The following is a 134802-nucleotide window of genomic DNA, read 5'->3' on the forward strand; positions in this document are numbered from 1 at the left end:
TTATGTCTTTATTCTTTTTAGCATGTGCAATGGCAGTTAAAATAGATGATTTTTCATCTGGTCTGGAGCCGGCCATATCAGTTGGCAGTGTGCCTTTTGAACTAATTAGAAGGCAGCAAATATTACTTACTTTTTTTTTTTTAATTTTTATTGTCTGGGAAAGGAAGAGGCAGTGAAAATGCATTTATTTTTGAAATAAATGTTATCCTTATTTCAAAGTACACTTGAAGGATTTTCTGTCTCAGGTACTAGAAGAGTTTGACCTGATGTTGGGATTCAGCATCTTGAATGGAAGGGATACTGTTTTCTGCGCACCTAAATGTCTTAGGCTATGGTTCTACCATGTCACAAACCTGCCCTGGTAATATCTTTTTCTGCCATGTTCCTCTGATGTTGCCTTCATCTCCACCCAAGCCTGTAAGTGAGACAGCCTGACCAGTTCCTTAACTGTACTGGTGTTAAGATAGCACGTAGTCTGACTCCCTCCAAGGACAGTCTCATTCTCAAAGCCGAGGCATCAAATGACCCCATCACGTCACTGACTTTTGCCCCTTTTTATGCATATGTGAAAGAGTAATGCTGGTGATGTGACCATGCTGTATGGCTTTCATCATTTCGCTGAAAATGTTGGATCCTGCAGAGGCCTCTGCCTGAAGGTGTATAAATTCTGTTAGGTTTTGTCACCATGACTTTGGAGGGAAATGAGGGGACCACAGTGACTGGCAAGTGAAGCAACAGAGGTCAGGTAGGGGTTGCGAACAGTTTTTGTGGACTCAGGGCTGAATGTTAAGCACTTCACTTCAGCAATGGGGAAAGATCTTGAGGCTGACTCTAAAGCTGTCACCTGTACAGTATTGTTCTTCTGCTCCTCCTGGTGGCCAAATTGCAGCATCTGCCTCAATGTTTTTTTTATTATTTATTTATATGAAATACATATCCTGCCCTTCTCATGCTTATGCATCACAGTCAAGAACAGGATCCCTAGAACTATTATTTGGTTGAATTTTGCTGACTGATCCAAGGCCACAAACTCAGCCAAGTTTTCTTTGGAGCTGATCACTGTACTTCCCAAACCATGGGGCATGATTTTCAAAGCAGTTGATAAGGAAATCGGCATAGGTCCGTGCAGCAGATGTGTCCAAACCACCACAGTCAACGTTTCTGTCTTTCCTACAGCTGCATACCAGTTACACTGTGGATCCTTATCAGAAGCTAAGGATCTCAAGATGGTTTCCCTCCTCCTTTACAGACTTAGTCACCTTCTCTGAAAACAGCACAGTCTGCATAGGATGAACTAGAGCTCTGCCATGCTGCATATTTTTACTCAAAAAAATGCCCCTGGTTTTTTCTCACAAATAATGGAAAACTGCCCTATTATAGGTGCAACTGTAGTAAGTGACAAAGTAGAATTTTTGGTGCAGTGCTAAACTTCCTTCATTGGGCATAAATATTAATAACTTCCATGGAATCATTAAGTGTCCAAAATTATTAAAAACTGCAGCCACAGATTCCCCACCTGATATATTTGAACCCCATTTAATCTACAGATAAGACACAACGTGCTTGAATTTTGCCAGAGAAGTTGCATTTGACTGGTTACCATTTTTTTCAATATATGCTTATTTGATTATGCAGGGTGATTATTTAAGCATTTTGGCCAAGAGGTATGATTTTTTTAAGGCTGCACTTTGAGAATGAATGGACTCACTAGATATTCAGTGTACGATCAGGTTCTGAGTTTGTTATTTCTAGATGTACTCGCATTACAACAGTATCTGAATTAGAAGGATGTACAGGTAAGTCCTTATGACCATTTATTCAGCAACTGTTTGAAGTTATGGTGGCGCTGAACAAAGGGACTTATGACCAATCCCTGAAATTACGGCTGTTGGACCACCCCTACAGTCATGTGATCAAAATTTGGGCACTTGGCAGCCCACCCACACTTATGACCATAGGGGCACTTTAGCTGCCCCCACCCACCTATCATCCCCCCATCAATGCCCTTTTGGCCCCCCACACTCTGTGGCCCCTGCTGACTTAGCTGACCTTCGCCGTCTTCTTGCTCCTGCTGCTGACCAAGCATGCCTGGCCTGGCCCTTTGCAAGGCAGTTGCTGGCCACACAAGGCTTTCTTCCCCAGGTTGTGCATGGTGATTTCCTCGCAAGACCTGGGGAAGATGACCTCACGTGGCCAGCAGCTGCCTCGCAAAGGGCCAGGATGGGCACGCCTCAGCAGCAGGAGCAAGAAGATGGCAAAAGTCAGCTGGGGAGGTGGAGGGTTGGGGGCTGGGGCCTCAGTGCAGGGTGATGAGGGTGACTGTGGCTGGGATTGGGTTGGGGTGGCTGTGGCTTTGCGCCATGCTGCTGGTCTGTGCTGGAGCTGGGCTTTGCGCTGCAAAGGGCTTCACACTCTGCTGCAGCTCAGGGGCTTCTTGCAGCCCCAGAGCCATGGTGTGCCAAGAAGCATCTGAGCCGCAGCGTGCCAAGCAGCCCCAGAGCTGTGCAGTTCTGGGGCTGCTTGCTGCCCTACAAGGCAGGGTGCAGGGCAGCCAAAAGGGCAGAGATTGGGGAGAGTAGGTAGTTGGGGGCAGTTGAAGGAGAGGCAGTCCCTTACCTTGGAAGAACCGAGGCTCGGAGCTGGGAGGGACTAAGCTAGGAATGGTTGGTCCTTGGCTAATGACCGGTGGAATTCGGTTAACGATGGCAGTGGGGAGTGCCAGGATTGCCATTGCTAAGCAATGCGGTCACGTGATGTCATGCTTTACGACTGCATCACTTAGCGATGGAAATTCCGATCCCAATTGTGGTCGTAAGTCGAGGACTACCTGTATTCAAAAAAGAATATTTCTGGAACACAAGGGAAACCTTAGATGTGAAATGACTTATGTGTTGAATAAAATCTGAATTTCTCATTAAGCATTTACTGTGTGCTTTAACATTATTGGTCTAGTAAAGTGAAATATCAATTTCATTACTTTATTGCCTTGTAACAGGAATAGAAGTGGGGATGTTGATTGGGAAAATCAAAGATTCCCCTTCAATCTGGGATTTTTCCCACAAGCATTGCTGGTTATTTGTACTGTAGTACTTCTGCAGATGTATGTTTGGGGTCATGTTTACTGTAATTAAGAGTAGTGTGGCCTTGAACTTACCATGTCTTCTTGCCTGTGTGCACTTCTTACGGTTATTTTAAAATCCTTCCAGTTTTAAAAACCAGTTTCTGATCTTAAGCTCCTTTTGAGAAAAGTTAGAATATTCCTGTTGAATGTTCTTGGATGTGCTCAATAAAGTGGCAGTCATAAATGAATAGTTTCAGTGTCAGAAGGTGCTTTTGAATCTCCAGTGTTTATTGTTCTGCCTAGATATTTACTTTACCATTTGTTTGAAAGGTTTGGGTGTAGAATTTCAGCATTAGCAAATTCATATGGACAACAGAACCGATATGTATTTAAAAATAAATTTAGAAAATAAATTTCTCCTATCAAATCACAGTATATTTTGTGAAAGATTTATGACAGATTCCGAGGTAGAATGTTAATGCAAATTTGATCTCTGTGGTTTTACAAACTGAAAAGCATTTAACTCCCCTGAGAGCAATAAAGGCAATCTTTTAACAAACCTATGTGTTAATTAATTCAGGAGCACATATTTGGCATAAAAAGAAAAGGATAGTTGTGTATAGTTCCATTTTGTTGTTAAATACTACTAATATTAAAGAAGCTATGATTTATTTCAAGCTAATGGTAGGTTAACTAGATTGAGATGAAGCCCGGGATGAAGCAATCTTTAATCATCCCTTAAATATTAAATTACAAACATGTGTGTTTGTTTTAGGTTATTCTGGCCCAAATCAAGGTGTTTTGACTATCTATATCATGAAGCTGAAGCACTTCTGAGGAACTTTCCTGTCCAAGCCACAATTTTCTTTTATGACGAATCAGAGAGTGAGGAAGATAGTGATGAGTCCGGAGCAGAAGTGGACAATTAACTGTGCTGTCTCCAAATGACCCTGTTTATATTCCTTTATTTAATATTGATATAAATATGCAATCATAAAATTTTAAGCTAATTTATATATAAGTTATTGTGAAATTAAAATCTCAACAGTTTTATTTTTTTATAATACTAGTATGTGTGTTTTTTACGTCTTCTGCATAATCTCTCTCCCTTGTCCTTCTGAAACTAATAATTTAGTCATGCTAATAATTATGCTAATATACTAATTCATAAAATGAAAAGGTATAAAACCACAGGAGTGGCCAGATTAAACGGAGGTTAGATGTTAGAAAAGATAGGTTGAGAGGTTCCATATTAGGATTCAAAAGCTTTTCTTTCTTAGAAAGAACAGTGATTTTTGATTTCTTATGCATGTAACTAACCATACTTAAAACATATCTAAAGTGCTATTGCTGGAAGTGAACCACCTGCAAAGCTTCTCAGGACCTCAGCCTTGTATTTTCACAGTTACAATAGTAACCTGTGTGAAAGGAAGAAAGAAACACACATTTCCAATTTTTATACCCAATACAAATGTGTTCTCATTCTACAAACAGCCCTTCAAGTTGCCTTATTTCCAATATAGTAAAGCTAATGTAATCCAATACATATTTCCGTTGGAGTGAGTCCTAGTGAAGGCAATACGACTTATTTCTGAATCAGTACACATAACGATCCATTGCACATAATTGAAATTCTCTAGAGGTTAAATCCATTCAGACTGAATAAGCACAAAACGTATGGCTGTTTATTTTTTTAACTTTATTGTTCACGGATGTGATTTTATTAGTGTGAGCTGCCTTACTGAAATAAGCTGCCTTACCGAAGTAACTCACCAAAGTGATGTGCAATACATTAAATGACAAAAACAACAAAAAAAAACTATATATATATATATATATATAACAGTTCCATATTGAAGGAGGAAATATATAAATATAGCAGGACCTACAGGAAGTTCAAAATCCCCAAGATAGTGATTACAATGCCACTTCTATCATGTTACTGATTTTTACACACATCAACACCCATGCTCTGTGCAGGGCCACAAATCACTCAACCCTAGGACTTACTAAAAACACCCATATTTTGAGAAGTTTCCTACACAATAGCAGGGTGAAGCTGGGAGGTCTTTGGGGGGAATGCCATTACTTTATGAGTTAATGCAGTAAAATGCATGTCTTTACAGTCATGTCTGGAACTTCATAACAGTTCTTACTTTCTATTACAGAAATATGGAAGCAACTCAAAACTATTACTTAAAATATATTGGATAAACAGAATAATGCTAAATGCAGTTAACTGATTTCTTGTAAAACCTTTTCTGATTGAAAATAATCCTCCGTGCAAAATTTATTTATTTATTTATTTATTTACTCAGGTTTACATGTTCCTCCAGTCCAGTTCCTCACCCCTCCAACTCCATGCAGAAATCATTAATCAGCAAACATTCAAATAGACAGAAAATGTGAGTGAAGGTGAGCAAAGCTAATAAATGACCCCTGACATTTCTGTCTATACTTTCTCTGCCAACATTACTCTGCTCCCCAGTCAGGAAATTTACATCTCATTCTTCCTACATCAGAAGCTGCACCCAGAACAGAATGGGGAACAAGAAACTTCCAACTCTATCTTCTAGCCCAAAGTCCCCTCCCCTGCCTCTTACTAAATACTTATAAAATATTTAGAGTAACTATCTAGCCTATGGGCTCCTAAATCCACTACAACTCAAACATGGGCGTAGGACTTTAGAGCAAGTTAATAACTTTTAAAATCAATGACAGGATGCTTAGTTTTCCTCAGTGCTGTGGAAAATGTTTAAATTACGTTGACTTTGTTAATCTGCGTATGGTATTAGTTCCATCCGATATAAGGGCTGGGCAGTATTTTAGATACAAAGGGAAAATAGTGTTCTGGAGTGTGTAAGGTCATGAACTTAGCACCTGTCTGCAATTCCTTAGAGCAGATGCATCTTTTCCCACGATCGTGTGGCTGCCGTCCACAGCTGAAGCACGACCCTGGAAGAGACACACTGTATTCATTTTAAGGAGTTGCAGGCAAGGGCTATACGTGCAGCCACATCCTCCAGAACATCTGTTTTGCCTTCAAATCTGAAGTGCTGCAAAATACAGTCCAGGATTGTTTCCTTCCGCTTTCAGTGAGATTAATGGGACCATCAAATACATGTCTACCTGGGAGTAAATGTCACTATTCCAAGATACCAATTATTTTTATTTTTATACTTCAATATACGGAACAAGAAAAAAGAAAACTATAAAAACATATTATATTACACATACAGAAATCAATCACTCCAGTTTTAACGTTATCATCAGGCTGTGATCATGCAGAGTAATATTGATCAGTCTTTCTGCTATACCTATAGGAAGCCAGTTCTCAGACAGAAGTTAATACTGAACATATAATTGATCCAAGAATGACATACTGGGCTCACCTTGTCTTTTCAATATCAGAGATTAATTTCTTTTGCTGTACCCCATGCTTGATAAATCTGCTGTTGTTCATGTAGTGATAAGTTCAATTTTTGCTCAAATATATATTCACATCTTTAAATGGTATTGATCCGCGCAACACCGTATTAACAAAATTATAGTTATTAAACCAGCACAGGGTATAATGGGAAAAACCCATATCATATGAGTAAGTGTCCCTCACCCATTTTATACTTCCAACGTAAGATTCATACTGAGCTCTTTTGAAATATTCCCTGAGGTGACTAATAAATTTAAAAGTCAATCTTTTTCCAAATTAATTTCAAGATCACAATAAGTATACAGTGGTACCTCTAGTTACGAACTTAATCCGTTCTGTGACTCTGGTTGCAACTCGAGTTGGTCTCAAGTCGAGGTAGTTTCCCATAAGGTTCAATGTAAATACGGTTAATCCGTTCTGCCCTCCGAATTTGGTCGCACCACGAGGCAAATTCCCCATAAGGTTCAATGTAAATACGGCTAATCCGCCCTCCAAATTTGGTCGCACCCCGAGGTAAATTTCCCCCATAAGGTTCAATGTAAATACGGCTAAACAGTTCTGAAACATATGCATTTTATTTTTTAACCTCAAAAACCTTCCAAACGCCACAAAAACCTTCCAAACGCCACAAAACACACCACAAGCCTCACCAAACGTCTCCTTGCTACCGCGATCTCGCCCACTGGAAGCCACGACCGCGTGGCAGCAGGGAAAATGGCCGCAGATCCGGTTCGTAAGTAGAGGTAAATTTTTGGGGCCGGAGCTGGTCGCATCTTGAAAAATTCATAAGGAGGGGCGTTCGTAACTAGAGGTACCACTGTACTTCATATTCTTTAAAACCCTTAACCATTGATTTGTTAATAAGGTATTCCAAGTTCTTGAGAACTTGGTTCTTTACTAATTTTGACCATAATTTTCATTATTAAAAATACATACTATAGACTTAAAATCATCCAAATAGCCTTAGTGGGGCCATAATCATTAATAAATGGAGTATGTTTATTAAGGAACTTAAACTCCAATATTAAAAAATATCCTTCCAGGTTACTTATTTCTTGTTCTACCACAACTTTTGAGCATGTGTTAATTAAAATTACTACACCTCTAGCAGATTTTGAATTTTCATTAATATATACTTGATCATGAGTTTCCTATCCTCTAGATGGTTCCTTTTTCTGTGGAAGCATGAGTTTCTTCTAAAACAGCAGCATCCGGTTTGATATTGCCCAGTTTAGCAGGTATCTGTCTCCTCTTTAAAGGACATCTAAGGCTTTTTATATTATGCACATAATTTTATGGTAGGTTGGTGGCAGCACATAGTAGTTCTTAATTGATCTTCAAATGCTAAGTTAGGTCAGATCACATAGGAGACCACCAACATCCTTGAAAAAGGCAATGAAATAATACTTCATATTGTTGTCAAGAAAACTACACTGACTTGCCCATAAAATTATTATTAGATTTTTATCCCACTTTTATACATACATGACAGGCTAGAACTCAGAGTCTCCTAGTACCTTAACCATTACACCAAACTGTCTTTCTTATGAGTTCTCAAAGATTACTATCATCCAAGGCAAACCATGATGCTGAAATGGCCGCATACCCAAAAATACAATTACATACTTGTGTCATTACTGATGCAAATAAGTCACAGCATTTGCACGAGTATATCATTATGTATGTGTCAGTTGCCGCCACCCCCCCCGCCGCTTTTCATCAGTGCAAATACCGGTGCTAAGACTGAAGTATAATAGAGACTTGACTTTTGCCGTTGACCTGTTGCAGCAGAAATAAGTGATCCTTCTCAGCTTACTACTTCCTGGGATGACAGTAATGGACCAAATGTATTTGGCAGCGTCACTTCAATAGTCTGTTGTTGCTGCTTTGAAATGAGCATGCAGCTATTATACTCTAAACCAGTGTTTCTCAACCTTGGGCGCTTGAAGATGGGTGGACCCATGGCTGGCTGGGGAATTCTGGGAGTTGAAGTCCATCCATCTTCAAGCGCCCAAGGTTGAGAAACACTGCTCTAAACCTTAGTGAATTTATTAAGATTTCCTTCCGTGCCAATATTCAGGACAGGCTCTACATTAAGGAATCGGACCCAGATCTCAAAGACTGAAATGTATATGGTTACAGTGCTTAAAAAAAATTATTTATTATTAAATTTGTATGCTGCCCATCTCCCCCAATGGGTGACTCTGGGTGGCTCACAATTAAAATCAAAAACCCATAAACAATTAATTAATTAAATAATTAATTAAAAACACCCCATAAATAATTAAAATTGATAAATCCATTAAAAATCAACCGTAAAAACAAATCCTATACATAAATACTAAAAACATTCAAGATGACGGGGGAGGGGGGCAAATGATTTCATCTTATTGTAAAGATATTTTCCTATTCCATTCAAAGCCACCCGAAGCACACTTAAGGAAAGCAGACGGAACAAGGAGGGGCGGGAACGTGAAATAAACCGAGCGGGGCTCGTCCCCGCAGCCGCCGACGCTTCTTCCCCACGTCAATCAAAACGACCAGATTCGAGCGCACGCCCAACCGAGAAGCGCTCGCGCGTGCTCCTGGCACGCGCCTGCGCACTCTCCTTTCTCTCCTTCCCGTTTCTCCTCCCGGGGCTGCTTTCACGCGGCCGAACCCGGAAGCGGTTTAGAGTCTCTCCGGCTCCGCTTCTGTTCAGGGAGGAGGAGGATTGTTGGCCTCCCGTCTGATTGCAGCGGCAGGATGTTGAACGTGCCTTCGCAGTCTTTTCCTGCCCCCGCCTCACAGCAGCGGGTGGCCCTGGCGGGACGCAGCAAGGTACGAGGCTGAGAAGGAGTTTTGGAGTCCCGCTAGCTGGTGGGGTTGCTGTGTCCCACGAGCGGCTGGGGGTGTCGGGTGCTTTTGCGTAGCAGCGCTTGTAGAGGTGAAGCGAGGAAGGACGCTTCTTCGGTTACTTAGCAGGGCTCTTGCATCGTAAATCACCAGGTGGCGCGATTTCTAGCGGGAGACGTTACACCTGTTTAATTTCTGCCTGTCGTGGAGGAATCGTCCGACGGAAAAATCGTGTTAGCGAATTAAGCAGAGAAATTTTTATAGTTAATGTTGGCTTCTTAATGATGTCTACGTTTTGTCGGTAGCAGAGGTATACAGTATTCCCAATTGTGTAATCAGTCATTTGTAAAACAGAAGGAAGTTCCGGTATTTAGACTTGTTTTGGAACACAGTCTGTATTTTGCAAATCCTGATTTACAAGAACCATATCTGGTTGTCTTTCCGAAATGCTTCTAATTAATTATTTCACATGGTTAGGACTGAGATTTGATATTCTTGGATCAAATTAAAGCGAGATGGGGAAAGATGAAAAACAGATTTTGGAAGTGAGTGGAGAAGCAACATGACTGATTATGTGTCATCAAGTTGGTTTTTGTATGTGAGAAGATGAGCTTTAAAGATGCTCTTTATTAATGTGGACTTAATTGATTGCTATGATTATGAAACTGCAAAGCCAAATCATTGATCCAATCTGCACGTAAGTCTGGAAAGTGGAGTAGTGGAGCACATGAGGTCTCTGTAATTTGACTGACAGCTATACCAATCTGTCAGCTGCTTCCATTCCCCAGAGACTTATGGAGGAGCTCATAAGCCAGGGTGCAGTTGTGATAGAGCAGGCTCACATTTGTGACCACACTTTGCAGGATGATCAGGAAATGCGGGAAGCCCCTTTTGGGAAAATGGAGTGAACAGTGCAAGATCAAATAATGGTTTCCTTTTGTTTTTTACATCATGCCTTTAATATCTTTGATCACACTTTAATATCTTACTATTTCTTACTCAGTTTCTGCTCCCTTGTGTAATATTGCTTACCCCGAAAAGTTGAATTGATGTAGTATTTAGCTTTGTGTGTCAATTGTTTGATGAATAAATATCTGTGATATGAGCTTCAGGAACATTGTAGTAATTTCACAGTTGCTTCATATAAGAGGAACTGAAGTTCATACACTGAGAAAAACAGACCAAAAGGACTTTTTTAAGGCAATTACTTGTATGTAAGTGACCTTATATATTCTGAAAACAGCACTTTTTGACCAACCCTCAGTTTCCACATTTACCTAAATTGCACCTTATTTGTTACTTCGCTATCTTTCCCAGTGATGGAGAGCTATTAATTTTCCATATGTAGCTGAACAGTAGCTCCAGCTACCATGGCTAGTTGTGTTAGATGCTGTAGTTCAACAGCTTCTGGAAAGCTGTAAGTGTGTTTATTGATTCACTGATTGATTAGATTTATATCCCAGCTTTTGTACAGGAGCCCAAGGTGGCACATGTAGTGCTCCCTCTATTTGGATTCAGTAATTTCCAGTTTCTGTGGAAAAAGACTATACATTGTGTTATGTAAATAAATGAAGATGTGGAATATGCACTTTATAAATAACTACTTCATCTTTTCACCATAGTCTTGATGTCCTTCATAAACTTAGCTCTGTGCTATTGTGTTTAGCTTTGCAGAGATTGTGTGTAGCTTTTCTTGTGGCAAATTAAAACTAAGGAGAAATTGTATTTAGTATATAGTGGGCCTGTATAACTTGTAGAAGGGAAAGGGCCAGAGTGACATCTTAAAAATAATCGTGGATCACAAAGGAATATTGGCCTGCTGATCAGCTGTTCAGTGCCTAGTGGAGAGGCAGCAGTGTTAGAGCTGGCAGCATGTCCTTCAGGTGGAAGTGGCTGTGAAAACCTGGCAACAGATCCTTTTTTGTGATGGTGACATTTAGTGGCAGTGGATTATTTTTCAAAAAAATGTCTGCGGGCTGCACAAGGCTGCTTAGTGGGCCACCCCTGGCGGCCCATGGGCCACTTGTGGTCCAACAAGACTTCAGTCTCCTTCATTTACTTTGCTAATGTTCTTTTTGCTCTCCTCTCTTTTTAGGTACCTTTGAAATCCGGTCGAAGTCTTATGGACTGGATACGGTTAACCAAAAGTGGAAAAGATCTAACTGGTCTAAAAGGAAGGTTATTAGAAGTTACTGAAGAAGAGCTTGTGAAACATAATAAAAAGGATGACTGTTGGATATGTATTAGAGGTGGGTTGTTCTGTTGCCAATTCTTATAGGTATAGTTTGTTCTCCGCTATATCTTAATAACTGAGATAGGATAGTAAATCTCAGGGCCAAGTAATTTCAGAGAAGAATATGAGGAATAGAAACTTTTTAATCTTGCGTTTTATGGATAGCTAATAAAACAACTTTTCTTATCATTTGCTGCATAATCCTACTAGATATCATTTGGAAGACTTATTTCTGTGTTTGTAAGTATTCATAACATGTGTTTTTGTAGGATTGTGCGCACTTTGAAAATGATTCTGAAGTGATTCAGTCCTTTGTGAGTGCAGAGCTCCAAACAGCCTGAATGTGGAGGCAGGTCTGCACTAGCCTGTAAAAACAGACAATGTTGCTTTAAGAACTCTGTTAACTTTAAATAAGTTGACTTTTTAAAGCAACATTTTTCTCAAGCTCTTGCAGAAGCTTGAAAAAAGTCAAGCTGCTTTAATGAAAAAAGGAACATGATGTATTTGTGGTCTGAAGCAATTCATGGACATTCTGTTTTCCACGAACAATATTTTTTCTGTTTCTTTTGAATTCCCTCTCTGAGAAACTGAGTCTAGCCTAGGCATTGTTGTTTTTGTTGCTGGACTTCTGACATGTTTGCCTGGCTGGCTTAGATCATATGTCACTTAATGCCCTATAAAATATAAAATGTAAGTGTTACAGAAGAGATGGTAATATCCCTTACAAATGTTTTTTGGATGAAGGAAGGGCAGATATTATTTATTTACTTACTAGACTGAGACCCTGCCTTTCACTCAGAGGCAATAAATGGCACACATAGTGCTCCCTTTTCCTATTTTCCCAGTAATAATTCTGTGAGGTAGGTTGGGTTCAGAGTCACCCAGGGAGCTTCTGTGCAGAATATGCAACCAAATAATATCTGAATTCCAGGATTAATTACAGCACTTATAACAATATCATTAAGATACTTATACAGAGATGGCTGCATGTTGTGTAGATTATTGCCATGAGGAAGAAGCCGCTGATGAAGCTATATGATGTTGAAGTATTATATCCTAAATAAGTAACAGTGTACAGTGGAAATTCCTTGGCCTTTCTTGAATTCTTCAACCATTTATTTAATTGCTTAGAATATTATCCGGGAATATTCTCTGTTACACGCCATTCAAAAGAGACAATTAAAAAGCTAAGAAGGAAACAAAAAGTCCAGAACACATCCTCTCCAGCAGTCAACACCCAGATAAGCATGGATTAACACCAGACAAACAGTCAAGCAGAAAACAATACCCTAATCAAGGAACTGCCATGGAGAAAACCACAGCCCCACCAAGACTGGCAGGGTAAGCTACTGTATATAAATAGGGAGCAAACCCCACTCTCACTTGCACTGATGATGATACCTGGTTGGGTAATGAAATGCCTGCAAGCAAACAGCCAAGCTCAGAGACCACCAAGGACTCCACAGTTCAACCCTGAGCTACAAATATTCTTTTCTGTTGAGAATATTCTCCATTTGGGGATCATGTATTTTTAGGTAGTGGAATGTTTCTGCATAGTATTATCAAATTAAGGTGCTTTGCCTGTGTTCATTTATGTATTTGGCAACTTTTTTTTAACATGCAGAGACATGAAGTACATTAATACTTTCTGATGCTGCTTTATGATGGAGGTGATAAAATTCATTTGTTGGCACAAAAGTAAATGACGCTGACCATAGAGATAATGTATAATGTTTATGTAAGCCTTTTTATATGCAGTATCAGTATTTTACACTAGGTGGCATTCCTGGTACATATAACAAACTTTTTCAAATATTGTATGACCATGATCAGTTACATTTATGTCCTCCTGGGAAACAGGTATATTTTGCCAAGTTATCTTCTACTGTTGGTTTCCTGGCTCAGCTATTTCATTAGGAGGTCATTGTAATTGCTGCTGACTATATTTTCTTTTGTGTATTAGATTACAGTTCCATTTTACCTGGGCTGTGTGTAGAGCCTTGAAACCAAGTGTGGCTTATAAGTTTTAAAAATAAATAAATAGTAAATTGACACAGTTTCAATTGGGAACACTGGTTTTAAGAAATAATGGCTTGTTACTTTCTCCTCCTTCCTGTCTACAGTAGGGTTATGGTTATGTACCTGCATGACACCCGTTGTCATGGATGAAATGTTTTGACAACTATTTTTAGAATGAATGCTTTTTATGCTATTCAATACAGCTAATGCAACCAGCAAAGCATAACTTGTTTCATTGTTTCAATCTATGTTCAAAATAAACATGCCATTCTATACAACCTTTAGTTTTCAGTAAACTCTGCAGATTTAAATGGGATTTTTAATCAGTTTGTTTTTTGCTTTCTAGGGCTTGTATATAATGTAACACCGTATATGGAATATCACCCTGGTGGAGAAGATGAGTTAATGAAAGCTGCAGGAACTGATGGCACAGATTTATTTGATCAGGTAGCAACAGCGTAGTTCGTGTCCAATTTATCAAAATATTTTGCTGTACATTAAAGTGTTCTGTTCCCTGAAGAAGAAGAAACTGCTATTTTGTAATTTATCTTGTTAAAACATTACATTGTAAGAGATAATGATTAGTTTATAGCATAAACTCAAAGCACTGCAAAGGAAGTAGAAAACCAGTGTGGGTCACAATCTTTCTCTCTCCCTCTCCCTCTACACACACACCCATACACACACACACCCCTATCTGTGGAGAAATTCACCTCAGATAAAAGTGAATTTTGTGAACTGAAGTTCTCTTGAAAAAAAACAAAACAAAATGCACAGCGTAGTTAACATACAGTTAGTTTCGAAGTAGTGGATTACGTATTTAGAGTTCATCTGAGGAGGAAATGCATTATTCCTTTACTTCGCTATCCCTGCTTTGAAATAGTGCATAGAATAGGCAATGTAGTACTGTAGTTCAGGAGCTACCTTTGTTTTTGTTCATTTAGCAACTTGGTACATTAGTGTTGCTTAATTTATGGAATTTAGTATATTTTTACGGTTGTTTAGAAGTACGTTATCATTAGTGAATAACTGTCAAATACAAGCTTGCTTTTTTCCTTGCAGGTTCATCGCTGGGTCAACTATGAATCAATGCTGAAAGAATGCTTGATTGGAAGAATAGCACTGAAACCTTTGGCTTCTCTGAAAGGTATACACTCTGCATTCCATACGGTGCGCTCAGTGGCCTCAGTCAAGAATTATGGAAGTAGTCATGTATAACATGTCTCAACAGCAGTAGCATCTGGCTGACCCTGTCTGGGCGTAGAAACTAAACTAGGTTAGTCACAAGGGAGTTTCAGATATATAGAATAGACTGGGAAATGGAAACAATATTCTGGAAGAAGACAGCGGCAAGCCTGCTTCTGTGCTATTGCCAGGAAAACTGTATGGATATGTCTGTAGAGTTACTAGGAGGTGAAGTTGACTGGAGGATGTTTTTACTTTTTAGTTTAAACTATATAGAGGAGACCAGGTTGCTTATCTCTGATGAAGAAGATTACATGATGTTAAGTTTAAATATAAGGATCAACATACATAAACACTCCAAGATATTATTTGGAAGGCATGCCGTTTTCTACTCTGTAGTGGATTTTTTTAAACGCTGGCCAGGAATATATGGTGATTTGTGTTCAAGGTATTGCTACTCTTACCCACAAGGTAATCAAGTAATTGGCAGAAATTTGCTAGAGGTAAAACATAACATGCTTCATTGAGAAAAATACTGCTGCTAAATAACTATGTGTACATTAACCTCAATTTATGCAGTGTATTACTATTTTGCTGTATATTATAGTTTAATATTTTTCCTATGAAACTATTCAGATTATTTCATGCCTGCAATCTGATTTATTTCTGGTAATGGATTAATCTAGTGTATGCTAATTTTGCATTCCACTAGATTTTCATTTTTTATGATAAACCCTAAATTACTTATAATAGATAATCTAACATGCATTATAAAACAGCAATGCAATGATAAAGTTGCAGTTAATCAAGTCAAAGCTTTTAAAAGATAAAAATGTTTTTTTGCTGTTTAGAATGGAGAAGGATATTGTTAGGGATGAAGTTCTGCAGTATTACTATAACTTTTGGAAAAGTATGAGTTTCTTCAGTGATAATTCATCTTTATACAATTAGCATATTATGCATGGGCTTACTATGTGTTCCTTTATTATATTGGGAAGCCATGACTTGCTGATTCCTAGGGAGAATATGGAAAGCGAAAAAATCTCCATGTCTCTGACTTTTTCGTGTAGCAACTGTGAAGTGATCTTTGCAGAAGTGCATCACTCTACCTTAACCCAGCAAAGAACTGAGTTGTGTCTACACTACCTCAGTTGGTCGCTGTGGCTCAGCAAAGAAAAAATAAGGACAGATTCCACAGTGCACATAAGTATGGGTGCATATGTACAATGTGTTCTGTGCCTCAAAATCAACTTTCTGAGTAATCCCATACGGTTTCATATAGCTGAAGCATAAATTTGTGTGTGTTGCTGCCAATTCCATGTCTTAGTGTTTATAACAGTTCACTTCAAATTAATTGCATGAGTCCTAGATTTTCTAGCAGAGTGAATGGTTCTGAAATACTTCTTGCATATCTGTATGAACAGTTGTTTAACTTGCAACATTTGAACAGAGCAGAGGAGGGTTTTGCTGGCTTAAGATATTTAATTTTTGTTGTTTCATAATTATATAATATTATATAAAATTAGGAACTTTTTTGGCCTCAAACTCTCAATATAGTAGTAATCAGAAAAAAATGTGTATGAGGTTTATATATCTTATCCCGTGATAAGTGTTCATACTGTCAACATCTTTGTCTTCTTTAAATTTGATTGGCTAATCAACTTATAGAAACCTCCTAGACTGAATGTTATTGTTGTATGTAGCTTACGCTCTTTGGATAGTGCAGTATCTATATGCTAACCTAGCAGAATAATTGTCTAGTTGCATCCGAGCCACGATCATGACTTGGTGAACTTCAAGAACAACACAAACAGCTTGAAACAAACCAGCTTTGTCCAACTTTTATGTGATTAAAATAACAACTAGGGACTAGGCTTCCTAGACAATTCTCAAGTTGTGAGTGATTATAGGGGTTTTTTTTTCAGCTGTTGGCTGCTTTTCCCTTTAATTGTTTTGCTTTGCATCTGGTCTTTGCTCCAAAGCAGTTCTGTGCAATCTTGCCTTTATGCCTACTAGTCATCCTACACTGTACAGTATCCTGTACTGTAGGATGTTTGAAAGTGTGATCATTTTTGTTTTATTCTCAATTTGTGCTGCTTGTAACGTCATTTCAAACTCTTAGATTGAATAAGGAACATGTCTTGATTTATATCTTTAAAGTAGCTGTGCAAACAGTTTAAATATTTGTAATTAGCTTGGATTAATAACCTGATATTTTGTGAAATAACAGCTTATACGATTAACTTTTTTAAAAAGTGCATATTGAATTATTTTTCATACCTGAAAATCAGGTTTCCTCATTTGGCTGTTCCATCCCTAAATCTGAGAAAAAATATTAGGAATTATAAGCATGGTACAGTAGCTTTCAGAAAAATAAATAAATTACATAAATCTGTGACTTTGGATGCCGTATTATCTGCTAGGAGGAATTAGTGCGTTCCACACTGGTCAACACTAGTGTTCTCAAAATTTACCAATATTTTAAAAGGTGGTTTTTATGCTGAGATTTTTTTTTTTTAGTGGTTGAAAAGCATAGCTCTGAAGTCCATCTGGGTGTATGAAGTTAGTTAAGTAAGCTATTTGGTTTATAGCTATTAGTAAGGTTGCTTTAGACTAAATAGTTATTAGAGAGTTTTTTGTCTTAGATGTTTACATTTTTAAATATTTTTTATATACACACACACACACACACACACACACACACACAAACAGACCCAATAGATATCTAGCACATAAAAGACTCAGTTGTTATAATTTTACAAGACAGGAAAGAATAACTTCATGTCGATTTGTTATTTGTTATGTTTATATTGTGCTGTTCAGGAACTCAGAGCATCCTATATAGTTCTCTCTCCTCCCATATTTTGCTGTTATTTTTGTTCGAAATTAGATAGAAACATCCTTTAGTCCTTTGATCCTAAAAAGTTTGCAGCTTTTGAAGCATTCATGAAACGTGGCAGATTCTAAGGCAGGGATGCATCGCTTCTGACACTCATAGGCTGTACTGGGGTTTATGTGGTATATAGTCAACCCAAATTTGACAGACTGCTTTTTAGTTGTTGTTTTTTACTTTAGTTTTTTTTTAATAATATTTTTCTTTACTTATTGGTAATAGAAAATATAAAATGCTGCAGCTTTAAAAAAAAATCATTAGAGGGTGCTGTGGCACTGAGACACTTTCTTCCAGTGTTACAGCTCCCTCTGTTGATAAAAAAGACTGCACTTCATTTTCTTCAAGAGACAGAAGAACTCTATGAAAAAGGAAGTCACCAGAGTAGATGTGGTTGAACATTTTAATCCTGTTTTTGCTTATTTTGGGGGGAGATTAAAGAGATGAATTGGTGGCTTTAGCCCTGGGGAATTTGGATTTGTTGGAGGATAGTTCCAATGGCGCAAGGCTTTGTAAGGCTGCACTCCTCCTCAGAGCCACCCATCCCTCAAATGATGAAAAGTCCATATATTTTGGCTTCATCTACTCTGAAAGGGGCTCTTAGGGGCTTCCAAAAGGGTGCTGTGACCCACGGCACGTGTGGTTCATGAAATGTATATTTTTGCACCCCTATCCTGTTGATATTTCTTGTGATGGTTGCTGCAGTGCGGCAAACTGTCTATGAATACTGCTTCATCTTAGCCACCAGACAGTGTTTCTGCACCATCACAGATACCATATAGGGGCACAGAGTAAATCATTAAGACTTTTCCATTACTGTAACATAAGATGTTAATGCAGTTCAGTTTGCTATCATGATTTTTGCATCCTCCAGTAGATGTCAGGTATGTTCGTCATTAGCTAAATGGCATCCTACTAGTATACTTTTTATGGGCATGAACACTACTCACACTTCATGTACTTAAAATGATTGCATTTGTCAAGAAAGTACATATAGTTGGAAATAGCTTTCTCTTCAGTTTGCTCACATTTCTTAGGGCTGATATTTCGTGTGCTTAATATTCAACTCTTGGTTATTTTTTCTTGAGTAAGGCTTTTGTTTTTTTGTTTTTTTTGCCCAGAATGTTTGCACATAGTATCATAATGGGGGAGGTTTTCTCTACTGTGATCACTACAGTATTTTTTTGCATACTTTACAGAAATTTGTCCCCCTGTAACTGAAGAAAACAGGACCTTGAATGGTAAGTATGATCACATCCCACCTCATTTTTTTCAAACAATACAGAAAAGGAGGTATACATTCATCTATGGGAGCAGCCAAATCTTATACTAGATTTCCTAATGAAATGCCATGCCATCTATCTCCAGTCCACTATCTTAATCTTTTCCACCAGCTGGGCAGCAATATTCCATAGGTAAAAAGATGTATAACAAATGGGTACTTGAAGTACAATTAAAAGCATCAGATAACTTGAGAAAGAGAGCAAGCCTCATGCTTCGTAGGAAGTAAAATATTCCTATGCAGGGCAAGCTACTGTATATAAACAGGGAGCAAACCCCACACTCATGCTGATGATGCTACCTAGTTGGGTAATGAAACATCTGCAAGCAAACAACCAAGCTCAGAGAGCACCCAGGACTCCACAGGAGTAAAATATGCCTTGGACTGGTACTCAGGTTTTTAATTATATTTTACCCCATGTTCTAAAAATAATGGCGTTGTTAAAAAGAGAGAATGAGAATGTACTGTTCTGAATTCTTTTGAGGCCTTTTTACAGAAAGTCTGTTCCAATGACACTATTCTTGATTTCTATTTTTTTTACTTCCTACTCTTATATCACCTTTCTTGAATATTTTTATTCAAGATAATAATACCTTTATTATTTAAAGCTCAGCTTTCTTCTCCACCTCTCCCATGTAAAAATGGGGGAAGCTAATACATAGAAATGTGCTTATGTACGAATGTGTCAGTGTGGTTGATTTTCTTTGGCAAAGTTTTGTATTGTAGAAGAACCTTCTAGTTTGGGCTTTCTTTGGACTTCTATTACCCGGGTGATAAACTGATACTAGATCTTTCCCAGGTTAAGAGTTTATCTGGTCAATGGAAAACTCCTTTGGTCTTTCTTCATTTATAATACTGCTTTGTGGTGATAAATTATGGGCCTGAAGTTGAGAAAAGAGAGAAAACAAGGATCACCCCCCTTCTGAGGGAAAGCAGTTTCTTGAGCAAACTGAAGAACAGCAGAAAGCTTTAGCTTTGACTGAAGTTGTTTTGACTAGAAAAGGTAACTGAGAAAGCTATGTGGAATTGCTTGACTTTAGAAGCTCCTTCCCATCAATTACAGCCTTCTAGAAAAATTGAACTTATAAAAATTGTGGTGCATGTTGTGAAACAGTGCTTTTCAGAGATGAAGTAGATATTTGATATCTTAGATCAGAAAATGGTGGCATTAAAAACCTTAATTATTGATTCACACAAAACAAGGATGACAGCTTGAATTCTATAATGGAACTAGAAACAGTTTTAAAAATATAGACATTCAAGAGGCTATTACACAGTTAAAGGACCTAGTTCTTAGAAATGTATGATTTTTAAGTATTTCTTATAATGCTGAGCAAAATCAGTTTGTAACTGCACTTATGGAGAAATATAGGTCAGGGTTTTTTTTAAAACTGAAGCTGGAATACAAGCCAGAAATTGAAACTGCTTATTGTACAGACATCTGCTTCTATTCAGTATAAACCCCCAATCCTGTTTTGTGAGATTCTTGAGATCTATAGTGCAGATTCATATCCTGCATTTATCTTGGTAAGTGGGATCTTTGGAATGAAATATTAGAAAGAAGATGATTTTTCTCATATCTGCCTACACAGATGGTTTAGAAGCAGAAGTTATTCAGTAAAGTTAATTTAGCGACAAAACAAAAATGGATTCATTTATTTTCTTTTTCCAATAATTTTTTTTTAATTATCCCTGGATTCCTGTGTGAAGTTTTTTGATCCAATGGTTGGACAGAAGTTTATTGTTATAGAATCATCTGAAGAAAAGAAGTGGTAGTGTTGCAATTTTTAGTATTTTTCTGTTTACATTTTTCTAGAGGGAGATGGCCCACCTTGGCTTGGGGTAGGTGAGGAGTAAATCCCTGCAGTACAGGGTTAGGGTTTTTCTCTTTTTTCCTTTGTGATTGTTTATACTTCTTTTTGAATTATTTTAAAAGTTTATCTCAGTTAAGTGAATTATTTTTCCCCTTGATGTATGATTATAATAGCTATTTAATGTGCATTTTTTGACATATCTTAATCATTTTCTGGAATGTAAAAGGTCTTAGATGTCATTCTAAGAGGAAACAGATGTTCTCTAAATTAGGCAATTTAAAACCTAACAGTTTTTTTTACAAGAAACTCATTCTTTCCTGAGAGAAAGATCTTTTATCTAGAATATATATTCATATCAGTAGAAATTCAAAATTTGATTGGTAAGGCATCGACATTTGCAGTGGAACAAGAAATAAGTGATCCCAAATAAGTCCCAAAGGTATTGGAGCAAGGAGAAAGACCTGGTAAATTATCGACATCTTGATTGAGAATAAGTAATATCATTCTTACAATCAAGGATAAGTCAGCAACTTGGACGGAATAATTAATTGCATGTACCTGTGAGCTGATGTGCGTGTAGTATGAGATCTGTATAATAAAGTGGAGTCATCTACTTTCTGTGATTCTGCTGCCTAGCTTGACTCCTATTCTTCTTGATGTCTCCTTGAAGTAAGGCTTTCCTTTTCCTAAGAAGCTGTTTTGTCTTTTGCATGTAACTTAGAAAGAGGCTATAGTAAAGAATATGGCAAGAATACAATGCTTATTGAGTCTTCTTGTGTGTTGTGGTGAAGTGTAATTGCCTTCACCTGTGTGGACATCTGCTGGGGAAGGGGCGTGGTCTGACAAGATACTGCTATGGTAGAGTTCCACCAATGGCAGCAGGGAAAAGGGGTCTTTCAGAAATAAAAGAACACTGAATTCCTCAGTTTCCATGAAGAATAAAGCAGGTCATGCTATGCTGGAAAAAAAAAAAATCTACGGTAGTCAATAAATAGGAGCATCTTTTATTGTGAATGTGGTTGTATTGTGGTATATTTTGTTATTTTAATATGGTGGAGACTTTGTTTTCTTTCCTTCAGTAAGAATGAACAATCATTTTTCTGCTGCTGGTACTTTCTTCCTCAACCAGCATGGCAACTGTATTCCCTTCTGTGGTGTGCGTGTCTGTTTTTCTAAATGTGTTTATTTTATTTATTAAATTTTATTTATCAAATTTATATAGCCACCCATCTCACAAGGACTCTGGGCAGTGTACAACAATCAGGTAAAACAATAAATATCTAAAAACAATCGTAAATATAAAACAATCATTATTAAAAATAAAAATATACAAACCACAAGAGTGAATATTAACTACAATAGGGGAGCCATCTTAGAATGTCACTGGTTCCCTGGGATCCCCAGGCCTGATGACATAGCCAGCTCTTTAGGAGCTTCCAGAACATTAACAGGGATGGAGCTAACCTGACTTTGGGAGGGGGGAGAATGTTCCATAAGGCAGGTGCCATGGCAGAGAAGGCCCACCTCCTGGGACCCGTCAAGTGTAAGTCCCTAGCAGATGGTACTCACAACATGCCTTCTCTGCCAGTTCTAATGGGTTGGGCAGATATAATCGGGGAGAAGCAGTCCCTGAGGTAACCCGGTCCCATGCTATGAAGGGCTTTAAAAGTTAAAACCAGCATCTTGAGTCCTTGGGGTTCTCTGAGCTTGGTTGCTTTCTTGCAAACATTTCGTTACCCAGCTAGGTAACATCTTCAGTACTAGGTAATGAAATATTTGCAAGAAAACAACCAAGCTCAGAGAACCCCAAGGACTCCACAGTTCAACCGTGAGCTACACATATTTGCTTTCATTCGTACCAGCACCTTGAATTGGACCCAGAAGCAAACTGGCAGTCAGTGCAGCTCATGGAGCAGAGGTGTGACATGCTGTTCTGGGAGCACACATAATTTCCCACACTGCTGCGTTCTGCACCAGTTAAAGCTTCCAGATATGCTTCAAGGGCAGCCACATGTAGAGTGCATTACAATAGTCCAATCTGGAGGTGATTTGGGCATGAGTGACTGTGAACAGAGTCCACACACACACACCTGATCTAGGAACTTTTGGATTTGTACTTACGTTCATCTAAGGATTTATTCCCTGGCTAAGTCACAGACTTAAATGCTGGATTGCATATTTCCTTCTTCCTCTCCAGAAAATATGCAGTCCAGCATCTAAGAAGTTTCAGCTTCCTTCTAGAATCAATTAAACAAAAAAGGGATGGTGGCAGGGACCAAGATCAGAAACTATGTGTTCTTCTATGTTTATTTTCCTACTAGCAATTGACAGCATCTTCCAGAGCCATTTAGACCTCATTATGCCAAAATAACAGTAATAAGGACAAGGTTTTATATCACTAACAACGGCTGTTTGATGCTGTAAAGACAGTGTAAATCACTAGTGGAGAAATGGCTTGTGTCAGTATCATGTATGTTGTGTCTTGATAAGTATTCCGTGGTTCTATTATAAAGAAGTTATTAATGGAATGTGTTCCATTTTCTGATGTACAATTCTTGGATACATGTGTAACCTATTTCTTTGAAAATATTAATATTAATAATGTGCCAAAAACAAGGTAAGGAGTTACCTTCATTATCTTTCATTCCTTATAATCCCCTGTTTATAAAAATCATTTTTTATTTTTTGAAGTATTATTTGGCTTCGCTATTTCTTATCCAAGGTTGTCCATTAGACCAGCAGTTTTCAATCCACTGTGCCACGATACATTTGTGTTTATCAGAGTTTGATCATTCTCTCTTTGCTGCCAATATGTGGTTGTTTGGATTTTTGTAACCTAGATCTGATAGCCTTACTAAAGTAAAATATGCAAACATAATTTTTAAGACTTGGAGAAGCCTAGGATTGAATCTTTATTTGACACCCCCACCTCCAATACATCATGACAGTGTAGTTTTTCCCCTTTTTTCTCTGTTGAAGTCAAGCCCAGCTAAATAGGATTGTGTGAGGAAAGCCAATATATTGAAATCATTTTTGAAGTTATATTTAGCTGATTATCATAGAATCAATACTTGTACAAGTATTGAAATTTGTACTTTGTGTCCCCTTCCATGTGTTGGAGCTAGTGCAGTTGCCCTCTTTACCCCTTCGCCCAGAACAGTTCACGCAAACACAAATAAATGCTGTTGTGCAACATTAATATAGTCAAGGTTGCTTTTCAGGGATGTGTAGGTTCTGTTTTGAGGTCTTCCATAAGAACTCCTTGGCAACCTTGTAAGTGATTTCTTCTGATGTTTCTGAATATGCATTTGCTGTACATATTGAAGATTGTATTTACAAATTAAAATGATAGCATACAACATAATTGATATACAAATACTGATGATACAGTCATGATCTGAAATAAAAAAAATTACATGACAAGGCCTTTCCATTACATGCTACTTTTAAAAGAAAATGACATGCAAGCCAACATTTTCCTCATTTCCTTTGATCTGGATATTTCTGTGCCTGAAAAAGCAGCCCAGAGTCTTTTGGAGTGGGCGGTCATAATAAATTTAAATATTAATAAAAGTTTAGTATAAGGTGTTTTGTGATGTCTCCCCTACTTCTTACGCTAGGATTGTGTAAACAAACATTTTTCTTAAGACAAATTCTAAACTGGAAGTTCTGAATTATTTCTAACAAGCATCTGTGTCTCCATCAGCTGCTATGATTATTTCAACAAAATAATAAATAACAAAATTAATAGTATTTTTCATCTAACCCTTTGTCCGTGAAAATCAGGTACATATTCTCCCCATTATCTTTTCAGCTGTCCTGAGAAGTAGATTAAGCTGATAAATCCTTAATGCTAGAATAACGTTAACCATTGTATGTTACTTCTTATTTTTTGTAGGTATAGTTCCAAAAAATAAAGTTTTGGATGAATGTTCCAGAGAAATAGTTCCCAGGTACTGTCATATTTCAGCATCAAGTGGGATTCTATTTATTTAAGGAAGGACTGAATGAAAATGTATTAGTAGTATGTTACATGGTTTATTTGCTGATTGGAACAAATCAGCTAATATTGTAGAGATTGTTTTCCCCATTTTAACATGGCTTTGTTCTCAGCAGGTGGCCAACTTTGGCTCAGAAGCTGAGTTGGGTCTGGTCTGCTAGTGCTTGGATGGGAGGTCCAGGTCTATAGAATAGATTGGGAGGTCAGGAGAAAACAAGGCAACAGCAAACCACTTGTCAAGAAAGCTACATCAATATCTCCATGAAGTCTCTAGGAGTTGACTTCAACTTGAAGAATCATTAATTTTTTAAAAATTGATTTGTGGACTCTCATGTAGGAGTAGGTAGCTCAGGATGGCAAAAATCTGTTATTCTTTGCTAGAACACAGAAGTGTTCTCCTGTCTGTGGGTAGGCCTCAGAAAAATGAACAGATAAATACTTGGTTCTTCTGTCCAGGGTTTTTAAACTAGAGTTTTGGTCACAGCCAACGTGTCACACAAAAAATTAATCAGCAAAGAATCTGAGGATGAAAGATGAGCAATGGTAGCCCATTGTTTCAGGTGCTGCAGAAAAATTATGATATAGGTGCATGTTCAAGGTTTGCTGGTCATACACCCTTAGTGACTACAGATACTGCTTCCAGCACTTAGCTGTTTTCAGACAATGAACTTTATATGGATGGTTTCAAGCCATTGTCCACACCTGGGGTTGAGGATCTCAGATTGGGAGACTGGCTCTGATGCAGGTGACATTCTTGAGTTTGGTTCACTAATACAAAGGGAGTACTACTGGCTTGCTGTCTGAGGACTTTTCAGAGTCATCAAGACAGGTCTACCAATCAGAACAAGTCACATAACATTGATTTGTGGCAGAATTAACATCCACTGTACCCATAGAACATAGTGGGATACAGGAACCTAGGAAGCTATTTTATATGATCAGGGATCATACCTCGAATTAAGCATTGTTTATATAAATAGTGGATTGATAAGCCATAATTGCCTAAGTATCAAGCTGGTTTATTGTTAAGGTAAAAAATAAATGCAATATGGCTGAACTTGGTATGTAACCTCAGATGATTAGTACACTGTTAGTATTGTCAACACTTTACAAAGCTCTCCATTGTTTCAACCTTACTGGAGTTGTATTTGGAGATACCAGGGATTGAACTTGGAAAGTTCAGCATGCAAATCATGTGTTTTACACATCTACGTGCATGTAACCTGAGAATATCAGTAATTGGAGATTCTAGCATAACACCTCAGACTGGCCAGCAAAGCAAGAACTTACTAAAACAAACCAGTTAGTACTCCTGTTTTACAACTGAGGAACAGTGAAACAAAGGAATAAAATAGCACTTTTTCCCCTTGTTCTTTTAAAATAAGTTATTTCAGCAAATCAGCTAACACATTTTTCAGCTGATTTTGATCTACCTTTGGTTTATCCTAGATCTCCTGCCAAAAAATCAAACAGAATTCTTTGTTTTCACAACTTCAGTAACAGTTGGCAGTACTTAAATAGCTCATTTGGAAAATTTCCATAAACAATTCATGTGTGATGACTAATGTTACAGTGTATTATCTAGTACAATTCAAAATAGAGTATGAAACTGGAAGCTTTAAGTTTAAGTAATTTTTAATATCAATTTATTTAAGTTTAGTTCCCTAAATGGATAGGATTGTATGTTAAATCCCCTAAATGGATAGTAAGATGTAATAGCAGTCACAATATCCCATTTGTTTATCAGAATTCTTGTGATGATTTCCTTCAGTTTAAGGAAACCTAAGATTATTCCTATGATATTCTCCCATGAGAATGTTCTCACAGTTTCACAATTAAATAAGATTTAATAAATTATACATGAAGAAAGATCCCTGTGGAGGCATGTATTTTTAAAACTAAAATTTATACTTTTCTCAATTTATTTCAGTTATGACTGGTTCCAGACACCAGATTCAGTCACTGTGGTAATATACACTAAACAAAAGGTAAATAACTTCATTTGCTAGTAAAGATTTGCAATATTATACTTTTGTCTTTTTTCAGTACAGTCTTTGCTTTTGTTTCTTTTCCAGCTCCATTATTATCAAATGTTTAAAATTGTCTGTCTTCCTTTCTTGAGAATGCATTTTTTTGCTGACCCACATGTCTAAAGTTTACTTCTAGAATACTAGCATGATGCTTCTCTCACTAAAATTCACCTCTGCTATGAAGCCTTTATACTGCCTTGATTTTTAGATCTCCTACTGAAACTAAACCTAGATGGTTGCAGTTGAACCAGATCCACGTTCTTCATCTATTTCCCTCATCTTCACTTTCTTCTTATTGCTTCTTGTTACTTTGTAAGATGCCATCTGCATTGATTGCACTGGTAATAATAATATAGAATGATCAGTTGTAACAGCTGTCTGTATCCCCCATCCTTATTTTCCTTCCCTCCGAAAGGATATGAATTCTGAATTGGTGATAGCAGATGTTCAAGAATGTAAACTAAGAGGAGAAATAATTGTGAAAGACTACTCGTACCTCATACATGTTGGTAAGCTCTTTACTGGCATATTAATTTAGTTCATATTTTAAAATAAATAAATAAATGGATTATAACTGCATAAACATCACACAAGTTCAGCTGATGCCAATATAATTTGCATTTGTCAGCTTTTGTATATTGCGAAGACTGCATTTATATCACGAGGCTAGAATCCAAAGATGTAAAATGTGGTATGCTGTGTGTGGTAGAAGAAAAAGTGTTTATTCTTGGAGCTTTTTTTTTTCTTCGCACTTGTTCCTGTTCTTGAGCAAGATGTTTGAAAAGCAGCTAAACCAAGTGAAAAGTGTGAGATTTCAGCTACTGTTACAAAGTTTCAGATTCTTCAATATTGAATTTCAGTAACTGGGAAGAAATGGAAAATGCATGTCTGTGTTTTTCGTATTAGGCACATATAATGTGTAGAAATATAGGAAGCATCTACATACTAAGTCGTATTGTTTGGAGTTGGTCAGAATTGTCTTCTACAAGAAGTAGCAATTCTTCAAAGTTTTATGTTGGGGCGTTTCCAAGTTCAACCTCAAGATGCCATGGATTTAACTAGGGATACAGTGTATGTGATCTACTACTGGGTTACCCACTCTTTTCCCCAGTGAAATTAGAGTTCCAAGTATGCTCACATCTTGCTCAGGTTCAGTGATTTGCTGCTACATGAAAACCTTGGGTTTGCATATATTTTATCAAAGCTCTTTATTACACATGAGTGGTTGCTCCAAATTTGTTTCTTCCAGGTTAGTGCAAGCCTGTTTTACATGCAAAAACAGTTTTGGAACTATTACATACCATGGGAAGAGAGGAAAAGTCCACAAATCTAAGGCTCATTCATGTAGTAATGGAATTGTGCCAAATAGCTCATTGTGTAAGTTTCATTGTACAGACTTTCATAAACTGAATTACACCATGATCCATGCTTAAACAGTTTCGCGTTTTCGTCTTGCTTTAGTGCTTAACATACTTTATTGCTGATAATCTTATGTAAATTAAAGACGTTATTTACCAAATTACATGCCTCTGTTTTAGAACTGAGTTATGCGGTTTATGAAGATATGATAGGTAAGTAAGTATACTGTTTTGTGGTTTAAACTTTTTTTTTTTTTTTGCTTCATCTTATTAACGTACTCAAGAGCTGATGTAATGTGAATATTCTGTTTCAATTTTTTTTTCTGGTATTTTTAAAAAGTATTTTAAGATACTTAGAAAGCGGCAAGAGAAAAATTATAGAAGGAAAGCAGGAACAAAGAGAATACATTGAAAGTTTTCAAAATATAGCACTACATAAGGAATTTACAAAATATTAAAGAAAAAAGAAACATCACTATTATTCTTGCAAGTTATATTAGATTGGAGCAGATATAATATTAGAATCAGATCAGAGGGATTTTTTCAATCTTTCTTCTTTATTTTAAAAGCTCAGAAACATAAACAGTACCAGAATACAAAAGAATAACAAAACGAAGCTAGACCGAGAAAAAAGACCCATCCCCCAAACCCCTTAACAATCCTAACAGAATTTAACAAGTTACAGTACTAATGATCATAATAATGATTGTTTACAGATAGTCACTGGTTTACAAAAAAATACTTGATAATACTGTATTATAATCAAATACAAAATGAAACACCTAATTATACTGTTGTTTTATGTAAAATATCCTGAAATCTTTGCCAAAAGAGAACATACTGCTTCATTCTTTGAATTGTTGAAAATATTGCCTTTTCCAGAGTGGATGAATTACACCTTTCCAAAAAGCCAGTCCTTAATGTCTGGAATAATATCTCTTTTTCAATTTCTTAATATAATTCTTTTTGCTACCCATCCCTCCCATGCCCAGTACAACCATAATTCCTCATAAACAGTCAGATTCCAGAATTTTGGTATATAATTCAACATCACATTAAAATCTCCATTTAGAGATTTCCCCATGAAATTGCTTATGTACATTGAAATACTATTCTGAAGAATACCAAAAGGTCACAAGACATATCATGTAAGTCAATAAATGTGATGGAATGGAATTATGAAGGCCAAACTCAGGGAGGGAAACATGCTCTTTCGTCTCCTGAGGGGCGAGGAAGAGATAAGAGGATGAGGCTGGCACCTCCCTGAGGAATTCACTCTGTTTTCACTGACTGACTGTGGGAACTAAGTTTCAGCCTGGGAAGTTTCTTGCTAGAGGTCGTAGCTAATAAACATTGCTGAACTGAATCTGCATGGTTTCCTGGAGTTCCTTGGGCTAGGCCTGACATCAATCTTCCCAGACTAAAACCTCAGTTCCCAAAGTCAGCCAGTTAAAACAGAGTGAATTCCTCAGGGAGGTGCCAGCCTCATCCTCTTATCTCTTCCTCGCCCCTCAGGAGACGAAAGAGCATGTTTCCCTCCCTGAGTTTGGTCTTCATAATTCCATTCCATCACAATAAACCCTCAGTTTGTTTGCATTTCCAACAAAGAAAATCTGATGTACATTCTAAATACAGGGAGTCCTCAGTTAATGACCGTAATTGGAACTGGCAACTCCATCGCTAAGCGACACGGTCATGTCACCTCACTCACCTACAATGGCAGTTCCAGTTGTGGTTGTTAAGTGAATTGCGCATGATTATTAAGCACAAGTCACATGACCACAACGTGCAACTTCCTGCCAGCTTCCCCATTGATTTTGCTTGTCAGAAGCTGGCAGTGTAGGTCGCAAATGGTGATCGTGTGACCGCGGGGTGCTGCGAGCATCATACTTGCACACTGGTTCCCAAGTGCCCGAATCAGGATCATGAGACCATGGGGATGCTGCAACGGCCGCAACTTCAAGGACCAGTTGTAAATCTCATTCAGCATTGTCATCACTTTGAACGGTTGCTGAATGAGTGGTTGCTAAGTGAGGACTACCTGTACATTTTTTGACAAGTGAATTTTAATTTCAGGTCCATCAATGCCATTTAAACATTTTTAAGGACTTGCAGCCATTAATGTAGCATTATCAGAAATTCTAGCTCCTTAGTCCATGTTTGATACATCCCAGTAATATTCATTTTAAGAATGTTCTTGAACTTTTGTTAAGATATGTTGTGGATTTAACTTCTGTCATGGATTCCATCAAATAAGAAAACATTTCAGGTACCTTTGAAATAGCCAAAGCATCTTGCCCATATTGAGCCATTAAAACATGTTTAAGTTGAAGATACTGCTACTGTTCTAAACTAGGAAAAGCAAATTTGGTTTGAAGTCAGGAAAAATCCTTAAAATTATCATGACATCATAATTGATTTACAATTCTAAAGTGACTTTAGAATCAGATCATTTTGACAAAAACAGCCAAAATAACAAAAAGTAACAAGAATTTTTATCAGATAAATTAACAAGAATTTCAGGCAGATAAAATCTAGTGTTTTAAAACTCTGTGTTGAAAGAAACCTGGTATTTTTTATGTTGACCTGCTAGATATTCAGATTGTGAGTTACCAGATTTTTTACAGTGGATTGTCTGAAATATTAAATGTTTTTTCTGCAATATCTATTGAGATAAAATCATTTGCTTTGTTGTGCTGATCAAGTAACTGCTATGTCCAAACCTAAGCATTTATTTGGGTCAGTTTTTCATTTCCAAATTAAACTTTTATTCCATAATATTTGCTTCCTTGTAATGCATTTGTATCTGCTGAAATTCTGGAATGAGTGCATTATGTCATGATTTTTTTGAGTTCTTTTGATAATAAATTGAACATATCCAGAGGGCTTTTCATGTTAACCTGTTGTAGTTAAGACAGTCTTCAGACACTTTAAAGGATTTCTAGAGCCTGCTGAAATAAAATAGCAGGCAGCTTGTATGTTATTTTGCAATGTGCCCAGCCATTTCCAGTTAAAATAGACACAAAAAACCTCTGAATAGTAAGAAGGGGATCTTATAGATGTCAAGCAAGTCATTCACAGATGCAGGTTTGGAGATCGGATTATAATCTATTAGCTTCAAACAGTGTAAATTTTATGCCATAAATTATGGTTTACAACCATAATGCCTATGTTCATAGCCATGCTAAGCCAAAACTAAAGAGGCTATATTCTGGCTTAGCATATTGGATAAACCAGGCTACCATTTATAGTTTCAAAGACTTGCTTCAATACCAGGAAACAATTAATTGAATAACAATTTAAACTATAGATTTTCATGTCTTTTAAGAAGATTTTTTGGCATGCTACATAAGAGCTGCTGTTCAGGAAAAACAGATCTAAAGTCACAGATTTGTTGTTTGCCATGCAAACCCATCTATTCTTTTTAAAAATAAAAGTGGAAAAATTTAAGCATAGTATTAATCAGATGAGCCAGTTTGATGTAGTAGTTAAGGCACCAGGCTAGAAACTCGGAAACCACGGGTTCTACTCTTGCCTTAGACACAAAGCCAACTGGGTGACCTTGGGCCAGTCACTCTCTCAGCCCTAGGAAGGAGACAATGGTGAACTTCCAAAAAATCTTGCCAAGAAAACTGCAGGGACTAGTCTAGGCAGTTGCCAGAAGTCAACTCGGAGGCGTGCACACACATACAAGATCAGATTTTTGCCTTATATTTTAATTTTTTTTATTGTATACATTTGTATTCTGTTACCCATGCAAGGGGATCAGATCTAAACCCTGCTTAAAAATGTGCTTTCAGACTATGGCATACATATATTTTGGAAGTTTGCGTATGTATAAAAAAAGTTTCATTCAGTAATACTACATGTCACATTTTAAGAAACTGAATGACATTGCCCTCCAGCAGCACTTATGGATTGTGATTTCTACAATTACATCACTTATGCAAAATGCTATGCATGTATTGCTATAGAACAATACTATGTATATTTTTAGTACAGGTATCTGAAAAAGTGGGAAAGGTGGAATTTGTCTTGAAGAAGAAAGAAAATTTGTCCTGGAAAAAACTTGGGCAGCCTCTAGAGAGTCATAATTCTTTTGTCAAATGTACAGATAGAGGTAATACATTTTATTGTTCTACTCAAAGTTGATGTCTGCACACCTCCTCCCAATTTTAGGGGGTAACATGAAATTCCTGTCCCCATTTTATGCATCTGTAAAGGAATATAGAGCTAACCCTGAGGAAGGCAGGAGCAAGCCATAAAGGGGGGAGGGGGCTTGCAGAAGAGTACACAGTCCTGAGAAAGAGAAAAACGTGAGAATGAAACTCAAAGTAACCTCACCTTAGTTGTGTTTAGTATAAGAGGGGGCAGAAAGAAACTTGGACAGGCTTTTGAGGTTCTATTATTCTACCTTACTACAGTAAACAGCATACCTTGAACTCCTGCCATGCTTGGTTTTTGACCTAGCCTATCTCGACAGGCTGATAGCACCTGAGTGAGTAACATACAAGGATATACCAGTGTTAGGAGAAGCTCTTCTATGGAATTATGCATAAATGTGTTGGTTTTGTAGCTCAGAACTTCACTGCCTCCAAGCAGCTGTGGATTGCTTCAGATGATAACAGGCCCCATTAATAAAGCAGGATGTCCTTCAAACTTGGGATTTTGCTTTGATCAGAAGCAGAGTGATAGAGTTATGGAGGAGAGAGTGTCTTTTATATTGATGAGGTTTAGGCTTATGATAGCTCCTAACCTCTGAGGAAGTAAGGAACTGCCTCCAAAACAAGATGGATAGGAATGGTCTCCTGATTGCCCTTGTGTTTCTGGCTACCTTTGCTTCTCCTGACGCGTTGGTTGATCATCGGGGCTTGCCACACTTATTTCCAAATAAGTTTTCTGGAGAGTCTGGATGAAAAAGCAGCGTAAATGATGACTAGAAGATTGTGTGGCTCACTGACAGTTTTGTTTGCCACGCTGTGAGAAAAGGTGGCTCTCATCGGCTATACGGGCATAGCAGCAGGTTGTAATGATGTACTTTTGCATTATTGTGTCTGTAACTGATTTGTTTCATACTGTAGTGCTTGAATATGTGGACCAGACTTTTGGCTAGACATGTTCTTCTCTGAATCTGTATTATCTCAGGAATTAAATATATTAATATTATTAATACACCAGTAAGTATAAATGTTAATATTTTAATATTAATATATTATATTAATATTTTAAAAACTGATGCAGGAGAATAAGACAGTCGTCTTACATACTTTGTAAGAGGCACAGAGTTTCAGTGGTTTGGATTCAGAATTTTCGTTCTGTTTCTGTAACGGGTTCAGGTCACTGAAAAATTTCTTCCATGAGCAGACTGAAGATTTTGAATCTAATTCAAATATAAATGTATAACAACTTTAATATTTGAGCAATGTGAATTCAATTAATTCCTCAGTTTCTGTATTTCTAAGGTTTGTATTACAGGAAATGCAAGCTGCTGTCAAAGACAAATGTCAGTCATGATACTAGACTGTTCTGTGTAGGGTTACCACCAGGAACACATCTCCAGGTACCGGTGGGACACCATCTTTACCTCAGACAAACGATTACAGGTAACGTGGTGAAAATCTTACCTTGCTTCTAGAATTTGTTGGTTCCAATTCTGATTTTCAAGGAATGCACGAAGTAGTTGATTCTTTTACTGAGGGAAAAGCACATTATATGCTATACATTATATCCTATAACAGTTATGTTTTTGTTTGTCTATTTGATGATAATATAGTATTATTTCTGTAGACTGGTGATTTCTACACATTTAATATATATATATATATATAGTTTAGATGCTTGGTGTTGATCTTTACTTTTTTTGGTTACTTTCATTTTGTTTTGTTTTTTCCCTATTCCTTGTTCTGTTTAGTTTTTTAATTCATTAATTGTCTTTAGTGTTTCATTGTTTGTTTACCTTTAGTATTTTTGTTTATTTGTTATAACCTTGTTATAAAATATAATAAAATGGGGGAGAAAAGCTTGTACTGGCAATTTAAAAAAAAAAGACATATCCTGTGCAAATTGAGCAGACAATGCTTGGGTGATTTAAGTGTTCTTTTATTATATAAAGCTCACCCGTACCCCTTGGAATCTTCCACGGCTGTTGCCATTATTCCCTTTGTTCAGGACAGCTAATTGGAAGCACATGGTATATTTATTCTTTTGACTTTATCAAGCTGAAAATGGGATTGATATGGTTAGCATTATAACAAGATTTAATATTTGGAATTCCAAGGCCTCCTTTATTTATTTGTTGTTTGTTTAATCTATTTATATAGCTGCCCATCTCAATACATGACTCTTGGGGGCTCACAACATTAAAAGAAATAAAAATATGTACAAATATAAAATGAACAAGAAATAAAACACATAGCAGCTGGAGAATCATAAAAAAGCCCTCGACATAGCCAGGAAATAGGCTCTGTCACACATTAATAAATCCTGTTTGGCCTCCATGAACATATTTGGGAAGAAAATTAGCTATCCTGTTTGCTAATATGCTTGTAAAAATCTTGGTTAATTAATGCTGTTGGTTCCTATGTGTCCATAAGATCTATGTTTTTATTAGGTTTAGTTAAGGCAGTCAATCGGAACTCTTTCTATGAATTGTTTACCATTTATAACACTATAAATAAGACAGTTACATGGGTCAAATGGCATTTTCTGATTTCCCTTAATTTCTAAATTATCATTTGTGATTATTTAAATCCATTAACTGTTCTTGAAGGATAGTGGAGAAACTTGGGCCGATAGTTCTCCAGTCTTGAAAAGTGAAAGAGAATATATAAAAGACAGGTTGTACATTAAATGTGATAGATGAAATATTCTAATTAAATGAAATATTTTAAAATATGTTCAAATCCCCCAAATATTTAACAAAATAATATTTAAAAGCTAGTTCCTGTTTAATATGACATATCTCAATAACATTGAGATCTTTGGCTTATATAGGAATAATATGCTCATGAGTGCCATACATAGTACAAGTTTTTCATTATTCACCCAGACATTAATGTTTTTATTCTTAATATATCTCTTTGCACTAAAGCCATTTCTAGTATTTAATGCTTATTATTAGGTTTTCTTGCACTTTCTTTCTTTAGGTACAGAGATAGTCAAGCCTTACACACCAGTAACACCTTGCTTGGTCTCACCACTCAAAATCCCCATCTCCAACGACAAGGCACACATATTTTTTATGATTAAAATTTATCCTGGAGGACTTTTTACACCAGTGCTTGACACTTTACAAATAGGTAAGAAGGACACTTTTCTCCCTCTCTCAAAGCATCTTAAAATGTATACTTTCTCTTTTGAGTTTTTAAAATATTTTCAAAATATATTACGCATTTTTTTTCAAATTAGTATCGTGTCGACTGCAAATTGCTCATAATTTCATTTGTTCCGTTATTTCCTGTAGAATACTTACAGTTTTATGAGATAGATTGTATCTATCATGGGGAATAGATTTATCATGATTTCTGATCTTTTAACATTTATTGTACTATTTTTGTACTATTTTGTTTTTTTAACAGGAGACTATATTTCTTTGAGTAATCCTGAAGGTAATTTTAGAAAATCACAAATTGAAGATGTAGAAGATTTGTTTTTATTGGCAGGAGGCACCGGATTCACACCAATGGTTAAACTGCTCAGCTATGCTTTGACTCATAGTGCTACTCTCAGGTATCTTTCTGCTCTTATGCCTAGAAGTTTCCTGTTCATTTGGTACATTCAGTGTCTTTTCTTTGTATTGCTTGAAATAAACTATACTTTGTTAGTTCAAACCATTCAGCTAACTGATGAGTAACCAGCTTCTTTATAATAATAATTGCCTGTTTGAATATATATAAAGTAAATTAGATAAATTTATAGAGGACAGCTACTGTATAGCTGTTAGTGGCTATTAGATAGGTAGATAAAAGGTCAAAAGCGCTATATATATGCCTTGGTAACAGTAATGACACGTATTAGATGGTGCTTTTGCACTCAGTATCACTGATGGTTGTCTCTTGGGCATCTGATTGGCTGCTGTGGGAGCAGAATGCAGGGTTAGGTGGTCTGATTCCAAATAGCTCTGAAATTCTTAGTGTAGGAATCAGAGGTTTGATTAGGTTAGTTTGTGTCATGTTAAAGCCATAATGTAAGAATTTGGACAACAGAAGTGTATTTGTTTAGAAATCCAACTAAAGTTAGGTATAATAATGCACAAGCTGAAACAATATAAAGGGGTGATTTTCCTCCCTGTTTCCTATTGTTAAATGATACTTCTGTGAAATGTGGCCACTGCTTTTCTCCCAAGTGATTAGATTGCACGAAGATAAAGCTTTTTGGTATGTATTGATCAAAATTAAAGCTGTAAAACAGTGAGCTAAAATGTCCTGATGGTTTGCCATGTTATATGCTTGTAAGCCTTTTCCAATAGCACTTTGGGAGCAATGTTCTGCTAATGAGATACATAGAAGCTATTCTATCTTTCTGTGATGTATATATATCATAAGATAAGAGGCAAAAAATCCCTCCAGTTTTCTATTCCTCCACATTGTGTGTGTATATATGCATGTCTGAATATATCATACAATGGTTGGTGCAACCTTTGAGCTGACAGAAAATCACCTTTTTTGGGGGGGGGCGTGTCCCTTTGAGTCATTGTTGATTCTTGGTGACTGCCTGGACCAGTCGCTGCACTTTTCTTGGCAAGATTTTGGGAGTGGCTCACCACTGCCTTCTTCCTAGGGCTGAGAGAGTGTGACTGGCCCAAGGTCACTCAGCTGGCTTTGTGCCTAAGGCCGGGCTAGAACGCATGGTCTCCCAGTTTCTAGCCTGAGGCCTTAACCAGTACACCAAGATGGCTCTTGAAAGGGGGAAGCAAGCAAAGGATGCTCACTCATGCGGTAATATAATCATTTTCACTGATGAATAAAAAGCAGTTTGGGAAATCTAACTTCTGTCCCTATCAGAAGTGATTGAACATTGATGTTAGCCCTTCAAGGTAGTCCAGACAAGAAGTACAACAATGAAAATTAACTCTATCTTTATTGTAAGGTTACATTAACAGAATCTTGCAGGACTGAAATTATTTCTCCCCTCCTTTCCTTTTACTCTCCAGAAAACTATGGAGGGTCCCTTCTGAAATGCTTCCCACACCCTTCCCCTTCTTCTGTGGGCTGAGGCATCTTTTACCTGCCAGTTGTCCAGTCTGTGGCTCTTCCTCCTGTCTCCCGAGGTCATTCCCACATACCATTACAACAACAGAGGGGAGAAACCAGCAGTGAGCTGCCTCCCCCATTCCATCAACAAGATCCTTTAAAATCCTTGTAAAGAAAAAAGAGGCACTCTTTACACAGAAAGCAAAGTCTAACTTCACCCTATTACATCCTATTCTGTTTTTATTTTACTGTTTGTATACCTGAACCAAGCTAACACCATGTTTAACCACTGCATGAACCACTAATAAGATGGTTCAGCATAGCACAGACTGTATCTGGGAATGCACATGGAGGTAATGCCAGGTGCAGAGATACTGAGGAGTTCACAGGAAAGGCATTTCATTGATAAGGTAGCTTCTCACACAACTTGTTTTACGGTTATAAAACTTTACAAATCGTACCTGTTGTCCATCACAAGGAGCATTGCATGTTTACTCCTGTAAGTATTTCTGTTTAATAAAGCTTGTACTGATCACACTGGCTTTCACTCCCTCTTTCTTGGGAATCACTAGTGGATATAGCAATTTTGCTTTATCCAACAGTGCCCTCTTGAGGGCTTGTGGGGAATACCAACCTACCTTCCTTCCTCCCTCCCTCCCTCCCTCCCCCTCTCCCTCTTTGAGGAACTCTTAGTGATACAGTGATTATAGTTTAGAGAGATTATTCTTGTATCTAAACCAGCTAGAATAGTAGCTTCCCTGGCATAGCTGAAAATCACATCATAAACTTCATACAAGCATGTTACTCTTTGACTCAGATGCAGTGAGATTCATGTTCTTTATGGCAATCAGGTTGCTGAACTAAAAACATGGAATGACTTAAGTCTAATTAATTGCATTGCCTTTGCTGATTCTTTGTAACTCTTTGGACTAACCTTGCCCCCCATTCCCTTAAATATGGGCTTTTTCCATATACGGGAATACTGGAGGTATACTGGAAAATGGTAGTCTATTTCTGTTTTTAAAAGGCTACTGTATGTAGGCACTGACCCTATGAAATGAGCAAGCAGTTGAGAAGGATTAATTTTAACTAAGTGGGATGGGAAGGGTTGTCCCACGCAACGTGGACAGGTGGGGGCACCCTGTTTCTCAATAAGCTTATAAGGTACACAGTTGTTTCCCCAAACTACCATATAGATAGGGTGCTGTATTGTTCAAATACACAGAAGGGATCTGGGCAAAGAGAAGGGGCAAATGGGAAGCTGGAAACACCACATCTTGCTATTTTCTTTTGTGTTTCAGTGATTTTTTAAATCTGTCACTAGGGTTGAACAACTGTGGAATAGCTAAAAGCAGTCTGGGGATTCTTACTGAGGTGTTGAATGTTATGTTTTTCAAAGAATACTGTTTGTTCACGGTATTTTTAAAAGCTGAAAATTAAATATTGAAATATCCTTTTAAGGGCAGTAAAAATGATGTTCTTCAACAAAACGGAAGATGATATACTTTGGAAAAGTCAGCTGGAGCAGTTAGCTCTTAATGACACAAGGTACTAGTTTCCAGAAAGTCATGTATACAATGAATTTGTATTTCTTTTATCCTGTCTGCTCTTTACGATATAAGGATGTGATACAAGGTTCCAGAATTTCAGCAGTGACTTCTTTGGGGGAAGAATCAGTGGAGTTGGAAAGAGTTCATTTAGGTTGCTGGGTCCAGGCTCCTGTTGCGTTCAGGAATCCAAATTAAAGCATCCATGATAAATGGCCATCCACCTTGAACATAGCCAGTGAAGGGAGGACTTGACCTCTCTTGGTATTTGGTTCCACTATCAAAATCCATTATTCCGTGTCCTGCCCTCTAGAATAATGGAGATGATGATATCATCATCATCATATTTTCTTACTGTTTCTGAAGTCTGTGACCACCATCCTATGTTTTCTTGATATCAAAATAATTCACAGTTTTATTTATGGAGGGGACCTCCATAGTTTCACGTGCATTATAAAACGTAGTGGGAAAAGTGACTCTCTACAAAATTTTATTATAAAATGCAAAAGCAGTTCATAGGGGAAAAAAAAATTCACTGATTTTTGACAGGAAATTTCAGAATCCTTTAGCCTTTGCAACAATCCTCGGGGAGTATGTATTTCATCAAATAAATTAGTTTTCCATTGTCCAGGTGATGGTATTTAATCATTAGGGGAGAATCTCCAACCTACAATATATGTGTATGCTGATATACATATATATCAGCATACATACAATACAGTATGTATGCTGATAGCTATGGCATTCTGGGATTGTTTATATATACTGTGTAGGTGAATTGCCAGCTGTTGGGTGAAGGTAAGGCAGATAAGAGCAGATGATACCCTCTCCTGTACGTAAAGAAGAGGTTCTGCTTTTAAGTTCTGTACAGGCATTTGGTTCTTAGGAACATAAGGCTAGGAAGACTTGAGAGCAAAGCTAATTACTGTTGTAGCATGTTCCAAAAGTAGATAAGCAGAATATCTGAAAATTATTAATAGTCCAAATAAATGGCTGGCTATCCTAGCACATTATGTTAAAAATCAGCTTTTCAATATGGATTTGGAGTTTCCATGAGCAGTCATTCACTCTGATTGTCTCAAGGAAGAGAATAGGATGTAATTTTCTCCTTTTCATTGGTCTTTTTGATGTCCCTGAAAATCTACTTCAGATGACAGACTCTCTAGAACAATATAGCAGTGTGAGGGAAAAAAAGATTTGTCTTCTAGCAGTTGTCTCTATTGGATCTCAGTCTCTTAGGCTGATTGAAGATCAACACTGCATCCAGTCTGTTGCATTATTGTGTCAGTAGTGGAGCATATGATAAAGCAGAACTATCCAGGATCAGGATCCAGTTTCTTACAGGAAATGCAGGTAGTCCTTGTTTAGCAACCACAATCAGCAACATGGTCATTAACCAAAGCAATTGCTAAGTGCTTATGATCTTTCTTCAGCTTTTCCTTTGCTTTACAGACCTGCAAAGGTCATAAATGTGAGGCTTGGTCAAAAAGTTATTTTTCATCACTGTTGTAACTGCAAATAGTCATTAAATGAGGCAATTGCTAAATGAGGACTACCTGTATGTTATGCATGAATTGGTATTTGCATGAGGATGATGGAATGCATATGGACTTCTAAGCATTTGAAATGGGCATTTTAAACATTGGTGTCTTTACTGTTTCTCAGGTTTGACATTCAGTTTGTTCTCTCAGAGCCAAAGAAAGAATGGACAGGCAAACAAGGAAAAATCTCTTCCTCTCTGCTTTCTGAATTTGTGAAAAGAAGTAAACATGATTGTAAAATGCTCATATGCATCTGTGGTCCATTACCGTTTATGGAGCAAGGAATACAGTAAGTGAAATGGGAGCAGGAAATAAATACTGGTAATATGCATATTCTGTACTTCGCATATTTTAAACACTTGAAACATTCACACCCACACTTTATGTGAAACATTTTGAGCATAAGTAGGGAAGAATAGATTAAATACATGATGTACATTTTGGATAAATGTATACCACAATTTGCTTAAGCTCCTGTTTGAATCATTGTAAGCATTTTGTGGGTACTTTAACTCAGGTTGTGGCAAACATGTAGCCTCCATACCAGAGCACACATGAGCATATGATTTTTGTTACTGCCGTTACTTAAGGTGCGGCTCATTGCATAAGCCATCTTTTGCCATGTAAAGCCCTTAGTTTGACTGGCCAAACTGTCTGATTTATATTTACTTTTATAAATAATTATAATAAACCAATAATTAAGGCTAGCAGTCAAGGGATCCATTTGGAAGCAATTTTCAGTAACTTGCACCACTGAGTTAATGTATGAATCAGAATAGAGTTCTAATCAAACACTGTGTTTTTAAGGGTACTATATAGTTCCTATTGAACTTTGACTTAGTTTTTAATTGTGAAAAAGTCAAATAAAAACTTTAAAATAAACAAAATTAATATAGGAAATGTGACAAATGAATTTTCTGTTCTTCATTACACACCTTAAGAATTGACATGCCTGCCAGAGTATACTTTTAATAATCGTTCAGTATGGAATTAAATTTATATTAAATAGTAGGATTAGCTCAAAAGAAGATTTAACAAGCTATTCTGTTTTACAGTTGGATTGTGAGGAAATAAAAACAGATACCTACATTATTATTTTTTTACACAGACTAGTTAGGGGTTAATTCTCCATTCATTACATTTTGTTTCAGGTTTTTGCAAGCTCTTGGACATTCGGGTAATGAAATACATTGTTTTACCACATAAAAAAAGAGAACATTGGAACTCCTGTTCATGCATTTCACCGTCATATTTATTACTTTCATTTGAATTCCAGCAGGAAAATGTTATGCATGAATAATATGTTCATTTTAATATAAGTACTTGAATTCTGTATTATTGGTTAATAAATAATTTTTTATTCTGCTTATTTGAATTATATTTATCTTTGCTACAATGTGAAACTTGACTAAAATATTTTAGATAAATTAGCTCATTTTATATGCATTGAGCAGATATGAACTCCAACCTCCATTGAGTAAGATTTAGTAGCATTCCTTTGCACTGATTACTTTGACTGGATAAGCACCAGATACCTTCTCTTAAGTTACAATTTTATTACTGTAAAATACCTTATTAGCAATATATTAGAAAGGTACATATAATGTGGTTAACTCAGGAAAAAGATTGGTTACAGTATAATCATTCTAATATAAAGCTCTAGTATTATAAATGTTAGGTGTGTGTTCTTGTTCGCAATACACAAATTACCAATTTTATATAATGGATTACTTTTTGTATAAGGCTAATAAAACAAGGAAATGTTACATTAAAAGGAAATATTTGTATTATTTCACAGTCTTCTGTATTGACTTTAGGAGATTAAGAATTGCTTGACATCCCATATTCTGAAAGGATGGCTTTGTGAAGATATGTAGTCTTCAAACACAGTCTTCCAGAGAATAAAATTGAAGGACTTGTTTTAAAAGACTGAGATTCCCAAATAGTGCTTGCTTTGGAAATCTTGATCAGGAAACTCTATTGTAGTTTGTTAGATTTATATCCTCCCTTTCCTCTAGGAGCTTAAGACAGTGTCTACAATATTTTCACTTTTACTTTTTCACAACCACCACCACAACAACCTTGCAAAAGATTGGGCTGGCCAAAGTTATCCAATGACTTCATGACTGAACAGAGATATGGACCTAGATTATCTTGGTTCTAATTTAGCATCCTTACTACATCACCATATAGACTAAAATATGTTCAAGATTATTTTGTATTGAAAAAAATTGTGTAACGGGATCAATAAAATATCAATTTTAACACTAGAGTTAAAAGATTGGAAGTAGCTAATAATAAAACTTAGGAGCAATATGATCGGCAAATCTATGGCTGCACCACAGAATGAATCTATAGCTGTATTTCTCACAGGAAACCAGCCCTACTGGATTCTGTATCAGGGTTCTCCCTTCCCTTTGAGATCCCACTTCCTCCAAATTATTCCCTTCCTCTCCGTAGGGAGAAATCTGGGATGTGTTTCAAGTTGCTATAACTTCCTTGACTGAAAACAGGAGGAAAATTCAGAGTTCTTTTAGATTATACTAAAACATTTGTTCTCTCTCTTCCTTTCCATTCTTAGAGAAAATCTATTATTTTTAAAATGAAAAGGCATTTACAAGATTGAGCTTATTGTTTCAAAGGGAGGGTACTAGAGGTAGTTCTACAGGAACAAGTTGCAAAATAATAGAGATGATGTGGGTTTTTTTGGGTTCATGTACATGTTATCAAAGTCCAGTTGTGTTTTCTAACCATTGTTACAGTTTAGTGTGAGGTTAAGCCCAGCCTGTTACGTCATAGACCAGGGTTTCCCAAACGGTGAGGTGTACCTCCCTTGGAGAGGTGCAGACAGACATGGGAAGTGTAAAGAACCTTTTAGTTACATTGTTACAATAAATCCACCTTTCCCAAAGTTTCACTGTATTGTTTTCATTGTTCATTTGTGTTCATTTTGGAGTCTGGATTTTTAGGGGAGACATTAAGGGGAGACATTTTAGGGTACATTAAGATTACACTAAAGGGATGTGTGATGGCAAAAAGTTTAGGAACTCCTGCTCTAGACTAACAATGGGTGTAGCAAAATGTATGGCCCCCACAATATATATGTCTCATCCTTATCATCGATAGAATAATGGTAATCGTTAAATGCATTAATACTCTCTGAATTGAGGGAAAGGGAAACATGTTTTTAAGAAACACAGTACTGTACCAAAGTTACTAACATTTTGCTCCAGATGGAAGACTATTACAATTAAATAGGCATGTCCACACAAAAATGCAATAGAAAATTAAGAAAAAGTTGCCATGTCTTTTTAAGATAGGAGAGGGTGAATGGGAAGATTACCAATAACACATCTGTAGTCCCAGATAATTTAAAAGGGAGTTCTGCTTATGTAAAAGGGGGAATCCTTGCAAATACTTTTTAGAACTTACTTTTGAGCAAACTGATGAACGTCTAGGATACAAAAAGTGGGAAATCCAGGGATGCTTATAAATTTTTATTCATTCATAGTAATACTTACATTGAAGCAAATGTAAAAGTCTGTGTTGTTATTTGATAGTTAGAATACCAATGCTGTGGGCACCAATGAATAGGACATTTTTCATTCTAATATTATGAACAGTTTACAGAATCCAGCTTAATTTAATAGAGAAGGTACTTAATGAAAATAGAAGTTTTACCTTCTTGTAACATTACTGTAGAGCTTAACTGCCACACACTATTGTGATAACACTTACACAGAGGCTGTAAAAGGGCATTAGATAAACTCATGAAGAAGGCTGTGGTTGCCCGAAATAATAACCAACCCTTTACATTGAGAAGCACTCTTCCCTTGAGTAGCAGATGTTGAGAATTAGGGACAAGATGAGAACAAAAGCCTTGTATTTGTGCTTTGCTGATAGGATTCCCAATCAGCTGGCTCCTGGTAAATCAGGATGACGAAGCTTTCATTTGTTCCAGCATCAACTTACATTATCACTGTATCATTCCCAACATGGATCATGTTTTTTTTTTTTTTTTTTTTTGCCTTTGAAGCCTATAAGTAAAAACTTGCTCTGGAGTCTCCTGTTGTCATAGTAACATAGACATATCAAGGGAAGCAAACCACTGGAAAATTATCTGCTTCTTCCACAATTGAAAAGGACACCAGTTACAACTTCCCCTTCAATGAAAAGAAAAGTCGATGTGAGATCATTACTTAGAAAAAAGAGAGTACAGCTCTCCACCGTGCTGTGCAGCACAGAGGGAATATGCTTGTACATACATTTTTAGGTTCAGATAATTTCCAAGATTACATTTGCTTTTTTTTTTCCATCTTGAATAATTGAGAAAGTATTTTAAAATGATGTCTTGCAACTGCAGGAGGGAATTGGAGGTTCTAACGTTGCATGAGACAGATTCAAAAGACGGAAATGCTAGTTGTAAGGTCATAGTTTAATAGCTGTGTTAGAAATTTCCCTTTGTGAAACCTTTAAAAACTATTAGAAATGTTGCCATGGTATTTTTTAAATGAAAATGCAAGGGAAAGGCATGGAATCAGATGTATGCAAAATAAAAGAACAAAGACCCAAATCCAATTAAAAGATAATCTCTTTATAGACAAAAAAGGGCAAACATAAGCCAATTTCCCTGTATGTCCTCTTCAAAAAACTCATTCCTCTTAATTATCTAAAGAATGTGCAGAAATACTGCATGTTATATTTTCTGTTGCTATCTGCCTTTCTAGACTGCTGTTCCTTAAAAACATTTGAAATTCATTGACTTTAAAGCCATGACCCCTCACTATGTTTAGATTAGACCTGGGTGTGTCACTATATACTGACCATGTTAGCCAACAGAACAATACATTATACTAGCATTTAATAATGTTTCTGTAACATTCTTAAAACATCCTCTCAGATCCATTAGCTGATACTAATGAACTCTGACCAAAGATAAAGAATTCTTAATATGAAATACCAAGAAAATACTTCTATATTTATTCAGGCGTTCCAACTTTTAGCATTATTTTTTAGAGTAGTTAGTTTGGGGAATTTTCATTCTGTGTCTCTATAAAACAGCCTCTACTGTCCATCTGCCCTTCGAATCCTGAAAGCTAGTGTGCCATTGTCACAGTGGCCCTGTTCCACATCACAGTTAACTCAGGCACTAAGTCAGATCTCCTTACTACAGGTTCTGCAGTACACAATCACACCAAGGCAAAAACCACCACTTTGGGATTAGAGAATTCCTTCCCCTTTTCTCCAGGAAGTGTTTAATGTACCATAAACCATTACAGCAGGAGAGAACTAGCAAGAGTTCTGCCATCACTGAAATTCTGTACAGTAGAGTTGTCAGCATCCAAGATACCTTAAAAGATACTCCTTATTCACAAGAACCTCTAATAATACTAGAAGATGAAAATAGATCAGCACTCCACACATTGCCATATAAGAAGGAATTGATGGAATAGCTACAGAAATATGGCAGGCAATAGTAGAATAATCTGTAAAGATTCTAACCAAACTATGCCCAGAAACCTGGAGAATCTCACACAGCGGCCAACAGGTTGGAAGAGGTCAGTCTATGTACCAATGCCAAAGAAGGGAGACTTAATAGACTATGCAAACTATTGCACAATATCCTTAATTTCATATGCTAGCAAAATAATGCTTAGGATTATTTGATGCAGATTAGAGCCCTACATGGAAAGGGAGATGCCAGATGTTCAAGTTGGCTTTAGAAAAAGCTGAGGAGCATGAGACATTATTATGATGCACACTGGATAACTGAGCCAAATAATACCAAAAGGCATCAATATGTGCTTACTTGATTACTGAAAGGCATTTGATTGTTTTGACCATGGCAAGCTGTGGAATGTGCTTAAGAAAATGGGAATCCTGGAAATCTCACTGTCCTCATGTAAAGTCTTATAGACTGGGCAGAGAGCCCCAGTCTTTTGGAACATGGCAAAACAGACTGGCTCCTGGTTGGCAAAAGAATGAGACAAGGCTATATACTTTCCCCTTATTTATTCAATTTATATGCTGAATATATATTGAGGGAAGCTGGGTTGGAAGAAGTTGAGTGTGGTTTTAAAATTGGACTAAAACAGATCAGTAGTCTGCACTATGCTGGTGGTGCTACTCTGGCAGCTGAAAGTGCAAATGACCCGCAAGTTCTAGTAATGAAAATCAAGAAGCATTGGAAAAAACGAGATTAAGATTAAATACTGTATAAGTAAGGCCAAAATAATGACAACAAGTATGGCAACCGGCCTTTGAATTGACAATGCAGTTACTGAAGTGAAGTGATAGATAGCTTCTGCCTGTTAGGATCAGCAATCAAGAAATACATCATAGATTGGCACTTGGCAGGATAGCAATGAAGGCCTTGGAAAAGATATTCAGATGCTGTGATGTATCTATACCTACAATGATTAGAATTGTGCAGACAATGATTAGTTCTTTGATGCTATGGTAGCATAAGCTGGACTTTGAAAAAGCATGATAGAAAGAGTGTTAGGTTTTTAACAGTATTGGAGAAGACTCCTGAGAATACTATGGACAGACAAGAAAACAGACAAATGGATCGTAAAACAAATAAATCCAGAATTCTCACTTGAGGCAAAAATGATCAGGCTCAAAGTATCTTATTTTGAATACATTATGAGAAGACCGGTTTCTCTAATGGTGGGAAAGGTGGAAGGAAAAAGAAAAGGATGTGCAGCAGCAAGGTGGATCGACTCTGTATCCACCACTTCATTATCTTAATTGCCAATTCTAAGACTGGTTTCTGGACCTGTTGTCATTACTTTGGTTAGAACTTTTACAGATTCTTCTGTTGCTTGCTCAACTCAATGCCACCTAATCCCCAGGAGTCAGTCTGTTATGCCCTGTTATCTCTGTTCTTCTAGTTTCAAAGTGGCAAGATAAGAGGTCCAGGTCTTAGATCAGGTAAACCACTGCATTATTTAATCCTAGCTGAAACGTCTAAACACTTCAAAGGAAAGCTTATCGTACCATGCACGACACTGTGGCATTTTGAAACTCTGCTCTGGCAGGTTTAATATGAAATCTGTAAAGCTGGGTTTGCTGCAGTTGGGTATTGTTAGCCCTTTGAAAATTTCAGGCAATCCTGAACATCCAATGCATGGGGCTGGATTCACACTTTGCGCCAAGCCATAAATCATGATCTACATATAGAAACAGCTGGGTATATGCAGTGTACATTATAGAACAAACCATATGATAGTTTAGAGTAATGGGTGGACCCAGATAGGGCTGGTGATACAGAAAATAGAATACCAGAATTGATGACTGATAATTAGTTTTGATGTTTTATGGATATGTCAACAGAAGCACTTTTAAGATGCTCTTTTCTTAAAAGCTCAACCAAGCACTTGTTTAAAAGTCAAATACTACAAGGGACATTAATAAGCTATGTCTGTCTTTCAATCTCTTCATGCCTGTGCTTGACTATCAGTTTCCTGGTATTCCCACTATTTTAATCCTTTCCCAAAGGACATTTTTTTTGCAAAAGGTAGCAATGGATTATCATTTGGGAGGAATGTGTCTGCTCCTAATCTTACCCACCCATTCCTGTGCATTTATCCAAAGGAAGATCAAAGACCACAATCCATTGGTTGGCTCAGTATCATGTCTAAAAATCAACTCTATGGGTGATTGAATGAACCAATCCCTTCCTAATGTTCTAAATGTTCAGATTGCATGTATTTGTGTCTGCTCCTTTCCCCAGAAAACATGTTAACGTTATCCATCCCATGTAATTACTAGATTGAAAGCCAGTATCCAGTGAAACCATATTTTGTTTAAGAAGCCACAATTGTATTAAAATGTAATCCATAATAGCCCTAAGCAATGAAATACAGCTCACATAACACCCGAAGCCAAAACAAAGGCAAACCCCATTATTGCCAGTGCTCAGGGTGAATGAGCCTTGGCGCTGAAGATTAATCCAGCTTTAATGCTCCACAGCAGGAGATAAGGCAGCAACAGCGTTTATGCCGTAACGTCTGAGGAGCTTTGTCCCCCTCAAAGGCCTTCTCAACCTAGAAATGATTAGGCCAACAGGTATCTTGCATAGCAAGGCATGAAATTCTTCAAGTTTTAGGTATCCCTTTGTGGCCATCTAGTGGCCTCTGGAATTTTGAAGCCAAGATCTTGTCGTCTTCATTCCCATGGCACACTTAACCTCTCATTGACACAAGTTATGGGAACAGGGCGGCTGCTTCAAGCTGCCAGTAGGTACTTCTTTACTACCTTCCTCCTACCCTCCAGCAGGATCCCAACACCCATCCTGCATACAAATTACCCCTTCAGAAAACTCCCACAACCATTCAAGGAATCATACATAATTTTGAAACACTGTACATGATGCTCCAACAGCTATTAACCCTCAGTAGATATATTTATTTGCCTCTCTGATTGATTGCTGTGGAAGAAAGATTTGTGATGTACTGATAACACATTAGGGTACAAGCCAACAAGAGCTAACTTCATAAAGTGTATAAAGAATGAAGGAAAAAAGTGAATTGTGAAATTAGGGAAATGCGTATGCATACATAAATAAATGCAAACATAATTAAGTAAAAAGAGCCCACAAACAATTCCGAACCAGAGCAACCATACCAGGTTACTGCAAAGTTCTAGACCATTTCTCAACCTTGGCAGCTTGTAGATGTGTGGGCTTCAACTCCCAGAATTCCCCAGCCGGCATGCTGCCTCAGAAATTCTGGGAATTGCTGGCTGAGGAATTCTGGGAATTGAAGTTTACATATAGTCAAGCCGCCAAGGTTGAGAAACACTGATTTGGACAATCCTGAAAATGGCAGCAAGGTGATTTCAAACTCCACCTCTTGCTGTCCTGTAGCGGTCCTCCGTGAGTGTGCAGCCCAGCTGTGGCAGCCCTATTCTGAACATGATCTCCCTGTTAGTTTTTGAAATGCAGATGTTGTTAATTGTTTACAAAATAGAACTTGGCCCTTGACCTACCTCTGCAGCTTGAAAACTAAGGCAACGATTTGTGTTGCGAAAGGACAGCAAATCGTTCGCTATTTAACTCATCCCTTTTCCTGGCAGAGAAGAAATGCTGCCTGGGTGTGCTGTTCTGACTCCAGTGCCCAAATGACTTGACTGGGGTGTCGCCGGCCACCACGCGGGCATCTTACCACGGGCAAGCGCCCCTCTCCGCCTTCCGAGAAAGAACTCCGGCTCTTTTCGGAACCTGGTGCCACGTGATCAGAGCACCGGGCCACCAGCTCTGGGCTGCAACATCCGGACCTCCGCTAGAGGACAGTCGAGAAATGCCGCAGGAAACTCTAGCCCGCTCAGAGGCGCCCGGGTTCCCGCGTGGCGGGAGGCGCGGCGGCTGCGGCGCCTCCATTCAGCAGACAGGCTGAGGGGGCGCGGGCTGCTTCTCTGCGGCGCGGCGCGTCTTATGAATGAAAGCGGCTTGCGCGGCGTCTGGAGAGGGGGCGGCGGACGGCGGAGAAGAGCGCGGGGGCGCGCCTGGCAAGTGGAGGGGAAAGAGGGAGACGTGGGAGGGTAAGTGTAATGTTCTATGCGGGCAGAGGATAAAGCACGCGCAGCCCCGGAGCCTCTTTGCAATGCAGGGAAGTCCTCTAATTAGTCATTTGGTGGGAGACCTGTGAAAAAGGCGAAGTGCTCAGGTCTTCTCGGCAAACTTGGGACCTCTTTAAGCGTGGCCAGATGCGATCTTTGAAGGGGTGGCCGCATGATGTGGACACTCCCCCCCCCTTTCGCCTGATCACGGGCTGATTGCCAAATCGTTCTGTTTCAGCTGGGGGGGGGCGGCGATGCGGTTTTAAAAGGCGCCCGTGAGGTTGCATAAATTCCTGGGTCGGATGCGGGGGAGGGGGGCGCTTTGATCCGGGGTCGTCTTGGTCTGCTTGGGAGTGTTGTGTGTGGACTGTGTGCGGGGTGGCTTTATGCAAATTGTTCCGGTATTGGAACAGGTATTCCGCTGGGAGTTCTGAAGTGTAAACGAGGAAGGAGGAAATATCTCGCCACTTATCCACTCCAGTGCTGGTATGGAAGGAGTGGCTTCTCAGTGCCACTTGCTTTATAAGCTGAAGTTGCTGCTTGAGCCCTAGTTGAATCATGGCAGGCATTTATTTAGAATATTTCTACGTGCTTCTGATTCTTAAAACAGATTCTCATAGATGTATACAAAAAGGTATTAAAACATGGCCAACAGCTTAAAAAAATACATTGTGCCCAAGATTAAACCATCATGATAAAATAGAATAGTAGCATTATGGAGCAAAAAGCAAACCAAGGAAGTGTTAGAGATGAAAAACCACAGGCCACAGTTTTAAAAGGCCCAGGTAAACAAAAAGGTCTTAACTTTGCACCAGGAGGCTTCTCTGGGAACTGTCACAGCTTGTCCAATCTCTAAAGTAAAGTGACCCAGAGAAGAACTCAGAAGATCTTAACAGGTAGGTTGGTGTGTGGAGAACAACGCAGCCTTTCAGGGATTTGAAGCTGTTGAGGGCTGGGGTTGGACTGTGCAGTATTCAGGAACAGGATGGTAGCCAGGGGCTCAGGTTTTAAACCGGGAAGAGATTTTCTGTAGGCACAGTTCTAGTTACTAATAAGGCAGATACTGATTGCATCAGCTAACACTTCCAGTTTTCTAGGGCAGCCAGTCTTAGTTATATTCCATTTGTTGAACTACTGGAGGAAAGGAAATTCTTAAAAGTTGGAAATATTAAATGCATAAGGGAAGAGGGAAATATCCAAGATCTGGTAAAAGATGTGCAGGAGTTCTTTGTGGCTACTGTAATGTGTTTTGTGTTTCATAGCTCTTTGTTAATGGCACATCCTTTGCGGCTTTCTTTTTGGACAGAATTTTCCCTTTCCTTTCACATATTGCCCTAAGCCAAGATTGAACAACCCTGAGAGTACAGATTGAGTGCAAGATTGAACAATCCTTCAAGTGCATTGCTAAGGCATAAATCATAGTGGCCAGACAAACTGCATTATGGCTTAGGCATGATGTGGGAACTCAGCAAGAGTACAAAAAGCCACATCCCTTTTAAAAAGGTCAAAAGACCAAATCATTTGGATCCATGTTCTGAAAACTAAACCAGTCTCCAACTGTTGTCAAATAATTTGTATTTGGCAGCAGTGTTTAGTCCCTTCAGAAGTAGATAGAAGAGATCAAGTGAAAATGCTGAAGATATTTTCAAGATGATTCTATTATTATTGTTTTCAATAAGGGTTTGTGGTTTCCTTAATTTAATGTGCTAGGACTTGTGGATGATTTTACAATTTATTGATGTATCACTGCACCCTAGATTTTGTACTTTTGCCACTGAGTTCAGATAAACAAGAAAGGGGGAGGGAAACTATGTTGGTTCTTTGGGGGAAAAAATTAGAAATCCACAGAAAAGGTAATATTAGGACCAAACCAAAATGTCAAAGAAAAGAGATGGAGAGAAAGAGAAAATGGAAGGCCTGAAAAGTGTCCACTGAATGTGTCCAGACTACAAGTCCCATGATTCTGAAGGGTAGCACATCACATCTGAAGGTGTGATTTGAGCACCGTCCTGCTTAGCCTTCCTCAATCTGCAAGTGCAGGTTGCAGTTCAGGTGGAGTTTGAATAGGCTTTATTAAATTATTTGTTGCTAGGCTCTAAACAAATTTCAAATTGCCTTGAGCACTACTGAAAATTATGTCCTGTTCTTCACAGCCTCTTAAATTTGGACAAAATCAGGGAACAATGTTTTTAAAACCTTGATTTTCTCCTTTCCTCTCCTGGATAATTTCATATAATGAATTTATGCTGCACTGTTTGTCCCTTGTATACTTTATTGCTGTGTTTTGGCTTTAGAAAGCTTCTTCCTCAGGTCCTGATTATCTTGTGTTTCCAGAATATTTTTCTTCTACAGTGGCATTTCAGATAACACAGAGATCTTCATGTTAACTCATTAATTGCCTTCTGTGTAGCTGATATTTCCAGTTCAGTGTACCTTCTTTCCTTCTGCTCTGCATTTGTGACGCCATTCTCAACAATGGCATACAATCTGGACCTGTTCTTAGTTTAGTTCCTCCTTGGACAAGTGGCATAGCCTAACTCAGCCATGCAGTTTTAAAATGTGTGAACCATAAATAGCTCCTTGGAAGCATAAGCACAAGCTTTAGAGCAGAGTGGTTGAAATGAGTTTGAGAAGTGTCTTCCTCTCTCCCAGAAAGAGCCAAAGTCTGAGTGTTTTATGTCAGCCAAATCTTACCTTAGCAACCACAGGAGGGGAAACTGGTTTTTTTGCAGAATCAAGTGAAAGCCTAAAAGCAATGTAGTTTGATGATGGCCTTTGATAAAGAGAATCTGTGGCTTTACCCTTTATTCTGACCTTGTTACGGCAGTGCAGCAGTAGGAACCGGATACACTGAATTGGGAAAAAAATAGTGCTGCATTTGTATACCATAGGCAAGACAAAGGACAGCTCAGCTAAGGTCCCCCAGAAATGTCTCCTTACCTATAGCAGTCTCAATGTATATGGATGGCAAGGTTTCCAGATGTTGGGTATCATAGCATGACTTCAACACAAGTTTGTAAATAAATTAATGGTCTGAACCCTGAGAGATTTGGTAATCTCATTCTCATGCCAAGCAATTCATGTAGAGAGCAAACAGAAGTGGTACTATGTGAACACTTTGTAGAACAGGCACTAGGGGAGCATAGACAGAGTTGCATCAGGGAACAGGAAGCTGGAATTAATTCTGCTTGGGAAATGTTTCTGGTCCTGTCCCTAGCACTTTTTCTAGGACTCCCCACCCCCATTACCATATAGAAAAGCCAACAGCTTTTCTGATTGTGCACTCAGTTGTATGTGAAATGGCGTAGAAAAACAGAACCGGATGCTGCAGTAGATGAAGGAACTGTTGGTTTATGAAGGTTCTATTGTTGAAGGAAAAGTCCCCTTTTCTATATGTGGTTTTAAATTATTTTAGCTGAATATAAAGGGCCAGATTAAAATGTTAGGTCTGATCTAAATAAAATATCCCATCATCTGTACAGAATGGATTGGATAAGCTTTCTACTTATCTGCTATAGAGCTTCTACTTTCTATTTTTGAAAGTTTGCTACTTTTGATCTTGACCTATGGATATAAAAGAAGACTAAATACAAAAATGGAATATTTTTTGGAGGGGGCAGCTGAGGATGATAGATAAAAAAATATCACTGGCAGGTGTATATTGTGGAAATAAAATCAGAAAGATTGAGTCAGACAAGGCTGCAGAGGACTTTGAAAGCAAGTCTACTATTTGCTGCAGTGTTGACAATAATGGCATGATGCTAATTCATTTTCTTTAACTGTTTTTAAACATTATATTCCACCTGTCCTTCCATATAGGTTTCCAAGGCAACATGTACTTAAATAATAATTGGATCTAGCCTTTCTTCTTACTGGAGGTTCACCCAAAGAATGTTTGCAGGTCAAAATGTTCCAAATGTGGGTGGGAATAAACCATACATTAATGCCCATGTTTTCATCAAGAACTCAACAAATGCATTTTTAATCAGATGGAATGTAATAGCTCCATATTCTCTGGCAGAACTAGCTGTGGATGAAAAAAAGTGGGGGAGGAAATAGCGGTTGTTGAATTGATTCAACAGAGGTCAGCCTGAGAACATGAACATCTTTCTGTATTGCTTCATGTCTTTGTTGTTGGCTGATAATAAAAATACGTTGTAACCCTTCTAACAACTTTTAAAAAAAACATTAAGAATCTGAGATTATTATAAAGTTGCTTCAGTGCAACTTTCTATGTAAATCAAATATTTTTGTAGTCAACAATCTCAGTTTGCAGGCAAAGGAACAGGTGCTTTGTTTTGGGGGGCTTTTTGGCCATGCTCTGTTCTTGAGTCAGATGATGTTTCTATGAAACATGTAGCTTATTATTAGAAGTTATATGCTGTCTTGTATTCTAAAATCAAGAACACAAGTGACAGCCTTCGCTTCCATTTATTCATATCTCCGTTGGATGCAGCCTCCCATGACCCGGTGCCCTGCAGAATGTCTGAACTGGATTTTCTGAGAGTTGAAGTCCAATACCTCTGGAGTGAATTAAGTTGGGGAAGGCTGCTCTGTAACTTCAGTTGGTAGCTGCTAAATCTGCAAATCTGCAGAGAAGAAACTTCTGTGCTTCAGCAGTTTTTCGGTCAACCAGGAGAGAAACTGCGACTTATCTTAAGTCCTTAACTGTCAAAGAAAGAAGCTTCTACTGCAAGTATTTCAAAAATAGCAGGCAGTGACCTCTGCCAAGCAGCACTGTAGTCTGAGTGGGAATCGCAAAGCAAAGTTCAGATCCTAGTGAAACAATCTTAAAGGCAAATCAGGATCAGTACCTTGGAGAGCTCCACATGAAGCTCTGTTTGATAAATCATAACAAATATTTTAAAACGGACAGATTATAGAAGCTGTTACAACACAAATACACACCCCAAATCCGAATATTAAAACTGAGAAGAAGATAAAATTCAAGGTGAAAAAAGACAGAGCTTTAAAGTATTGTAAATTTAAACCAAATATCACTATACCAATACATTCTATGTTAGAAGAAAGGAAGTGTATGGCCAAAGTCTGTATTTTAATAAACATGTTCATCTCTGGTCTGTTAGTTGCAGCTCTCTACTTCATTAATCTGAAGTATGAGAGTGATATTCCATGCTCTACCATGCCACTCATTAATTGATGAAGCAGTTGCCTTCTTTCAGTAAGCTACTGTATATATTTTGGCAGCTGCAAGTAAACAATGATTTCAAGGTCTATACAGGTGGTCCCTGTGTTGAGAACGCCTAGTTTAAGGATGACCCATAGTTAAGAACAGAGTCTCTTTCAGCAGAATTTGAGTTAAATGCACAATGATTCCAGTTAAATACATAGTAGTCTGAGTTAATTACACGATATTACTTATACAATATTATACAATAATGCTGTTACGGCTTACATACAAATTCGACTTAAGGACATACCTTAAGTTGTTAAACTAGGGACTACCTGTATCATGAAGTCTTTAAAACTAAACAGTACTTCTGTTTTAGGGACTCATGATGTTAGACAGCTAGCCCTTTTATTGAATAATTAGTCCAAAATAGCTATATTTCTAGACAGTCCCCTAAATACACCGATAATCTGCAAGGCAAACTTTACCCCAGAAGCAATAATCATATGTGGGATTATACATTCACCTTAAACTATATATCACTTAGAATGTCTGGGATTTTTGTTCCTTGCTGAGAAGCCTATCTAAACATCTATTCTGAACTTGGTTTCTATATAGACACCTAAAACGTTTTCATAATGTTGCATCTCTAGGAACTAGACACCTGCTTGACTTGTAAATTCAGAGAGGATAGAATAAAGCAGGTGGGAGCACTAAATAACTTTGTGATTGGATGACTGGACCACTTATATCAGAAATAGAACTTATTGTGCAAGTGAATAAAATCACAACTATCTTTACGGAAGGACCTACTGAGGATTCAATTTTTCTTAAATGTGTGAGACTTTGCTTTCAGTCTTTGTCTGTTGGAACATCTAAATAAAGAAGCCAGCAGTATTCTTTTTCAGTTCTTCTTTTCTTCAACCAACTCTGCGTATGCGCTGAAGCCCCCAGGTGGCTTTACTGAGTCTTTGTCCCTAATGGTTGTCTTGACTTCCTTTTTTTCCCTCTTTTTTGCACCTCCTTCCCCAAATAAATAGGTTCATTTTTATGCCTGGACATTTGCCTATGGAATTTTGAAGGATAATTTTCCATTAAAAGCTTTTTTATACCCAGGGCTGCATCATGGCTAAGCTACTACAAGTGTTTTGTTATATTCTGTGTCATCTGGACTTTCTTCTTTATATTTTGATCTCTGAAACATAGCAAATTCAACAGAAATGCTTTAATAATTTTATGATTCATTGCAAAGGAAAAATAGACTGCTTTGAAAAAGGAAAACTTCTGTAGTTGTATTTTGGATAGCTATTTTAGGAAGATTTTTTATTCTGTCCTCTCTGATGTTGTTATTGCAATGTCTACATTCAAATTAAACAATCATCTCTCTTTTTACCATGGTTTCATGTATGTATAATGTTGATATAACAGCATATGGAGAAGTTGTTGTTGTTGATAGCAATAATATTTGGAGAGTGGTGTATGTGCCCAATTTGAATATTTTCCTTCATTTTAATAAGTTCTATAAAATTTAAACAATAAATTTAATGTAGAAACAGGAAACTTTGCACTGCTGATCTATGAAGAAATTAAATTTCAAATATTTGAGCCTGTGAGTTGACTTTTTAAAATAATGAGATGTTTTTGAACATGTCAATATTTGTGAAAGACTTCATCATGATACTTGTTATATTTGGCTTTCTGTTTGCTGAATTGTATGAGCAGGCCAGAGCCAGACTTTAATATCACTAAAAATCAATTTCTCACTCCTCCACAAGTGTGAGCCTCTTGCCCTGTTCTCTGGTCATGTAGAGAATCCAGTAGAAATTGAAGGCTGGACACAGTGATTAGGTTGAGCAGTAAAAGCACCCACAATATTTCACTCATTATTCTTATACTGGTTATTGTCCAAGCAGAAGAAATCTGAAATAGAGTTTAATTAGGATTTTTTACAGGCCACAGTTCTTGCTCACTTTTAAAGCAGGAGGGTTTTATTCCCCCTAATCTATTTTAAAAAGAAAAACATGTTCCTTAAGAAACCAGGATTGTGAATTTCAAAATAGAAAAAAGCTCTGTGATTTAAGAAGTGTTTCATGAAGAGAGGCTGTAGAACAGTGTATTTCTCATTGAAGGTCTTGATGCTTAGAACAATAGATCTCATTCTAAGAATGTAGGAGCGGTCCTCCTGACTCAGATCAAAGGCTAGCTCAGTATCCTATTTCTCATGGACCTCAACTGGATAAACTTGCTTGTGAGAATCCCACCGCAAGGACATGAGGGTAATAGTATCTCCTACTTGGCCCCTAACAACTGGTCAGGGGTATCCACAGAAAGCCGAAATTTCTTCAAAATGATCAAATGTGCACTGTGATGTCACAATGCAAGTTCTGCCTGTGGGAGTACTTTGCTTTCCAAGGACTAGACATACCACACTGTAGCAAAACTGTACACAATGCTTTATTGCAGCACACAGCACACACCTTCCCCAACAACAGACTATTGCTCTCCACCCATCTAAGACTTTCAAGGTGATGTTGCCATGTAATACTCAGTCCTTTAATACTTAGTTCAAGCAAGAGTCTATAAGTCTGTAAAGTGGCATACAACCTTCACCTCCTTCCAGATGTTCTTACTGTATTTGGGAGAAGTTGCTGCTACAGTGTGGTTGTTCTAGTTGCCACCAAGCTCCTGGCAAAGCTTCAAGCTCCAGGCAGGACTCCCACCATGATATGCTACTCACCGTAGCTTGTGGTCTTGGCAGTTGAATGCTAGTCCTTTTGCCTGCTTGTAATACCTGCCAATCTCCAGATGTCGCCTCTGCTTCCCTGCCTGTATGCCATTCGTGTATCACCCTTCCTCCTATATACACGTCCCCACTCTGTCTTGGCATTTGCTTTTCTAAGCTATGAGCCTGGGTCGGGGAGAGGCTGCCTTGAGATGTTGGCACGTCCTTGAAAATGCCAGGGTGTACCTCAATTATCACAGGCAGCTGGAAAGCCAGCTTTGATGCTTGTGAGTAAAGTTGTGAGCTAATGAATGAATGTATGGGGGAAATGGGGTGACAAGTGTTTCTGCCTGGCTGCAGCTACTTTTCCCAAGTGCAGACAGCAATCCCAACTTTACTCCCTCATGCTGCCCCTTATGTATTTATATGCAATGGACAGTTCATCACCCCCCCATTTTTTTACTGTTCCATGGACATTCAGGCAACTGTCATTGACAGATATGATGTCTGACCCTGAAGGTAAAAACAAAACAAACAAACAAAAAAACCCTGACTACTCTCTCTGGCTTGTTCTGGCAACTGCATCAGTTCTTAATTGCTCTTTTTTTTTTGGCTACATATGCTTCTGTAGTAGGAAGAGAGAAAACAGTGCAGATTTCATAGAATAGCACCAGGATAGGCAGCCTATGGCATTCTAGATCTTGCTGAATGACTCCCTCAATCTTGCCTATGCTTCTTAGGATGCTGAGGATGATTGAAGAAAAATAGAGAGGGAGAAAAATGATTGACAGTCACCAAGAGTGCTAGCTTTATTTGTTATAAAGGCTAGCACTAGCCTATATAGGGGGTCTCAGCACTTAAATGGAAAACCCAAATAGTAGAAAAATAAATGTTGCTAGGGTATTTCATCATCAAAGTGTTTTTCCCTTCTGTCGATGGCTCTAAAGATGTGTACTTCATTTCTTTAAATATTTATGCATTTATGAACTTCTGTGACTTTTAAAAAAACGTTGACATACTTTGCTAGCTTGGATTATGTTTGGGAGGTGCATAATTGTGGCCTCCTATCATCTGAGAGGGAATCTTACTTCCTTTTGAATTAATATTCTGGCTCTGCTACCATCCCATCTGAATAGGCTGTAGCACAGCTTAAGGCTCAGGCATCAGTTGCCAATTTTTGTAGTGGTAGCTCCTGTTAATAAAGAGTTTACTACTTGCTGTCTGGGATAACATAGTAGCTATATTACAGCCTCTGATTATGGATGAGGAATTCATTATTTTGGTTTGGTAATGCTATTTTTCATCTGCCTGGTTATTCTTTGGCAAGAATCCACAAAAGAGGTCTTTGTGAGCGTACATTTCTGAGTCATTCCTACTAGCTTCTTCTTCCTTCTCATGGTATAGTCTTCATATGCTAAATCACAAGCACTCTGTTGTGTGTATGCACACAAGTACATAGGTACAAGGGCCCTAGGATAAAATACCGGGTGCGATTAAATGTAGCAGGAAAAGAGCTGGACAGGTTGAATTAATAGACCACAATCCATGAGCAAATCCTCTTGGTTGAATCTTATTGAAATGGGTGGGAATTGCTTAAGTAGTTACAAGAGCAGTGTAAGGCCACGTGCATATGTACCTTTCTCTATTTATTTTGGTATGTCATGTATAGCATCCTTCTGAAATAGTTGTGCCACAGTGACACACATATACTTAGCAGAAAGGCTGGCAAATTGTCATTTAGATTTTCTTCACTGGATGACATGGGTGACCCTGTATGAGGGCAGTGTCTGATTAGTTGGACATTCTTTGTGACATATGCTTCTGATGTATACAATGAAAGAAGCTGTGTCAGAAGCATTGATTCTTACTTTGCTTGGATATAATCTTATTCTGCAAAAGTGCATTTTGTTAGAATATAGGGACACCCTCTTTAACCCACTCTGTTCTTCCTCCTCGTATTTTTTTTTCAGGTTTTGTAACTGAGTTGATACAAAACATTGAAGAAGACAATTAGTAGCTATTCACAAACAGCAAGTTGATATAAGATGCTAACACAAGGTTGGGAAAAGAGGACAAGATCATCTTATATATGGAAAAGTGGGGTAGGGAATCAGTGAAAGGGAAAGGCTGAGATACAAGAAGAGGTGGTGCTGTATTAAAAAGGAGAGATGCCTACAAGACAGGGAGGAAAAGATTCTGGACTTGACCCCAGCACTTCTCTTCCACCTGAACCTGTCTCTGATGAAAACTGTGAAGTAGATAGTCAGACTGCATAAATACTCTGAGAAGATCTTATGAAATGTCCCCCTGCTCTGCTTTCCTCTTCCTTCCACTTTTATTTTTCTCCCTCCCCTGCTGAGCATTATAATCACTTACCAAATGTTAGAGGCTCAATTTTGTAACTAGAAGATTTGCTGATTTTCTAGTAGAAAAAAACAATATCCTACTTTTTATAGTCATTCACTCAGCTTTAGCTAAAGGAACAGTAAAAGGCAAAGCTGGTCTGATTCTTAAATCTCATGCAGTGTATGCAAAGAACATGAAGGGCTGCAGCTTGAAGGTGTGTGGCAAAATCATACCTTATAGTATGGAGTGTGTGAAAACTACAGTAAATGCAGGGAGCCTTAGCAGAGGGGTTCTTGGGGGATGGAGGTGACTGAAGGGCTCAAGCTGCTAAGTTTGGGAAACCCAAGCGCTGGAGGGTTGGCTGACAAACTGGCTGTAAAAGGATTGACTGATGGATCCAGTGAGTCGTGTGAATGGAGAGAAAAGCGAGTGTATAGAGATACCCCTAACCAAAGTTGGGCACAATGCTTTGAAACACCTGAAACCAGTGACAGACAGATTCTTATATTCTTTTGATGTGGTTTAGGGTCTGTCTGATATTTGTTTGCCTTATAGTTGCTCTCATTTCATTTTCATCTGAAAATTAAAGGGTGTGTAGCAATTCAGATTCAGGAACAATGGCGCACCGGGCTTGCTTAGAAAAGGAGGAGGGTTTCAATCAGCAAAAGCGTGAGGCAGAATCAGGTAAAATTATCACCTGATGAAGGTCTTTGTAGTGTTTCATAACTATCATAGTAGGAAATAAAGTTAAAATGTTTCTTTAAAAAAGGGAAGAAATATGTTCTACTGCCTACAGTCCTGGTCACTACAGGTCTTAATCTGTAGTGCTTCTTGGAGGACATATGATACACTTGTTACTGTTTAATTTACTTATGGTAGGTTGTAACAGCCTGATTAATCCCTAGCCTATACTTGAAAACTCTTGTGTTGCCATAATCTCGCTGGTTGTTATTAAGAGCAGACACTATTTTCCCATCACTTTTCCAGTAACTCTCCTGAGTAAACATGCCCTCATGGCTGAGTCCTAATCTTCCTCAGTAACCAAGCCAGAGAAGGATGCTGTCCTTCCAGTCTTAATGTGGGACAAGTTCAAGAAAGGGATTGATAGAGTCCCCTGGCGCCATCTGCCCTCCCACCAAATATCACTGGCCATTGGGAGGAACCTGCACCAGTTGCTCTCTTTAACATATGGTGGGGCAGGGGTTGGGGAGGAGGCAAATTTTGGCAGGTGGCCAGATAGATTTAAACCTTGTTCTGGCTTTGCACATGTATTTTGCATGGGTGCATTCAAAGGGAGCTTGATGGGATTCAAAGATGGTGACTTGATCAGGAGGAAGCTGAGCTTTTTAAGGGGAGATTGAAGTTTTAGCTTCTCATTTCCCAACCATGATAATCCTGAATTCTTAGATATCTGCCAAGAATCAGAAGCAGAAGAAAGAGCATGTTTATCTAGCAGAGGCAGCTTGTTATGGAGCGATCCCAATGGATTTATACATCTTCATAAATGTTCCCATTTTCTTCCACAACTCAACCATGATAGGGATGGATTTCTGTCCTGTTCCAGATGGAGCAATCACACAGTGGCAAGTTGCAACTGGCTTAATGATGGGGTTGTAATTCAAACTAGTAAGAAGGCAGGCCGAGTGCTTGGCTGAGCAGCTGCATACAAGCTCCAGGAGAAATATCGGTACAGTGAGTTCTTGCCCACTAGCCAGGGCAATACATGCTGAAGCTGAGAATTCGGGGATCCAGGGCCAGAGGTTCACAGAATCCAGTCCAGAGTTGTAGCTGTAAGAGACAAGAGGCAGGCTAGAAGGCAGGCAGCCAGTGGTGTGTAGGCCCAGTGCAAGGAAGCAGGAGTGGGCTGTGTCGGTCTAGGATTCAAATGCCAGAGAGCTCCCCAAGCTGGTGCGAGTCATAAAGGCTAGAGTCTGAGACACAGCAAGGATACAGGAATGCAGGTCTGATGTTGGAGAATTGTTTCCCATGGATCATACAGTTCTGAAGGCTGCTCCTAGGTAACCCCAGCTATAGGCATGGCTTAGTTAGTGGCTGGCTGGAGAATTCTCGGAGTTGAAGTCCATTCATCTTAAAGCTGCCAAGGTTGAGAAACACTGTTCTAGATTCATCTCCTGCAATGGATTGCCTGCACAAGCTATTTGGAGGAACCCAAGTTAAAAGGCTGTTCCAGGAAACCTGAAGCCCCGTGATCTCTTGTTGAAAGGAATTATGTATTTGTTTAAATAATTCTGCTACTGAAACTCTTAAAAAATTAAGCAGTGATAATGAAAAAGTTTGTGCTTGTGAGGGCCTAAGATGAAATGTGAAAAAACACAAAAGTGGAAGCAGTATGGGGAAGAGGACCAAATGTTGGATTCAGCCAAACTGGATTTGTTGGCTGGGGTGCACAACCACTCTCAGCTTGGCTTGGAATGGAGGTGAAGATACATGAGCTAATTCCAAAATGCTTTTTACAGTGCCTTGTGATTCATAAATATGCATAATAGCCGCTAAACATTAAACTGGTCCATACCTCAGGCCTATGAGTTTTTGATGTAAAGAAGGTTAAAGCAAGACTAGATGACAAGAACCAGTTAGAAATGAGTGAATGGAAGGCCATGAAATATCCTTGCAGAGAAGATAGATATGAAAGTCCAGCCAAAAAGTATGCAGAAAACCTTTGAAATTGAAACCATAGGAGCTGGAAGCCCTCTGTCTCAAGTTCAGAATAGGCTGAGGGTGGGGGAGTTTGCTTGGAGCCTGGAGTGTTTGTGATTTCAAGCCTTTTTATAAACCCCTAGTCCAGCTAAAATTAAGCACATTCCAGCCTGTTGAATGCCAAACTTGCTTTTGTTTCTGGCATCTTGCAGAGCTGAAAGAAATCCGCAGGCTTTTTTGTCGCTATTTCAAAAGGTCTATTTGTCTATTGTCTATTTCAAGACAATAGAAAGGTCTTGTTTTTAGGACGACCAATTCGCCCCTGAGGCTGAGGGACATTCTTGTTTTAATTCTTTGGAGGAATATGGACAGCTTATTATAGTCTGCAGTGAGACCTTGTGGTGGTTATCATCGTTATTTTCAATGTGGCTATCCACATCTTAGGGTGCTCGGGATGGGGAGAGAATACATGGAATAGCTCTTCTCTCTGTGTGGGTGCGTGCACATTTGAGCACATTTACAGCTCTCCTGCCTCTGAAATGGAACCTGTTAGCAGGAGAACTCTTACAGAGAGAAGGAGGCTGATGATAAGGATCCATGATGGAGGAACTGTCACTGTCCAGAATGTCACTGGACTGGTAGCAATCACAACAGGCGGGTATTGCTACTTCTCTGCATTCTTTTTTTCTTGACTGCCCTTGTTACATTTCCCTTCAGGTGGCTTTCAGTGGAAGAAAATAAATGCACCAGCTCCAGGGCAGATGCTTTTTCTCTTATGCTGCAGGTTTTTCTCTTATATTACTGATATCTTTGCAGTTGAAAGTCTGAACCCTCTCCCAGTCCACCTCAACACACCCAGTTCTGCTCCTGCTCATTCTGTTAGCAGAGTGATGATGACATTGCTTGACACAATCAGGTGGTCTTCTGCAGTGGATCTTCTCCTTGATGGTGCAGAGGGACATCTGCCACACCAAGAGTTTCCAAGCCCCACCTCCCAGTGCTTTGAATTGGTCACTTCATGTGCTACGAACTGATCCTCAATTCTATGATTGAAAGAGCATAGCAGCATTTGTAATACAGGTAGTCCTCGAGTTATGACGGTAATTGGGATTGGAATTTCCATCGCTAAGCAATGCGGTCATAAAGCACAATGTCAGTGACCACATTGCTTAGTGATGGCAATCCCAGCAGTCCCCATTGCCAATGTTAACTGAATCCCATCAGTCCTTAGGTGAGGACCCACTCTGATCCAAGCCACTCCTGTCTTGGTCCCTCCCAGCCCCAAGCCTTGGTAAGGTAAGGGACTGCCTCCTCTTCAACTCCCCCCACCTGCCTATCTTCCCCACCCCCATCTCTGCCCTTTTGGCCACTACTCCTTGGCAGCAGCAATTGCACTGGGGCTGAAATAAGAGGCCTGGGGCCTTCAGCAGCCATCTGCAACTGTTCCTGGGCCTCTACTTCAGCCCTAGCACCACCACTGCTGAGGAGTGCTGCCTCAAGCCCCATGCTGCAGCCAACCACCCCAGTGCCACAGTGCAAAGTCCCTGCCACCCTGCCCTCTGCAAGCCCTGCCATGCCCAGCTGACCTTCGCCATCCTCTGCTACTGACAAGCTACGACTGGCCCAGCCCTATGTGAGGCTGCTGCTGGCTGTGCCAGACCTTCTTCCCGAGGCTGCGTGCACTGTTCCCCAAATTGTGTGTGCTGTTGTTGCGATGCTTCAGAAAGCCTTCAGAAAGCTATTTGGAGAACAGTGCATGCGGCCTCGGGAAGAAGGCCTAGGGCCTGCGGAGTGCAGGGCGGTGGGGGGAGCTGGGGTTTTGCACTGTTGCCGAGTGCCACTGTGCAGGGCATCCAAAAGGGCAGAGATGGGGGGAAGATTGGTGGGTGGGGGAGTTGAAAGGCCTATGCACTTCACCTATAAAACCTAAATCTCTAGAATATGCAAATGCTATAATATGCAACTTTGTAACAAATTATAGAGGGCTATTCAATAGCCATTACATCAACATCAGCTTAGCCATGAAAGGGAGGAGGAAGTCAGAAAGAAACTCAAGATTGCAGAGCCTTGATTCTTGTTGGTGTAAGAGGTAGGAAAGAGAACCTCTGTCAGGCTTTCAAGATGCTGCTGTTTGCCTTCTGATCATCGAGTTCCAACCATTCTTGTGTTGGTCCCTTTCCTGATCTGGCCTAGCTTGAAGGGCTGACATAAATTCTCCATAGCTCAGAATGAATATGACGTTTAGTTTTATATGCTGAGAGCTGGTCTCTATCTCACTTTGGACATAAAGGTGGCCTTTGGAATCACCTGCTCTGTGGCTAAAATACTGCTGATTTTAGCCATGTTAGCAATAAACCGGAAAGAGGTAGGTAAACCCTAATCTTTGTAATAAGATAGGATCACTATCAATTATTGAAAGTAGTAGGTAGAAAGATGCGACACAATAGGATAAAGCAGGATGGGGTTGAGATTGCTTTATTCTGCAAAGGCTTATCGTATTTATGTATTGACACAGGCTGGAGATGACGGAACCTCGCTATATTTCCAACAAAACATCCCAACATGCCTTGTTATCTCATTCTGATTATACTTGGGAATATGAGTATTATGAATATGGCCCAGTTTCCTTTGAAGACCTCAAGGCTCACAAATGTAAGTCTTATCTGGACATTTTTTATGTCCAAATCCTCTTTTGGTCCTTCTCAATTATAATTATTAGGATGTATATTCTGGAAATTAGTTTTTTTCCCTCTCCACTGGTGTGTGTGCCTAGGCACAGGTGCACGTGTGTGCGCACACACACACACACACACACATTTATTTTAATAGCATCATTCTTTTATAAAATGTAAGTTTCTTTAGTTATCCTTTGATTATAGTTTACCAAAAAAGACACAGGATTTAATGCAAAACTGCATCACCTTGGTTGTTTGAATAAGTATCGGAGTAGGGTTGAGAGAAAAGCAGAAGGAAGAGGATAAAAGATGGGGACAAAAGTCATGGTTGGGGTACGGTTCGGCACTACTCTCTGCACTTAATCCCTGTAAATGCCTCTCACTAGTGCTGGGGATTTGGGATTTATCACACATCATCGTCTTCTGTTGCCAGAATCCTTATTAACAAATCTCGATTTATTTTTATTTTATGTATTCAGAGCCTCTGGAAAGTTTACAATGTAACAAAAAAGATAGAAAATACAATGCACAATAGGTAACGAACAAGATCCAGCTAAACAACACAGAAAAACATATATAGCACACAACAGACAAGGGACTCCATCCACCCCAACCCAAGGGCTGGAAGAACAGCCAGGTCTTTAAGGCCCTCTGGAATGCCGTCAAGGTGGGAGCCACCTGGATCTCAGGAGGAACCTTATTACAATGGGCAGGCACCGTGAAAGGGAAGGCATGCGTCCTGGGTCCCATCATTGCCTGCACTACTGCATTCTGGACCACCTGAAGCTTCCAAGTGGTCTTCAAGGGCAGCTTCAAGCCTTGAGGTGTCTTGGGTATGAGTGACTATCTGAAGGGCAGTCCTGTTCCAGGAAGTCCTACTTCTTGGCTACAGCTACCATCTGCTCTTTGAGCTGGAGCTGCAAATCCAGAAAGAACTCCCCAGATTGCTCACCAGACTTGAATGAGGAAGTGCAACTCCATCCAAGATTAGAGATGGAAAGTCCCTGAATCTAGGTGGCTCTAATATCCACAGCCACTCCGTCTGGGTAGGATTGAGTCAGAGTCAGTTCCTCCCCTTCCAGGGCCATGCAACCTCCAAGCACTGGTATAGGACCTTGACAGCCTGGAGTCGAGATATATAATTGGGTATCAGCATACTGATGATACTGAACCCCAAACTGGCAGATGACCTCATCTTGCAGTTTCATGTAGATGTTAAATGGGGGTGGGGGGTGGAGGAGGGATTAAGCCCTGTCTCATATCACAAAGGAGGAGCCTAGGCAACAACCTTGCCCCCACCCCCTCCCAACACTGACGGAACTAACCTTGAAGGAAAGAAGGGAACCACTGTAAGACAGTGCCCCCTGTTCCCAACACCCAGAGCTGGTCCAGAAGGATACCATGATTGACAGTATCGAAAGCCTCTGAGAGATCAAGGAGCACAAGGATGGATATACCACCTCCATCCTTGCTCTGCCATAGGTCATCAGTGAGCATGACCAGGGTTGTCTCTGTACTGAATCCCAGCCTGAAACCTGACTGAAACATGTCAAGATAATCTGCTTCCTCCAAGGTTCTTTGCAGCTGCAGCCCAACCACCTTCTCAATAACCTTCCCCAAATTGTTGGGTCCAAGAATGGCCTCTTCAAGGCCAGAGGCACTATTCCCTCCCTCAAGAAGGCCAGCAGCAGAACAGATAACCTACAGTTACCTCCTTGGCCACTTTAACAATCCAGAAAGGATCTGGGTCCAACAAACTTATGGCAGAACCAATAGCCCAGAGAACCCTGTCCACTTCCTCCAGAGTCATCAACTTAAATTTATCTGAGGTCACATTACAAGACTGGGCTCCAGGAGTCCAACTTATAGCAGATCTGAGTAACTTTATCAGCCAGATCACTAGAATATTCCTCACAGTGACCCTGTAGATGATGCTGACTTTTATAAGTGACTATAAAGAGTGCAAACCAGAGTTCTTGAGAATCATGGTACATGTTTCTTCCCAGATCCCAAGGGAGAGGCAGACATTCCACTTTTGAATTGGGCTGAAAGTGACAGTTGAACAGTTCTGAGGGTGAAAAAGTTGCCGATGTTCTTATGGCTGTGAGGCTGATCTGGCATTCAATTCTATCTATATTAGAGAGAATGACAAAAATAGAACTGTTAACTTGGAGATAGAAAGCCAGCCTTGTAAACTTCAGACTGCCTGTTACCTTTCACATTTTCTGAAATCAGTAAAAAACCATTTTGTTCACTTTCAGGGCAATTGTGTGCTTCATAATAATAAAAAACAAATATCCTTTTTTTTAAAAAAAGAGGGCCAAATAAAGCCATGAATTTCTGAATATTCATGTGGCAAAGCAATAAATAGATATATTAAAGTGAGGGAGGGCAAGGCTACCATTTTGAGCTAGCATTTGATTTGTAGATTTTCCTTTCTGAAGCACTGTTCACTTAACTGCCTTTGATTTGATTTTGGTGGAAGATTCTTGGGAAAATCCTCCATAATTTAGCATTACAATATAGGGACATACTGATGACCACTGGGTTCCTTACCATTCCATCCTTCCCCCTTCTCTTTTTGGTGCAACTTGTAAGGGCAGCAGGAACCTCTGCTTCTGGTTTAGATAAACCCTAAGTTAACTATCTATCTGCACCCTAAACTTGACTTTAAGCTTAACTGTGATTTTTTTTTTAAAAGAAGCCAAATCTGTATTCATAGTTGCTAACCACGGTTTACTTTTTTCAAATGGCATGGCAAGCTATGGTTAATTACAAAAGGAAGCTAACTTGTCCAAACACTTCCTTGCAACCATACTGCTGTGTGTGTGTGTGTGTGTGTGTGTGTGTGAGAGAGAGAGAGAGAGAGAGAGCGAGCGAGCTTGAAATCTGTTATAGCATCAGCAGGGCATCAAAAAGGCAAGCTGATGATTGTGGTTGCCTGGGCACCCTGACAATTAGGCTGAGTTAATTTGTTTCTGGATCAAGGCTGCCCTTCTAAACAAACTGCCAGAAGTCTTATAAGAAGAACTTCCAGGTTTCCTTGAAAGGCTGCTGTTCTCTCCAGGTGGAATTTAATTGCTGATGTTCTAGTGGGAGAGAAGAGAATGAAGTTGCAATCGGCCTGAATTACCTGTTGCTTTACTGTGCCTGGCTGCATTTCTTTTATTCTTTGAAAATTATATAGCTAAGAAGAAGTGTGGTTTGGTGCATCTTTCATCTCTGTTCTTCGCATCCTCTGGATTCCACACCGGTGCTAAAGTTAGGTACTGGCGTGTTGGAAAAATGCTAAAAACGTACCGAGAGGTTGTGTTTGGGGTTACTCAGACCATGCCTTTTGCCACAGCAGTGCAGGTGTTCTTCCTCCTGTTACTCTGACTAGATGTTTGCATATTTCTGTACTTTTAATAAAAGTGCAAGTGTAAAGTCCAAATCTATTGTCTGTTAAAGACTGTTGTTCATGGCACTGGCTTGTACACATTTTTCTTGCCTGATTACTAGAAATGTTGTTTCTAACCATCACACAAGAAACAACCTATGGGGAAAAATACAAATTCTATAGGTAGATAAAACTTATAATAAAAATTATTAAAACCACTACGGTGCATGTGCAGTCAGATTTTACTTTTTTTTTTTTTGCTTTGATATGAAAGATGGTCTACTCACACCAGCAAATTAGCCTCCTCCCTTCTCTCTTTCTCTTACAGATTCCATTGTGATTGGATTTTGGGTGGGCCTTGCTGTGTTTGTCATTTTTATGTTCTTTGTGCTGACCTTGCTGACAAAGACAGGAGCCCCACACCAAGAGTAAGTCCTGCTGCTAGCACTGAAAAATAATCACCTCTTTTAGCTGACCTTTTTCGAGCAAAAGTGACTCACTCAGAGACTGTATTGCTGTTTAAGAAGAGTTCCAAAGAATATACTGCTAATGCCAGAAATGCTATGTGTTGACCATTAAATTTAAATATTTCATAACCAAAGTATATACTTTGTTTTACATGGGAATGTAACTGTTGCCCTAGGTTATTAAGATGTATTGAAACACATTACTGATGTTGGCACAGCTGAGCAAGAGAGACACTTCTTTCCATTCAGAGCATTAGGAATTGCAAATCAGTATTTGTCATTCCAAAAATGCTCTAACTTCTTGTTGGAATGACAGATATGATTGATTTGTAATGTACAGGTAGTCCTCATTTACCAACTGTAATTGGGACTGGGAACTCCGTTGCCAAGTGACGCAGTTGTAAGGTGCAATGTCACGTGACCCCCACCGACTTTTGACTGCAGGTTCAGCAGTCCCACTTGCTGCTGTTAGGCGAATCTTGAGCAAGGACTACCTGTTTGGACTAGGACATGTTTAAGTTCATCCCCAGCCATGGAAGTTCACCGGGTGACATTTTGGGCCAATCCCTCCCTCTTAGCAGATCCTACCTCCCAGGACTGTTGGGGGAAAAATGAAGGGAATGTGATATAGGCCACCATGAGCTCCTGGACGAACGGGAGTACATAATTCCAATTAATTAACAAACATGAATAAATCTGTTTTGGCATCTTCTCTTTCAGTTTGTGCACATGAATGACACTGTACTGAATTTCGTACCCATTGTTCATCTCTCCTTGTTTCATAGGCGTATAAACTCTTCTGAGAAAAGACTCTGCACAAACAATTTCGTAGCTGACTTTGGACAGCCACTGGATTCTGAACGGATCTTTTCTCAGCAGCTGTTTCTCCATTGCTACATCAACGAACCTGAGAACATGGATAGGACCAAGCAGTGTCACAAAGTGCCAGTTATGGACAGTAGCATCCACTTCCAAGAAGTAACTGAGAATGGTGGGCGACTAGAAGAGGAGCTGAACTGCCATACAAAATTCAACATTCCCAACTTTGTGAACTCTGATTCCCTGGGTGAAGATGAGTTGTTAATTTCTGAGCCATCTATCATTTTGGAGAACAAACCAGTGAGTCAAGTCTCTTGCCAGATTCTCGACTAAAGAAACTTGAGCAAGATGTCTAAGCTTGCAGCTAGTAGCATTGCTTTCTTTGGATACACATAAACAAAAAATTACTTTTCTTCTTGCATTCCCATCCTATCTTGCCTTTATGGGCTTCAGGACTTTGGCTGATTAAACATGCTTTAGTGCATGACGTGAGATTGCTTTGGAATGAATTTCCAGTGGTTCTCACATTATTTATATATTTTTGTTCTTTAGAAAGAACAGGTTTGAAGTTGCAACTCTCTGTTTAGCTCTATACAAACCAAAGCTGTCTATCAACTGCTATAGTCTTTACATTCCACAGTTCTCTTAGAACAGATGTGCTGAATTTAAGCAGGCTAACACCACAGTAGGAAAAATCGAATGTAGAAATTGGGTGTAGCCATGTTCTGAAGTAAATGACCTCGCCATTACTAATTTAAGCCCCATGGAAAGGGCTTGCATCCGCTCTTTTGCACTGGTGCAGGTAATGTTGCAGCAAAGTAGCATTTACTGCTACAGTACTGTGATGTGGTGCGGCCAAAAATTTTTATGAAATCCAGTTTTCAGTGTCTTAGGGTTATGTCCTACATCATGGGAATAGATGGATGTCTGTTACTGTGCTTAGCAATCATCATACTGTACCAGATATTCCCAACGAAAGAGTTGAACTGAGAGCAATAAAACAAAGATTGTACTGATTCTGGAATACAGCGTTTGCCTTTTTTTTTTTAAGAAAAAAAGAACAAGAAACCCTTCTAGATGCCTAATTATAATTTACAGCATACATAACCTCTTCCATACGTCTGGTGGCTTCAAACATACTTGATTCTTAGTTATTTTTTTAAGACTACACAAGCCAAGTAGTGGCTTAGCTTAAAGTGGGCTTTGAGTTGCACTCCATTTAACAGTTCCTAAAATACCCAGAGTGCCTCTGCTCATCTCTACTAACTACGTTTAGGCAGTGCTTCAGTTACCCCGTGCCCCCCAGCTTATCCCCGGCAGTGCGGTTCCATTCTACCAAGGTAATGTCTCTCCTCTGACTGGTTGCTCTATGGGGTTGTCAGCCAACTCCTTCCTCTCTGTCACTGGTTGCCATTTTGGGGATTCTGCAGTGGAGAGGAAAATGCCCATATGAAGCCTGAACCCCACTGTTTTGTGAGGCAGTTCTCATTACATGGGTTTCTTCAACATTGCTGATAAGCAGCACCGTGAAGCATTGGTTCTTTCTTTCACTGCACTGGCAGACCGGTGAAATGTTGGCTTTTTAAACTATTCACTGGTAGACCAATGAAACAGTGGTTGTTTGCTTCCTTCTCCATCCCCTCCCAGTTGGGAGCAGGGGAGGCTCATGGCTTGAAGAGGGCTGGCATTCAAATGCCTGAATCATCATTAGCACAACACTTGAGAAACTTCTATTACTGCCTGCTCCTGCCAGAGCTCCATTGGTGAAAATAACTGCTAGAGATATACAATGACCTAAAAGCAAGGAAATAAAAGCAAGGGTAGGAGGGCAGGGTGTGGGTGTGTACAAGCTGTTGTGGAAAAGTACAGCAAGGAAGCAAACAAATCCCAAACATATTCCTGACAATTGAAAAGAAGAGGGAGAACCCCCCCCCCCAAGTACAGATAGATCTTGGACTTCTAGATTAAAATCCAGTAATGTTTTTGGCTTGTTGACACTCTTTTAATGGGTCTTCCTAACCAAATGCTGGTGGAAGAGATCTCTTTGGAACTCAAGGGCTGGATGAAATCCCTTCTGGCTTAAGTGACAATAATGGTGAAACGAGGGTGCCCCCCCTCACCCTATCACTCCATTAAAGGGCCAGTGAATAGCTTGTGAGCAAGAAACTTCTGCACTGAGAAGGAATTTGGACTAGATGATCTTGAAGGACCCTCTCAACTATGATTCTGTGACTGCTGGGTGTTGTTTACTCATGCAGATGGAAACCATGGGTGTTCAAAGACCCATCCATGAAAAAGAAAGTGATTGGTGCTTGCTTTTTGAGCATTGGAGGTAAAGCAGCAAGGGTTCCAAGATTGGGGCCAAGGCAACAGCTGTCTGGACAGAAGACCTCACTGGCATTGTTGCCAAAGCTTGATATCCAGACAGTGCTTGCTTCATGTCCAATTGCTATCAATCCAGGGGAAAAGGAGCAAAATGCTGCAATGTGGAATTGCCCTAAGGCTACAAGCTGGTGGAAGTCAATGGCACTGCCTCAGAAATGTGGCACTTGCTTTGAGTAAATAATATGCCGAGGAACTCTGATCAATAATTAAAGATGTCACATTTAGTTATTACAAAAAGAACGTTGCTAGACCAGAAAGATGGTGGTCACACTTGGCTCTCATCATCAAACAGGTCTGAATGCCAGAACATTTTGGGGAGATACAATACAATGCGCATTGGAAGGGCATGTTCTCCTTTGCAGATTACTTCACATTCACTCTTTGATTATGTGCCATTGAGTAGTTTTCGACCCCTAGCAACCACATGGATAGACTTTCCCCAAGATGATCTATTCCTAACCTAATTTGAAAGTTCTTTCAAATCTCCCAATGGTGCACTCATCGCCACTGTAACTGAATCCATTGACAAACCTCTTTCAGCCACTGGAGGTGCTCTGTGGACTACACTCTTTGTCACCGTGTGCAGCAGTTTCTAAGTCCGGAAAGCCTTTGGGCTTAACTTCCTGCTTAACATTAAGGTGGCGTTGACTGCTGCTGTGCAACAGCTGGATGAGTTTTGTTTATCTACACCATCTGGCCATGCTTCAGCCCTCATACCATTCCTTTCTCATTCAATGGAAATGCTGCTTGCCATTAGCATCACCTAGAAGCTCTTCTGTGAATCTCTCCCCTTCCCTTATTTTGTTCTGTCTCTCTTGCCAATGGGCCAGAAAAGAGAATTCCTTTTTCCTAAAGATAGTTGCCATGTCCTCCCTGAAGGCTTCTGGCTCTCTCTTTCCTTCTCCTCTTTCTTTTCCTCCTCCATTGGAACCAACAGGAGCGGGTTGCTCTTCTCTAGGAGGGAGAGCCAGGATTGAGGGGTGGGGCTTCCTTCAAAGGAACATGAAGGAATTCCAGGCTCAGCCCTGCTTTCTCACTTGAAGAAAAGCCAACTGGCAGCTGAGACTGACAACACAGTCATTAAAGTAAGGAGACAGCTATGAAATATCAGCACATGGAGGTACCATAATCAAAGTGGGAAAGAACCGTGAAGGGAAAATTAGTCTGCCAGGAGAGCAGGTACAAAGAAAGTTGATGTTTTGTTATTGAACAACATAGCCAATACAGCAATTTTCAAATATTTTCTAAAATCCAAATAAGATTCTAGAGTATTTTATGAATAATTCTTATGCTCACTATTCTTTGCTCAATAAAGCAATAAACAGTATCTTTATATGACACTTCGATGTTAGCAATATTCAAACTGCTTATCCCTATTCAGTAGAATTTATTTGATTGCAACAATTGTTTCTACCTTGAAGGAGCTATAATAAAAGTTATGTAGTTTTATATAATCAGTCTTTTGACCATAAAGTTCTGCGTCATGCAATGAAAAAGGGAATAGAATATTCTATTCTTCCCCCACATCCAGTCAGGATGCCATCATTAAGTGGCTTATGCTCTAATTGGGGATCAGGTTAGGCTACAACCAGCTTTGATATCGGACATTTAGCACCACTTCATGGGACAAGAATCCAATAAGAGGTTACAAAACTGAGTAGTTTTGTTTTACTAAGTATTTTCGCACATAAAAATTATGCCTCATGGATTTTACTGCAATAGTTGGAAATAACTATCCTTTTTGCTGATTAAAATAAAAAAGCAAGACTTGTGAAAACAACTATTATGTTCTGTCCCCATGGTTACCAGTGCCTCATCATCTCCAACTGCTGAACAAACCTGCCTGTATCATCCAAGCTTCCCACCGAACTTGTAAGGTTAAAAAATTGGCAATGTTTGCAAAAATCTTCTATACACATGTACTAAATTGTCTAGTAAAATGTCTTTATTTTAAAATATGAATTTTTAAAAGATAAAAAATCAGGTTCATATTCTAGATTTAATTCCATTTATACAGCAGAAATCTGGACATAGTCAAAAACACTAACCAGTGACCTTTACAGAATTTCAGGTTATTTCTATTTTTATTTGAGCTTTCAGTCTCTGATTGACTCAGATGTTCAAATCTTCCAATAGTTTTCTGGCATATTTGAGCTACCTGTTGATATAACAACACCTTGTTTCTGCAACTGCCGTAGAACATCTAACATTGAATCTAGTTCAATGCGAAATTTCTCCAGTTCTTGGTTCTTCAACAGAGCAAGTTTCTTCCATTTCTCAGTTTCCTGAATCTGTTCAACTTCTGCATTATATCGCGTTTGTTGTATTACCTGCACAGCATGAGAATTTTTTTATTTCAAAACACATGCTCACCAATATTTCCAAGTCTATTTTATTATCAGAGCATTTACAGAAATAACATTAAAAGTTTATTTTAAAAAATTCCTGCACTGAGGGAGATGCCTCAGATACACTTGCAGTACTAGTCCACAGGACTTAAGGTAACCTCTTAGATTATGATATACCTATGCCTCTCTACAGGAAACTTCCTGTGGCTTGTAATAAGTTCAGTTTGTGGGTACTGAAGGGTATTATCCACCAATATCTTTTAAAAGTGAGAAATGTGGGATGGCCCCTGATTCTAGAAGAATGGTGAACTGCAACATGTGAAATGGCCTTGAGAAGCAATTCTGATGTAGGCTTCTTCCTGTAAAAATTCTATGAAATACAATCTCTGAATTGATTAAAAGCCCTTAATTCTAACTTGTGAAGAGAACTTACTACAATTGGAGGGGGAAAAAAGTATATTGACAAATTTGTGACAGTTTCCACAATTCACTTATCTTTTTTTTTAAAGACAGCTCCAGGAGCTGGAACCGACAGAAGACTGTTGTTCTCTAGAAGGCAGAGCCAGCACTGGCGGGGTGCAAAGGGGGTGGGGGGGAGGCTTTCTTTCCTGGTTTCTGACTTCTCACCTGGAAAGGTGTTAATCCTTTCCTGTCCAGACCCTCACTCTAGTGACTGAGAAGGAGGTAGGATAGAATTAAGAAAAAACCTTTTGGAAGCTTCAGCCTACCCTACTGGAAAGGAAGATGCTGAATTGCAGGAGCTTGGCAACAATTCGGTCATTTGCTCTTTCTGTTTCAGAATCCATTGCTGCAGGCAATCCATAACTGAATATTTTAACACTGATATTAAATCACAGAGTCAGAAGGGACTTGCAATTTGATCTGATCGCTTTTTACCATGTGGAAGTAGACTATGCAGACATTGAAGAAAAATGTAACGAGACCAGTCTTTCTTTATGTTCCATGGGAGTACTCTAATGTGATAACAATAAACTTCAATATAACAGGAATTTCCCTTGATTTTTCGCCCAAGGCTGCCTTGGAGGTTCCCCAAACTCTCCAAAGAGGTTATCTGGGAGGTTATCTAGGAGATGAAGAATGGAAGTGCATTGATGGAAGGAATTCTACCACTAAGAGGAGTTAATTGGATATAACCTTAAACTCGTAATTTTTATTATGATTTTTCAATGTAAAAATTAATGATATCTGCATGCTTTCACAACAGGTTAGAATCTTAAAGACAGAAAATATTTACTGTGATTCTGAAAAGCCTATAAAAATTCAAAATATTTACGTTTTAAGACTTCTTTATTTACTTACCTGCTGAAGTTCTTGCTCTCTCTGTTCATAACTGGTTTCCAATTGTTTTATTTTTCGTTCCAGACATGAAAAGTGTTTCATCTCAGGACTCTGACGCTCTCTAGCTTCTTTGAGTTCTTCCAACAACTTTGCCATCTGAAACAGCAATTTATGAAATGATCCAGCATTTGATTAAGCAGTATTAATTTGAATATTTAACTTCTGCAAACATGCATCAAACATATAAAAGCATGATTCTATTTCTCACACAGTAAAAGGTGCAACATTTATAGTTTTTTGTGTGTTCTATGCATCATTGGGTGTTACTATACTTACCCAAGATATATACAGGTAATTCTCACTTAATGATGGTAATTGAGACCAGCAACTCCATCGCTAAGTGACGTGGTTGTAAAGCAAGATGTCACATGACCGCGCACTTACAATGGCAGTTGTGACAATTCCAGTTGCCATTGTTAGGCGAACCCCATGTGGTCAAAGTGTCCTGCGGTCATGTGATTGCCATTTGCAACCTCCTGCCAGCTTCCCCATTGACTTTGCTTGTTGGAAACTGGCAGTGAAGTTGCAAATGGCGATCATGTAACCGCGGGATGCTGTGACATTGTAATTGAGACCTTGTTGCCAAGTGCCTGAATCGTGATCACATGACTGTGGGGATGCTATGATGGCCACAACTATGAGGACCTGTCATAATTCCCTCTTGTTCAGTGCTGTCATGACTTCAAACGGTCATTGAACAAGTGATAGTTCAATAAGGACTACCTGTATTTTTGGCAAGAATTTAGTTTCTCAACAAAAATTCATAATGCATATTATTTCTATTTATATATGAATCTTACAGTGTTTGCACTGTCTTTAAAGAACTTAAAAGTATATATTATAATTATAATTATTAAACATTTTCTACAGTTCTAAGATGTATCTGCACATTCACATATAAGTACTGTAATTCTATAGATGCATATTCAGAAGTAAGTCTCACTGCTTTCAATAGGGCTTGCTGTCAGTTAAATATGTATGGGATTGCAGCTTAAATCTGATGGTACAACATTCCTGGGATTAACATGGGCTAAGATACATAATTCCTAAGGATCATTCCAGACAACATGGGGCAGGCTGAATGTTTGAGAACTTCTCTCTCATCTCTGTAAACAATGCATACAGAAAAAAAACCCTTCATTCCCAATACAGCTTTCTGTGCTGCGTTCAGGTTTTTGTTTTTTGTTTTTAAAAAGAAGAATCAATCATGTATTTCCTACATGTGACTAAAGTGGTACTTTCCTAGGAATTATACTGTAAGCTACCAATGTACTATGAGTCTTGATTACTGCTCGTCATGAAATGTTTTAAAAGTATTTTTTTTAAATAAGAAATTCTTAACAAGAGCAATATCACAGAAATTGTATCCTCTTCTTTTCAAGAAATTATCTTTCAAATCTAGTTATTTTCAAAATGAAAAGTTATTATCTAGCTATCACCTATCTATCTTTCATCTGATGTTACTGGCATTCACTGAAGATGACTAATAAGCAACCTGCACTCCAGTCTGAGTTATTTCAACATAACAGTTTGGTGACCTTCTTTCACATGAAATGGGAGATTCTGGTTTAAAGTTATTCTGGCACAAATGCTGAAGCTGGCATACAAGGTAAGAACAGGTGGGTAAAGGTCAGAGTGTAGGCATCATAATCATGATAAAATACAATTATGACCTGCTGTATAAAATGCACCAATTCACAAAGTGTTTTTAGAATCAAAGTGCTGTAATAATTTTAAAACACTTTAGATTTCAATTTACCTCCTTCTGAAGAATGGCCTCCCTCCTTTGTGAAACTGCAAGGGCTCCCTCCTCCTTTTGCAGCTCATGAACTTGCTGCTGAAGGTAATTAATAAGGATCTACAGGAAGACATAAATATTCTCAATAGATTATTTTAAGTTTCCTACATGACATATTTCTTAAATCTTATCATAAAGATATGTAGATGTGTGGCTCTTCCACTTTAGTAAGCAGAATTTGCATTGATTAGCACTGAACAAAAGAGAATTGTATTGCCTTAGCTGTTCTAATTAAAAAGCATATAACATACAAAAAATTGTTTCAATTGCATATTCCTTTTTTAATATAAATTTTATTGAAAAAATCTTAAACAAGATAAAAACAATACAAATATTAGAAAAGAAGCAAAGAAAATAAGAATAGTGAACAAGAAAGAAAACAGGAAAAAAGAAATAGAAAAGAAAAAGAAATAAAGGATTATAAAGAAGTGGCTTCTGATCTTTTTGACAGCAGTTACAAATGCATTTATATTGATCCTCTCTCTCTAAGGTTACATTGTAATTTCCTTCTTTCCATAAACTACCCTTTCTAATCCTCAAACCCATAAATCATAAGTTCATTTTTCTGTTTTTTCAGCAAAGAATCCATAAGGGGTTTCCAGTCACTGATAAATGTAGTTATTGATCTTTCTCTACTCAAACAAGTTAATTTTGCCATCTCTGCAAGTTTTGTCATCTTCACCAACCATTTCTCCACTGTGGGCATTTCAGAGTCTTTCCATTTCAGTGCATATAATAGTCTTGCAGCAGTAATCATATATAAAAATAATCTTCCACAGCTCTTTTCTAATTGACTGTCCATTAATCCCAGCAAGAAAAATTCTGGTTTCAGTTGAATGTTGATCTTTAAAATTCTTTGTATGATTATATTTACAAAGTCCACCAGGCATGATAAAATAACAAGCTTGTCAGTCAAAAAGAAGTACTCTTTTTGTTTGCGCAGTATTCTAATCAGAATTTCTTTAAGTACAATCACATTTGCATTATTAATCTTCAGTCTAGTAGTGAAATGCTGCTGCAAAATTTGATCTCTGGTTTTCTTTCTGACAAAGTGCACAAGAAGATCCCTTGGTCTATTTCTTAGTTTTGCCAATCACATGTTGATTCTATAGACTTTGTCAATTTCTGCCTCTATGTCATCTGCATCCCATTCCAAAAAAATTGTTAGAGATTGTACAATCTTTTCTCTAGTGTCTTCTCCAGGATTTCCACTTTGTCATTAATTTAACTTCTCCCATAAAATGCCCTACAGATTCTTCAATTTTTTTGTAACTTCTTTCATCTCCTCTATCATCTATATGAACCTTTCTTCCATTGTCCCTTCCTTCAAAAGCAACCAGCCACGTTTTGAGAGATTTGAGAGATTCAGATACCTGCTTTCCCATTTCTTCAAACATTTTTTATATTTCTGAAAAATAATTCCTTTTTCTGTTGGTTGCTCTAATGAACCTCTCTTTCCCTCACCATGCCCACTGCAGCTTTTCTAGTGGTCACCATTTTTTAATTTATAATCCAAAAGTAAAAGTAAATCAATAACAAAAATGAAGATAAAAATCAGGCTTCTCTTTTTTTTCCTCTTTCATTTTCTGTATACCCTTAAGGCTTTAGTCCAATCTGTCTTTCTGTAGTTTAGATGACACAATCCATCCAATTTTTTTCTCCTTATTTTGTAACTTTCATCAATAATCTTTTCTGTTTGTTGTCAAACAATCAACGTTCCCTGGAAAGTCTAGTCTGTTTATTTAATTAATTCCAAATAATGCCAAAAGCACTTTTGCCAAAATATTTATCTTTCAGATTTATACTGTCCCCTTTATCTGTTTATGACTTTCTTAGTCAAAATCTTGATTAAGCTCATTGCTGTTGTTTTAAAGTCTTTTAAACATATCATTTCCTCTTTGTTCTTTCTATAATTCGGAAAGAAGTCTAACTCACCCAGAGGCTGTTTTCTTTGTCCCGCTGTTTTCAAATATCTCTTTTCAACTATAAATTGACTGTATCCAAAAGTGATTAAGAAAGTGAAGGTCTGTCCTTTAAAAGGCTGCGCTTGCATGTGTGAGCAAGCTCTTTCTCCCTTGACTCCCTGCCACTCTACTCATGAGAAAACTACAAGACTTCCATCCTGCAGCCGGTTCATGGGAAGCAGCACTCCAGGGTGCAGGTGGGCGATCTCTTGGTCTCTCCTTTATCCAGAAAGACTTTGGTGGCCAGAAATCACTGCTGGCTGCCATTCTGGAGACACTTAGTCTTCCACAGAACCTCACCCAGAAGCCTCAACTGCATATTTCAATAACTTTCTATTTTTTGTACTGGATTTTTCTGTGGAGTTCCTTATTATTCTAACCCCACAGCAACCAGAGAATGTTATTGATATAATTTAGGCTGGAAGCAGTTATGTCCTTCATGCACTTTTTAATGTTTTTAAAATGATATTGACACCTGCTCATGACATCATGTCATTCCTTGGTCTTTAAAGCTGTAGTAAGTTGAGGTCCAGAACACAAAAGGTGTTGAACAGTTCTCTCACCTAGGAGTTTTCTCCTATAGTTTCCCACCTTTGAACCCGGGCTAGGGTAAAAGCAGATCACAGGGTTGAGGGGTATAGGAAAGCTTCCTGCCAGGGAAAATGGTAGCATCAAGCACTCTTCCCAGGCATTCAGCCCTGAAGGTTATGAAGAGGAAAGATTCTTTGCAACCTAAGGGGAGGACCAGAACCTAAATTTCCCACTTCCAACATATTCTTATTACAACAGTAAATCCCAGGTAAGTAAGACATGTATTCTTTCAAAAAACACTGCTTTTGCTTTGGATGGAATTCCAATACAGGTAGTCCACAAGTTATGACAGTCATTGGGACTGGAATTTCCATCACTAAGCAATGCAGTCATAAAATACGTCATGTGATTGCATCACTTACTAACACCAATCCCAGCACTCCCTGTTGCCGCTGTTAACTGAATCCCACCATTTTGTGTCCTGGCTTCAACGAAGAGAGAGAACGCCCATACAAATTGGCAGGCAAAGTTAGGCATGAAGCAAGCGCTTGGGGGCAAGACTTGTAATAATGTCAGGAAAGCTTGTCTGGAGAGATGGCAGCAGATGAGCATGGGGAGGCAACAGAAGAGAAGTTGGGGAAGGAGGAGAAAGAGCATGCCTGTGCATGCCAGCTTACTAGAGGCTTAAGGAGAAGGCATAATCCGAGTCAGACAGTCCATAGTCAAATACCACACAATAGCTTGAAAAGTACCAAGGAATGACCCAGAGACTTGGTCAGGAACAGACCGAAGTCAAAACAAGGCAGGAGTCAAGAGCGTGAATTCACGAAGCGCAAAACCAGATGCCAAAATTGTTTCCAGCAACAGAAGGCGGTCCCTGAGCAGTTTAAATCCTCTTCCTGGTAAGCATGCACAGCTGAGGCTTTTCCTGCTATTGGAGCACAGCGCGGCAGAGTCAGCAGAGCGCAGGGCAGCTAGGGAGCCTGGGGCTTTGCGCTGTGGTGGCTGGCCGTGGTGTGGTGCTTGAGACCACACTCATTAGCAACAGCACTAGGGCTGAATAGAGGCCTAGGGACAGTGGTGGCTGGCTGAGACTGCTGAAGGCCCTGGGCCTCTACTTCAGCCCCAACGCCACTGCTGCTGAGGAGTGCTGCTGTGCGGGACACCCAAAAGGGCAGAGATGGGGGACAGATAGGCAGGTGGTGGAGTTGTTGTGGTGGTAAGTGTAGGTGGGCTGCCAAGCGCCCAAATTTTGATCATGTGACCACAGGGGTGCTGCAATGGCCATAACTTCAGGGACCAGGTGTAAGTACCATTCATTCAGTGCTGCCATAACTTTGAACAGTTGCTGAACAAATGGCTGTAACTCGAGGACTACCTGTAGTGAGAATGGAGAACAGTTACTTACAATTTATCATCATGTATCCCCAGAACTTCTCCTTCTAAATTACTATTTGTAACATAAAGGTGTATTTTTGTGTATATGAACAATGAATGAGGAAGTTCTTATGCACAACAAGCTGATTTATTTGGGGGAAGGAGGCTATTTCAAGTGGATGGAGTCCACAGAAAAGACCTTTGGGCAGTTCACATTCTTTGGCTTTGATAAGAGACTTTGTGGGGAGACTGCTGCTTTGCAAATTGCAAAGATGGCTTTATAGAGAATAAAATAATTGGTGTATCAGGAAAATCTGGGCCATACAGGAGGTATCAGAAGTGTGTCCTCAAGGAAAGCCAGATCAATCCTGAATGGTTTATACTCATAGCAGTTCCATGAGCTCAGGCAGGCATTTTCTCCCGTCCTTTTCTCTGAGTTTTATAAACTAGAGATATTGGGAAATTGGGGAAGGACATTTGGAAAACATGTGCCCTATCACTAAGTTAAAAACCCTCTCTGTATTTATGGCCATCATCTTAGAGAAGAATAGAAGATACATTGTGAACAATGTTCTGGATAAGAGGAGAAAGGCTGTCAGGATCTTAGTATGACTGTAAGATGACATACTTCTACTTTTTCTTTTATCAGCTTACTCATTTGAACCTTTCTCCTAGTTCTCCCGTCAAAGACCCATTAAATTCAGAGTACTATATAATACAGTGGTTTCCATGCCAGCTCATGGGATGGTAAAAAGTACTTGCTGCAATGGCAAATATGTGGCCTTTATGATAATGTTGATGCTTGTGTGTGCCTGTTTTTGTGTCTATGTGTAGGGGTCTTTCTCTCTCTCTCTCTCCAACTTTACCTCTTGAGCTGAAATCTTGCTGTTCAGTTCTGCTGCTTTGGAAGTAGAATATTCCATTGCTTGCTGACAAAGAATCTTCTCCAGCTCCTTCTGGTGTGATACTTTAAGAGCAGCAATATGTTCTTGTAACTCTTCTTTTGCCCTATAAGCACAGTGAAAAAGAAACACACTGCGGTGGTAGTAAGCTGCATATACCCAACTCTTCCCAGGCAACATGAATGTTATTGGCTTGTATCTACTATATTTTTCAAATGGTCCTGCAGCTATAAACTCAACCATAGTTTTTCTCCCCATTGTTCTTTACACCACTCTTATAAATGAGGGGTAAGAAATGGGAAGGAGAAAAAGATGTCCATTTTAGGACCAAACTGAAGTTGACAATATTTAAATCTTTAGCCCTGAAGACAAACTTATTTTAAAATAATAAAACAAGCATAAGCGTCATCATCAACATCAGTGGAGAAAGGACCAAGTCAGCGCCAAGAAAGAAATGAATTGTGCCATTTCTGTGAATTGCAATTTAAATAAATAAGCATTATTTTGCAATATGCATTGACAAAATGAAATAGTTTGTACACTAAACAAACATCTTAGGCAAAATTATGCATAGTATGGAAAAACAATATATGATTTCTATTCCAACTAAACAGAATCCTTTAAAAGAGTTCTGTGTAACACTGGCTGACAACAAAATGCTTGTTTAATTTTTTTTCAAGCATCTTTTAAAAAAAAAATCTGTGTAAGTTTGTCCTAGTGGTCCAATTGGCTGCAAGTTGTACATGTTAAACTCCATAAATTTATTTAAGGCTAGAATGTAAACAATACTATAGGACTGTAATTTAGACTATATTTGTAACTCACAGCATTGCATGAAAATTAATGGGAAAAATTTAACTGATGCCAATGGAAGCTTTACTTAAAACTTTGGTCTAGTCTGGCCCTGCCAGCTGTGTGAGGGGAGCTGCTTCTTACAGAGACTGCCAGCTTTCAGGAATGCACACATGAGAAGGTAGGAAGCTTCAGATCAGTAATCATCACTACTCTACAGGAAGGAGTGACACTTGGCGATAGCATGTTAAGAACTGTAGACAATCAAAAGATTACCGTCTCGTAAGATCTTCAGAATTTGCCAGAGCTACTTGAGATGTTATCCTTTCCTGGCTTAGTTCGAGTCTCAACTTTTCTAATTCTTCTTTCAGGTGGGCATTTTCTTGTTGGACTTCTGAAATGTGAGCATCAGCAAAGGCATCAGGCTGGTATATTTTATCTTTGAGATTATCAGGAAAAAAACCTTGATTCCTGGGGTCCTTTTTCTCAGGACTCACATAACCTTTTTCCAGCATTCCTGAAGATGTTCCTTTTTTATCCACTCTTCTTGTTGAATTTGTATTGGAGAGCATAATCCTCCTCTCTTTTTGAAGCCTTTCAACAGTTTTGGTGAGGTCTTGTATCTCCCGGTTTTTGGCAATCATTTCCTGATTGAGCCGGACCAACCGAGCTTTTGCATGAGCCTGCTCCACCTGATATTCTAGTGATTGCAGATCTGTATCATCCTCTCGTGGATTCATCTGAGATTCTAGCTGAGCTATGTGGCGTCGAAGGGAATTGATTTCAGCCTGAAGATTCTGAATAGTCTCTTGGTGGGCTTCATTGACTCTGCACAGTTCCTGATCAAGGCTGGATGATTTGTCTTGAAGCTTCTGAGGCTCATTCAGCAGCTTATATGCCAACAGTTGTTCAAGCTCCCCAATTCTTTTCTCATATTGAAGCTGTAAAGACAGATTGCAGGAAGTAAAGCGTCACTTTTTATTTGCATCCTAAATATCTTACAGTATTTTAATATTATATATAAAAGTGATGTAAGGTGGTAGAAATGTTTAAAAATAAACAATATTTAATAACCTTAAGTATACCAATAAATTAAAGAACTTTCATTTTACTACACAGATTTCTTTTCATCTTTTCATTTTCTCTTTTCATCTGAAAATGGACTGAAGGGTTTTGAGTACTCCTACCAGCAATGGTGGAATAACTGCAGCAGGCCTACATCATTCCTAAGTTTGCACAGTACACTTGGCAAGGCAGGAAACAGGGATGAGGACACTTGATTTTCTCCCCCTCTATTACCTTCAATAGAAGGGAATGACTACAGTCCTTCAGCTGGTATATATCTTCTGGGGACTTTGAGAAGAACAGCAGGGCCTCAACTGTTCCAAATGTGCTCCTGAATCATCCTTGCCAGAAAAACAGCCATGGTTCCTATCACTCTCTGGGCTGGATCTCAAAGGAGAGTGGGGGCACGTTAGTTAATGACTCCATAATGCTCTCCCAGGGAGCTTACCCTAAGCAATCACAGGGCGGATCTAGGCTGAAATATCCAACTATGTCACTTTGCATATCAAGCTGAGAAGTGTATTATCTGCCAAGATAACGTTCTATCAGCTTTCCTAGATGCAAGCCATCAGACCATTCTTCCTTAGGAGTGCCAACAGCATGAACAGAATTTCAGTGAAGTATGTATTTGGTAGGCCACATTATTTTTCTCGTTCACCTGACAACTCTCATTTCAGAAAAGGAAGGTTTAAAAAAAGTCATTGATACCAATACACCAATAGTGAAAATACTTTAAAAATGCAGCTTGCTGAGCAGCATAAATAATCCAAGTACGAACACTTGCACAATTACAGCTTCTTTTCTATGAAAATTAAATTCTACTTGGGATGGTGCTTCAGTGATGAAGTAGGCTCATTTACGTGCATGCTTGGGCATTAAATATATGTAAAGTGAAACACCTATATAGGATTTTGTGAAATTGCACCAGGGAGATTAAGGAAAATCTGATAATGTTGAACAGCATGACAAACAAGAGGAAATTTTGTAGAGACTCTGGAAAGCAATAACCTAGGTAATAGTTTCCCAGCATTACCTTCTGGACATGGCCTGATAAGAAGGACTGGTACCATTGGAAAACAAGGCACAATCCTGCCAGACAATTCAGAAGGATACTATCATTTATTTATTTATTATTTGACTTGGCATACTTGGAAAGAGTCCAAGCTAAATTCATCAGGGTGGTCCTGCAAATGCCCAGATGTGTCTCCAATGCACAATTACGCTTGGAAACAGGCACGATAAAGGTCGAGTCGAAAGTGCGCCTAGCTTCGCTGAATTTTTGGCTAAAAATAAAGCACTACCCGCAGGGCCTAGCTCCACTTATCCTTCAAGATAAATTTCAATCCTTGTGGAAAAAGGATATCGAGCTCAACCTCTCTAAGTTAGGCTATTCTTCGTCTGGGATTCTAGCAATGGATTATGAGCAGGCAAGAATGGCCATAAAGCAAAGGACAGAGGATACTGAACGTCAAGCAGTTTTAGGGAAGGTTCCATCCTTTTTGTCCCCGCCATGTAGCAAGTATACAGTCACTGCTGCCAGATATCTAGCGCAGCTTGAGCTCCCCAGTCAGCGGAAAGCATTCTCTCTAGCCCGTTGCCATGTTCTTCCTTCAGCGGTGCTGGATGGCAAATACAAAAAAATTCCATTAGCTGCAAGACTTTGCCCTTGTGATGCCAAGGAAGTAGAAGACATGGGCCATGTTCTCCTCCGCTGTATCTTTTACCAAGTCCCACAGAGTAAATTGCTCACACCCCTGATCAGCAAGCAGCCTGGCCATCAAGAATCAGATTATCTTCAAATGCTTCTCATGGATGACCGGCCTTACGTTACAGCGCAGGTAGCCAGGTTCTGCGCGGCAGCAATAAAGATCTGTCAACATCGGATAGGAAGCTGCTGAAAGGTTTTGCAGTAATGGATTATAGCCAACTAGTATTTTAGTTTGCATTAACAGTTCCCAAAGAGACCTGAAAATACTACTTTGAGAGTCAGGGGGCCTTGCTGAGTGGAATCGATTTGGTACGGGTGGACTAAGTAGGTGATCATGAAAAAACAGACAGAAATATCACCAACACATTTCAATTTTAGATATTATCATTTTATCATCACCTTATTTTAGCTAACGATTAATAATGGTAGGATATTTTAATTTAAGGAGTAATAATCATGTAGTGTAATAAATAACACTATAGGATAGGCCGTTTGACTTCATGTATAAATAACATTTAGGTGGCCAAATTATACTTATGATATAGATTTTACTTGATATCATTATATCTAAGATATTTAAGTAGACATGTTATGTGCATTTTTAGTTGTATTGGTCTATGTAATAAACTTTTTATTATTATTATTATTTGACTTAAATGCTGTCCAACTCCAATTGACTCTGGGGGGCTCACAGCATTAAAAACAAAACAAAGTGCAATTAAAAGAATAAAATATATAACAACAAACAACATGGTGAATCCCATCAGTAACAATATATCATGCACGCAGCAAGGGGCTCCAACCATTCTAGTCCAAAGCCTGGGAGAAGAGCCAGGTTTATAAGGCCCTCCAGTAGGCCATCAGAGTATCAAAAGCTGTTGATATATCCAGGAAAACAACCAGGACCACAGCCCTCTAAGCCAGTTTCCAGCACAGATCGTGGTCACCAAAGTGATCAAATGGTTTTAGTACCATATCTTGCCTGAAATATCAATTGAAATGGGCTCAGATAATTAGTGCCCAGAGTTCTCAATCACCTTTCTCAGAATAGAACGTTTGAGTCTGGTCTATAATTACCAAGGTCTCTTGAATCAAAGGAGGTTTCTACTGGTTCATCTTCCCCTGTCTTTGTAAAAGAATTACTGAATAGTACAGAAAAGCAATAATCAGTCTGTTTTGTAGAGATGAAACTGAGGCAAGTAATGCATTCTTTATTATTTCCACTAGTGCAGAGTAGATTGCAATCTGCATTGATCTGATCCATACCAAGAGGTTTTTCACTTGCGCTCCAGTTGGCATCTTGACAACTTCATCCTTCTCAGCTGCTTAGTAGATTTTAAAATAAGTATTTAAAAGTTTAGTAAAGTATGTCACCTTTATCTTTTGAAACTGCTGTTCCATAGCACGGAGACTTTTTTTAGCTTCATCGTCTTTACCCTCAAGTTCAGTTTCTAACTTTTTAACTCTTCTTTCAAGAAAATCCACTGTATTAACTTTTGATGAACCATCACCGCCTCCCTCAGAAGCTGCTGTAGCAGCAGCGTATATCAAAGCTGGCAAAGAATTAGGGTGTCGTCTCTTCAGAATCCCTTCCATTTCCTTAACCTTTCAGAAAAGATACAGTAAATTAAAATGAAAAACCACTTAGGAAATCAAAATTCAAAAAGTTTAGAGGAAAAGCATTTTAATTTTACATTTTCAGTGACAGAGAAAGTGTTTGATAGTATTTACACTGAAATCTTAAACATACCTAAGGATGCTTGTTTCATAGCTGAACAGTACAAATATGCAAACGTTACCATCAATAAGCCAAAGGTAGAATCCAAAGAGTGCACTGAAAGTGCATAAGGGCTTGAGCATAACTAGTGGGATTTATAATTAACAATTCAAATTATAATTTATATTTAACAATTCAAATACATTTAACATTTGAAAGCTGACACAATGCTTTATTGCAAGTCTCAGCTGTGAAAATTATTTACTAAATGAAACAAGAAAAAACCAGAACTCAGTGGCAGAGAAATCTTTTGCATGCAAAGAGTATCAAAATCAACCTCTAACATGAACTAGGGGCAGACGGCCATTCACCCACACACATATTTTTCCAAAACCTGGATGTAAAAAACATACATTTCAGGGGCCTAGGGAAAGATCAATTAAAAGATCAATCAATTTACTATAGATTCTCTGTCTGAGAAGGGGACTGAAATACCTCTCAATTATATGAACTAAGCACCTTTCTTGGACATTATTTTAGTATGAAGATTATTTGACCTTAATTCCCTATCCCCACTCTGTAATTTTATTTATCTATTTTCTCCCCAGAATAACTGCATCAAAGCAGACAAAGTTAAACCACAGTCCTGATTATTAATGAATGTAGATACTAATGTAATACAGGAAAAAGGACTGTATTGCATACCTGTCGCTCAAGGTCTTGAATACGTTTAGCATCTGCTGTTCTATTTTTTAGCCGTGTCCTTTGCTGGGCAGATTGATTCCCAGTTTCACTTCTAAGTTTTTCAACCTGCACAGTACATGTAAAAATACATAGAAGAGTGATCTAAACAATCCATTGATTATTACTGCAACACAAAATATTTTCTTTTCTTTTTTTCCATTGGAAGACTTTTCTAAATGAAAACAGGGGACTGGGACCTAGACATTGACTCTCTCAGTAGTAGCTTGTCCCTCTGGAACAGCTTACTCCCCCCTCAAGGTTAGGTGTGCCCTCTCTGATGATATGTCAGGAGACAATGAAAGCAATCCTCTCTATGATAGCATTCAGATTGGTGAATAATTTTTCATGAATAGATCTTTGTTATTTTTTGTTTTTAAAAAATCCTACATATTTGACCTTTTTAGCAATAATTTTAAAGCCTGTTAGTCAATATATAAGTTGCTTTTCATCCTGTCAATTCCATATCACCACCTGAGTTTTTTTTCTTTATTGATTTGATAGTGTGATACCAAACCATATTGTTGTACATGTTCCATCAACGTTTTTAAGGAGACTCTAGGTTGGACTGTTAATATAATATCACCAGCAAATAATTTCAATTCATGTTCCTGTGCAGTTAATTTGACTCCTAGAATTCTATTTTCTTGATGTATTTGGATCACCAGTGGTTCTAATGATAATAAAAATAAAGAGGGAGAGAGAAGACATCCTTGTCTTGTTCCCTCACTATAGTGCATTGCTGAGAAGTAAGCTCATTCACAATAAAGTTAGTTTTTGTTTTGTTTATTATTCATTGGTTTTACAGATGGATTTCATGATTTTATGAATATTTAATTTTGTATATTGCAAAGTGTGAGACTAGGCTGAAGCTGCCATAACCTAAAGATGAAGCAGGCACGTAAGCAGAAAGGAGAAAAGCCAGGAATCTTGTCTATGAGATCCCTTCAGGGAGGTAGATAAGAAGGAAGCAAGTTGTTAAGGAAAAAACAAAGGACCTGAACCAGAAAGAGGAAGTTGGGCCTGAGCACATGGAAGCCCTCACCCCAATCCCATCAACTTGTAAATCAACCCAGCAAGGACTTTTGGGGATAAAAGGGGTCCCAAAGCCCACCCACTCTGAGTCGTCTGAGTCGTCTTAGTCATCTGAGTCACCTTTGGATCCAGACTTGGTGGCTTCCGTCCCTCTAGCTAGTGCCTGGCAGCCTAGTTGGGAAGGACGTGGGTAAGTGTGTGTGTGTGTGTGTGTGTGTGTGTGTGCGAAAGAGCAAATGTACCTTGCAACCAGTAAAGTTTTGCTGTTACTTTAAATTCACTGGGTCTCCATGTATTACAAAGAACCTCTTGTGCCTCAGTGTTCGGTTGGAAGTGATTTGTGTGTATCCCCAATTATTTCCCCGCTGTTGACCAGGGCTGTGTGTCTGTCTGCTCCAGCCGCACCTATCTGGAAAACCCAGGTAGAAAGCAAGGGGGGCTGACAAGATCCGCATGCCTCAACAGGCTGTGAGTGTGTGAGTGAGTGACCATAAGCTGAACCTGGGAGCAGCGTGTATAACAAAAGCACCTAGCATTGGAGGGACAGGCAGCATATAAATTTTTGAAGCAAACAAACAAACAAACAAGCAAATAGAGACAGAGAAGTTGATATGAATAGTGAACCTGAAATTCTACCTTGCCTTTTACTGGACTAACTAGTGAGTTAAAGGTGACAGAGAAATCAACACAAAAATGGCAAATAAAAGAACAATTTACAGCAGTTGATTCCATTTTCTATGTGCATGAATGTTGTAATGTGACATTCTTGAACTATGAAAGTTTCAACATATTTAGGGCATGCACATTGATTGTATAGTGGCCCTATGCTGGCCTGCTATAAAGTAGAAGAGACCCAGCATTCTAGCTGGAGTAAGCTTACAATCCAGGCCTCTAACTAACCATTTTCTGGGCTAATTCTCAACAGAGAAATCTAAAACTCTATACTACAAGCAGAAGAGTTTTATGCCGGGAGCAATCCCACAGTGGCTGTTGAACCTAAGACCTAGTAAAGGCAGAAATCCAGGCTGACTCCATTGCCTAGTTCTGGTTAACAGAGAAAGTGCAGCAAAACTAGCCACCTCTGTTCATACGCTAACAGGCTGGAACAGTCTCACTAAAACTCCCTGATTTGCATATCTAAGGCCCATCTTTCTCCCTTGCTTGTTTTGGCAGCAAGTGGCCAGACTACTCTGGTGTAAAACATTCTCACTGCAGAGAAGCAAGATGTGACCATTACTGCTGCCCCACAAGAAGTTGGGGAGCAGGTATTTTTCCCTAAACACATGTATGTTAGGCTATGTGTTACTGTCTGGTGGGCTATTAGGAGATCTGGTACCTGCCTCTTGCAACAAAAAGCCTTTGCTTTGCATTTGTTTAGTTCTAGTGACATTTCATACGATAATCACCTCTACTTTCAGCTTATCAATTTCTTCTTTTGCTCCTCTAAGGCGAGCTGCATCTTTATCCAAGAGTTCCTGATTTTCTGCATACCACTGGAGTCTTTTTTCTAAGCGTTTGATTTCACCTTTGTAGGACTCTTCCATAATCTTCATTTCATGTGATTTTTCAGCTAGGAGGTAAATTTGTGACAATGTATATATGACTCATGCTTAATATTTTTATAAGCATCATTGTTATTTTTCATTTTACTTTTGTTTCAAAGTGTCAGCTAACTTTGTATATGAAAACTTTCCACAAAATATGGATTAGTGAAAGCCATGTACTAATGCAACTTGCCTTCCTCCAAATGCAATAGTGATATTCTTTGGGTCTCTTTTTCATGATGAAAAGAAAGCAAAGGAGGTGTTTTGCAATGCATGGGAGCTCAAATGAACACATTCTCCTCCAGTCTTTAAAGCAGCTGCATCTTTTGCAAAGTTGTTTCTGATGCAGCCATATAAGCCTTACAAAAGAAATGGCTGCTTTAATGTTTTGTTCACACTCCAGTATCTTGTACAGTACAGTGGTACCTCTAGTTATGAACGCCCCTCCTTACGAATTTTTCGAGATATGACCAGCTCCGGCCCCAAAAATTTACCTCGACTTGTGAACTTGCCTCGACTTATGAACTGGATCCGCGGCCATTTTCCGCCCGTTCCACGTGGTCCGCGGCCGTTTTTCCACCCATTCCACGTGGTCCGCGGCCGTTTTTCCGCCCTGCCGCATGGTCCGCGGCCGTTTTTCTGCCCCTGCCGCGTGGTCCACGGACGCCGGAATGGATTAACAGTAATTACATTGAACCTTATGGGAAAATTTGCCTCGTGTTGTGACCAATTCGAGTTGCAACCAGAGTCACGGAACAGATTAAATTCGTAACTCGAGGTTCCACTGTATCTCCTTTAAATGTTGTACACACCAATAGAAAAGTCAATAGAAAAGACTCATATATAAAAACAAAAAGAGAGCAAATGACAGGAAACAGTTTTTCTGGGTAATAACTGTCCTTCGTTCCATTCCTTCCTAATGTAGTAATAAAATATATTAATAATACAATATAGTGCTTTCATGCAGGACAATCTAATCTCTTCTGAAATATAAAAAACTTGTGGCTTGCAACCAATGTTTTTATTTGTACTTGTATTTTTTTTTTGCAAGATTTCTACCCTGCTTTTCTTTCAGGTGCTCAAAGCACCATACAAATAGTGCTGGGCTGTGCAAATTATTCAAAGGGGTGCCACGCTTGTGGCACTCTAGGCAGCAAAATGCCTCTCATCAAGATACTGAAGTCACTGCACCCTCCTGAAGACTCAGGGTGGCTGTTCTACACACATGCAAGCATGTATGCATGGAAGACACTTAGGCTGGGACTGCACTGTTTCTCAAAGTATCACTTGCACAAACACATTGAATATTAAACAGATGTAATATTTTCCATTTCTAAGAACATAAGCAAAGAACAATCTTACTCATTGAGAAATAGTCTCCTTAGAACAGGATGTTACCTGAAGCAGAAGCAATCTGGGCTCTTGCCAAATCTCGCTCCTTCTTTATTTGTGCCAAATCAACTTCAAGGGCTTGTTTATCTTGCTTTAGATGCTTTCTCTCTTCAAGCAAATTGGTTTCTGTAACCTTCAGTCCACCCAGCACAGGGACATCAGAGAAAAAAAAGACATGCAAGACACATTATGAATCACTGAACTGAGCATTCCATGTGGCTGGGAATAGTGGCAGATCTATTCAGAGGTCCACGCCAGGGACACTATGTAGGAAAATATACTCCGTATTGAGAAACCAGTCTGTTGAAGTGCCCAGGTGGAATTGTCACCTGACCATTTAAGCTGCTACTCCCAACAAAGCCAATGTACTGTAGATCATGCAGTTTAGTTCTGTGGTAGGAAACCAAACAACATATGAGCTCTGTGAAGGAGCAAGATAGCAAAAGAAACATTACAAACTGGATCTATGAAATCTGTAGGAAAATTGCCCGATTGTTAGGAGCATCAGCAAGAAAGAGCTGGTGTCCAGTTACAAACTGAAGTTCTATTTGTGTAAAGAAGGCTCCTGCAATTTGGGGGCTTGTTGGAAAGATGATGCACACTTTGAATGGAAAAGGATGATAACCCAGTCACAAAGAAACAGGAAAGTATTGAACTGAAAATTTTCTGTGTTGATCTGTTAAATCAGTAATATATTTTACCAGTTCAATCTAGTGCTTATTTAAAAGGAGAATTAAAATAGAAATACTATAAAAATAGTCACCTATCTACATATTGAGGACAGGATCTTGCAAAAGCCCTACCTTGGCTGCTCGAAGTTCTGAAATCAAGTCTGTGAAATTCTGATTCTCAGATGGTTTATCATTCTGCACTCCACATGATAAAACATTATTTTTCTCCAGCTTCTCCCTATTTTAAATTACAAGATTAGTACTTTTGTACAGTTTTATATTTAAGACAGAAAGTGTCTCTATTTTGGATATTTCCTGCAACTGAATCTAACTTTTATATGTACACATACACTTCATTGCTACTCCTTTCTAGTGCCATGTTATTGCAAATGACAAGAATATCTCAGAACGCTTGACATACGTGGTAATCTTTCAGAGCAGAATGGGGTTTCTGAACTTCTGTATTGGAATTTCTTGAATAGCTTCCTTTTTGATGCTATTCAATTTGAATAGCAAGAAGATGAGATTCAGAATTTTATATTATGTGGCTTATTCACAAACTTAATAAGAAATTTCTCTTGACCTAAGCTATCTTTCTAAAATGGATTCTTTTCTGCAAAAACCTTTCAAAAGGAAATCTCTGCATGTATTAAGTTAAAAAAGATCACATCTATCAACATAATCTCACCCACTCTTTACAGTTTTAGAAATGAGGCAATATTTAAAAGGCAACTCTTACCTATCCATCACCTAATATTAGACAGTCTTCTGATTAAACCCACTGATTTGGGTGGGAATGGCTACAACTGACTTGCTAGCTAAAAATCAATTAGACACAGAGCACAATTATAAGCATGCTTCTTTGGAAGTAAGCCCTACTATGTTCAATAGGAATTACATGTCCAGATAAATGGGCACATTCCTCTATTTATTTTACTACATAAATAATAACTTATGCAAACTTATCATAGCTTTTGCCATACATTTAAATAAACTCACTGTAAAGCTGCTAATTGAGTCATCAAATGCTGATTTTCTTTAAACATAATTTCCTCGTTTTTCTTGTTATTTAGTTGAAGCTCCTTAACTTGCTTATATAATCTTTCATTCTCCTTAATTAAAAAAAAAGAATAATTATTTAATTACTATGGGTTCATGTGGAAAGATATGCATTGGTATCTGTGCTTTCCAATTTCCAAACAAATAATAGTTTGCTATATAAAATCAGAGAGCCATTATTGTTGACAGATCTCATGCAACATTCTCCTTGGCTCAGAAAATTTATACCACAATAAACATATTAGGCTGCAGCCTGACGTATAATTTCCTATGAATAAATCACTGAACCCTGGGGAACTGATTTCTGAGTAAATATGTACCACATGGCAGAATTTGTCCGTTAAAATAATCCAAATCTAACCATTTCCTGTACTTTATGGCAGGGCTCCTCAACCTTGGCAACTTTAAGAAGGGTGGACTTCAAATCCCAGAATTCCCCAACCTGCCAAGGTTGAGGAACTCTGCTTTATGGGACAAAAGTGAAATATTTCAGGATTTGAATGATAACCTATTAAATGAATAATTTTGCTTGGGTAGCAGCACAGAACCTATGGACCATATAATTAAAACAGGTAGGCTAAAGGGCTACATTCCACTGAAAGTTTGTCGCGTGCATCATTTGTAGTTTTAAAGTAGCTGTATGTTAAATAAGTTAACTAAGATGACAAATTTGGGGGGGAGGGGGCAAAACTATTCCTTAAGCCTCATTTCAAATGTTTCAATGAAAGAACATGGGCTGGTTGAGCATCTGGAGAAAGAGATCTTACTGTGGGGAGATAAACTTTTTCTGAAATCTCCCAGATGCACTTATACATGTTGGAAATGTCTCCACTGTGCATAAAAGCCCTCCACTGTAGTAATGCATTCTTTTATTTAACATTCTGGAAGCAGTGTCTGAAAGCACAAAGTATAAAATTAAATAATATTTAAAGCAATATTTCAATAAAATAAAAACATTTCATGTAAACTAAATCATTTTAAAATGGGATGGAAGAGGGAAGAAAGATACCATATGAGCTCTTGATAAATTCTAATTTATTTTTATTTTTCAACCAGCTTACAATACTACAAAAATAAAATAGAGAGAATTAAAGGAAGAAAAAAAATTAACCAAACCTTCAAGGCCAAAAGCAACAATTGTCTGTTGTAGGGAGGGGACCCGCCAGGATTGCTATTTTCACAGCTGGAGCTACATCCCCCTCCCCATATATAGATCAATGTTTGATATGTACATAAAAGCTTGAGTGAGAAGTGGCTACATTGTGCAAGGACATAAGCACTGTCTTTTTTTATCTCTAGTTATTAAATGAAATAAAATGGTGTCTAAGAGAAATGGATGAACTAATAATTCTGACAACAAAAGCTTGGCAACTGCTGTGATGAAGAAGGCTGAGGGATGTTTCTCTGGCCATAAGCAAGGAGCTTTTGGGTTAGATGCTTAATTTGCTCAACAAGAGGATTATCAACAGAACGGGAATGATCAGAACCTGTCACAATCAAAAACTGGCAGCAATTGGGATAAACTACAATTGTCAGTATTGGATAGAATTTCTGTGATTTAGATGAAAGTTTTACCTAGAATAATGTTATTTTTGTTTCAGACAACTGTTTTGACAACTGATGTACCATTTAAACAATGGCAGAAGGATATATCTCAATTTGTACGGCAGAGGAAAAAACCATGAGCTAAATATAAAGTAATACAAGATGCAAAAGAAAGAGGAGGATTGGGGCTACCAGACTTGAACTTATATTTTGCTGCCTGTTTAGGTTTAGTTTAAATGAAGGAGTGGGTGCTGCTAAGAAAAAGGTTATTGGAGTTAGAAGGACGATCTGAGATTTGGGTGGCATGGATATTTAAGTTATGACAAAGTTAAGGTGAATGTAGATTTCAAAAATCATTATGTCAGGCGGGCCACTCTTAGAGTATGGAATAAATACAAATTTAAGTTTTGCTCAAAAACACCTTTGTAAATTTCAGTGCATTTTATAGACAAGCAATGATAAATAAACATGAACAGTTAACTTACCGTGATGTACTAGAATGTTCTCAAGGAGATTTTAAAATAAAATCAAGAGAAGATTTGACAATAGAAGGATATCCTTGTCAATGGTTTTCTTATGTACAATTATCAGAAAGATTTAAAGTGGATAAAAGATTTTATGGTTTTGAACAATGTAAGACTGAGTTTGAAACAGAATTAAGTACTAATGATGAACATGTTATTGCTAAAATGTACAAACTTTTGTTGAAATATGAGACAGAACAAGTGAAAGAATGTATGATAAAATGGGCTAAAAACTTTGGTTACAATATACAAATGGAACAATGGGAAAATATGGTTGAAAGGATTGAAATTTATATTATCGTTAGTATTTGTCACCAGAGAAATTGTCTAGAATGTATAAAGATGCTTTGAATCTTTGCTGGAAATGTGAACAATATGAAAGGATATTTTATCAAGTTTGGTGGACGTGTAAAAAAGCCCCCAAAAATTGGATACAAATAATACATTAATTCAGAAGATGTTAAAGACTAAGTACAACTGAAGCCAGAGATTTTTCTTTTAGGACTAATGGACAGGCAACTAGAAAAAAGTCATGGAACTTTGTTTTTATATATGACAACTGCAGCAAGACTATTATATGCTCAAAAGTGGAAAGATTCGACACTACCCACAATGGAAGAAAGGTTGCTGAAAATGATGGAGCTTGCAGAGATGGCTAAATTAACTTCCTTGATTAGAGAAAAGACAGTATCTATATTTATGGCTGACTGGAAACTCCATGTAGACTTTTTGCATGAAACAGAAAAAAATGCACTTATGATTTGTGGTTTTGATGATTAGAAAAAAAATGGATAATAGAAAAAAGTGAGTTTTTGTAACTTTAGAGTAATTTTGTAATCATATTTGCCAGAGAAAATCAGAAGCTTCTATTTTTTATTCTTTCTCACCGCACTCCTTCCTTCCTTCCTTCCTTCCTTCCTTCCTTCCTTCCTTCCTTCCTTCCTTCCTTCCTCCCTCCCTCCCTCCCTCGCTCCCTATTTTGTATTAGTTTGTATTACTAATGTTTATGTTCTCTTTAAAACTTTTAATAAAACTTATTTTAAAAAAATTGGCAGCAGGACATACTCATTTATTTCCTGATAGGAATTAAGCAAATATTGTCTTCACCTATGAGACTATGATGTGAAGGAACATACTAAGAATTTTCACTTTTGAAAATTAGAAAATTTAGATTTGACTTGCCATACTAAGTACTCAAACAAACTTAAAGGAGATGTAACAAAGATACATTAACTGAATGTATGCAAACTTATTTACTTCTAAATAACCAAATTCATTTACCATCAGTTATTAATTTGAAATATGAACAAGACTCCTATATTCAAAGGTATCCCTAGTCTTTCAGGAACAGGACACCAGAAAGCCAGTGGGTTTAAATCTACCTTTAGCCATAGAAAAGCACTAGATGACTTTGGATTGGTGATACTTTCTCAGCCCAAAACTACTTCACAACCTCTAATTTTCCTGGAGAAAAAGCTGTTTATAAATCTAACAAATAACAAACAAATAAATACATGCTAGGCTTCAAAGCAAATTTTCCAAAAATAATTTATTTGCTTCAGATTTCTCTAGCTTCTTGTTCTGCCAAGAGAACTACTTGTTGCATTGACTGATGAGCTGCAGTAGGAACTGCAGTCTAACACATCTGGCAGACAGGACAGGAAGTCCAGAGTCATGATGCTGAATGATCTTTACCTGGTGGTATCCTTGGAGAAGAGTTTCTTGATTCTGGACTTCTTTTTGAATTTCTTTCAACATTTCTGCATTGTTAGGATTTTTTTCTTGAATACTTGACCACTTTGTTCCTTTTTTCAGGTCTTTTCTATTATTTAGCTATGAAGAAAATGCCTAAGTGTTAAGTACATCTTATAAAAACGTTAGCGAAAAAGAATTTTACTTGTAAGCAGAACACGTATATGATTGAGAAGCAGAATACTGATATGATTATTTAAGAAAATAACATTCATTTATTGAAATGTTATTAACTTGAATAATCATCTATATTCTGCTTTTCCTCCAAGTAGCTTATGGTGTTGGATATGGGTTTATCTGATGTTATAAACCTGCCTCATATTTCTGTAATTATTAGGAATTCCACAGTAGTTTTTTCCTGTTTAATAATATACATTCTAAAACATAAAAATTGGATAAGAGTAGAAACATAATCTTGCTTGACAACCAGCGAGTTACATCCTCAAAGAAAAGGGTAAGGCAGGTAGCTTCATGGACATTTTTATCAAATGTAAAATAAATGTTGCTTTAGTGGAATATAACAAAATAGATGCTATTTATTAAACAGCAAAGGAATATGGGATGGTACCTGTGTTTGAAGAACATAATTTTCTTGGCTTAATTGAGAAAGCTTTTTATCTTGCTGCAGTTGCCTTTCCAGATGTTTTGCCTCCATTTCCTTCTCTTTTTGCAGAGATGTGGCTTTCAGACGTTCAATCAAAATATTGGCTACAGTCAATTTTTCCTCTGCTTCTTGAACTCTTTTTAGTAAATAAAGCTCTCTTTCACTATGAAATGAAGAAGAATTTGGGGCTACCTGATGACAGACAGGAAATATATACAATATTGAACATTAAACACAGAATTCAATTGCTAGTTTTCTTTTCAGTTTTTTCATATAAAATGAAATTTTTAATATTTTCAAAGCCTGTTCTAGTTCTAGTATGCAAAGTATTTCAGTACTGTAGAGGGGAATTAAAACACTGCTGTTCATTAGGAAAATGCAACATTAGCAGCACAGAAGCAAATTAATTAAGATACATAAAAATATATGTAAATAAGTGCTAAACTTGGGGAAGCATTTGAGTGCATCCAAACTTATAATTATATTGAATAAGCACAAAGATGGGAGAACACTAGAGCTAGTCTAGGCTTCCTGAAACAAAGATGGGGAACCTGTATTCCTCCAGATGCTGCACAACTCCCAGAATTCCTTATCAATAATAATAATGGTTGAGGCTGCTGGGAATTGTAATTCAACATTTCCCGAAGCTGTCTTACAAAAAGAGGAGGATAAAAATGAGATAAACAATATTACTATGAATTGGATTCAACATATCTCTTCCTCAGACAAGCCTCCTATGATGGAAATCCAATCTATCCTGTTTGCAGGACCAACTATGTACACACTGAAACTTCCACAAAAGAGAAAGAGGAGGGGAAGGTTGCCAGTTTTCCCTCCTCCTTCTGCCTCCTGTATCACTTCACATCCTGTTTCTGAAGATCCTCAGCATCCTAGATACTGAGTAATGTGAGGGACTGCAGAATGAGGAAAGTGAAAATTACCTCTTCCCCTTTCCTTGAATTTATGAGTTCTGTGAATGGAATCCAATTCACAGATTATGAATCCAATGATATGTAATTGTCAATGGTCGCACAAGAGTTATGTATAAAAAAACAAAAGCAATCCATACATGTACTTTTTGTGCTATGGTTTGGGCTCAGTGTATATCTGCATTTGCTAGGTCAAATCAGATGAGGGAATGTCAGACTGAGTGTTCATTCTCCTTTCTCACATCTAAGAAGAGAATACAGGTAGTCCTCATTTAGCAACCATAATTGGGACCAGCAACTTGGTTGTTAAGCCAAAGGTCGCGAAGTGAAACCACAACGGTGCTTATCATCTTACTTCAGCTTTCCTTTGCTTTACAGACCTGTGAAGGTCATAAATGTGAGGATTGGTCATAAAATTAGTTTTCCATCACTGTCGTAACTGCAAACAGTCACTAAATGAGGACTACCTGTATGTGGGTGCATTAAGAATACTTAGAACAGAAGACCTTCCTAATATTCTGCATTTCTAATTTCTCGAACATTCTCCTTTTAAAAAATACCCAATTAAGAATAGTGGTCTTGTAACTTACCTTGTGACCCTGGATGTCATTTTCTTTAGCTTCCTGTGGAAATCTACCTGGAGATGGTTGTTCAGGGATAGCAGAATCATTTCTTTTTGGAGAAAGTGAATGGGGTTTTGTCTGAATTACTTTAGTCACTGATGTGCCTTGGAAAGAAAAACAGTGAATTTTGTATTTTTTAAAAAAAAAATTGCATCAAAGACTATACAATTTTTATATAGATACTTTATATTTCTTGGAATAATTATTATATGCCAAAAAGATCTTATCACAACTTTTAATAGCTTATTTATATATATTTATATTAAACATTTTATATATTAAGCAAATACCTTTCTGTCTTGGAGGAGATTTGACTTTCAGAAGTGGTTTTTTGATGCTTTCCTTTAATGTCTTCTCATTAACTGTGGGAAAGTGCTTTAATGAAGAATTGGATTTCCCATATCCAGAGCTTCTAACAGAGCTATGTGATCCACTCAAATGCTTCTTTCTATGTATGACCACTGTGCTTTTACTATTCTTACACATTACTTGTTTACTTTCTACTAAATTTGGATTCTCTTTATTCCAAGTGTCGGGTTGATGCATCTATGGACAACACATACATGCATTTTATTGATTTATTGATAGTTTGATTTCAGAATGTAAAATAAAGGCATAGTGATGTATAAATAAATAAACAAACAAACTTTAAAATAAGGTTATATAACCACTGAATTATACTTCTATAGAGCAGGCAGATAAACTTTTAACTCTAATTTTACCAAATAACTCCATCCAAAATTATATTATTTGTTTGATTATATCATAAATGAACAACTCAATCATATATAAAATCAAGTAGATACTCAACTACCTAACCAGATGTAGCCTAATCATAGTGGTCAACATGCCTACCTTGAAAGGCACATTTCAGAGTCCTAGAAATCAGCTAATTGTTTCAAGAACAGTAAGGAAAGTGGAAGATAAGTAGGAAATAGGGAGTGTAGGTTAGAGGAATAGGATCAGAGTTTCAACCAGCAAAATTCTCAGTGACTGTACCCAAGTTTTAAACTCTGCTACTAAGCAGACTCATTTTGGGTCCTCTCTGATGGCTTATTGACAAGCAAAGAGTTAGTTAGGGTTAGCTATAGAAAAGTAAAACTCTTGATTTTCCTGATTCCTTGTGCCTTAAGTATAACATGTAAGAGCTGCTCACCTGTCCAGACTTCTTCTCTTGATGTAGTGTTGAAGAATTTGACAGAGTGGTTAATTTCATGACATCATGTTTAATTTTATCAGCTAATTTCTCTTTGCTAACTTTCTGTTGAGGACTATCTTCACTACCTTCATTAGCAACTTCTAAAACAGAAGTATTTTCTTGTTCACCATGATGGTTTAAAAGACAGCCAATGTTTTGGGATTCCATAAGAATATCATTTTGATGTTCTTTAGATGGTTTCATTAATCCATCTGTCTGGTCTTGTTTGACTTTCACATGTCTATGAGGTGGGGGGAAAGAAAGCCATATATGAGTAGATCTGTTGTTTCTATTAATAATAGCAAAAAAACTATGTGCATTTGATACTGGATTGTACACCAGTTTTATATAATTGTTCACGAGGTACAGTTACACAATTACAGTGGAACCTCAGGTTACGAACGCTTCTGTTAATGAACTTTTCGGGTTACAACCAGCTCCAGCCATAAAATTTTGCTTCGGTTTGCGAACTCCGCCTTGGGATACGAACAGGATACGCGGCCATTTTCCCTCCCGTGACACGGTCCGTGGCCATTTTCCCTCCCATGACACGTGGTCCGTGGCCATTTTCCGCCCCTGACATGTGGTCCGTGGCCATTTTCCCGCCCCTGACACGTGGTCCGCGGCCATTTTCCCGCCTCTGACACGTGGTCCGTGGCCATTTTCCACCCGACATGTGGTCCGCGGCCATTTTTCTGCCCTTGACACGTGGTCCACGGCCATTTTTCCGCCCCTGACACGTGGTCCGCGGCCATTTTCCACCCCTGACACGTGGTCGTAGGGAGGGGGACTCTCCCTCCAAGCAATAGCCGCCTCCCTGTCCTCCACGCCAGAACAGATTAATGGTAATTACATTGAATCTTATGGGGAAATTTCCTTCGGGTTGCGACCAATTCGGGTTGCAGCCAGAGTCACGGAACGAATTAAGTTCATAAACCGAGGTTCCACTGTATCTGATCCTGCAGGATAGGACTAAGCAATAGTGGCACTATCAACAGATCACATGGCAGCAGTTAAAAAGAAGTATCTCATATTGTTTCCCATATGTTCAAAAACTTCTTGACTGGAAAAATAATTATGCCCAGTACAGTAAAAATGAACGCTACTTATTTATTTTAGAGTTTTGTATACAGCCCCAATCCAGAGACTCTCTAAAGCATACAACAGAATAGAAAAATCAAATAACTTACAAAAAAAATCCTCCGTCCCCTCCAATGGATGCAATAAATGATTAAACTAAGCTGGTTGATCACCTTATGGAAGGCTGGGGGAGGGAGTGGGCGGGGAGTTCCAAAGAAGGCATTGGTATTTGTTACTTTATCAGAACTAAGACTGGGTCCAATATTTATCACATTTTCCCCATTTATAGACCACCTTTCTATCAAGGAATGATAAACTAAAATTATAGCCTCTAAACCCATCAAAACTCATTGAATAGAAATACAGCAGTAATAAGAACTGTATCAACCAGATCAAAAGCTAAGTCAAATTACAAAAGCAGTAAGATGAGTTGGTCATTTGTGCTGTAAAAGACACCCACTCTTAGTGATGGGAGCTCCTGGACTTAAAGAGATCTGAGTTATGATCTACTTTGTGATGAACATTTGTAAGTTAAGCTTAGACTTCTAGATCTATTTGGATTTCACTAAATATGCACTCATAGCTACATTTTATCTAGCCAAAGGTAATTTTTATATTTTATTCCATACCTCTTTTTATTCTTTATTCATCTTTTCTACTAACTTGCACCTTTAAAATATACTTATGTTTTTATGATCCCTCTTTCTTGCAACTTACTGGCAGTCATCTAATTACCTTGGTCAGAAATGAAATCTAGTGTCTTTTTTGGGTCAATATATTCTATTCATCAAGAAGAGAAATAACTTTTCTTGTTTATGTCCATAGTTAATTATATTCAGTATCCTTTTTAAACTGATCACAAACATTAGCCCATCATGATACTGTATAATAGAGGGATGGGGTGCAATTCAGCTGCACCTTTATCAGTTCATGATTTATAGACATGCCCTAAAGGGAATGTATTTTAGATAGGTTATTGTTGTGTCCATAAGCACTCCTTTGAAGCTCAGCCAAGGTTTGCCTTTTGAGTATGGGGACCTTGATTGGGGGATTCTTCCCAGTGCATACCTTATGTCTTCTGTTTACTAAGTTCAGCCAGCTGCAGGACTGAGCAAACAGGTTCCATTTTAAGCCTGCAAGCTTCCAACTTAAATTCTTCTGTCCAATTATTTATTAAAAAGGTGTTAGCAGCAAAGATATATTTTCAGGATTAAAACTTATGAATAATATACCCAAGGAGCAAATATAGACTCTGATATCGTACTAATAATAACATCTGCACTTAAAAAAAGGGTTAAAGAAAAAACCATGAAATATTTCATTGACTATGTCATGCATTTTCCATAATGAATACCTAACAGGCTCCAGTTCAAACCCCCTGATGAAAGATGAATCTGCTCTGATAGGTTTCATCAGTTCTTCTATGGTGGCCAAATCTAGGTAGAAGGAAAATAAGAAATTTGTTATTTATTTCAGTAGCAAAAATATTTTTGAATAAAGCTTATCTTTTTTTTTTTTTTGGTAAAAAATCTCTAAAAGACGCATAAATAATGTCTAGTTATATTGGGACTGATTTGTTTTGTCCATCTCATAACATTATGCAGTAATGAACGCAGTGCATTAATTGATGAATTTAAACTCTTTTGAACAGCTATGGTTTTACATTTTATTGTACATTTCTGGAAGACATTGGCTATCAACACTATAGTAGGGATAATAAAACAAACAATAAGCATGAATTTCAGCTTTTCTTCTTTGAGATAATTTGTGACCTCCCAATTACAACAACGAAGCTACTGAAACTTTATTTTTACTACACCCACGGTTTACTTCAATCTTTAATGCATTTCCTGCAGCTGCCTTCCTATTCTTTACAGGTAGTCCTTGACTTACAACCATTCGTTTAACAACCATTCGAAGTTATGTCGGCACTGAAAAAAGTGACTTACAACTGGTCCTCACACTTACAACTGTTGCAGTGTCTCTGTAGTCACGTGATCAAAATTTGGGTGCTTGGCAAACAACATTAGATTAGATTTTTATCCCGCCTTTATTATTTTTATAAATGATTCAAGGCGGTGAACGTACCTAATACTCTTTCCTCCTCCTATTTTCCCCACAACAACAACCCTGTGAGGTGGGTTGGGCTGAGAGAGAGTGACTGACCCAAAGTCACCCAGCTGGCTTTTATGCCTAAAATGGGACTAGAACTCAGTGTCTCCTGCTTTCTAGCCTAGTGCCTTAATCACTAGTTACACCATCCCAGGGTCACATGATTGCCATTTATGACCTTCCCAGGGGGCTTCTAACAAGCAAAGTCAATGGGGAAGCCAGATTTGCTAAATGACCATGGTGATTTGCTTAATGACTGTGGCAAAAAAAGGTTGTAAAATTGGGCACAAATCACTTAATGACTACATCGCTTAGCAACAGAAGTTACAGTTCCAATTGTGGTTGTAAGTCAAGGACTACCTGTACTAGTTTGCACTGGAAATCCGGAATATTAGGCAGGAAACAGTGAGACCAAATTTTAGCCACAGAGAACATTGGATGATTTAGGGCAATTGTTATTTCGGTGCCCAACCTTCCTCACAGTTGTGAGAATAAAATCAGAGATTTCATGAGTGTTATCTTGTGCTCCTGGAGGAAAGGAAGGATATAAACATAATAAGTAATAACAAATTTGAGATACAGCTAGTCCCCAGGTTAAGAACACCCGGGCTACAGATGATCCGTAGTTAAGAATGGAGCCTATTGTAGCAAAGTTTGAGTTAAATACACAGTGATTCGAGTTAAATACACAATGGTTCCAGTTCATTGCACAATACTACTTATACAGCATTACACAATAATATTGTTCCAGCTTACATACAAATTTGACTTAAAGACAGACCTTGGGAACGGAACTCATTCTAAACTGGGGACTACCTGTAATTCTATGAAGTATGACTTTTTAGTGATTATATAGTTGGTTACTAAAGAATGTTACAGCATGGTATTAGACTGAAGTTATTTATTTAATATATTTAATTAACTAATTCATAATACCTTTTATTCAGGGTCTTATATGGTGGTATATAAACAGCTCCTATTTTTCCCTACAGGAACAACCCTGCGTGGCAGGTTAAGCTGACACAGTGAATGACCACAAATCACAGAGTGAGCTGCTGTACACTAGAATCCAGGTCTCAACACCTTAACCAGTATAGCACATTGGCTCTATTTTGTTAAAAAATCCACTTAAGAGATCAATCAAATATATAAGGTACCAAATTTATTGAAATGCTATGCCAATATCAGATCACACTGAAAAACTGGGTAGTCACCACTGCCACTGACAGACCATATATCCTATGGCTGACTAAGTAAATGAAGAATTACTCATTTTCTTGGAAATCAAATAAATAAATAAAATCCTGAAAGCTGGTGAAAGAACTCAGTCATCAGATAGGAAAGTAAATCAGGATAAGCAATCAAGATATAAAGTGTAGTTTTCAATATACAGTGGTACCTTGGGTCACAAACGCTTCTGTTCACGACCAATTCGGGTCATGAACAGCACCGTTCGCAAAATTTTGCTTCCGTCCGCAAACTCCGCATCGGGTGACGAACAGGATCCGCGGCCATTTTCCCTGCCGTGACACGTGGTCGTGGCTTCCTGTAGGGAGGGGGGCTCTCCCTCCAAGCAATAACCACCTCCCTACCCGCCTTCCTGTCCTCCATGCCAGAAGTCGCCTCGAGCAAGGTTAGCGTTCTCTCTCTCTGTACTGCACTGTACTGTATTTTGTTTCATATTTTTGTGGTTTAAAAAAAAAATACATATGATTCAGAATGGATTAACCGTAATTACATTGAACCTTATGGGAAAATTTGATTCGGGACGCGACCAAAATCGGTTGGCGACCAAATTCGGAGGGGTCAGAACGGATTAACCGTATTTACATTGAACCTTATGGGAAAATTTGATTCGGGTCGCGACCAATTCGGGTCGCGACCAGAGTCACAGAACGAATTAAGTTCGTGACCCGAGGTACCCCTGTAAGTATATTTCCTCAGATGCCTAGACAGTGCTTCTAAAGCCTTTTCATGTGCTAGAATATTACAACACCAATTATGCTGGTCTGCATAAGAGTACACATCCATGTTTAACTGACTTCTAGATTGATGCTAATACAATCACAAAATACAAAAGGTGACTACTGAAGATGGAGGGACTGGAAAGGAAGCATGAATGAATAGTCGTGAAGTTTTAAGCAGCAGGGTTAGTTTAGTTCTGTTTCTTGATTTCTTGAACTTTATATAGAGACTTAATTTTCTTACCAATGTTAAACTCCTTTGATGTATTTCTTTTTTAAAAAACTAAAGGTAAACATTTAGTTTTTAAAATTTCATTGTCAAATTTGTAAAATGTTTTGCATTCTGCAAGTAGAACAAGTTTCTTCTTTGAGAAGTTTCACAGTTTTGTAGCATTCAGTGAAAAGACAATCTTCACAATGGCTACAATTTAAGGAAATGAATTACTCATCCTATTCACAGACACCTTAACAGGGTGGGTATCACAATTCTGGAAATCAGCTACATAGTGCAGCCATATGTGATCACAATTCAGAGGTGGGTTCTGCATTTCCTCTGGTACAAACAATGGTGTTATCAGAGATACAGCAGAATAAGTAGTAGCAATGGAAATTTTACTATTAACATGGAAGGACCTATTTGTGTCTTTTTTTGAGGGAAGGTGACTGACAACACTGTCCAGTGGTCAGAATGAATGTTTTTATTTAAGCGCGCCTTATTAAACAATATTGGGAAGGAGCAGAATTTACCGGAATTAGTCATGGAAGTATTTGGGGGGCAACTTTCTTTATTCTGTGATGTGTCATTGACTAAGCTCTCTTCCACTTCCATTTTATCATCATGAATGTTCTGTTCATCTGTAGCTCCTAAAGACTGTTCAATATGACGATAAGCTTGCTGCAAAGCTTCAATGTCGCTGTTTGTTTGCCCACTGGAAATACCTGAAAGGGGAAAAATTAAATAATTCCAGATGCAGTAGACTGAAAATAAATATTCATGAGGAACAAACCAGTAAAATAACAACATTAGTAACCTAGTGTTGTGACACAGGCAAAATTCCAGTGTCACACAGAGCCAAAGCTCAGTCAAGCAACAGGACTTTTAACCCCTTGCAGGCACTCAATTCTGCTCAGGATTTGCTCAGGCTCAGAGCAGATTTTACGAGTGAGCAAAGGGAAGGGGAAATGCCTCTGATTCTTTCCATTAGGAACTTCTGACAAAAGAAGTTCTGTCAGTGGCAACGGGCTACTGGACCCTTTAATTGCAATCCCATTTATATTTCTATTATAAAGCATGTTCCGCTGAGATTCAAATACAAGTATGTCTAGGGATGAGTTTCATCAAGTTCAACAGGTATTATTTCCAAATAAATACATTTAGGATTGAAATGTAATTGTGTCAGTCAGATTGTAACACCAGATCCTAACCCACTGGTAAGCACTGATATAAAAAAAACGTAGATTACATTTGTAGGCATTAACTAAAACTCAGTAGCTAGTAAGACCAAAGAACAGAAAAACAGCATTCCATGCTTTTTCTTTTGTTTTCCTTCATCTCAAAACTAGATTCAGCACATAGGGCTTGTCTATATGATCATGTGGAAAAAAAATTAAACAATGTTCAAGCTACAGTTACATAATTTAAGTTACTTTGATTTTAAATACTGGATTGTCGGCCACTGAAGTAAATGGGAACTCAAAGAGTTTTGCTTTGTTTGGATGGAATTCCACATACTTATGTGATCAAACAGTAATTTTAATGAACCGAATGGAATGAGACAGGTTGTTCCTGCTTCACATCAGTTTAGAGCATGATTAACAAAAGAAATAATTAGCAAATAGAAAGTAGACTTACCTGTTCTATTCATTTCTTCTGCTGTAACTCCTTGAGTTATATGATCTGCCACAGCTGCATCCTGCTGTTCAATGGCTTTTGGAGTTTCTAAAACTGAGTCCTGGGAATCTAGAAGAACTATAAAGGAAGAAGAATTGTATCCTTTCTATACTAGCCTAGGCAAAGAAATCTTGCGCTCTTCATTATACATAACCCGTAATCCCAGGGTGGGCGACATGCAGTAAAGTTTAATATAATATGTACAAATACTGAAAATTTTTAAAATAGGATACGTGAAGGTAATTATTGTGGCTAATACCAAACATATTTCAAAAATGGAAAAGGCATTAAATAAGAGAATGGAAAAGATAAAATGATGGAGGCCTCATAATAAATAATTCATGATCATAAACCATTTGTAACAAACTGTTAAGGTACAAACAATGGTTCTTGATTATGCAACAATAGGATCTAATCATGTCTAGGTTAGACTTGCTTGCACCAGAAGGCTGGAGAAAAGGCTGCAATATCACATACTCCTTTAAGTAAGCATGTATACAAAGGGACAGCACTTTTCCCCAGCTAGAAGTATAATGTTTGTCTTTGTAGAGAGACTGACGGTTGCTGTACTGCAGCTTGCCTCTAATATTAAAATAACTTACGACCATTTGTTTAATGACTGTTTGAAGTGGTGATAGCGCTGAAAAAAGTGGCCTACAGCCAGTACTCGCACTTATGAATGTTGCACTGTTCCCATGATCACATGACCAAAATTCAGGTGCTTGGCAACCAGCATGTATTTATGATGGTTGCAGTATCCTGGGGTCACATGACTGCCATTTGTGACCTTCCCAGCCGGCTTCCAATAAGCAAAATTAATGAGGGAAGCCAGATTTGCTTAATGACCATGGGATTCGCTTAACAACCACAATAATTTGCTTAATGACTGTGGAAAAAATGTAAAATTGGGTGCGGTCACCTGATGCCTCATTTAACAACTGCACCACTTAACAATGAATTTTCCAGGCCCTGTTGTGGTTGTAAGTTGAGGACTACCTGTATACAGCTTGAATATATACTCATCAATATAGTTCTATTATTTTAAAGTTTAAATTATTTTCAGAATTGAAAAATAAATGCTGATGGTAATTGTTCACTTGCATTACCATTTTAATCTTTGATTAATCTTTGAAAATGACTCCTAGATAAAGTCAGCCGTACAGCAGAAATCTGTAAAATCTTTCTTTTTCAATTATAGTGATTGGTATGGATATTGTTGAGATCAAGCTAATCCCTGTAATCTTTTCTAATAAAATTGGGGATTAATAATAAACACTGATTGCTTTCATTCCATGGGGAAGCCAGACCTACAATAAGCAGAATAAAAGGAAGGCTATTTACTTTTTCAGATATCTTCCAAATTCAAGAAGACCAAACTCATTTTATAGTATATCTTTTATATTATTTCAATTTGGTACCTTTAGCCAGCATGCCTGTCCTTTCCTCCTAGAAAGTAAAAGAACATATATAAATCTCATACATGTAAAAAAAAATTGTGGTTGTTAAATAGGAAACTTTCTTGAAGTAACTTACCATTTTACAACTGTAAAGTTTTGATGCACTATAAAACTAATATTTCACTTGCATAAAGTTTAAGAAACATCAAGTCAAAAGATATACACTACTGAAAATCATAGCTATAACTCTGAGTGCAGAAAATAAGCAAAATAAGTACTATTTTCCAAAAAAGTAAGTTAATATCCGAATAATATATGAAGAAAATAATATTTGAGCATATAATACACACACAGATTGTTCCAGTCACTGGGCCTTCCTCCTCCAAACTTTGTTCTGGACATAAGAATTCTAATGTATGCATTGATTTCCAATACCCAAATTATTTCTTGATTGATTTTGGTGAAGAGAATTGATTGATACATTCAGTGCTTTTAAACAAGCCAACCAGTCCTCTTTACTGAAAAGAATGCTTCATTTATGCTGGAAGCACGTTTACGTTAGAGTACACATGAAAATCCAAACCAGAGAAAATGTCTATGAATACATGAAAATTTAGACTGTAATTTTTTATGCTATATGGGTCTGTTACTAGACCTACTGGATTAGAATCCTATATATGCCCATTTGCTCTCTTTTTTAGAAGTTTCATTCATGAAGTTTATGTTATACATATTGATATTCCATTATTATATCATTCTAATATCAGAATCTTAATTCAGCTTTTATTAGATCAGGAACATATGCCTTTGTAAATAATATTCCCTGCTCTATCGTTATAGGATCTTGTGATTCCCAAATCTGTTTTAAAAATATATTAAAAACAGTATTCATGTCTCAAGAGAGCTATGTTTGGCATCAAGATCTTTAGTCATATTGCTATCGTTATTTGCTTTTGGCATTAATGCTGAACCCTTGTTGCTCTTTTAACTTTCTGATTGTTTTGCATTATAGTGGTAATCTATCTTTTTATGATTCCAGAAGTATAAACTGCCTGAAGAGTTCTGAACATAACTGAAGGCCAGCTATGAAATGTTATAAACAACACGTATCCCTAGGAGCAAAGCTAATAAATGCATTTAAATCTGATTGTATGTCACATTACTATCTTTGAACTGGGACACTGGGGATTTCAGTGCATGCAATCCCATGATTATTCACCTGGATGTGTGTTCCACAGAACTTAGTGAACCTTATATTTCAAAAGTCAAGCTTTAGAGTGTACTGTAAGTAAGCCCACAGTTGGATAAAACATTAAAACCATAAAATTTAGAATGTTTAAAATAGAAAGTGATTATACTTATCACAAATGCTTACAGTAGCTTCAGACATCACCACCTGTTCAGTTTTGTTGTCTTCGCTACAGTCTGAATTTTCTTCAAAATCCTCACTATAATCACCTGTTTCGAGTAAAGTCTGTGGTTAGTTCTTCAAAAGAAATAGGAAGAAACAACACTATTTTCCTCCACAAAGATCTGTTTAACTCTTTTATTGGATCACATCAAACAGATGGGAAAATCTTGATATAAGTTACAGCCTAATGTTCTTCTGTCAGCAGATTAGCCAGCTATGTGCTTGTGTTTATCAACTGAATAATATTACAGAAGCAGGAGAAGAAACCTGCTCTGTTCCTCATGGAAAGAACTGGAATGGTGCAAGCAACCATTAAGACACAAATCGCTTCTATTTGAAATCGGCCTAGTTCTGCCTTAAAGTATAGATGCTGATACTGAAAAAAGCAAAACAACAACCCAAACCTCTTCTACAGTCACTGGTTGCATAAAGCCTTCACATTCTGTTGCAATGTAAGACTCCCTGGACAATGTTTTCGTATTTGTGTCAAGTAACTTTTGACTTAGGGGAGTTGCCTTTTAAACTAATGTAACATCTTGTGACTGCCTTCCATGAATCTGTATGCTGATATACTGAATTGACAACATACTTTGGAAATCAGTGCCATGTCAGTAACCAGTCATTAAATGCTGGTTACAAAGCAAATGATTTGAAATTACCAGATTTTTCATGACTTTTACATTCACTGCCATTTTCTTCTTTTGTTTGTTTCATCTGAGGCTGGCCGCTGCAAAATACAAGAGTATTAGTAATGACAAAGTATTTTTCTCTTTACACTTGACTGAGGATATTTATTCTACTGCTCTGCTGTTCTAACAATAAGAGCATTGTTCTTTTCAAAAAAACCCACTATGTTACTGGCATATAATTTTCCTAAGCAAATAAAGGCAGGCAGGATGGGTGGAAGTAGTCTGTGAATATTCACATCCAAAGAAGATTTTAGTATCCAGAATCTATAATGTTTTTTTTAAAAGAAGGTATAACCAGCAATCTTGCTTTAGTTGTATTTATAGACACACACTTGAAAAATATTTGGCCTATTAATACCTCAATAATAAGAATTCCTTTGCTAATAAAGACTAAATCTCAGTCCAGTCCAGTATTCAATTACTTAACAATAGCCAACTATTGCATTGCTCCTAGATTGTATCTGCATTAATCCTAGATTGGACATAAGAAAAATACTATAAAAACAAAGATGGCCTCCGAACATTTTTTTTTAAACTTATTTATGTTTCTACTTATTTATGTTAACACTGAGTGGTAAACATTTTCATAAGTGAACAAAATCACAGATGGTCTGAAAGCAATCTTTCTAGTCTATGCGTAAATATTTGCTTGCTCCCAAATCCCAATCTCACTTTCCTGTTCTTATTACTTCTCTTATCCATATTTCTACTCTACAGCTTCCATCCTAATTTTCCATGCTGCAATGTAGTATGAATATTCATTTAGCACAATTTATTTTCACCACAAAGTTTCATTATTATAGTTCCAATCTACTACAATTCAATATATAATTACCATTGTTTATCTTTGTTTACTTTACCGTAAAAATGTGTGCAATATTTCAGAATTATTAGAGTCTAGCTCCTTATTTAATTTTGAATAGTCTATAGTAGAGGATGCTCCTTTTTCAAGGTCAGCAAAAAACTTCTCCTTTTCTTCTTCTTCTTCCAAAGTATCCAATCCATCTCCCAAAATATTCTCACTAGGTCCCAAAGCAACAACTGAATCTAAATGATAAAAGCATCAGAATACATATAACTATATGAGTTTATACCTTAGTACCATAACTGCCAAATGACATTCAGACAATGTTTTAAATAAGAAAATAAGAATATTAGCATATGGTTCTGTATTCCCATTTGTTTAAACAGAGGAAGTAAATCCAAGACTACAAAGGAATGTGTGGGCAGGCTGGTTCCCAGTGGGGAAAAAAGAAGAAAAAAGAAACATGCTTTGTTTTTGTATAGCAGGATAGTTTTGTGAGCTCATATGGTTTGAATGAACTATTGGACTGGGGCAATTAAGCTAGTAGAGAAACCTAAAGCCCATGTATTTTCTAGAGCTGAGTTGTAAAACACTCCTTGAATCAATCACAGTGCATTTTAAATTGTGGCACTAGTGTAAAAATAAACATATAACATTATTTTGAAGTGACCATTTCATTATTCAGAACTACGCAACATAAAATCCACTTTAAAAAAATCACTATACTTGCAATATGTTTGTTAGCAAATTATTAAAATATAGTATAGTAAAAGAGTAGTATAATGTCAGAAGCACTTCTATTACCATTTGATTCCAAACTATCTTTGCTTAAAGAGACAGAAACACCATGAAGCTGTGGGAGCTGAATGCCTTCTCCAAAATCTTCATCTACTTCCACAATAGAAGGAGAAAGCCTTCGTGACTTCAGAAAGCTACTGCTGGTGTCATGCATTCCTTAAAATAAAGGCAGGGGAAAGGGGAATGGGTATTGATAAAGCTATTCTAGAACACAGAAATGCATTGAATGATGGGTTCAAATATTCTGCCTACTTAAGATCTCAATTGTCAAAACAGATTACATTTTGCATTTGGTCTAAAAAGCTACCTGAGAATTGTGAAGTGAAAAGAAAAAGTAATACCCTCAATGTATGTTCTCCACAGAACACTTTGGATTTCTGGATGGCAATTAAAGTCATTACCACAATAAACTGGCAACCCCATTTTCCAGATTACTGCTAACAAAAGAACATCCAGTTCTCATTTGTTCCACTCTGCCAGCTCCCCCTTATCACTAATAATTAGATATTCCTAATCCTATTAACAAAAGATTGATACATTAACAACTGAAACAATTGATAATTTACAAAACAAAAATAAAAACCCAGATTCACAGTCCAGGACCTAGGATCTATTTATCTTACAAAAGTTACTTAATTGTATTTAAGGATAAGGATAAATCATGTCACTAAGCTGCAAAATACTTAATATTTAAATAGTTTCATAGTACAGATTTAACTACAATAGCAGAAAAATATGGAGATGTCTGATTAAAAATTTTAAGGTAGGATTATATATATTATTTTGAACTGAAAAGGAATTCAGCTGCACTATGGAGAGTATAAATCTTTAGCTGCTCAGTGAATCTTAAGTCTAGAAATGAATAAATAACATTTATAAATATAACTGGCCTATAATTTTGCTAAAGATCACACAGAATATTCACCAATAATATTTCAACAGAACTCAATAAATTTTGCAACAGAATGTCAGTGGTTCAGATGAAGAACCAACATCAGCTTTATATATTTATGTATTTATGTATTTATGTATTTATAGATTTATATATTACAAATGGCTTCTTTATAGGACTAGTTTAAAAAAATGCAGCCTTTATGATGTGGACTCTCACTTCATTGCTTGGCCAAAGAAATCAGATTTCTCATATTCTGGTCATTAGCTTCATTTGAATCACAGTAGGGTTGTTGTAATTCTTCAAAATGGTGCATCTAAAAATTAACTTTAAATCACACGGAAAGGTCTTTTAACTCTGAACATATGTACATGGCTTATGGTTCAAGACAATTTAACAGAATTAAATATATCACAGAAATACAGAAACTATCCACTTAATTCTTTACTGACTGGTGCTTAAGGCTTAAAAAAGGCAGCCGAGAAGTGAATGTTATTAAGTACTGCGACTCACAGTGGTTCAATAGATTTTCAGATAAAAATATTTTCAATTCTGCTTGGAGATGACATGGGCTAACTAAGGATCTTGTATATGCAAGATAGCATCATCATTTTAGCAAATTCACTCCTATTAAGATTATAATTGGCAACAGCACACTTACTTGATCAGAAAAACTAGTAACAAGGTAAAAGCATTAACTGAAATAAATTAATTTTGACTCACAACACATCACAGCTAACATCAAGCATGGCATCTATAAACAGGAAATTTAATCCAGTACCGGGCTCATTATCTGAAAACGATATCCTCTTTTCACAATCTTCAGCCATTGCACCTTTTCTCACAGTAAGTTTCTTCTTATTCCCTTGTTTGATAAACTTGCTTTTCTTTGGAACTTTGAAAATTCAAGGAAATAACAGAAAAGTTTGCAACAGTGAGCCCAAAGCAAAATCAAACCACAAAGAAGAAAAAAAGAAGTAAAGTACAGACAGTGTCAATTGCTAGACATGCCAAGTGTGAAAATCTGGGACTAGAAACAATTTTCATTTAAGAACAATAGCATCCAAGAGTACTATCATAATAATCTCATGTTCTTACTGACATATGAAAGAAATTCCTCAACAGTAGAAAACGGTGCTTAAACAGAGGGAGAGAAATTACTATGCACTAGCACGCATGTATGTGAATGGTCTGGCTTGTTTAATTTAGAGTTTCATTTTCAGTTAAATGCTGCAAATCTAACTTTTCTCAAATAATAATAAAATAACAAAAATAATAATTTCTGACTTCATTGTTTCATTTGACTGCATTTTTGGATGGTTTACTTTCTATTTGCTATAACTGTGGTAACTTCTCACCAGACATTTCAACAAAAACTAATTATTTTGAATTATGCACAGATTATATTTCACCTTTCTATTGTTAAAATTGCTGCAAGAAAAGTGCTATGCTTCTCATATAATGATAGTAAGAACATTTAGTTCTTCAGCAAAAAACCCCAGAAGCATTAATAAAAAAGGTTTTGATTCTCAGACTGTATGTTCCAAAAACCTTAATAACTATAATTGAATTAATGTAACATTGAAAATCTCAGTTTACAAATCAAATACTCATAACAATCCAAAATCTAAGATTATATAAATTTACACAGTGGGATTCAGGAACCTGGTGAGGGAAGTCCTGCTGCCACTGGCAGAAGTGTAATAATTTCTCCTTCCTCCTCTAGTTTCCCGTTCTCCCAAGATGTCTGGACTTATGGGGGAAAGGACATTTGGTGAAGATAATCTCTCTGCTTATGGTGGATCAGAGAGTCCTTCCATTTGCAGAGGAGCTAATTTAGATCTTGATTACTAAAAATAAGGCTAAACAACAGAGTTCGCTTTTATCATCTCATTGCTAAATATTTTTCTTGTACTGTTCATCAGAAAGAAGCATACTTCAAAGTATCTGTTTTGAAATTGTAGTTTAAGAGCTATAAATATTATACAGTAATGGATTTTTTTTTGCTTTATGTGTGTTTTATATTAAAAACAGGGCACTGAATTAGGAATTTTCACTGCAAACTTAACTCTTCACAAAACTGAAATACTGTACAGTTCATTAAGCTTTACTCTGCCAACTGAGAAATAAGTTTTGCAGATGTTATGAAAAACCAATAGTATAGTATCTACTATCTACCAAATTTCATAATAGTTATCTTTGTGATTGTATCATTTGATTTTCATCCATTCCAGAAAGTACACTGATCTTCACGTTGTTTCCCCCAACTAAATTTCATTAGAGGACAGGCTACATAATCAATGATTTGTCATTAAAGTTCAGTGTCAAATAAAAATCCAAAACTGTATTATTATAAGACAGTGCCATATGACAGATAACTTAAAGGAGATTTGTCAGATCCACCATCTGGGTACTAAGTTGGAAAGAGTATTCTAAGTGTTCTTGTGCAATGGGCTTTACGGTATGCTGGTTCATTTCTCAATGAATATATGAAACACATTAACAATATGACCCTTTGAATATTTACTTGGAATGGTATTTGGCCTCTAATATATATGATTAAGAATATAAGTTTGATCTCCAATATCTACTTCCACTGAAACGTATTTAAGTAAATATGGAGACAATGCCAGAGTGCTTTTAAGTGCTATAAAAGGAAGAATGAACTGATAGTTACTCATATATTCATGCAGCTTTTTTAAATGATTGGCAAAAAGAAAAAATATAAGTAGAATATAGCACAGAATACAAATACAGCTTTGGCTTAATCTACTCAACAAATACTTTTTAAGCTTCCAATTTCACTTGGATTATATGTCTAATTTAAGGGGACGCGGTGGCGCAGCGGCTTAATGACGCTGAAAGTTGCCGGCCAGAAATGGCTGACGCTTCGGCGGTTCAAGTCCAGCCTTCGCGCTAAACAGGGTGAGCTCCTGTTTCCTCCCCAGCTCCTGTCAACCCAACAGGTCGAAAACTCATGTGAGTAGATAAATGGGTACTCTCACTCCGGTGGGAGGAAAAATGCTGGCGGCGCCTTGCACGGGAGTCGGGAGCAGCTGCCGGTAAGTGCAAAACCGTGCTCGCCCGAAAAGGCGCGAAGCAACGGAAATCCTGCCTCCTGCGCTCGCCAGCTGGGCTCTGCTCTAGGAAGGAGGCTCTGGCAAACCACTTCTGAAACAATTGCCTTGAAAACTGCAAAGGACTCGTCCAAAGCAGTCACTGCAGGGTCAGTAATGACTGAGTGCAGACAAAAAAAAAAAAATGTCTAACTTAAATATGTTTGCAGAAGGACATTTTCTCTTCTTCAATGCATCCAAACAGCATGTTGACACCCATCCCATGGTACTAAGGGGTCCAGTTTCTCAAAATTCAAAGCAAGGGCACAGGCAGCTGCAAGTAAAACACTGACAAAACAGGAATCTTTTTTGTGAATCACCAGGATCCAGGATACTGATCCAGGAAAAGTCTTTGAAGAAACTTCCTCTTGTAAAGTAGCTAATTTACTGAAACAAATGGTTTCTGCAAAAACTGTGCACAAATAAAGGCAGATAAGATTCAGAATATTATGCGTACAGACAACACTCTTACACATAACTGCATATGCCACTTCTGCATAGACTTACTTCTGTGTTTTATATTTTTCCAAATCTGAAAATTACTTTGTACGTGAAAATGTGTGTTTCCCTTATACACCCACACACTAGCGCTATGCATATCTTGGTGCTTCAAACTGCACGGAATACATGCGAAATACTTCTTTTTGAATTGTTAAAGCAGCCACATCTTTTTCCCAAGCTCATGTAACTGCTTCAGAAACTGCTCCCAAACATCTTTGCCATTTTGGTTTTCACTTATTCCAGGTATGCATGCACATGCATTGCAGACTCAGCCACAAACAATTTCTGAAACAGCTGCTCAAGCTCAGAAAAAAAACACTATGCTTAACATTGTTAAGCACCTCTTTCAAAGAATCTGCAGTTTTAAAATTTCTATTTAATTCTCTCTCTCTCTCTCTCTCTCTCTCTCTCTCTCACACACACACACACACACACACACACACACATGAATAAAAATCAGCCTGAATCAATCCATTTCAGGTTGAAGTCCTCTTCACTGAAGGTAATTTAGCAGGCAGTTCTAGTGTGAGTTGGCAGATGTTTTCCAACTTCCCAGTCTAGGCCTGAGACATAATTACTGGCCCAAAGTTCATACACACACTCATCTCCATATATAGATACAAATAAGACTACAAAAGTGATTCACTGACACCTTGTGGCAGAGATGTTACATAGAACAAACTTCAGTACAGTACCATCATCTGAATCATCTTCTGTTATCCACCATGGCACAGGAAGCTTTTTATTTCCAGCCTGCTCAACTGATTCAGGAATACTACATTTTTGATTTGGTTCATTTCCAAGTGAATCATCTGAAACAGACTGAATAAAAAGAGAGTCAGTTTGCTGTTATTATTTACTTTTATTGCTTCATAATTTTTTTACAAGCCAGCCAAGTTTAAGCATGCTTAAGCATCACTGATTTCAAGGAGAGTTAACCATGTGCTTAAAATGCAGTGGTTCTTAAAATAAAATTTTGCACTGAATATGTCCATAATACTTAGTAGAAGGAGCAGGTCACACTTTTTATGATAAAGTGCAATATTTGTACTATGCTACTAGCAATTCCTCCAATACTATTTGGCCTACAGATTAATCTCTGATCATTCTCCAGATTCTATTCTCCATCATTTCCATTTCCAGCTCCTCTTCTAGCCACACTCTTTTAATATTATCATTGCTAACTTGATTTATATGCTACTTTCCTGTTCAAATTTTCTAGCCCAGATGTTTTCTAATTGAAAAGAAGATGTAAGAAAACATCTTTACAGATTTTCTACAGAGTAGAGACCATGCATAACAGCCTGGGAGCACAGTAGATGAAATTTGAAGGGCAGAAGAGGTATTGTAACTGAAAATTATGTTAAACTATATCTTCACAAATTCAACAGTTGGTGGCAACTTATATTTTTATTACTGCATACATTTTGTCAATTTTATAAAACTAACACAATATCCGCATTTGACAATTAGGTACTGTATGTGAACAATTATCAGGCTTCCAAATCACTGGAGTTCTGTAAAAGCATAGAATACCCTTATTCCTTATAGACCTCTATGTTCAGATCATGAAAATTAATGTCCCCAGACCAACATAAATGTGTTTGTAAATCCTTTTACTTTAACTCTGCTCTTGTGTAAGTGAATGCTCTCATAGGAATTATAAAAATATTTTCATAAATCATACTGTATATTCAGTTTATTATGTCCTTCTTTGGCAACATTGGAAGAATCAAAGTAGCTGCCAATCTAATTTAAAACACATTTGATATTAAAAGTTGTACTCTGATCTCTTTTGGCTTAGCGCTTGTAGCGGAACCATGTTTGGAAGATTTTTAAAGTGAAGGCACAAATGGCCAGGATAAAGCAATCCTTAAAATGAATGAATTTTTTATTACCATCAAAATAAGCCACATCAAATAGAGTAGAGGCTTTAATATATCTAGATAATACACCAATATGTAGTAAACCAGATAATAAAAAAGCAGTGGAGATTATATGCTACAATTGTTGAATGTACCAATTTTGCTAAGGACTACACCCACTCCTTGTTTATTAACTGCATTTCTTTCCAACAACCAGGTTGTTAAGTGAAATGATCACTAAGTGAACAAGTGAACAAGTGATGAGAGAGAGAGAGAGAGAGAGAGAGAGACTGCAAAGTTCACTGGTTGCTGCCATCTCATTTAGATAACGCTGTCTTCTACAGCTATGCCAGCGTTACTCTCACTCTGGTATGCACTGCTATTAGGCACATGAAATTTGGTTGCAAATGTGTGCATTGGTCAGAAAGTGATTTTTTTTATTACTGTTTATTACCGTCTTATTTATGAATGGTTGCTAACCAAGGAGTGGCTGTACTCATTTATTTGCTGGTAGCCAAATAAGATTTAAATGGAAGAACCTTAAGGTACTGCAGCATTGTTCACATTGAGTATTCAACTTGAGCTACCTTCTTGCCCAAGGCATGGAATACTGTCCCTGAATAATTAAAGCATTTAACCTGTTGCTCTGAGTGATCAGAGGGCTTTTGGCAAATAGTACAATCTTTCTTTTCTTACAATTAATTGGAATATGATTATTAGTACAACATAGAGCAATATGCCTCAATCTTCTCCTGAGATCACATGGTATCTGTGATAAAATCATATCATCACTTGCATATTAATAAACTTTTATCAGCTATCTTATGAGGGCAGAAATCCAGATCTTGCAAGGATCTGATCAGAGTGTTAATGCAGAGGTTAAAAAATAAGATGGCTCATAAACAGTCCTGTTTAACCCCTTTCTTGGTTGGGTTGCATTTTGTAAAATGCCCTATGATTACAGGAGCAATCTTTCGTTCGCGTATATCATATAAATATATAGGAGGAAGGGTTTATCTATGGTGGAGACCTTAAGCTTATCCCACAAGATTTGTTTGGAGATGAAATCAAAGACATACTTAAAACTGACAAATGCCTAACAGAGCACTGCTTTGGGTTTACTAGAGTATGGTTTCTAAAGTTTACACCAACAGATACTGCAAATTTGTTGGTGTACAAAGAATGAAAGAGTCAGAAATTAAATATTTATATTATTTTTAGGGGTGGGTTTTTTTTGTTTCTTTTTAAAATATTTGTAAATAACAATACAGATTTTGTCATTAAACTCAAAAATTTATATTTCTTTTTTATATCATGAAAACAACTCAATACTCTGCTTGGAAACTTCTACTAATGTTATACTGAGCATTAGTTGTATAACTTCAGTAATTATCTGTCCATTTACAAATATTATCTTGTTTTCAGAATACGTATCTGTTTTAAATAATTTTTAAAAAAATATCATTGAAGTTGATGCAAATAAAATGTACATTTTTGCCTAAAAAATTACAGACCTGTCCAGGTGATCACTGGTAGTTGAGCCTGATTTGAAGTAGTCTTTCTTTTATTAATATATATGAATATGTTAATGTATAACATTAATTATAAATAAATCTAATAGCAACATTTTAATACAAACAAAATTCTTATCAGTAAATTCATGATCTCATACAAATGTAACATTCTTTTTCTTGCAATGCATAGTTAGCATTAAAATCTCTGAAATATTTTACTAACTCTTCAAAAGAAAAGGAAAGAAATAGTAGCCAGGCAGCTCAAGAGACAACGAACTCTTGCTCTGCTAAATGAAAATTCCTTCATTATCCTTTACAGAGAAAACTGTGGTGGTGTTCAGATATTATCCTAAGTTATCCTAAGGATTGTATGCCACAGGAAACAGTGTTTGCTCAGTCACAGTAAATTATATTTTCTGGCTTACTATAGTGTGTAATCTCATTCACTGTATGTTTATAACCTAAAGGAATTTTAATTCATATGCCATTCATATAAAAAGAAAAGGTGTTTTAAAAGTGAAATTGAGTTGTACCTTTTACTCAACTGATATCCAATGACAGCAGCATTGTTCATGATGCTAAGTATATTGACCAGTTAAATCTAAGGCAATGTCAGGACAAGACATTTAACAAGACTTTAGAATGGGGCACAATATTCTGTTATGACATTGAAAATAGACAAAAATATATTTGTACCTCTTTCAAGAACTGCTCAAACTTTTCATCTACTTCTTCACTTGAAAACTGGTGAGCCATAGTTAGCAACAGGGTTTAAATTCCCAAATCATTGGAATGATCAAGTGATGCTGAAATGAAAAAGAAGCATGTAATTATTGTACTCAGAATTTTATTACTTTCTAATTTACATTCTAAAACTTCACTTGGCCTATAATGAGGGTGGACTACCCACATCCCTCCAAATAAATCACTAAATTTAAGTTCTTGTTGCTTTGGGGCAAGGAATGCAAAAACCATATTATAATGATCCAATACTATTTTCCTGATTCAACACAATTGGACAGCCACATTACAAAAGAGTTCCTTGAAATAATTCAAGATCCATGAATATGTACCTGTGTTAAAGAAAAGAAAGGATTTCCAGAGTAATTTCTAATATAAATGTTAAGCACTTTAGGTATAGCAACCAACTGCACAAAATATTCACTAAAATAGTAATTTCAGCATTAAGAACAGTTTCCATTTCTAATTACTTATCTCAAATCTGTACAGAATAATATCTATACAGAATTATATAAAACAACAATAGATGCAAAAAATTGAATTTAATAAGACATCCTAATGGAAAAAGTCTTTAAAAAATAAGATTATGGCAATCTGTTTGCCATGACATAATCTAATCTGCATTATTTTTAAAGGTACAAAAATGACAGTACTTTACTGAGAATGTATATAATAAAGTACAGTAAGAACATTTTCTTTCATTTTTTTTTTTAAAAATCAACCTGTTTTATTCTAATTTGCCTTGCTGAAATCATTTTGAAAATTTCAGCTGTATGAATCCAGTCATTAACAGGCAGATATATATCTGATCAATATTAACATGGATGATAATAGCTTTGTTTGATCAGATCAAAGACCCATCTAGTGTAGTACTCTCCAACAGTAGACAGTATACCAACCCTTTTGGTATATTATAAGCACGATAGAAAGCGGAGGACTATGTTGTCTGTCACTGGTACTGATTCTCCAAAACAGGTTCTCTAACTACAATCCAGGAAGATAACAATGTCTTTTTTTTACATTATCATGTAGCACATTAGCAAACTTCATTTATTTAGTTAGTTATTTCTGAAGCAACTCACTGTATAGCTTCCTTTTCCTGTATTGACTCAACAAGAGGAAAAAGAAAAAATATTCTATTCACTATTTCTAGAAATCATTTTAGAAAACCATTTCTTAAATCACAATCATGTTTGTAATTATATATCTGCCATTTTTATATTTATCTCAGTTCTTTTTAATACATGTTTTGAATTCCAAATACCATAAAGAATATATAGTTCAATATTTTTAAATGCTATATTACAGTATTTATCATTTATATTCAATTATTTTCTTAGTAATTCCTAACATGTAGTTAACCCATTTGCTGATCTACCTGTGACCTTTCTATCATAATGTATCCAACAACTGTACCCAACGTAATCTTCAGCATAGAAAAGCTAAGCAAGGTCAGGCCCGATTAGTACAGTACTTGGATGGAAGATTGCCAGGAAATGCTAGGGCTGTAGGCTACATTGGGAAGATGGTTATGGTATTGTTTTGTACTGTTAGAAAGAAAACATGGATGAATCCTTGGAGTCAATCTCAAATGGAGAAATACTTTATCTTATTTCATTAGATTTGTATACTGCCTTTTGTAAAGGAGCTCAAGTCAGCGTATAGAGAGCTTCCTCCTTCTATTTTTTCCCACAACCACCACCCTGCGAGGTAGATTGGGTTTAGAGGGAGTAACTGGCCCAAAGTCACCCAGGAAGCTTGCATGGCTGAGTGTGATACAGAGCCTGGGTCTCCCAAGTGCTAATCCAACACTTTAATCACTACACCTTATTAGTCTCATTATATATACAAACTTCAAATTTACCTATGTCTGATTGCAATTTAAATACACTAAGGAGCAAGACCCATTGAACTCAGCAATCTTTAATAAGTACAGTTTGGATCACGTGGTGAATTTAGTTTGCCTTTCCTATTTTCCATCAGTTTAGAGAGATGCTTTCAGAGCTCTTCAATGGGTCTTGGATTTTGGCATTCTAAGTGAGAATTAGTACCATGTGGTTAGACCAGTGTTTCTCAACCTTGGCAACTTGAAGACACCTGGACTTCAACTCCCAGAATTCCCCAGCCAGCTCAGTTAGACTGTTGGTCCAAGTCTTCAGGACACACATTAAAATACTCTCCCAGCCACAAATCTCAATAAGTAATAATGAACCATTCACTATCTGTCAGCCTATAAACCTCAAATGGCTTTAAGGACCTTTTCAGAGAGCTTAACCACTTTGCTTAACACAACCTGCACACAGGAAATCAAGGCGCTGCCATTCAGCAGTAGGCTAAAACAGAGGCAAGAGATGCAAGGTAAGGATCAGCAATGGAGCAGCCAGTTTTGTGTCGCTTTTCTGTTCACTCAAAGGCGCTTCAGATCAGCCCTGGAAAAAAGCTCTCTGCTCAGACAGGGTGGCAAAGATCTGGAAGATCTCTAGGTGGTAGCAGAGTTGCAGGTCCCTTCTCCCCTTCTCTTTGCTGCCATCTGGTGGTCGTCTGCTCTGGCTCAGGCCTTTGTCTTTCCATAGACGCCTATCAACAGCTGTTTGGTCCCGCGCCACCCCAGGACATCCACCGCCTTTGGTGGCTCCACTTTTATGAGTAAGAGATGTGCGAGCGCCCCGCGACTACCCTTCCCCCAAGCACCAACTATGCCGGACCTACTACACTCCTGCGCGCCAATTTCTTCTGGAGCGAAAGCGGGGATTGCAACTGCAGAGAACACCTCGACCAGCTCTGCAGGCCTTCCTGCAGAGAGGACATAGAACCACGCTGCTCCGGACCCACGCCGTTGCTGCGCCAGCCACCCCTCCCGCGCCTCAGAAGGAAATGAGCAGAAGAAGGTCAGGCCGGCGCCTAAATTCACCTGCGGACGAGGAATTCCCGAAGGGAGAAGCCGTTAGAAGAAAGTTCCGGGCAGCCGCTGAGGGGTAGCCTAGGCAACAAACTGAATCCATGGGGCCACCGTAGCGCAAGCAAGCGCTCAATGCCGTAATAGGTTATGTGCCTGTGACGTGAGACACAGAACGCCGAGAGGAGGATTATGCAAAAGCCATCTCTCCGTTGTCACGTGATACGAATAGAACCTCCGCACCTAAAGGCGGGAGGGAAGTTTGTTGTGGCGGCGAAGGAGGGAATTAAAGCAGGTTTTGTTTCAGCCCAGTGGTTTTGCGTGTTGATGCTTTTCCTTTGAGGGAAGAAACGTCTCTGAGCTTCATTGGCTTCATTGGCATCGTTATCTTCTCTGGGCCGCACAACACCGGTGCAGGGACGCACGGCGGTGCATCCCCCCCCAAATGCAGAGCAGCTGGTTCTGCGGTTTGCTCGTCCTCTTCCTCTGGGCGGCTCAACATCAAGAGGCTGGCCCTAAGGACGAGAAAGCCGCCCTATCTTAACCCTGAGAGAGTCCCCAAAAGTGGGCTGCAACAATCCGGACGATCACTAGATGGTAGCAAAGAGATACGGGGAAATTTCCTCTTGGCTATCTAGTAGAGGTTCGGATTTTTGCAGCTCAGATCTGGGAATGTTTGCTTCTGAGATTGCTCTGGTGATTTAAAAAAACAAACAAACTACCAGTGAAATGATGCCATATCCTGAATATCTTGGCTCTGTTTAGTATTTTGCTTGTGTGGAAAATGTGGTGTAAATCAGAGTTGGAGGGGACCGTGTAGAGCACTGACTCTGATTCCCTCTCAGTGCCAGAATCCAGTTTAAAGCATCCCTGACAGATGGTTTGGGAACAAGTAGTAACCAGCATTATGGAGATGGGGAGTTAAAATTTCACAGAAACTTTCAGTAATGCAAGTGATCTGCATAAGATAAAGGTTTGGAAGTCGCTGGCTTGGTGTAATGTATGAATCCTGCCATTGTAAATAATTTATGTTCAATGTAGGATGCCCTTTTTTCCCCTGGCCAAATTTAGAGGCAAATTGTGCCATTGATGCTTTGCAATTTTGGCAGATTGATCTTGGGGCCTAGAATAAAATGGCTCAGGATTGTAAGATTTGTGTTGGTTACTCCTCAAATAAGGCGAAATAAGTTGCCCGTATCTGCTTGCTTGCTGTCTTTGGTGGATGATGTAACAAAGTTGATAAGGAAAAGAGAATTCTGAGTTGAGCAGATCTAGTCAGAGAGAGAAAGAACTGAAAGTGAACAAAAGAAAAATCAATGGGCATGTCAGTTGCCGTTTGTCCCTGGGTGTTTCAGAGACTGATAGTTGGGTTTGGATAATATTTATTTGTTACATGTCTTTACCACTTGCCACTATTACACCATTCGGAGGCACAGATGAGTAAATGCAGGAATGAGATATTTTTTGCTGCATTGCATATTAAGCAGATAGAGGCAGCTGCATGTATGTTCTGCCTGTAGCACACTGAACTCAGAGAACGATACAGAAGGTAGAGAAAACCACTGGCTTCCCTTCCTTGCATGTTTTCCCATTCATTCCTAAAAACAGCAGAAATGAGAGAAGGAAAATGTACTGGGAAAGCAATATTTCTTTTGCTCTTTTCTAGTCCCTTTTGAAGAGCAGGGCAAAGGAGAGAAAACTGGCATTGACCATCTCATCACTTATAATCACCAATGGGCTGCTTTTTCTTCTTTAAAAAAAGTAATTAAAAGAAAACTGTCTCTCTAGAAGCCCTGAAAGGATACATGCATTAAATAAGGAAACCTGTTCTAAATGCTTATTTATCAGTTTGTGTACTTAGGTCAAATACTGTATAAATAGGGAAAAATGACACAAAAGCAATTGAATTGTATAACACTTCTCTCTACCCTCAGCTTAAAACAAAAATGTACTTTGTCTTAATTGTGCCATTTGGAGCAGGAAGGTCGCTGGGGCTTTGAGCAATTTCTTAAACATTCCAGGACAGTGCTGGTTATGGATGAGGTTGTTTACCTGGTTATCTTTGCTAAAACAAATTAACGACATGGCTGCATTCTAAATGGCTCAGGAGAGGCAGTAGAACATAGTGGGAGGATCTGGCAAAGTCCTTGGGAAGAAGGTTCAACTTGCCTTACCATCTTTTTCCACTTACACTTAATCACAGTACAAACTTACCCTGGAAACATATTTTCTTCTGCCATATTCCTGTGACATTGCTTTCATCTCAGCCTAGCCCATGAGTAAGGAATGAGTCATCCTTAGTTTTACCAGTGTTAAAGCAGTATTTTCCCCCTTAAACTGACAGCATCCAGTGACAGATGCAAAATGTGTAAAATCTATTACACTTCCTCCATTACGTCATAGGGAATATCCAGTGGCCTGTGGTAGGTAGGATCAGAAAGGTGCTTATGGCCTATTTCAGGCTGTTGGAGCAGGCCCCTTCTGCCTGGTTCCTGAGCGTTCTTATCTGCTGCTCTTTTGCTATTGTTTCCTTAAGGAGCTGGATTACTTGCTAGAGTTTGAAATAGTATAAGGGGCCTAAATAATAGAACCTCCCCCCCCCTCCTTACTTCTTGAACAGAGCGTGTTCATCTGGAAGCCATCATGACTACATAAAGAAAGTAAAAGAAAGCGGAAATCAGAATTGTTGCTTGTGACTCAGCTCCCTCTGTAACCCCAATCTGTTGTTGTTTTAAAGGTTACTGTATTCAGTTTGGGCAACTATAGAATGGGATACAGGAAGAAAAGGACAGAAAGAAACCTAGAGATGATAGACAAAGTCCTATGGCCAGATCTGCAACCATCCCTCCTGCAGTGCCATGTTTGATGTTCAGAAGATGGAGGGCAGCAATACTGGAGGAATCAGCCAGCTGCTGTTTATCATTCACTGCACAAGCAAAATCAGGACAGCGCCATTGGCAGTGAGTCAAAATAGAGACCACAAAGGCAAGATAGGGATCAGCGGTGGGGGCAGCATTTTTCATATGGGTATCGTTTTCTGCTGATGGATGGTTAAAACTTTAACTTCGCCACAGGCAAAGGCTCTTAGTATGCGCATTAGGGATTTGTTGTCTCTTGCAACAAACAGGAGGATACACTTAAGCAGCAAGCAAGAAGAAAAGATTACAGCCAATGTATGAATATCTTATTTGTTTCTGAGCCTGATGTGGATGGTGTGGGTTCTTCAGAAAGGGGAGAATATAGAATTCTGCATGTGGGGTACTACAGGTTGCCCACCCTTAAAAAAACTTCCCCTTTTCAGTTTAATGTATCTGCCATTTCAGGTCTTCTAGAGAAACATTTTTCTCCCTCTGGTTACATTCTGGAGCTTCAGAAATGCCTCCTAAAACTGACTTCTTAGATGAATTTTGACTGTAGGACTTTTTAGCACACAAACTATTGGGTGTTCTAAATGCCAAATTTATTTTGAAAACATGAAATTATGGGAACTAAATATATAGAAAATAAATGCATTTCCTTGCCCATGGCGACTCTGTACTGTCCTAGTTTATGGATGATGGATTACAAAGTGAAAGTAAGTTTGTGTGTGAGAGAAAGAGAAAGAGAGAGAATTTTTTTCTCCTACAAATCCCAAAGATGATAACCATCTGTTGCCACTACACTCCCAATTTTTTAACTAAATCTCTTGATCTTTTGATGTTTTCTTACTGAGGACAACAAGTGGCAGCATCTAGCCAACCTTGACTAATTTTGAAAAAAAGTTAAGAGTTGGATTTTGCTAATATTTGGATGGGAGATCACCAGGCAATCTCAAGGGTTGAAGGCTAGATTGGGAAGTCAGCAAAACATCCTGCAAGAAGAGAATGGCAAAGCATTTCCATATTGTTGCCAATATCAATATGCCTATATAGTTGCCAAGAGTTAAGCTTAACTCAAAGAGTCTTTACTTTTTTGTGAATACATTTTAATATTTATTTGCAGCATTTCAATGCAAAGAAAATAAAGATTCTAGCCTCCCTGGTAACATCATTTTCAAGTATTTTCAGAACAAAAGCTGCGTATGTGTGTTACCTGGTAAAGTATTTGATATAAGGATCATGTGGCTTTTGGAGTTTTGCACCACTGCCCATTAAAACTATTTTGCTGAAGAAAACAAGTTCTTGTTTATGTTATTTTCTCATATGAAAATATGAAGACATTTTGTAAGCTAATCTTGGTTTTGAAGATTTTTTTTTTTCATTTTCTTTGTCTAATTGGTTAAGGTTTCTGTTGGTTCCCAATTTTACTTATTAAAGTATATACATTAGTAGGTTTTCTTTTTAAAAATTAGCAGGAACATATGTAGAATCAAAGGGCAAAATATGATTTAAATATAATACGGTCCAAGTTTGAGCCATCTTCAAAGCGGCATTAGCCCAACTGCCAGATGTGAATCTGCCCCCCCCATCAGACTTTGCATTAACTAGATTACACTGAAAAAAAACCCCTATTTATAATATATGCTACATATTGACTATATTATAAAAATTGGTGGATCCAGGAGCAACTAAATAATACGAAAGTCAGTGACAAGGAATCTGCCTGTATGATCCTTACTGTCCTTTGCCGGTGTAGTATACTGAATAAATGAGGGTAGAAAGTTCAGGAACAGCCTTTCATCCTATTCATTCATACTCAATACAAAGACATACTGAGCAACTATTAAATTTGTTTTTTTAAAAAAATCTCTAATAGTAAAGCTTTTGAATGCAAGAACTCACTGTATAAATTGTTTCATCCAGTCCATCATCCCAGATGTCCTCCAGATGTGCTGGACAACAATTCTCATCATCCCCTTCCAGAATGCTATGCTGGATAGGTATGGTAATTTAAAGCAGATACCTCTTACTCTTTTAGCTGGTTGGCATATTTGGATATAATTTTTCTAAAATTATTAGGATTTTGATTACAATAGTAAAAACTAATACAAACTAGACTTAAAGAAAAAAAAGAATAGTAACAAAGAATAAAAAGTGCGAGAAAAAGGAAAAAGAAAGAATATGATAAAGAAAAAGAAAAGAAATATATAAAGAAGGGACTTCCAACCTTCATTACAAGAAGTACAGACAAATTTAGTAACTCTTCACCCCTTATAAGGTTACATCCCATATCCCAATCCCTTATTTATAAGCAAATCCATAAAACATTAACTTGTTGTAAATCCAATAAGAAAACATTTTCCAGGTCATTTGCTTGGTTTGTCATTTGTTTTTCCTCTTTAATTTTTAAAACTTCAGCCAGTTTCTTTTGTATATTCAATAAAGCATTCTTTTCCAATTAATTCTCTTGGCCTGTCATTTGTAGTTCCACTTTTGGTACTTTCTCTGTCTTGTCAGACACAATTTGCTCCACATCTGTCATTCTCTCATTGACATCTTTTGGACATAATCTATCCACAGAAGCAGACATCATTACTGACACTGTTGATATTGTAACTACTAATTTCTGGCTCCATTCTTCAAAGATCTCCTTTAATATTTCCAATGTTATGACGTTTCGTGTCATTTTGTAAGTTCCAGTTAACTGACACCAAAAGCTGGCTTATATATATTTTTTCCTTCTACTTAGAATCTTTAGTCCCCTCTAGTGCCCAGTTTCTAAAATCATAAAGTCGCTTATCTTTGTTAAGATAGCCAAAATAACTCTGGTTCCCATGAGAAGCTATTTATTTTTCAAGGTTAATTCCAAAATCTGATAGTAAAGGTCAATATTCCAACTGGACCCTTAATCCGTTTGTAACTTTCTTAGATCAAAATTTTATTTAGCTTTTTGCTGTTTATTTCAAATTCTTTAGGTTCTTAAGCTTGTAATTATTTTTTCTTTTGTTCAGAGTTGAAACTAAACTCATCTAGCGACTTTTCAAACTTGTCATTCTGAAGGTCTCTTACAGTTTTAAGATGGTTAATGGACAATTTCCGAAAGTGATTAGAAAGTGAGGCTTGCAGACTTAGCATCCTTTAAAAGGTCTGCCATGGTTTTGAGCAAGATGGCTAATCCCTTCACCTCCCAGTGCTCAAACCCATGGAAGACTCCTGTCCTGTGGTCTCCTCATGAGGAGCAGCCATCCAGCGCACATGCAGACAATCTTCCAGCCTCTCCTTATCTGTCCTTATCTACCCATCAGTTCTTTGGTCTTTGCCATGGTCATCAGCTCCGTTTTCGCAGAGACATTATCAGTTCTCCATGCCTCCCCTGGAAGTCCTGGTCACCATATTTGGAATGTGGAGGTCAGGTGTGTGTTCTGGCTGTTGTGGAATAAGGAGCTTGTTCTTTCACACAATGGCTGTATTGGTGGAGAGATCATAAACATCCAAGGGAGAGATCCATAAGTATCAATCACAAGAAGGCTACCAACAAAATCTTACATCATAATAAAATACTTAGTCTTCAATATGCCATAGGATTGTGATAGCTATAACAAATTTAAAGCAGTTGTTAACTGATCTTCTAACGTGGCTACTAGTGACAGAGAAATACATTATGAACTGATGTTTAAAATATAAAAAACCCTCAAAATGAATTCATTGTCAAATAATATGCATAGGTCTTGCATGTTTTCTTTTAGATTTGTTAAGCATTTTATGTTTGAATATAATAGCAATACTATGGTACTTCATTAAAAAAGACCTTATGATTATTCTTTTAATATTTTATTACCAGAATTGTATTCAGCCCAAATGATGATGCTTTAAAACTGTGGGAGATTAGGGACAATATGAGTTTGGCTAAGGCATGTGATTAAATTTCAGTATTTCAGGACTCAACTTGCCAATATGGGAAACAAGAGATTATGATAATAAATTGTTGGCATTTTCAAAGTGATTTTTTAAAAACTTTAGAAACTTTATACATGATGAAAAGCAAACAAACAGCAGTAAATGGAGAATTTTCCTTAAACGATGATCTCTATTCATAGCCAATGCTATTACTTCCTTACATGACTACACAGTAAAAATAACACACAGCAGCTGCAACCAAAAAAAGCAAAAAGGAGGAGGAGGAGAAAAAGAATTGCTTAGCACACATGGTCAAGTTGTACAGAGCCCAGAATTTCCATTAGTTTTCTGGAAGACATTTGTTTTTTATAATCAGTGGGAAAAATATGGAAATTCAATAAATGTTATTGGTGCAACTTAAGTCTGACTTTCAAAGTTGAAGAGAACAACATAGGGCAGTGTTTCTCAATCTTAGCACCTTTAAGTTATATGGACTTCAACTCCCAGAATTCCCCAGCCAGCCATGCTGACTAGGGAGTTCTAGGAGTTGAAGTCTACATATCTTAAAATTGCCAAGGTTGAGAAACACTAACATAGGGTGTAGGAGCTTATCCCAAATGGAAATGCATCACGCAGGACATGTTGGAATGAACTAACATCACATCTCTTCCCCATAATAAGAAGCAAATACTGTAAGTACTCAACTGTTCCAGGACATCTGGCAATTCAGTCGCTGACCCATCTGCCCTGAGGTCAGCCTTGTATAAAGGTTTTGCTCCTAGGTTTGGTTAAATTTTCAGAATTTTATTTTGAATACATACAGAGAAAGGTATTGTTAATATTTGTAAACACAGATCATTATGTCCGAGCAGTATTGTTGAGATATTCAGGACATTGAAAAATTAAAGATGAACAATTCCAACCATTTCCTGAAAACTGTAATTACTTAAAAAGAGAGAAACACTACAAGGAGCAAAGGCTGTTTATTAATTTTCAAGGGGAGTTTAAATGATAATAGATATATTGTAGTATTTCAACCTAATAATCATCTAATGGTCTGAGATACAGTCCTCCTTTTATCCAAGCAGAAAGTGCTTCTTCTGGCTTCTAATGGAGGGAGGTAACCTTTTTTTTCTGGCAATAGTTCCTCAACCTCTGGAGCCCTGACCTTTTGGTGGGGACGGAGACTTCAACAATGTAGGAGGAATAGTGTTGGCATCTATCGGGATTCAAGCAGGGTGCATAACTGTCTTTACTACTTTCCTTGCACCCTCCTCAGATACAACAACAGGGTAGAAGCTACAGTCTCTGAAGAGCTCCATGGAGGAGTAACTTTAATCCACAGCACTCCTGGCATACATAGTAAACATATGAAAGTACATATGGATCAGAACACTTTCTTGGAGCTGCACATGTGCTTTCCAGAGATGTTAGCTATTTGTTCTAGTCCAGTGTTTCTCAACCTTGGTAACTTTAAGATGTGTGGACTTCAACTCTCAGAATTCCCCAGCCAATTCTGGGAGTTGAGGTCCACACATCTTAAAGCTGCCAAGGTTGAGAAACATTGCTCTAGTCCACCAAAGCATGTACACATGTTAAGGTTCTTTGAGGTCTCCTTGTGTTGCACTGCCTAGCAAATACCAAGGCAAACCAGTCCATTGTGAACAAGAGCCACCATGCAAACGCTCAAAAAGTAAAACTGGTGGGGTGTTACGCACAACCTTTTTGAGGGGTAGGTAGGCCATGACTGAGAAGGAGTTCCATTGAATTCAACATGGTGCTTTAAAGGAGATTGTTTAATGACACTGGATGGAAAACTGCTTTCTGAAAAAAAATCCTTTCAGCTCTTTTGCCATCTTTGGTCTGTTTCCTCACCATGCCAGTATCAAAGCTTGTCTGGTCTTGTCTTTTATTTTTTCTAATGAATTTGCTTCAAAACGCTGGCAAAAGTTTCAGTCATCCATTTCAGAGTCTTGCTTGGTTATTTTTAGTCCTTCTGAAGCCTGGGAATTCAGAAATATAACTACTTTGAACAGACAAAAGAGCCAACTATAGCACAAGCTCTGAATTTGATTAGATAAAACAACAAAGAGGTTCTGTTAGGGCAGAGGCAGGAAGAACTGAGGTGGGTGGCAATATCTGTAATAACTCAAGGGAAATGTAGCCTCAAAGCACTCAAAAGTGGGTGTAAAAATAACATAAGCAATAGGCAACTTTCCCACATCTTGTGGTCCCTCTTCAGTCTAAAAAAAGTCTTTGCTTTTGCTCACTCACTCACTTTTGTTTGGGTACCTTTAAAGTATAATAAACAGCAGATGAATGAAAGTTTTTTCTGAGGATCTTTGGGAAGAGATTCTCACCAGTCTTCTGAAATCCATGTCTTAGGACACAAGAAATCCTTTACATGAGCACTTTTGGAACTGAAGTTCCAGAGTCAGGTTTGTGTACAAGTTGTCACATTATGTAAATTGAATCAACCATTTAAAATTTGATATTTGCTTAGATATATGGGACAGCCAAATATCTGGGTTTCAGGCCCATCATAGCTGAAGAATTTTTGGCAATGAAAGTTGACTGAAGAGAAGATATTCTCCATTTCAGAATATCAGTGTGTCATTACCATGGTGGAGTTCTT

At 37.9% G+C, this 134802-nt stretch overlaps 4 protein-coding genes across 7 annotated transcripts in view; 3 read left to right on the top strand and 1 right to left on the bottom strand.

Moving 5' to 3' along the window:
• The window catches only part of RIPPLY2 (ripply transcriptional repressor 2), a 6493-nt gene extending 2395 nt beyond the window's left edge, over positions 1-4098 (top strand). Inside the window, exon 4 of the mRNA XM_025163877.2 lies at positions 3837-4098. Within this exon, the coding sequence (XP_025019645.2) occupies positions 3837-3990 (154 nt within the window). The 3' untranslated portion in view covers positions 3991-4098. The remainder of the gene's footprint in view (positions 1-3836) is intronic.
• Positions 4099-9125: 5027 nt separating this feature from the next.
• On the top strand, positions 9126-43321 carry CYB5R4 (cytochrome b5 reductase 4). 3 transcript variants are annotated; one of them, XM_025163878.2, is made up of 17 exons: positions 9126-9311; positions 11422-11575; positions 13925-14025; positions 14641-14725; positions 18853-18894; positions 21972-22013; positions 24648-24702; positions 26680-26737; positions 27195-27288; positions 28318-28350; positions 32135-32257; positions 33600-33740; positions 35283-35435; positions 35715-35865; positions 38790-38876; positions 40541-40705; positions 41568-43321. In XM_025163878.2, the coding sequence occupies exons 1-17, from the start codon at positions 9237-9239 to the stop codon at positions 41620-41622; spliced, it is 1614 nt and encodes a 537-aa protein (XP_025019646.1). In that variant the 5' UTR covers positions 9126-9236; the 3' UTR covers positions 41623-43321. The 3 variants fall into 3 exon arrangements, with proteins under 3 accessions (XP_025019646.1, XP_007423936.1, XP_087994269.1); XM_088138143.1 differs by lacking the exon at positions 9126-9311 and adding an exon at positions 12691-12900 and having other exon boundaries at positions 11441-11575; XM_007423874.4 differs by lacking the exon at positions 21972-22013 and having other exon boundaries at positions 9127-9311.
• Positions 43322-49902: 6581 nt separating this feature from the next.
• On the top strand, positions 49903-71055 carry MRAP2 (melanocortin 2 receptor accessory protein 2). Its single transcript, XM_007423876.2, has 4 exons — positions 49903-49962; positions 65353-65489; positions 69220-69319; positions 70144-71055. The coding sequence occupies exons 2-4, from the start codon at positions 65360-65362 to the stop codon at positions 70508-70510; spliced, it is 597 nt and encodes a 198-aa protein (XP_007423938.1). The 5' UTR covers positions 49903-49962; positions 65353-65359; the 3' UTR covers positions 70511-71055.
• Positions 71056-74485: 3430 nt separating this feature from the next.
• Positions 74486-125560, bottom strand: CEP162 (centrosomal protein 162). Of its 2 annotated transcripts, XM_007423877.4 has the most exons (28): positions 125428-125560; positions 122472-122581; positions 119092-119218; positions 115561-115674; positions 113894-114043; positions 113145-113331; positions 112255-112322; positions 111560-111642; positions 110206-110233; positions 108749-108865; positions 107644-107835; positions 104175-104256; positions 101699-101981; positions 100833-101088; positions 100510-100646; positions 98955-99182; positions 98330-98467; positions 94506-94618; positions 93639-93744; positions 92842-92968; positions 91306-91469; positions 88829-88933; positions 87781-88011; positions 83910-84574; positions 82806-82947; positions 78029-78127; positions 76231-76365; positions 74486-74892 (listed from the first exon to the last, which is right to left on the bottom strand). In XM_007423877.4, the coding sequence occupies exons 2-28, from the start codon at positions 122529-122531 to the stop codon at positions 74683-74685; spliced, it is 4347 nt and encodes a 1448-aa protein (XP_007423939.2). In that variant the 5' UTR covers positions 122532-122581; positions 125428-125560; the 3' UTR covers positions 74486-74682. The 2 variants fall into 2 exon arrangements, with proteins under 2 accessions (XP_007423939.2, XP_087994282.1); XM_088138156.1 differs by lacking the exons at positions 115561-115674; positions 119092-119218; positions 122472-122581; positions 125428-125560 and adding an exon at positions 114999-115065.
• Positions 125561-134802: the final 9242 nt, after the last annotated feature.

This window comes from Python bivittatus, unplaced genomic scaffold (assembly GCF_059951505.1).
Source record: "Python bivittatus isolate LINGU-HERP-01145 unplaced genomic scaffold, Pbiv_v1 ctg000020_np1212, whole genome shotgun sequence".
In the NCBI taxonomy this organism is placed as follows: domain Eukaryota; kingdom Metazoa; phylum Chordata; class Lepidosauria; order Squamata; family Pythonidae; genus Python; species Python bivittatus.

What these genes read in the sequence shown, in the direction of transcription:
- MRAP2 (XM_007423876.2), top strand. Translation starts at nt 65,360, where the DNA reads ATGACGGAACCTCGCTATATTTCCAACAAAACATCCCAACATGCCTTG. An exon ending in AGACCTCAAGGCTCACAAAT is followed by an intron (nt 65,490 to 69,219) that starts GTAAGTCTTATC and finishes TTTCTCTTACAG; the next exon opens with ATTCCATTGTGATTGGATTT. An exon ending in ACAGGAGCCCCACACCAAGA is followed by an intron (nt 69,320 to 70,143) that starts GTAAGTCCTGCT and finishes CTTGTTTCATAG; the next exon opens with GCGTATAAACTCTTCTGAGA.
- CYB5R4 (XM_025163878.2), top strand. Translation starts at nt 9,237, where the DNA reads ATGTTGAACGTGCCTTCGCAGTCTTTTCCTGCCCCCGCCTCACAGCAG. An exon ending in AGAAAACAGGACCTTGAATG is followed by an intron (nt 18,895 to 21,971) that starts GTAAGTATGATC and finishes AAATTTATATAG; the next exon opens with CCACCCATCTCACAAGGACT. An exon ending in GGGCAGTGTACAACAATCAG is followed by an intron (nt 22,014 to 24,647) that starts GTAAAACAATAA and finishes TATTTTTTGTAG; the next exon opens with GTATAGTTCCAAAAAATAAA.
- CEP162 (XM_007423877.4), bottom strand. Translation starts at nt 122,531, where the DNA reads ATGGCTCACCAGTTTTCAAGTGAAGAAGTAGATGAAAAGTTTGAGCAG. An exon ending in ACTCAATTAGCAGCTTTACA is followed by an intron (nt 93,745 to 94,505) that starts GTGAGTTTATTT and finishes AATTTAAAATAG; the next exon opens with GGAGAAGCTGGAGAAAAATA. An exon ending in TCTGAAGATCTTACGAGACG is followed by an intron (nt 82,948 to 83,909) that starts GTAATCTTTTGA and finishes CTGTGCTTATAG; the next exon opens with GGCAAAAGAAGAGTTACAAG.